The 144,179-nt window shown below is 30.9% G+C and overlaps 15 protein-coding genes across 17 annotated transcripts in view; 9 read left to right on the top strand and 6 right to left on the bottom strand.

Moving 5' to 3' along the window:
- LOC131853381 (cytochrome P450 CYP12A2-like) overlaps positions 1 to 20,501 on the top strand; it is a 24,408-nt gene extending 3,907 nt beyond the window's left edge. Inside the window, exons 7-10 of one of the 2 annotated variants that reach the window (XM_059204248.1) lie at positions 18,880 to 19,036; positions 19,311 to 19,523; positions 19,647 to 19,818; positions 20,119 to 20,501. In XM_059204248.1, the coding sequence (XP_059060231.1) occupies positions 18,880 to 19,036; positions 19,311 to 19,523; positions 19,647 to 19,818; positions 20,119 to 20,273 (697 nt within the window). In that variant the 3' untranslated portion in view covers positions 20,274 to 20,501. The remainder of the gene's footprint in view (positions 1 to 18,879; positions 19,037 to 19,310; positions 19,524 to 19,646; positions 19,819 to 20,118) is intronic. The other variant, XM_059204249.1, reaches the window with a different exon arrangement.
- A 28,183-nt stretch (positions 20,502 to 48,684) lies between these two features.
- LOC131853330 (probable DNA-directed RNA polymerases I and III subunit RPAC2) lies at positions 48,685 to 50,304 on the top strand. The gene is made up of 3 exons (XM_059204192.1): positions 48,685 to 48,835; positions 49,394 to 49,494; positions 50,118 to 50,304. The coding sequence occupies exons 1-3, from the start codon at positions 48,821 to 48,823 to the stop codon at positions 50,302 to 50,304; spliced, it is 303 nt and encodes a 100-aa protein (XP_059060175.1). The 5' UTR covers positions 48,685 to 48,820.
- Positions 50,305 to 51,039: 735 nt separating this feature from the next.
- On the bottom strand, positions 51,040 to 52,458 carry LOC131853199 (small ribosomal subunit protein uS5). Its single transcript, XM_059204033.1, has 3 exons — positions 52,364 to 52,458; positions 51,534 to 52,053; positions 51,040 to 51,342 (listed from the first exon to the last, which is right to left on the bottom strand). The coding sequence occupies exons 2-3, from the start codon at positions 52,050 to 52,052 to the stop codon at positions 51,076 to 51,078; spliced, it is 786 nt and encodes a 261-aa protein (XP_059060016.1). The 5' UTR covers position 52,053; positions 52,364 to 52,458; the 3' UTR covers positions 51,040 to 51,075.
- A 720-nt stretch (positions 52,459 to 53,178) lies between these two features.
- LOC131853349 (N(4)-(Beta-N-acetylglucosaminyl)-L-asparaginase-like) lies at positions 53,179 to 56,821 on the bottom strand. Its single transcript, XM_059204216.1, has 6 exons — positions 56,772 to 56,821; positions 55,929 to 56,099; positions 55,486 to 55,714; positions 55,070 to 55,266; positions 53,669 to 53,776; positions 53,179 to 53,427 (listed from the first exon to the last, which is right to left on the bottom strand). Exons 1-6 carry the CDS (start codon positions 56,819 to 56,821, stop codon positions 53,202 to 53,204), a joined length of 981 nt encoding a protein of 326 aa, XP_059060199.1. The 3' UTR covers positions 53,179 to 53,201.
- Positions 56,822 to 57,218: 397 nt separating this feature from the next.
- Positions 57,219 to 64,852, bottom strand: LOC131853269 (N(4)-(Beta-N-acetylglucosaminyl)-L-asparaginase-like). 2 transcript variants are annotated; one of them, XM_059204115.1, is made up of 6 exons: positions 64,605 to 64,852; positions 59,641 to 59,794; positions 59,055 to 59,283; positions 58,528 to 58,724; positions 57,847 to 57,954; positions 57,219 to 57,467 (listed from the first exon to the last, which is right to left on the bottom strand). In XM_059204115.1, exons 1-6 carry the CDS (start codon positions 64,666 to 64,668, stop codon positions 57,242 to 57,244), a joined length of 978 nt encoding a protein of 325 aa, XP_059060098.1. In that variant the 5' UTR covers positions 64,669 to 64,852; the 3' UTR covers positions 57,219 to 57,241. The 2 variants fall into 2 exon arrangements, with proteins under 2 accessions (XP_059060098.1, XP_059060097.1); XM_059204114.1 differs by lacking the exon at positions 64,605 to 64,852 and adding an exon at positions 59,986 to 60,387.
- On the top strand, positions 60,713 to 64,588 carry LOC131853268 (adenosine deaminase-like protein). Its single transcript, XM_059204113.1, has 7 exons — positions 60,713 to 60,918; positions 61,711 to 61,859; positions 62,296 to 62,484; positions 62,937 to 63,156; positions 63,402 to 63,558; positions 63,704 to 63,804; positions 64,119 to 64,588. Exons 1-7 carry the CDS (start codon positions 60,880 to 60,882, stop codon positions 64,311 to 64,313), a joined length of 1,050 nt encoding a protein of 349 aa, XP_059060096.1. The 5' UTR covers positions 60,713 to 60,879; the 3' UTR covers positions 64,314 to 64,588.
- Positions 64,853 to 64,928: 76 nt separating the features above from the next.
- LOC131853270 (mitochondrial import inner membrane translocase subunit Tim8) lies at positions 64,929 to 66,591 on the top strand. The gene is made up of 2 exons (XM_059204116.1): positions 64,929 to 65,123; positions 65,577 to 66,591. The coding sequence occupies exons 1-2, from the start codon at positions 65,019 to 65,021 to the stop codon at positions 65,748 to 65,750; spliced, it is 279 nt and encodes a 92-aa protein (XP_059060099.1). The 5' UTR covers positions 64,929 to 65,018; the 3' UTR covers positions 65,751 to 66,591.
- Positions 66,592 to 66,625: 34 nt separating this feature from the next.
- On the bottom strand, positions 66,626 to 68,702 carry LOC131853322 (RNA transcription, translation and transport factor protein). The gene is made up of 4 exons (XM_059204182.1): positions 68,490 to 68,702; positions 67,949 to 68,173; positions 67,408 to 67,494; positions 66,626 to 67,180 (listed from the first exon to the last, which is right to left on the bottom strand). The coding sequence occupies exons 1-4, from the start codon at positions 68,548 to 68,550 to the stop codon at positions 66,882 to 66,884; spliced, it is 672 nt and encodes a 223-aa protein (XP_059060165.1). The 5' UTR covers positions 68,551 to 68,702; the 3' UTR covers positions 66,626 to 66,881.
- Positions 68,703 to 69,084: 382 nt separating this feature from the next.
- LOC131853312 (dehydrodolichyl diphosphate synthase complex subunit DHDDS-like) lies at positions 69,085 to 72,046 on the top strand. The gene is made up of 5 exons (XM_059204172.1): positions 69,085 to 69,356; positions 69,470 to 69,603; positions 70,078 to 70,226; positions 70,932 to 71,107; positions 71,789 to 72,046. The coding sequence occupies exons 1-5, from the start codon at positions 69,120 to 69,122 to the stop codon at positions 71,990 to 71,992; spliced, it is 900 nt and encodes a 299-aa protein (XP_059060155.1). The 5' UTR covers positions 69,085 to 69,119; the 3' UTR covers positions 71,993 to 72,046.
- Positions 72,047 to 73,073: 1,027 nt separating this feature from the next.
- LOC131853281 (dehydrodolichyl diphosphate synthase complex subunit Dhdds-like) lies at positions 73,074 to 77,343 on the top strand. The gene is made up of 5 exons (XM_059204132.1): positions 73,074 to 73,896; positions 74,033 to 74,166; positions 75,283 to 75,431; positions 75,958 to 76,133; positions 77,128 to 77,343. Exons 1-5 carry the CDS (start codon positions 73,711 to 73,713, stop codon positions 77,332 to 77,334), a joined length of 852 nt encoding a protein of 283 aa, XP_059060115.1. The 5' UTR covers positions 73,074 to 73,710; the 3' UTR covers positions 77,335 to 77,343.
- Positions 77,344 to 77,570: 227 nt separating this feature from the next.
- On the bottom strand, positions 77,571 to 82,866 carry LOC131853280 (protein FAM50 homolog). Its single transcript, XM_059204131.1, has 6 exons — positions 82,230 to 82,866; positions 81,821 to 81,928; positions 80,381 to 80,585; positions 78,410 to 78,564; positions 77,884 to 77,996; positions 77,571 to 77,770 (listed from the first exon to the last, which is right to left on the bottom strand). Exons 1-6 carry the CDS (start codon positions 82,572 to 82,574, stop codon positions 77,671 to 77,673), a joined length of 1,026 nt encoding a protein of 341 aa, XP_059060114.1. The 5' UTR covers positions 82,575 to 82,866; the 3' UTR covers positions 77,571 to 77,670.
- A 131-nt stretch (positions 82,867 to 82,997) lies between these two features.
- On the top strand, positions 82,998 to 96,579 carry LOC131853239 (gem-associated protein 5-like). Its single transcript, XM_059204080.1, has 18 exons — positions 82,998 to 83,415; positions 84,129 to 84,288; positions 84,581 to 84,794; positions 85,322 to 85,943; positions 86,245 to 86,430; positions 87,120 to 87,362; positions 88,061 to 88,247; positions 88,981 to 89,143; positions 89,708 to 89,867; positions 90,500 to 90,639; positions 91,170 to 91,294; positions 92,399 to 92,573; positions 93,061 to 93,387; positions 94,036 to 94,183; positions 94,956 to 95,035; positions 95,258 to 95,390; positions 95,710 to 95,796; positions 96,283 to 96,579. Exons 1-18 carry the CDS (start codon positions 83,219 to 83,221, stop codon positions 96,563 to 96,565), a joined length of 3,630 nt encoding a protein of 1,209 aa, XP_059060063.1. The 5' UTR covers positions 82,998 to 83,218; the 3' UTR covers positions 96,566 to 96,579.
- A 973-nt stretch (positions 96,580 to 97,552) lies between these two features.
- On the bottom strand, positions 97,553 to 121,650 carry LOC131853238 (kinesin-related protein 4-like). The gene is made up of 27 exons (XM_059204079.1): positions 121,450 to 121,650; positions 121,081 to 121,315; positions 119,478 to 119,634; positions 119,044 to 119,118; positions 118,282 to 118,487; positions 117,604 to 117,729; positions 116,839 to 117,004; positions 116,082 to 116,284; positions 115,456 to 115,595; positions 115,218 to 115,277; positions 114,653 to 114,765; positions 113,573 to 113,740; positions 112,570 to 112,723; positions 106,789 to 112,372; positions 106,253 to 106,427; positions 103,990 to 104,122; positions 103,616 to 103,727; positions 103,208 to 103,238; positions 103,044 to 103,125; positions 102,384 to 102,619; positions 102,038 to 102,146; positions 101,250 to 101,424; positions 100,665 to 100,830; positions 99,975 to 100,110; positions 99,492 to 99,577; positions 98,819 to 98,932; positions 97,553 to 98,366 (listed from the first exon to the last, which is right to left on the bottom strand). The coding sequence occupies exons 1-27, from the start codon at positions 121,598 to 121,600 to the stop codon at positions 98,232 to 98,234; spliced, it is 9,228 nt and encodes a 3,075-aa protein (XP_059060062.1). The 5' UTR covers positions 121,601 to 121,650; the 3' UTR covers positions 97,553 to 98,231.
- Positions 121,651 to 122,906: 1,256 nt separating this feature from the next.
- Positions 122,907 to 126,551, top strand: LOC131853299 (protein MAK16 homolog A). The gene is made up of 8 exons (XM_059204154.1): positions 122,907 to 123,012; positions 123,092 to 123,138; positions 123,223 to 123,366; positions 123,996 to 124,178; positions 124,376 to 124,505; positions 125,265 to 125,474; positions 126,139 to 126,210; positions 126,438 to 126,551. Exons 1-8 carry the CDS (start codon positions 122,998 to 123,000, stop codon positions 126,537 to 126,539), a joined length of 903 nt encoding a protein of 300 aa, XP_059060137.1. The 5' UTR covers positions 122,907 to 122,997; the 3' UTR covers positions 126,540 to 126,551.
- A 15,083-nt stretch (positions 126,552 to 141,634) lies between these two features.
- On the top strand, positions 141,635 to 142,929 carry LOC131853326 (uncharacterized). Its single transcript, XM_059204186.1, has 2 exons — positions 141,635 to 141,837; positions 142,648 to 142,929. Exons 1-2 carry the CDS (start codon positions 141,741 to 141,743, stop codon positions 142,824 to 142,826), a joined length of 276 nt encoding a protein of 91 aa, XP_059060169.1. The 5' UTR covers positions 141,635 to 141,740; the 3' UTR covers positions 142,827 to 142,929.
- The last annotated feature ends 1,250 nt before the right edge of the window (positions 142,930 to 144,179 follow it).

The following is a 144,179-nucleotide window of genomic DNA, read 5'->3' as shown; positions in this document are numbered from 1 at the left end:
AAGAAGGAGCGTAATGCGTATCTGTTAGGGAATGGAACACAAATGGTGACATGATCTTTTCCATATTATGCGGATTCTTTTATAGCTCGCTCCCTTTATTTTATGTAATATTATAGAATGATTTTATGTACCGGAAATAATTTAAGTTGGTCAATGTGAAAATTATTTCTCTACATTGAAAATTTTTTTGGCACGTCATAAATAGTTGTCCATCACGTAGTTCGGCTAGCTACTTCAGTTGAGAAATTTATGACAAGTAAATAAAAAATCTTGTAAATGTAAGACAAAAAAAATAGTGTAACATATCACATACTATTGACAGCAAAAGTACCTTTTACTTTCTACCGCTTTCCATTCCACTGAATTTTACCATATATCGTTTACTGTAACTGTAATAGTATCAATTTATGAAAGTCTAATGGTTTTTTTAAGCGTCTAATAAAAGAACATTTAAGTACGTGGTACAGATATATTGATAAATGTTCAAGTGATTTTTTTTTCTCTTTTGTATATATGGCAAATACAAGTATATTCTATATATCCATTTATCTATAAAATAGGAACGTTTTTACTGCTTTAATAAGAAAAAATTGTAGGTACAGTATTAATTTTAGTAACTATTGATTTGATTGATTTTAGGTCGTCGCATCGCCGAGTTGGAGATAGAGACGTTGATTGCAAGAATGTTACAAACCTTCAAAATCGAATGGATCGGCGAACCGCTTAATGTAAAGACAACATCCTTAAATTACGCTACTGAACCATTCAATTTTATTTTTAAAGATCTTTAAATATTTTGTAACCAAAATAATATCTGAAATAGTTTTTTTAATAATAACGCTGTTAACCATGCTTTGTATTGAAAAAAAAGTAAGGTATTATAGGGAATTTAAAAATTATATATGTACCGCAACGCACAATAAACAATTTAGATTTGGGCTAAAATATACTTTTATCCAGAGCCATAAAACATATTAATGAAAAAAACAATTTATATAAAAATCTATAATAGTTCCATTTTTAATTAAACATTTTTTAACATATTTACGTTTATATTTACGTTACTCATTTATTTTACTTTCTAATACTTTGCTTTTTTTGTTATAAATCTAAGTAAGTAAGTAATCAGATCAGAATAATTATACTAAAGCATTCCATATCATATATGTTACAATTATTTAGAGGAGTATTGCCGAATTGTGTTTTTAATTTTCACCCTGGTCCTTCTTTATTGTCTATTACAGAAAATTCAATTTTATTTAGATCTTAGTTAAAAAGGTTGTTTTGATCATTTTAACTTCTTACATGACAAAGTGACATGTACATTTTTTTCTCTATTTAAATTAATTATATATTTAATTAATAATAACTATATTTTGTACCAATTTTTTTTTATTTATATAGACTGCGGCAGTTCTATAATATACAATAATCACATATCATTATTATTTTAGTGACATAATATTCTGTAAGTAAATATTATGAATCAATAAATTATATATTTATATACTAATGATTGATTCAATAACATTTACTTCTATGTTAAGCCTATATGATCTCAATTATGCAACTAAAAGATTTATATGATGAATCCACATTTAAATCACCATTTTAAGTCATTTGGACGTCGCTTCATTGTACGAGCTACATATAAAATTCAAAAAATTCTAAGCCTGAGCGCGAACAAAGTCGCAAGCACAGTTTGTAATAAATACGTATGTAAAGTGTATTGCTAGCAATGTACATACAAACAAACTGATGAACGATTGTTCCATTTGGGCACAAACCCTAAACATACAGGTATTCAACTTCTGTTCTTATTCATGTCATGTGTTGGCACGTCATGAATATAGAGTGTCAGATCAGATTTAACGTACGTGGGCTGGATTTATTTTTGAGATGATTGGGGCAGTTGAGATGGTTTATGAGAATACTAAATAACAAGAATTTTCCACGAAAAATTATGAAGAATACTAAATTCAAATCAAACTCAAAAAATATTTATTCATGTAGGACATTTTAGCCACTAATGAACATTTTTTTTATTATAATTATTTCCCTACCGATTACACTTATATTTCAAATGAGGGCTTTTTTATTATTTTTAAATAGTGTGTTTTAATTTTTACTACCACGTTTTATAATTATAGAATTTAAATCATTTATTTTAATAGTTACTTTATGGGCTCCTTGATCATGAATAAACGCATTACTCATCCACTGTTATATGCACCCACTTATAACAGTGGATATTTAAGATAATTAATGGAAGTATCGTATAATATAATGAATACACGAAACTTCATTTTCTTTTTTTGAAATATCATAGTTTTTCATTTGAAATTGACATTTGAAGGGAAAACAAGACAGTCATCGAGCGACAGAAGTTGTTCAGTTTTAAATTGGAGCTAGAAATAAAACAATTCTGAAGTAAGCTTTATAATGTTGAGTTCGTGATGGGAATTTTTCCACTGAAGCTATCTGAATTGTAAATCACGTTGCATCTGATGAAGTTACCTACGGACTCAACAAAGAAGCTTTGTGACATCTGACTTTACATAGAAATCAAAGTTGCCACTCATAAGAACTGTTATTTAATGTATATGATACATAGTGTTGGGATATTTTCATTGCTATCTATTGTCTAATATAATAACTACATCTTTTTAAATAAGATTAACATGTGTACGTTTGTCCTCTATACATTCCAAAACCATTCATCCTATTATGATGAAACTTTAGTGAATTATTCTGGTTACATTGGTGAAGATTCCCCAAGTAAAATAAAGTTCTCTGTATATTTTTGCTTAAGTTTTCCTACAGAATTTAATTGATTTTGTATATCAATTTAAAAGAGGTATTTATGCACCCGTGGACAGCACCGGGACGGGTTCCTAAATCTGTAAAAAAAGAGAGCGTACGTTTATTTCTGTTTTATAATACTTAATACTTTTATCTGCTCCATCTGGGATCTCCATATTATATTTTAACTTTGCTCACTGCTGAAAACTCTTGCTCGGATGAAAACTGAACCTTCAGTATCTACCGAACTGTCAATTTAATATTGGCTTTATCACTTTTTACTAAAACATGTCAAAACATTCCATTTTACTGACAAGCTGTCGGTTCAATAAGAAAGTATTTTCTTTTTTCACTTTTTTTGTCCAGATTTATATTACATCAAAGGAACTCAGTAGATTAATATTTTATCATAAGCCCTAAATGTAATATAGTATATATATAAAGCAATACGTTACTCAGAATATATCCGTAAATCATAGTTACCTAACTATCCACGACTCCCACAGTCTCAAAGCAATCTTGATTTCGTAAAATGAATCGACGATAGAATTTGAAATTTTTCCATTACAAGAATTGAGAATGGAATACATTCTCAATCCATCGGGACGGCCGGTCATTTCTCTCTGCCAATCACTCTTTCAACAAAATGTATAGGTTTCAATGAATTGGGCCACACCATTTTTCTTTTCAACCTAAAGTTCAAATAAGATGCCTGCAAACTATCGAATTCACATTAATTCATCACAGTAATTATTTTTATTTAAGTATTTAATTATTTATTTTTCAATTCAACTTCACCAATTAAAAAAAAATTTATAGGTATAACATTTTTTTTTAATTGGTGAAGTTGGACTCCTCACATACTATACTGTACATATTACCATGTTTTACATGGTAGTATTAAAATTCTACATATAATTTATACCACACATTTTATGAAATTAAACTTTGCTGGTAAACTTTGATACCCCTAACTTTGTCATCTCTTCCATTCTAAGTTACTTGGAAGCTTTCAGCATATTGATTATTGATAGAAAATTTAAGTAATTGCATTTTTCTGGAACAAAATAGATTACCTTCATTAAATGTTTGTACCCTACTTCTACATAAAAACTAGTTGTTCAAGCAGTAAATAATAAAATAAATACACTTATAAGTAATAAATCCAATTATATATATGTATAAATTATGCCTACAGGAAAGTAGAAGCTTAAATGTACTGCTTATCGAGGGTGGTTTATAAAAGCTTTCATTGAAAAAGTATGCGATAAAACAAACCGTGGAATCCAATATCCGACGGAATGTCGCTGCCTGCTCGAATCGAATCCCAGATCACTCATTGTAGACCTACCTATCTAATAACTGTGTGAATATAGTATCTTATTGTTTCATCTGAGGTCGGTTGTATCGTAGGCATTTTTATATATATCTTTTATTAAAAACTTTAGTGTAAAAAATCCGCAAAATTACATTCTAAAACGACGTCTTTCCTATTGCATTTAAAAAAATTAAGTTAAGTTATGCATTCATCAAAATTTTATGGTTTGATTTTGCTTTGTGTTTATCAATGAACAGTTGTGACTTCATGAAAACAATTACTTACAGTTCAGGTAAACATATCGCGAAAGTAAAGCAGACACAAAAGTACATATATTTGAGAACTGCCACTAACATAATACTCATAGGTCTTAGCCTGATTTTATATAGCTATAGAGAAATTGGCTAAAATATTTTTAAAATTTAAACCAGTATATCCAGAGACTCGCATTTTCAACCTAACAAACCAATTATTCAAGTTATTATATTAGTATTGTTTTATATTCAAAATGGGCCATACTTTTATCTTGCGCTTATACACTAGAACATCGAACGAAAATAAAAAAAATGTCTATAGATGTAGTAGGTAATGTGATGTGAGCAAGCAATCCTGTTATCTCTAGAATAAACGGACGCCGATAGACCCCGACTTTTCCACAAAGTGCTTCCGCAAAAACAATTGCCTATCTGTTGGCATGCTCTCAATTTTGATCCTTATTCAATTTAGTCCGACTATTGCGGATATCACATACCTCTCTATCTAGCGCAAATGACATAGTTCTCAAATGAATATTCATATACTCGGTTTAGTTATTATTATTTATTATCATACGTCATACTAATGAACGAGTACTACTTATATGTAGGTATAACTGGTCTGCTATAATCAGTATGACTTATTAATCTTATTGTGTAATTAATATTTTCACCCTAATAAATTAGTTCTAGTTGGTAGTTAGTATTAATAAATTTCGACATAAAATTATATATTTTTTTTTAATATAACACAGGGGACAAACGAGCATGCGGCTCACCTGATGGTAAGTGATTACCGCCGCCCATGAGCACCCGCAACATCAGGGGAATAGCAAGTACGTTGCCGGCCTTTAAAATAGGAATGAGCGCTTTTCTTGAATGTTTCAATATCGTATCGGTTCGGAAATACCATTGCTGGAAGGTGATTCCACAATGTGGTTGTGCGTGACAAAAAGTTTCTAAAAAACCGCACTGTGGAGGACCGTCATTCATCCAGATGATCAAGATGATATTTTAGTTTCTGGCGGGTGGTACGGTGGTGAAACTCAGCAGCTGGTATTAATCCGAACAATTCCTCAGAACACTCCCCTTGATATATGCGGTAGAAAATGCACAGAGATGCAATATCTCGCCGCAAAGCCAATGGGTCGAGTTTGTCGCATAGACGTTGATTACCAATGATTTTGGCTGCTCGGTTCTGAATGCAGTCAAATGGAAGTAGCTGGTATTGTGATGCTCCCGTCCAGAGATGAGGACAGTATTCCATATGCAGCCGGATCTGCGCCCCGCTGTGAAATACCATCTCACTCTACTGAGAACACCAAGCTTTTTTGAGGCTATTCTAGCCTTGTCCTCCAAATGATCGCAAAACTGAACGTCACTGGATATATCAACGCCAAGGACCTCGAGATTTGGCTTCACATCAAGGTGAGTGTCTTGAAACTGAGGAGATACGATAAATGGATTCTTTTTAGCGGTACTTTTTACTTAAAAATGTAAAGTTACAATCATTATTTAAAACAGCAACATACAAAATTTCTTGCACGTTCTTTTGATTGTGAGACAGTTTTTCGAATGAACGGTAGATTAAAAGAAACTATGACTATTTAAAAGTGCTTAAATTAAGTTTATTTGTGTAAAAATCTTCTATTTTTATCACAACAGACATAGACGTCACAGGGTGATGTGTTCTACGTGGTGCTGTTCAGATATTTAACCGTTTCATTAGGCGATCTCTATTCTCGTTTGGTATTCTGGTTATATAAAAATATATTTTTACGTGCTATTTCATTTTATAACAGCGAAAACAAATGCGATTACTATAAATAGATACAATTTTTTTGTTTCGCATAAAATATTTTCTTAAAAATCGATAGTAATACGTAATATATGTATTACTACAGATTCTTAAGACAATATGCTTAACAATTACTAAGGTCCTGTAGGAATAGAGTACTTAGTCTGGCTATTACAAACTCTTAATGGCTAAAGTCATGTGAAGTTAATACTTTGTGCTATCTTTAGACGTTGGCCCTAATACACCAACCAAGCTCAAATTTTACTTATTTATACTTCCAGTTTTAAACCGCTTTGTTTAGATAAGCCCTGATGAATGAGTAGGATATCTTATAAGTTGGACGTGTCTATTTTATTAAAAACAGCCAATTTTGAAGTAATTTTTTTATATATCATACTTTGTTCTAATCTGAACGTTTGTTAGGCGTTTGAAATTTATCCACTTATTATCTAATTTAAGAATGAACTTTAGCTTATATGTCCGAGAATTACAAAATTATTAATAAAAAATATATTTACTTCGTTAGGCAATTTGAAAATTGTTAAAAGTAGTTTTTAGCATCCTAGTACTTAACGATAAACCTGTGGTGGTCAACCAACACATCGTCGATTAAATAGAAAAATGTAATTTTTCCAAATTAGAAGCTAGAATTGCCTCCTTTTATATAAGTCAATTAAATTAAATACGCCGTCTTAATCATTATCTATATACTTTTAAAATTATATATAATACTTCTGTGTAAATTTAAAACTTTAAAGGAAAAAATAACTTAAATAAACTTAAAAAAAACTTTAAATGCTTGTCTTATAAAAAATGTACATTTTAAATACTGCCATTTTTCTATTTAACCGACGCTATTCTATCACGTGTCACTAATGATCGCTTCACCATCCCATTGATAGTCTAATATGCATATAGGTAATGCCTTATTAGGATAATGTTGAAAACTTAAAAGTAATCTTTACAATATCAAAGTTAACTAAATTGTGCATCGTCATAATACCGTTAACATTCTAACGGTATTATGAAAATGCACGCCAAGAAATGGTATTATAACGCTTCATAATTTAGTTAACTTTGAGTAGGTTGATATTGTAAAGATTACTTTTAAGTTTCAATAATATAAATGAATTTATATTATATAACTGACTCTTCGTTGATGGAAATACTTATTGTCGCAAAATTTTCTACGAAATAAATCAGGACCTCGAGATGTAGGATAAAGCAAAGAGTCTATTTTCTCAGCCGTTAATGGAAAACGTAGTAAATCTGACTTTGCGCTATACGTCAACGATGGATCCCATATTCGTATTGAATTTAAATTTATACTCATATCTAAATATATTAAATATCACATTTGATATGTTCAACAGAATATACACAATTGCATTTTAGTAAATCTATTATATACTTTTGGACTTTGTCAATGTTTGCATTTATATACAATGGAAAAAATGTATATATAATACATAACTTAATATTTTCAAAGATAGTTTTCTTAGACAATAAAAAAAATATTAACATATAATAAGAATAGTAATGTTCCAATAAAAAAGTGTATGTGATGAGCCTGACCCTGTCCACTCCATCTCCGACACACAGAAGCCTTTTGTACAACAGAAGCGAGTAAAGCACCCTCTAACTAATTACAATATTAAGAACTATAGAAAAATAAGCAGACAAATTAAAAGATTAAGAAAATCTTTCAAACTTAATCAAACTGCCTTATCAAAATTAGTAAAAGAAAAAGAATTTAATTTTGAAAAACAATTAGAATATTATGAAAATCAGTTCTGGACCCATAAATTACAGTTTGATACAAATACTACAAGGTTATTATTGCATATAAAAGAACTGGAAACATCATTGGATGCTATTAGTGACAAGTACTCACATGCTCAGTTTCAAATATCAAAACATAATGTTGTGATGAAGGAATTGCTTGAATTTAACTCAAAAAGTGAAAGTGGAACATCAGAACAACTGTCACAGCAACATGCAGACTGCAACACTATGTCGGGCAATTACACATCACCTTCATCAACATCCATTGTCACTCCGGAACAAACGAATATACTACCCAATGTTGTTAGTAGTCACCACACATGTAAGAATAACACTGTAATATATTCAGATAGTATAGGAATAAATCTAGGATCGCTCATGAATAACTGTTTGAGTGAACATATCCAAAACAATTGTATGCCGAATGCCCCATTTAATTATATAGTTGATAGAATGTTAAAAAATCAAAATAGTTATACTGAATACACAACTATTGTGTTATTCATTGGAAATAGTTTAGGTATCACTCAAAATGATTTGATGAACTTATTTGAATCTGTCTCAAATATGAGAATTAAAAAATTTGTAATATGTACATTTCCATACTCAAAATCATTATCAAATAATAGAAATAATTATATCTTTAAACTTAACACTCATATATATAACATGAGCTGTTATAATGACAACATTCATTGTTTTGATACAAATAAATTTGTAAAAAAATTTACATTGACTAAAAATACTTTGTATTTGTCACATTTTGATAAAAGACATATAGCTACTTTGTTAGCTTATAATATACACAATCCTGTTATAAGTAGTATAACGGGTACTTATTCTGACTGCACAGTTTTTAGTAGTTTTACTAATGTTTCTGTGCAAGAATCTTTAAACTTAAGTTACAGACAAAGAGAAAGCCATCACAACTAAATTTAGTGCATCAAAATATTCAAGGCTTTCTTGGCAAAGAATTAGAGATAGAATTATTTATAAGTAAATTTAATATTGACATTGTATGCCTCACAGAACATTGGTTGAAACAGTCCAACATGGTATTTCAGTTACCAAATTATGAAATATTGAGTACATTTACTCGGCAAATTTCAATTAGAGGTGGTTCAATTATTTTATTAAAAAATAACATTAAAGGGAAAGAACGTAAAGATATTGTAGCACTTTCAAATGAATGCACTATAGAATTATCATGTGCAGAACTAGAGAAACACATAATTATATGTGTGTATAGGCCTCCTAACTCAGACTATGAAAAATTTGAGTCTACCATGGAAGATGTACTGAAGTTAGCATTCAAAAGTAACAAATTTATTTTGGTATGTGGGGATTTCAATATAGATCTTCTTGTTGATAGTCCTATAAGTAATAAAATTAGAAACCTTTTTAAAAGTTTTGATCTGGATCATATTTTCTTTGAACCTACTAGGATTACATCCACTACGGCAACATGTATTGATAATATATATTGTAATTTTAGTATTTTAAATAAATCGATTATAAATAGATTGCCGTCAGACCATTGTGGACAAATAGCAACATTCGCATGTAATGAAAAAAACGAGATTATGTATAAGTTCTACAGTTTACCGTTTTTGATATTTGATAATATTGATCCAAATATATCATATAATCGTTTTTTCAATATAATAAAAAATCATTTTGATAAAAATTTTACAGTAAAGAAACTTAAAGTCAATAATTCTAAGTACGCTGAATGGTCAACATTAGGTATCAATATAAGTAGGGAAAATATGTATCAATTATATGATATTAGATCATATTTGCGTGATCCTATATTCTATGAATATGTCAAAAATTATTCAAAGTTATTCAAAAAAGTATGTAAGGCCGCCAAGGCACTTTATTTAAAGAATAAAATTAAGTTTTCTAAAAATAAAATAAAAACTACCTGGAATATAATAAATACAGAAACAGGTAACATTAAGTCGCGCCAGTCAGAATATGAGTTAAAAGCAGAAAATGGCGTTATTATTGATAATAATGAACTAGTTGCTCAAACTTTTGATAATTTCTTTTCAACAATACCTCTCAAAGCTACGGAAAATTTAAACTCGTCACCTAGTTTAGCTGAAACATTATTAAAAAATACCATAAATCCTTGCGTTCATGACTTTACTTTTCATCATATCAGTTGCTCCTGTGTGATAAAAACGTTCAACGCTCTCAATCTAAAAGGAACTGAGGATATCTGGGGTATGTCAGTTAGAGTCATGAAAACTGTAATAAGTGAAGTTGCTTCACATTTAACTGAAATATTTAATATGAGCATTGATCAAGGTATTTTTCCAGATCTAATGAAAGTGAGTAAAATAATACCGCTATTTAAATCTGGTGACAAAGACAATATATCAAATTTTAGACCTATCTCAATTTTACCAGTATTTAGTAAGATTTTTGAAAAGATACTACTTACACAAATGTTAGCTCATTTTAATACACATGATTTATTTCATAAACAGCAATTTGGATTTATGAGTGGACGGTCTACTACTGATGCAGGCATTAACTTAATACAAAGTATTTTCGGTACCTGGGAAGATTCACAGGATGCCATTGGTGTCTTCTGTGATCTCTCTAAAGCGTTTGATTGCGTTGACCATAGGATATTATTACGCAAACTAGAGCATTATGGAATTAGAGAAAAATCCTCAGAACTCATTGGATCATATTTGCGCGATAGAATTCAAGTGGTAGACATTAAAGGAAGCAAGTCCAAGGGGTCATTTATAAAAATGGGTGTACCCCAGGGTTCTATACTTGGCCCATTTCTTTTTCTTGTTTATATAAATGACTTACCATACCAGTTTCAAAACATACTTGACATAGTATTGTTTGCTGATGACACATCACTTATTTTCAAAGTGAAAAGAAATACAAAGGATTTTAATAATATAAATATTGCTCTTGAGGATGTTCTAAACTGGTTTACATCAAATAATCTAGCGCTTAATTCAATGAAAACAAAATGTGTTAAATTCTCTTTACCAAATGTAAAACAAGTAACGACAACTGTTAGTATGAATCATCATGTTTTGGACTTTGTTGATGAGACTTCGTTTCTTGGTATTGTAATAGATAATAAATTGCAGTGGGGTCCACATATATTCACACTAGCCAAAAAACTAAGCTCGGCTGCTTTTGCTATCAGAAAAATTAGACAGTTGACTGATACTGCAACAGCGAAACTAGTGTATTTTAGTTACTTCCATAGTATAATGTCGTATGGTATTATATTGTGGGGAAGAGCGGCTGATGTAGAATCAATTTTTATATTACAAAAAAGAGCAATTCGTTCAATATATAATTTACCGTGTCGCGAATCTCTTAGAGAACGCTTTAAAGAAACAGGTATTCTTACTGTTCCCTCTCAATATATATATGAAAATATTATGTATGTACGCAAAAACTTAAATTTATTTCCAAAAAATAGTCACTTACACGCTTTTAATACAAGGAATAAAAATAAATTAAATATGCCTAGTTATCGTCTCAAAAAAGTAAGTACATCTTTCATGGGACATTGTATACGTTTTTATAATAAATTGCCAGATAGTGTTTTAAATTTAAGTGAAGCCAAATTTAAGATACATGTAAAAAAAACACTTTGCTCTAAAGCTTATTATAAAATAAACGACTACTTAAATGACTACAATGTGTGGACTTAATTACAATTTTAACTTTTGTTATGAGGCATATAATTTTTCCCATTGACATGGATAATGTAATAACAATAAAGAAACTTATTATAAATTTTGTAATGACATATTGTAAATTAAATAATGTAAATTTAATATTGTAATGGGTGAAAACTGTGATCGGTACAGCCTATGCTGTAAATAATATAATTGACGTAGTGGAGTAACCTGAAACAGTCATGCTCGCTATAAAGTTCAAACTTGTGGCGGCGTGGTGGGCCGGGTCGATGTGCTCCCTCAAATATGGTTGAGTACAATGATGGCTGGCTCATACGTCATACTCGTGAACGGGTGCTGCTTGTGGGGACTGGTCTGTTCAGGTTGTGAACACTGATTAAATTTTTTGTTCTTTGCGATAGCATATGCTGGTGGTCACTCTATTCTCCCAAATTTGAATTTTAATAACTGTATTTATCATAAACATGTTCCACTATTATTTGAAAAAAATTACGAGCTGAGTTTCTTGTCAGTTCTTCTCATCTCGATATCATTCCGAACTGACGGTAGATTTGACATATCATAAGAGTCTGTAATAGACCTACATGAATAAAGATATTTTGAATTTGAATTTGAATTTGAAAAAATATTTTTACATTTTGATAGCCAATTTATGTCTTATAAGTACTTTATATAAAATACCTAATCTTGTGATATATATCGACAGAGCGTTTTTTGTTTACAGTTACTTTACTAGTTATTGTCTACTGTAGCATTAAGCTAATAATTAAAATAATCGCACTGAAGAATAACGGCGATGTGTCTTTGTTTGCTAGAAGACGATATAGCGTCCCTAACAGGTACATCTCGTACTCGCCTTTTGTATATAGTACTACCTTTATTTATTAAGAAAATATATCTACTTTGTAAAGTAATTAAGTAACTATCTTTGTAATTATATACTAAAACAAAAATTAAGTACTTGGAATACCATATTATTTTGAAAGATACTGAATTTTTTAAAACGGATGAATAATACGGATAAAATATAGTATTCATGCCTAACAATGTTGCTCTGAATATAGATGAATCTAAAATTGACTCTTGAACAGGATTTACAATTAAACCTCACTTGCCAAATATTTGCACCATGCGAGGAATCGAACTCGCGGCTATTGCTAAATCATCGAGGTAGTCAATTTATGTTAATGAATCATCATCAAGGAGAATATTTATTGTTAAAATACACTATTTATCAACACTAAGTAAGTTATCACTACGATTTCGTCATTACTATAGACGTTATCAACAATGCTTCACAATTAACTAAAATATTCATCGGTATTTTATTTATGTAGTCACAACATTCCTCCTTCTTCTTAATAAAAAAACGTTTTGAATAATATACTATTTACTTCTTAAATTGGTTGAATTATCCGCATTTCGCACTAACTTCACATCAGTACTTTGTCGGTATGAACGATTCGTATAACAAATACATAAGACGCACGTATAATTACGCATATCGCATTTTATCAATTGAAATGTTGTATTTGAATTACAACTGTAATAGAAACGATTTCATACAGTGTACATAATTGGCCGGCAAGTGATATAAAACTGTCAGATATTAGTGTATTGTGAGCATGATAATATAGGCCTTAATGTATTATAACAAGAAGCGATTTGGTGTGCAAACAATGTTGTTAAACATGGCTCTGAAGGTCATGTTAATTACGGATTAGCTTTTAGAACCTTACACATGAAATTCTGTTCGAATTGTTGTCTTTAGATACGTTTATGGCTATAGGAGACCTTGAGCGAAATAACATTAGTTCATTATTTTATAGAAATAGATTTCACAAAACATCGTGGATCAGTGTTGCCAAATAATTTCAAACTTCCTACAAAATTTGTGTTAGGCAACGTTACAAAAATCGCATCTGACTTACTATATAAAAATGTTCTGAATTAAACGTTTGTTTGTACTATCCTTTTGTTCTTTTGTAAATAAAACAAATATTTTGTACTCATGTAAAGGATCTTGTATTTTCCCTCCATTCAATTAGCTCAGAATGACAAATTTAGTTAGTGTTCTGTGTTCTTTTTTTAAAAATTATATAATATAGCAAAATGAGGTTGCATACATTTATAAGTAACACCTAACGTCTTAGACATTTTCCCCCACCAAGAACATTTAGTGCCAAAATGTTCTTCAGAATTGTTTTTGCACTACAACCAAGTAAGAAAGAATATCATTATATATAAGTGTACTAGATCAACGAACAAATTGGAAAATTCATAAAATAGTATACATAGGCACAAAAGAACTCTATAAACCTCTAACATATGATTAACATATTTAATTTCCCAGTTGTTCTAAAATATACACAACAAACTATAATCACAATAATAAAATGTTATCTTATTTCAATCAATAAAATTCTTAATACTCTAATAATCTCTATCTGATTGACAGTTTGACATAGGTAATACAATATCAGGTACTGACAATACTCGTAAAATCAATTCATTTGCGTTAAATCTTAAAATCCTATAAATACATTCTAAAGTACAGTCTACAATAATTCATATGAATATTGAGTTAGGTTTTGATGTGTTGTTATAATTTATTATAGCACTATGCTAAGTATTCATTTTTTTTATTTGACCTTTGTTTTGTTGACCTTGTACTTTTCTAAGTTGTTCTTTCCCCCATCCCTTATCCTTTTTTTACTATGATCTAATTAATATATATATTTTTTTTTTTTATGTTGTTCTTTATTTGTTCTATTATTTAATATCTGTCATTATATGTTCTGTATATAGTTTATTTTTTGTACTAGAAACATTAATTTTCTTTATAAATATACATCTCTTTTATTTTACCACGTAGTTTACTAAATCTATAAATACTTTTTGTGTTGTCTTTGTTTAATCGTTCATGCATTCCTATAGCAATTTCTGTATTGTCATTATTTATATTCTTTGATTCAATTCTACCTGAGAGGACCCACCCTAGATGAGTACTTTGTGCTATCAAACTTCCAGCTGGGCTTCTTTTTACATCTGGCTTTAAAATATAACTAGAAACTTCTGCACCCAATAAAAGATCTATTTTATTAGGAGATTTGAATTGAGGGTCTGCTAAAGTTAAATCTTTCACTTCTATCCAATCTAACATGTCAACCTTTCTTTCAGGTAGATACGACGTAATATTATTCAAAACATAAGCACTTATTTCCATTTTAAAGTTATGGTTAACGCTTGACTGTACAGTAGTTTTCACCATATGAGTAGCCCTTAACGTATTACAGTTATCTAAACCTGAAATCATTCCTGAAATAGGAATTTTATGTAGTTTCAATGAATGAACTGCTTCCTCTGTGATGAAGCAAGCTTGTGAGCCTTGATCTAGTAAAGCACGGTATGGCATGAATTCACCTGAATTGGACTCTACATTTAGACTTGCTGTTGCTAATAAAACTTGACCGGTGTTAATTGCTTGTTTTGTAGAAATACAGGATACTATCGGAGTAGTATCAATAGAAGGATTGACATTTTCCGTATTTGACTTATGATTTTGATCTCTATCTCTCTCTGTTTCTGTGGCTGGATGAAGTAGAGAATGATGTCTCTTCATACAAATTCGGCAATTCATAATCTTTTTACAATCATAAACAGTATGATTACTACCTAAGCAATTAAAGCACATTTTGTTTTTGGCAACAAAATCTCGTCTAATATTTACATTTTGTTTTGCGAACATTTTACAAAAACAAAGTTTGTGATAATCAGAACAATATTCACAACGCATGGTTGATCTATTGGTGGCAACTAAAACCTTTGTACTTAAATATGAATTTTGTAAATCATTATTGTATTGTACTGATTCCCTTTTTGGTTCAATAAATTCAAGTGCACGAAAACGACTTTCTAAAAAATGTTTAAACTGTGCTAAAGTCGGTAACTCGTCACAATTGTTACCGGAACTAGAAATTGTTAACTCCCATTGCTTTCGTGTTTCGTTATCTAATTTAAATGTAATTATATGTATGATCATTATATCCCATGTACTCACATCAATATCTAAATTATTTAAAGCACTAAGACAGTCAGTGGTGGTATCCAGCAAATCCTTTATTGCTGAAGCAGATTCTATATTGACATGCCGTTGTGTAAATAAACGATTTAAAATACAGTTAGCTAAATATTTTTTATTATTGTATCGTTTCTCTAGCTGAGACCAACACTGAAGGTAATTAGAGTTAGTGATAGGTGTATGTCTAATCAACAACTCTGCCTCACCCGTGAGATGACTTTTTATATAGTGCAACTTTTGCACGTTGTCTAGTTGACTATTTTTGTGTATTAAGGATACAAATAAATCGCGAAATGTTGTCCATTCGGAATATTTACCTGTAAATAATGGAATCGAAATCTTAGGAAGTTTCACGGATGGAGCTGATTTGGCCTCATTATTATTTATATTTGACCCATATAGAGATATATCTACATTTTTCAATACAATTTTCATATAAGTTTTTCCCGCAATATAACTTTCCTCTGTTTGATTATACATATCATTTTTTACATAACATGAATTCTCTAATTGTTCCGGTATAGAAATTTCATACAGTCTACTATTATTTTCTCTAAATAAAATCCAATTACGTTCTAAATTTTCAATTCTGATCTCAACATATTCTACTGAAAGGTTGTCCTTTGGACATTTCTTAAAATTAATTAATGCTTTATCTATACATTTTTGAAGATCTTTTTGTACATTAATAAGAGATTCCATTTTCAAATTAAATAATAAATTAAAAATTAAAACAAGAAATGGAACGATTTCCTGGAATTAGATTTTGTACAAATCGTAGGTATATACAGCGTTCTATTTTTGAAATTATGTGAACTATTTTATAAGTATCAAATTGATAAAATAATGAAATATTACATAACTAAATATATTTTTCTATTTATAAATAAAATGTATTGAATGTACTAATAGACAGTTCTGCAAATTATGCCTTATTATATGAAAATAAAATTTAAGTCTCTGTTGCTCACTAATAGTCATTAAAGTCGAACTTCGCTTGAACTTCTTCAATGATTTGATAATTCTTCATTTGAACGTTCCTACTAAATTAGAATTGAATGTACTCACAGCAATTTTTCACTTACACAACACTTAAGATATGTAGTCACGGCTATGATGTTTCTATCAACTTCCCATCAAATAGAAGATTGTGCTCAACAGCACCAGCTCAAATTTGCAACGGCGGCACCATCCGTTTCTTCTTATTAAAAGTATAAAATGGCTCCCACACTCAAGGCAACATAACTTTACCGCTATAATGGACTTCTTTATACATGTGGAGGATTGTACTTTTTATCAACTACAGTGTTTATAAAGCTATCCGGCTCCGAAGACCAAAATGTTTGTACTATCCTTTTGTTCTTTTGTAAATAAAACAAATATTTTGTACTCATGTAAAGGATCTTGTATTTTCCCTCCATTCAATTAGCTCAGAATGACAAATTTAGTTAGTGTTCTGTGTTCTTTTTTTAAAAGTTACATTATATAGCAAAATGAGGTTGCATACATTTATAAGTAACACCTAACGTCTTAGACAACGTTAATCTCTAAAAGGAATTTCTTCCAGTAAAATTCAAGAAAAAATCTAATAAAAAACGCTTCCAAAAACGAAGTATTACTAGATTTATATATATACATATATATGTATAAGTGGAAAATTAGAAATTCGGTAGAATAATACTGGTGGTGGTAACGGAATAGTAAGAGAAAAGAAAATTCTATACCACACTTTAAAAAAAAACAATATAATAGCAATTAGTGGTTAACTTAGTCAATGTCACATTTACTACGATATTTGTAACAAAAGTATTATGTGATATAAACAATGTGTCTATTATTTATTGGCCTAAATAATTATAAAAAAAATATCGTTCGTGAATACGAAATAACGTAAATCTTAGTATAATAATATAATGGTTTTGTTTAATCGGTCATCTGGGTTCAGCTCCTAAGAGCCTAAGGCCGATAGGATATGATATCTGACAGTCTGACTCAGTATTAACGCCGACATAGTCTGTATTGCATGTTTACGTTTAGAAAGTATTATATAATTTAAAATGTTTAGTGCAATTCGAAATTTAAAATATTGAATACTGAAACAAACTGCACAAAATGGAGAAATTCCTACGTACTAGCATGACAAAAACAGGTGCGTTATGAGACTTTTTGTATATGTCGGTATTTACGTACATATCTATTTATAAAAGTCATGTCTACAATTAAATGAGCTGTAGCTGCAAATACTAATTAAAAATGTTTTCAAGTAAGTATTTCAGTTCAAAATGAAATATATTAGTAAAGTAATACTACATACGTAAAGATATACTTCTAAATGATGGCCTGATGATAAAAATGTATTATCAGGCAGAGATATAAAGCAGCAACAACGACAAAGGAATTCAGTGTTTACTTCTCCATAACTAACAATATGCAAACAACAAAATTACGCCCAGTGCTGCAATTGGTATCCGTCAATAAAAAAATTTCCAGGTAATCTATCTATGTATACTTATAATAAATCTGTAGAGAGATCAATTCTGTACATGAGATTTATTTCCAAAATAACTATCAGGGGGTGATTAGTGATCGATACTGATGTCAAAAATGCAATCAGTAAAATTTTTGTCTGTCTGTCTGTATGTTCGTTATAGAAACAAAAACTACTCGACGGATTTTAACGAAACTTGGTACAATTATTCTTCATACTCCTGGGCAGGTTATAGTATACTTACTGGTACGAATTGAAAAATTCTTTTTGTGTTGGATAGTCCATTTGTCAAGGAAGGCTTTAAACTACGTATAACACTACGCTACAACCAATAGGAGCGGCGTTGCAATGAAAAATATTGCAAAAGATGGGGAAACGAAATGCAGACGAAGTTGCACGGGTCAGCTAGTATAAACTATATTAACATAAATATAATTAGTTAAAAATTCAGCTTCTTTAACAGTATGACGCCATAATAATGACAAAGCAGAATTAATGCATCTACTGTCTTTTGTTTTGGTGGTTGCTTAGTTTAGTTGCAAATTTGATGCCCGAAAAATACAACGTACTTGTATAATTGTGAGTTCATACCTTTGAAAATTTTACACAGTGACCATACTGTGTAATGTACATGTAATATAATTAGTTCTATGTATTTTAGTTTAACAAAATACTTTGTCGATGAGACACTAAAAAAGCTTAAAACGAAGAGTACTAACACTGATGAAGAAAGAGGAGTTCTTGAAAAACTACTTGAAATAGATGAAACTGTTGCACATATTATGGCATCTGACATGTTATTTGCTGGTGTAGATACGGTGAGTTATTGAACAATGCTGAAAAATGCATTTCTATATATGCACAATGCAGATTATTAAATTACTTTCAGTTCAAAATAGCCATCTTAATAGTAACTAACTGTTTTGTAACTAATAAATAATAGTCATTTAATTTTTTTAACTGAAGCGTCAATATATTTTGAAGTAACATCGTTTCTCTGATCTGCAGGACCCTTTTCGTCTGCGTAAGCGGTTAAATGTTATTCCTTTTCATGGCAAATAATATAGTGTTTTCGTATATTTTTTGTTGCAGACCTCTAATACACTATTGTTGACGCTTTATTTACTTGCCGCAAATCCCGAAAAACAGGAGAAATTGAGAGAACAGATTTTGTCGAACGAGGTGAAAAGACCATATTTAAAAGCTTGCATCAAGGAGTCTATGAGGGTAATGCCCATCGTATCTGGAAATTTACGAAGGACGACTAAGGAACATAATGTAATGGGATTTAACATACCTAAAGAAGTTAGTTTCGTTTTGTATTTCAAAATATTTTAATTTATAATTATTGCCTCATAACTTGCATTTTACTTAAATGCAATTATGTTTGTGCAAGTAACTAATCGATGTATTTCTGTATATTTTCAGATGTTTGTCGTATTCTTTCATGAAATTATGTCAAGGATGGAGGAGAATTACCCCAGACCTAACGAATATATCCCAGAAAGGTGGCTTGTAGGAAAAGATGATCCCTTATATTATGGAAACACACATCCATTCGTTACTAGTCCATTCGGTTTTGGGGCCCGCAGCTGTATAGGTAAATAATTAAATACTTTTTAATTTAAACATAATACATTTCTTATACTAATCTATATATTCAACCAATGCAGTTTTCGACCGCACCTTCTTTTTTTCTCCTGTACCTAAATTCTATTAAATTCTTCCACAAATGTCATTGTCTCATCACCCGTCATAGTGAGGACAGGACACCTAAATAACTATACCTGTAACTTAAAAAAACTATTGATGTATAGTAACATAGTAACAGTAAGTAATATTGTACCCACAATAATTTCTATTAAAATTGTTGATACAATATCATTTTTAATGATTTCAGGTCGTCGCATCGCCGAGTTAGAGATAGAGACTATGATTGCAAGATTGTTACAAAACTTTAAAATCGAATGGATCGGCGAACCGCTGACTTTAAAGAGAACAACATCCATAACCTACGCTGCAGAACCATTCAATTTTGTTTTTAAAGATCTTTAATTATTTTATCAGTCAAATAGTAAAAGAAAGTTTGTAAGTCACTTATTCAGTAGAAATATTAAAAAGTAAGCTACTATTAATACATAACGTATAAGTTAATTAAAGATGTGCCCCAGTACACATATAATAATTTAAAAACAAGAGGATTTTAATACATTTCGTATTTCAGAAAAATTTGGTAATTTCCGTATTTTTATTTTACTTTGGCCTTCTTTTCTATTTTATAATGTAAATCGATATAATTACAAATAATCAAAATCAGAATGAACAGTTTTATTATCACGAACAAATAAAACATAGACGTGTGGTAACAATGACAAACAAAATATGTGGAATATTTTTTGTAGTAGTAAGTTCATCATCATTTGAAATAGCAACCGTATCTATTGCCAAAAATTCAGAATCACTGCTAAACTGGCGAACTTATGTAAAATATATTACAGAGGTGGTTTAAAAATATCGTATAGCAGTTAGCAATTATAATACTATACCTACACTTTGGGTAGAAGGTTTTAGTACGTAATTGGTAATTAAGACATACATGCATTTAAAATTATTGGATAAAAAATCTGTAGAAACAAACTCAAGTTTTTATTCCCGTACATTTTGTATGCAACAATTTTTATTAATATTATAGAATTTCTAATTATGTCCTTTATACACTCCACACTTATTGAAACCTTGAGTCTTCCGAGCGAATAGTATTGCACTTTCTGGGAATCTAATCTGAGAATTGCCTTTAGGTGAGATTTATGCTGCCCAGTTTCGGCGCCCTATTTTGTAGATAGCCTTTTACGTTAATTAAATCATAAAGTATGGGTTCCCTAGGTTTACACTAAATAGATTAAGTAAAATGTCGTCGAGGGTCTAAGTTACATACAACATACAGTAACAACATTTATATTCACAAAGTACTTGGACTTTATAAGTATTTACAAAATAGTAGGTAATTGATAAGAGTCATGAACTCTTACAACACAATTTGAAAAGACATTGAGCTCAAATTGAATTTTCTCACTGTCTCTCTCTCTCATATTCCCTTTCTAAAAGATGTGTATTTTGTATTTTCTGAATCAACCTCAGCATGTCCAAGCTCTCTTTCATTATTATACAAAAACACAATATTGTGAATTTAAAGCTGAAAATATAAATTAACAGTGTCCACAATGTATCATTGGGTATTTTATTAAGCCCGAAAATTGGGACGTTTCCTCCCGGATGTGGTGCTCGAAATTTAATTAAAAACTTTTATTTAATATTGAGTTGTGTAAACAGAACGAAAATACGCAATGAAAAAAAATGGCGATTCTTTTAGCAAAGTATACATAGTGTTAATATCGGTAAAAGCTTGAAGCGTAGCCCAGCTAGGAACAAAAAAAATTAGGCAGTAGTTCAAGTTAGTTAATGAGTAAAAAATATGATTAATCATAGTATTATTTTGTACAATTGTCACTACTCATACCTAGTTATACTATATTGACAAACAAACAAACATATCGTTACGACTGTTAACCCAGATGGAATTATTAAAACACGACATTGTATTGAACGTTACCCTTAACATGCCTATATTTTGCCCAGTATATTTGAATCAAAAGCAGAGGTCACCATACCGCCGTCTCTCATACCTTAGATTCAGATTAACAATTTCTGTGTTATTCATCTACTTTCGGTTGTTTCATATTGTATCTTAAGTATATTAACACAATATTATTATAATTATTATAATCTGCACTTCATATAATTATTGACGAAACATTTATCATCTGTGGGACTATTTATACTGTTCATTTTTCAGAAGATTTTGCCGTAATAGTAATAACAATAATCTCAGGACAACTGATACGGTAACTAACTGATAGCGGCATCTAGTCCCAAGTTAAGCTAGCTGAAGCTAGCTGTGCTGCTAAGGAAGCTAGGGTGCTAGATAACTTATACAAATACATAGATATACCAGACATACAATCATACTAGTTATTAGAAATGTTAGTGTCATACGAGGAATCGAACCCGCGACCATCGGAAGTAAAGTGGTGTTCTAAACCACTAGAACACCGAGGCCGTAAGTTAGACTACTGACTTTCCACCGTATTAGTTTATAGGGTCGCAGCACGCCTCCTATTGGAGTTCTCGTTCTAATAATCGTAATGGCAGCTAGCGTGCGTCTACCACTTAGCATGAAGATGGACCTTGACTTCCAGACTGTTTGCAGCTACTAAATATTATTTAATCTGTCTGACGAGTATTAACGTAATAGCTTAAAAAACGCTATGCATTGTCTATCAGTACGTCAGAAGCAGTCAACATACAGACTGTGATAACTAATCTAGTAATTGTGTAAAATTCCTTAATTTTATGTATTTTTTTAATAGATGATTTGTCCACCCGCCTGCGATACCAGTTTCTGCTGGCGGGTGATATGACAAGATGAGCATGTCAGGTCAGTTAGCCCTTCGTAACAAATTACAAGGACCTAACACCTAATTCGTATAAATAAATTACAAGGAACTTATCACGATGGATTCCAGGGGAACCCATCGTGATTGTCAACCTGACATCGTACATTGCAAGCAATGGGTTCTTCAATCCACGTTACTAACAATCCTATTCCTTCCTTTTAATCATACTTGCATTTTATTCAATATAAATATTTTTGCAATGTCAACCATTCATTACAATTTTCCCAGGTAACCGTTGGACAAGATAATCTACATAGATACCTCTGTCTGAGGTATTTCACTCAATAGCTCGCTTTGTAAAATGCAACCGAAACACGATTGATGGGTGAGAGAACGTAGGGAAATTACAGAGTAGCAACGCACTAGTGTTACTATGGACGTAACATAATGCCTATGGTACTGTTCGTGTATGTATATAGATGGCGATTACCGCTGAAATCAGGCAGACTATAAGCTTGTTTGTATTTCAACATAAAAAACATATGATTTTGCAAACAAAATATATTTCTCAATAATATAATCCACAATACTTATCCATGTATAGGTAATAATAGTGTTCACATATTTTTGTAAATGATTGTATGATTGAATCAGAGTGGTTGTATTTTAATATCTGTCCACATAAGCAGTGAAAATTATCATGATTCACAGTAAAACTCAGTATTTAAATTAAATAAAAAAAACAAGCAAATATCACATAAATATGTACCTTGCACCTGATAGCAGCATGTTTTAGCAATTTATAGGCGACATACGATTGTCAGATGTAATCCTTCAACGTCAGAAGTTGAATGCTGTATTGTTCATCGGCTTACAGCGACTGTAATATAAGTTGCTTCGACGTACCTTCTCTATTGAAATCTTTAAATATTCATGTTCCAACTACATGGGTGATTGTGTATATATTAACAGTATATAAAGGCTATTTATTCTGGAATAACGTAGATTTCAACTATCTCGATAAATGACCTCACTTCATGGTTATCACATCATCCTCCACCGGTGTCCCGCGAAAAAATGTGTTTTAATTCATATTTTTCATGTTATTGTTTCTTTGTTACAATATGAACTAATAGAAATTTTATTTATATTACCCGTTTAATAATTAAAGAGATGATGACCCTATAATTGCTTACCCTTAATTAACAGACGTCAGTTAGTAAGTTAAATATACAGTAGATCATAGTTAAAATACCTATAAATATTCACTATGCCATAACTTCAAAACGTTATAGCTAACTAAGTAGCCAACTGAATAATAAATAACTAAGTTATAGAACATAATTATGCACAGTACAGTTTTGGCCAATGATTTATGAAACGATCCAGTAGAGTCGGTATGTTTAGATCGTTAGATAGGGTTGTCATTCATTTTACAAGCACATCTATACAATAACCGTAAAAAGATTATTTAACAGCTGATAAATATATTTAGTTACCTTTTCATTTGATTATTTTTTAAGGAATATGAAACGTTCTCACGTTTACACTCACGTTTCACAAAGTAATATTATTTTTTAAGAATATTTACTTTTTTCGTCTTCGTTAACACATTTTTTTCTTTAAATTCATTGATGCTGTTTATTCACATAAATGACAACAAGTTTTTAGTTCTATCGCAATTTTTTTTTCTTATCTTATCTGCCAGCCCTACACATACATCTAAGATGTCCAAAACTTTATAGTTATAGCACCTAACCTAATATTGTAGAGTTGTTTCGGATCTTACCCTTGTCAAAACCACAGCGCCATTGAAAGTTGCTCCTTTCTGAGTACAAGATCACAATCGCATAAACTAGGATGTCGATATTAATATGTTGACGTGTTAACATCTGAATTACCGCAATATACTTGTTGAAAATGGCTATATCCTTAAAGAGTAATTTGAAGTTACAGGTTATGAGGTATCTTAATCCTAACATTTCGTTCCTTAAGGACCTTCTACAAAGTATCGGAAAGCAATAAAAAATATGAAATCAATTAAGTCATTCTCACGTTATGGCGTGGCAAAAAGAAATAGGGATTCATTTTTATATACGAGTATATATACACATATATAGCTTTTTATTGAAACAATAAATAGTTATGATAATAGTTGTGACCGTCAGCATGGTTTATACACTAACAAGTGAACTTCCACTCTGCCTCGTATGGAATCCTGATAAATTCCTGGTGATTTCACCGCTATGGGATAATATACCAACTTGAAAATAATATAAATTTTGAAACCCAAAAAAGTTTATATGTCGTTAAGTATTTAACAGCATTAATATTTTCATGTATCTTATTATGTATGTAAGAGGAAGTCACGCGAAAAACAATTTTAAAGATCATCAAAATAATATAAAATCTCAATCATTCTTAATTGCAAATTAAATTGCCGGACGTTGTACCGGCTTCGTTAGCTCGTTCACTTGAATTTCACTCGTTAATGTAAATTACAACAATAATAAATTTTAACGTTTATTAACAACAATTAGTGGGAACCCCGACATTATTCTGTTTTATTAGCTTCGCCTAATTTTGTTTCAGTTCAAGGCTGAGATTTTATAAAAAGAATAGCCCTTTAGGTATAGACTCGAACTTAGTTGAAATTATTTTAAAATAAAATATAACCAACGGTTGTCCTCGTTGTGAAATCCATCTTCACGTCGTTTTTCATTAGATCTTTTCAGCTTTTTAGTTGTAAAAGGGTACCAAACAGACACACAGATAAACATTTTTGCAGATTGACACTTTTATATTTATTATATTAGTATGGAAAATCGAAACCTAGTAGAAATAGCTTATTATCCCCATTTTCAAAACTCAAGGTCGTAAAATATAATTTAAGGAACACCAAATCAAATTTTCAACATGAAAACAAAGCTTTAATTTTTGTTTTCTTGTTGGTATTTTGGAAAGGATTTTTCGAAATGAAGGCTAGGATAAGAAAAGCTAGATTTCCGAGCCATGGCTATGGATATTCGCAAAACAAAACGCTATTTATTTTCACGCCAAATTGTGGTAGTCAAGAAGAACCATACTGCTAGTTTGTTATAAAATTAATCTACGTACATACGTTACTACTTCAAGATAGTTAATGCATTGCATGTATGCATTATGAGCAAGTCTTCCTTCTGGGGTAGTAAATGAAATCTTTTAATAAGGATTTTTTGGTAATATCTGATTACAAAATTTATTATTTATTGCAGCTATAAACATGTGTTGGTTGGCGGGCTTACTGCCATATATGACCATATAAATTGCAGTATGTATCATAAGGTATACTTCTATTATTATAGTAAAATAATTTATTAATTACAAGTAATATTTCTTATTTTATATGACAAATACTAATAATAATATTTCTCCTTTTTAAACATTTTTTGATGATAAATGCCCTCAATATAATTCCTTCTTCACTTTTGATATTAAAAATTGAGACGACAGTTACAATGAATGTTCCCCCGAATTATGTCAGATTCGAGTCTTAGAATGAGGAATGATAATACCGTAATGGCGTGATGTCACTTTTATTTACGGTTTCAAGTACCTTTCAATTATATAAGTTTAATTTAATTTATTTTCGAATTTTACGTCTATATTTTATTATTAATTTACTTATTAATATAAGCATTAGAACAGAACCATTAATCATAAAATTTGGTATTAAATTACTAAATGCAGAGGTCGAGAATGTCAAGTTGTTGACCATTAATCCATCCATCTATTAATTATTAAAGACCACCTTATTATTAGCAACGCTACTTACTAGTATCACAATGCCACAATCGATTTGTTTTTGACATTTTGCCTTCATAAGTGACCGTTATTTCAAGTACCTACTTGTATCACTGACAGTCTCGCCATGCCATAACGGGTGTATAGCTACTCTCGTATTTTTAAAGTAGGCACTGTAACTTCCAATAAAAGATTCAACTTAAGCAATAAAATTAAAAACCGTCCGAAAATCATAATATAGTAAAATGTTTTGACTCTATCTGAAGATTTCCGCCGAATCCGACATTATGCAAATGCGCTTAATAAATTAAAGAAAAGTTCTGAAGCAATTTAAACTTTGATTTCCTTCTCAGGTGCTGGTGCTGCCATAAAGCGAAATGTTGACCTTAAAATAAATATCTTTTGTTCTCTAGACATAAAGTCAATAATAACATCTCGTATGCTTGAGTAATAAAATGTACAAACAGGAACATAGATTTTAATATATTTTCTCAATATTAATAATCCTACAGCAATATTACCAACAAATTAAACAAAAAACTCAAGCTACGCGTCTAAAAAGCCATTTTGATTTTTCATAAAATAAATCTCAAATTATTTGTGCTTGTAATTTATATGAGCTCCTACTTATATCTGAAGTATGCAGGAGACTTACGAAATAAACAAAAAGGAATCGAGTACCAAGAAACATTATCCTTACATACATCAATCTTCAGAAGTAGACTTATTGAATATGCAGCATAGTTAATTATTGTATTATATGAAAAATTCTATTGAAATTTTAATAAACTCATATCATTCCATCTGACCATGATTCCTTAATAAGATTGAATGTAAATGAATTTACTCCTATGTTACTCTATACTCATTTTACATAGGATTGGATAATTGAATTCAAATTATATAGTACAAAGAGTAGGGCGACCACGCGACAGCTCAAAGACTTCCTCAGACAGAAAAGGGCCTAATTCAAATTTAAATTCACGTCAATTTATCAAAGTGATTTCAAATAAATTAAAGGGAACGCGTGCTGATTATTTTCAGATAACTTTCTTTGAATCTATACATCAAAAAGGAAATCTCTTTAACAGTAAAAGTTTACAAATAAGTACGTAACGAGTTATACTATGGATTTACTTAAAAATGAAAAATTAATATCAATAGATATTGTTGGCGACCGGCCGCCGCAACCTCTTTTGATACTTTATTATTTTTTAAATCTATATTTTTAGAACAGTTCTTTTTATATGTCATGTTTTTTGATACATTTCAATTATTCTCTTATTGTCTTTCGTATAGTTCGCAACTATATTCTAATATATATTATTATCATATAAACTACATACGTGTTTTCATCATTTAGACACCCATACAGTCCACCGATCCATTACAGATATTTTTACAATTGACAATTATTCAGAAATTACATGTGTATCAAATGCAGTTCATCGTTGTGCAAATGTTTAAATAACATACATTCAAACATCTACACAAAATGTTATATATATTTTTTTTATTACTAGGACATATGTACATGTAATTAAAAGATTATTAATATTTCATATGTAAACTTCTGTTTTGTTTATGTGATAAAAAGCACAATTGCAGTATCGTTCTCTTTGTAATATCTTGAACTCAGGTATACCTATTTAATTATAATTTTAAACCCTGTTAATTATATAAGAATATGCACGAATTGGAGAATATTTATAAAGTCAAAAGGTAAATTTTTAACTTACGTTCGACGACTAAGATTATAAAAATTTATATGATACTACACTAAATAGAGTTGGCGAAATCACCAATTAGTATTGGTGACAGTCATATAAGATACAGAATAAGAAATGAGTCTTAGAAAAATACTTGAAATTGCAGGCCCTACACAGAATTTTCGTAAGCTCATCACGCGGTAGCCTCCTGTTGGGATGCTATTTATTTTTAAAATGAAAATGTCGCTATAAAGGTCATATTATTAGCGAATATCATTTGAAAACAAATGGGTTTCTATTTTTGTACGTTTGATACAATGCCTATAGTTTATTTTTGAACCGCATATTTGATAAATGATGAAAAATACTATAATAATATATGATTAACGATATTTATATGATGCATATATTAATCCAAGAAATTTTTATTCAATTAGAATAAAATAAAAATCAGTTTTCTCTCTTTCTATAGTTTTTTTTTTAATTTACTTAGCTATGAGACTGTTTTGGTAATGTTGATACTTTCTGTGTTAAATTAATTCTTTATATATAATACTAGCTTCCCGTCCCGACTTCGCATGGGTACATGTATTATACAGATAAACCTTCTTCTCGAATTACTCTATATATTGCTAAAATCTGCATTAAAATTCGTTGCGTAGTTTAAAAGATCTAAAGTAAGATATAAGTAATCTCAGCGGAAACGATTTATTTATTATTATTATTATTATAGATTATTATTTTACAGTATGTAAAGAAGAAATCAATACAATAAGTAGATGTCAACAAGAAAACCACATTTTAAACTATATACTACAATCATGATAGTATTCAACTATACAGCGCCAGCGTCTAGCTCTATTTTTAGTTCTGGTTTGATATCTCTAGAACTACTAAAAAAAGCTTTTAACGTAGTTTTACATCTGTGGATATATAATATAAAGTTTTTAATATAAAAGTTAGGTGGAGAGCTTGTACCGTAGCCGCTACATGTCTAGTCCCGGAGTATCGGATAGTCACGATCCAATCAAAGTTTATTCGACCTTCGGGTTGACGTTATCAGAAACTCCCTAATAGCGCCACTTATAGGGCTTGAAAACTAACGCGCGACTAAGCTCTCTCATTAGTGTGAATTTACAAAATAACCCTTAAATATCTTCTCGAGGCAAAATATACTAATAATATTATAATGACATTAATCCAATTCCATTTTTTCTTTTAGTATTTGGAGAGTAATTTTTAAAATTATTGTAACTATTGAATCTTTTAAGAAGTACATTCGTTTAGATGAAGATAAACATACTTACGTAAAATACATGATGCCATGTTCCAGTCAATCTGTCCAGTTTTCATGTTGTTAAAATAATAGCTATGCAACATCTAAATAAAATTGGATTAAAATATAGTGTAGTAATTTATTAAATAAAAATACGGAATTTCCCAATCCCTTAAATAAACTCCAGCAATAAATGAGTAAGCCAGTTAAAAAATCGGCTTAACCCTACCTTATTACTTTAATGGAAATGTAGCTAATCGAATAATAAGGATTAGGATGCCGTAGCGTAAATAGGCACAAAATAATTCAACCCACGTGAAACCGGGATGTAAAGAGAAAGAGAAATTTGAAATTCAATTAATTGGCCATGAGGCCAGTATATAAATTGATGACAAGCGGCAATCCTTGATAATACCGTGTAGTTATTTAAAACGCGTATTAAATGTGGACTGACGATCTGGTCAAGATCGTTGGGAGGACGGAAGGCGTTGGATGCGAGTCGCACAGGACCGATCGTCGTTGAGATTTTTGAGACACGTCTTTGTTCAGCACTGGAAGTCTTCCGGGCAATGATAATGTTGATTTAAAATGCTTTAGTGCCTCTGTCAATGTATAAAATTACATGTAAATTAGTTAGAAAGCAAAAACTGTCTGTCTATATGTGTATGTTAAAATTTCGTGTTAATATGAATGGAACAATTATAATTACATTTTCGCAGTATATGTAGTTAAATAATGTGAAAGAATGTATGGATGCATAATGGAAGTATTAAATAGATTCTGTATAAAAGGCTTCGGAACAACCGAATTATACTTACTTTCAAGACAATCACATTTCTACAGATGGAATAAAAACCGAGTTTGAATGTAAAAGGCACTGGAAGTAGAACAAATTGCATCGCTCTACGTTGGTTGGCTTCGACGTCAAAGAATTCCATTCTGGTTGAAGTCAATATTAGATTTTTCTTGACATATTTTCCAAATAAGTATAAACTATTAATAAAACGCTATTACACATACAAGTTTGTAAGTCGATGCATTGAAAATACGTTGAAAACATTTTTGAAGAAATTGAATGCACTGAAAACTAAATTACTAAAATTAATTTAGAAATTTTGTTTAGTACTTAATTTTGTATATTTTTCTGGATTTACAAGTGTAATTTTTTTCCTTCTAAATAAACACTTTTATATAGTTATGTTTTTCTCTATTATAAATTACATTATTTCTATATTTTACTTAATAATAATATGTTTATGCTCAATTCAGAATCGTACAATGATAATGTTACGAAATGATGAAAAAATATTTTTTTTTACAATCTAAGCTGAAATATATTTACTTTATTTTTATTATATATTTACATTTACTTGGTACTGAAAATCCTTAAAAAAGGATTTCTATTTACTAATTATTTTTCTAAATGTATATAATTATCTACTCAATAAAACAAAACATACAAAAACTGCGGACTCTGTATAAAATCAAACCAAATATCCAGACGTTGACCTATATGCCTAGTAAATTCCAGGCTTTTGGTTACAAAATATTCTAGGTCAGTTTACCGAGTCGTAAAACCTAATGAGTGACGTACCTATAAACTTGGTGCCTACGCAAGAAGGTAGCCAGCTTTATTAGAACGAGCGACAGTATAGTTTCACTTACCCATTGCCAAATAGCTAGGATTCCGGAAGCCGGGAACAATCGCTTAGGTAGTTTACTGAACCAGCAGCGTTAAATACGAGAACTATATAATACTGCTAGTTCAGTAGTAGTACTGTTTTTATACAGTAACATTGAATTCAGATGCCATTTATGAGACTTTGATTAATTACCTAATTATCGAAGTTATCTAAATATAACTAATGGTGGATTATAGGCATATATAATATGACTCTATGTATAAAAATAATTACCATACCATAACAACCCTCTAACCGCCAACTGAAGGTCTTGGGGCTGTGTTAACCGTAACTTAAATAATAATGATGAACTAGATACTATATAATAATAATTATATTAATAATGTGTAAAATTAAAGGCGGGAACAAATAGCTACTTATAACTTAACAAGTACAAATACTGTGAATTTAAAAAAAAAACGGAAACTAATCCTTTAAGTGTCAAAATCTTACGCAGTCTTCTAATTCAAATAAGTAAACCACTGAAAGTTTCTATTGCTTTATAAACACGACCAAAAGACTGTCAGAAAAAAATATTGAATTGGGTCCGCATATTTTTATTTCATGGATTTAGAATGTCATTGTTGCGAACTAAAATAAAGCTATATTACTGCGAAATAAAACTTCGTGCAAAACAGTAAACAGTCACGATTTATAGGTATATATATTTCAGTTATGATACAGGCAGTTTCAATTCACGAACGATTAAACAAATTTCTAGTTAATAGAAAAAGTAATAACGAGTTTGAATACAATGGATGAACTATAGATTTGTTTATTAACTTCTACGTTTATGAACTACATTTCTGTTGTTTGGAGATATTCGTCTTCAAATTAGTTTAGTAAGTGTCATAGTTAGACGAGAAGGATCAACAGTCTTGAATAGTATCCAAACTGGAAACATTTGTTGTAACAATTAGTTAGGTTACAAGTGTTTAAACAATTTCATATTTTGCTATTAATGGTAGGTACAGGTAAAACAATCTTCAAAGTCTTCTTTGAACTGAGATATGTTTATAAGACTTCGAAGGAGTTCGTACGTTAATGAGATGATTATTTCAATTAATTAACTCGTGTAATTCATAATATTACAGTGTAATTAATATTATTACCTAATTTTCAATTTGCACAGCTGTGAAAACAAACTTGGAAAAGAAACTAACACTCAAAATCATTTATTCACATAGGATCTTTCAGCCTCTTATGCACGTCATATTGTTATCACTATCACAACTGTCCAGCTAATTCAGTTCAGAAGAACTCGCAAGAAACTTTACTGGCAGATTTTGTTATATTATTATTATTATTCAAATATAATTTAGACTCACCCACTGGTATTCATTTTTTAACATATTTTTGCCGTGAAAATGGAAGCGTGTTTCTTGTATTTCAAACTAAAAATTAAGTTTAAGCAACATGTGATAGTAATGTATATAATATATCATAACACATAGGAGTAGAGAGTAGAAGGTAGGAAATTACCAACCGACACTATTCGTCCCATTACCAGCAATTTCCTACGAGAATACCTGTATACTATGTATGTATGTATCAGTTCCAAGCAGTAGCCTTTGGAAAACATCGTAGTTAATTTCTGGTTAATTCATCATGCAGTTGCAGGTATTGCTTGAAAAATAAAACATACATTTATATTACTGAGTTGATAATACTCATATTCGCTATACTCGAATTCCTGATACCTCAAACAAATTTTACTTGATATTGCGGTGCGGTTTCACAACAATGTGTTCCACAAGTAATATGTAGGATTTCAGTGAGGATACGACGGTTTATGACGTCACGTCTCACTTTGACTGTTAGGTAGGTACGACTTTCTTTAATAACACGTTACGTATCGCATTGGTACCGTTTATAGATGTTCTCATAAGTTTCTTCGGCTTGTATAAAACGTGCCACGTCTCATGGTTGGCTAGTAAGAAATGCTATATGGCATTAAGTTCGCCAATTGTACAACATTTAGAGGTGCATTCTTTTATAAAAATAAAAGGAAATCGGTCAATGTGTTGCTAAGGAAAAATGTGGCTGGTACGCAAACCAAAAACTGTTTGAAGATTCTTATAAATGAAAAACATGAAAACTCCACCTCTTTTCTTACAAACCATTCCTAGCTACCTATTTAAATATTTCATGTGAAAATAGTCCAATTAGTTAGAATAAAATAAACGAGATTATAGGAAGTTCATCTGATCATCTGGTAAATTAATAAAGTAATGCATACTATATTAAATCAAATCAAATCAAAAATAATTTATTCATGTAAGACATTTTATTTGCCTATGAACGCCAAGTTTTTCTATTGTCATTTTTTTCTCTTGCGTCTATTATTTATATATGTAGACCACGCTAACTAATGATGACAAAAAAAACTGACTTCGCCTTCATCTTCCACCGTTACCCTTATATTTACATATTATTATAGCTGCATTAGTTGTATAGATACATTTAAAAGTATATTGTTATTTATTCTACTACTGTATTATGAGCGCAGACAAAACAAAATATTCCCATTAAAGCCCATCCCAAAAGTTTAAGTGCGGCTGTTATGAAATTCTAGGGGTTAGATATTTTAATATTTTCCATACTGTGAGACACGAGTATGTGGTTTTATTAAGGTCAAAAGTTAGTTAGGGATTCTCGTAGTCGAGTCTCGTGTTAAAATTTAATTTATAAAACTTATGGATTCTACGCCATCCCTACGAAATACTAGCTTATACGCGAGACGTGTATGTTTCTACGAGAATTGATTGAGAATAACTTTTCTTAATTTTTAAAACAAAAATTAATAAGTAAGTAGGTATTTCATGACATTTATTTTATTATTTGTTAAGACGTTTATCTCCATTTTAATAACTAATTCTAATAGATTCTACAATATTTTCAAAACTAACACTGTCAGTCCACTTTGAAGGCATTACGAGCATTATAAATCAGTACAAAAAATATTTATGACAGTACCTATAGGTATATGAGAAACCAAAAAATGAAGAAAATTCTTATAGACAAAAGAGGTGTTTTATATTTATTCTGATTATTATATACATACAAAAAGCATTGGGATTTATAATATTAGGTTCGTAGGTAGTAACAGTTTATTGAAATAACTTAAATGAATAATATTTTCACCAAGTAAGTAAACTTCTGAAAAACAAAAAATAAGATTGATTATTTGTAAGTTAATTCTACTGCAAGACCGGCACTAGGGACTTCGTCTCACGGCTTAATAGATGAAGAAAGATAGATGGTTGTCGAGATAGCTCTTATTTTTTTAATATTCTTTATTTTAGCGTAGCAAACAAATCACCTAATATAAATAGTCCTCGAGCCGGAAGCTTTCTCCCCTGGTCGAAAACTTCTAAGATGGTTAAAAAAGTTGTGTCATGAATGTGAAAGTCAGCCGCCGTTCCGAGGATGGGTCGAGAAGTAGCACGCATGCAAACATGTAAAGAAATCAATAATTGCCTCCTGTTTCAAATTTCTATCAGTATATTGAAGATATAGTCATCTGGCTATAGCGTTGTAAATTAAGCTGATAGAGCGATAATATAAAAAAGTATTCAGTGATTTTATCTTAGTACAATATCTCCATCGTAGAAGTTTTAGACCGGGAGGCAATAAGTCACCATCACCTGTTCCTGTCCTGCTGTCCATGAAGCATCTAATATTATATTTATTCACAATTGTATGAATGACAGAACAACCCAACTCCGAAATCAATGAGGGTAATCTAATACATATGTAAGTATCGGGTTTCTGTTAAATTTACAAGTACTGCTTTTAAAGCATCTGATCTGATGTTATAACATGAGTTTACCATTTTTAAGTAACTACTTAATATGTATTACAAGCGTAACGCCAAGATTTCATATCTTCAGCGAAGTTAAAAGTTGTTTTATGTTCCTGAAACATAAACTTGTAAAAAGACTCGTATGAACATAAATATAGACGATATAAGACGTATCGTTGAGTATAACAACAATAAAAAGCTTTTATGTAGGGACCAGGGTTGCTAGGTATTCGGTATTTTACCGAAACGTGTATCTATTTGAGCAATGTGTTCGTTGTTTGATCTAATAAAAAAAACCTAAGTATGGTTCGGTGGTGTTTTCTGATTATTTAATCTTCTATAAAAAAATAGTTGTTTTCTAGTTTCCAATGTCATTTGTAATATATGAGTATAATAAGTATATATGTATATGTAGGTAAGTCAGTTATTATTGTAAAATGTAGGTAACGTACGGAGGCAACTTTGTATTGTAAAACAATAAATAAAACTTTTTTAACGGCATTTTTTTAAAAAAACCTGGCAACCCTGGTGTCAGTACCGAAATTACTTCAGAATGTTTACGTACACAGTAATTGTGATTTTGCCTTGTCTAATCTTAAGTCGTAAAATTTTGCCTTTTTGGGATAAGTACCCGCGTATTTTGTATCGAGATTGAAACAGTTCATCCTACTTTAGCATGGGTATAGAATTGGAAAATAGGACTTTAAAATATACATCAGTACTTACCATGAAAAAAATGTTTCTTTCTCTATTTTCTTATTTTAAAATAAACAAAGTGTTATTTATGGGTGTGGGTGTAACCGTAAGTGTTCTTTATGCAAATTTAACACAAACCGAGGAATCCTTTTAGAGAAACCTCACAAGATACCAAACGTGAATAAACAGGACTTTAAAATTCTACACAAATTAATTAAAATAAATAAAGGTCGTCGTTTAAGGTTCACGCTTAATTGAGTCAGGTGTTACTTTGCACAAGTCCATTACACCACCCAACGAATCAGTGTTTATTTGTTTTATTCTGCCATCAACTGTCTGTTGCAACACGTGTTTCGCCTATAAACGACGCCAGTTAAAAGTTATTAACTTCGGTAGTTGTTTGGAGGGTGTTGTTTTTTTAACCAACTTCAAAAAAGTTAATTTTCTCTACTTGACTGTGTTTTTGTAGGTATGAAATCACTAATGACTAGACTGAATTCGATATTTCTAAAGTCATATAAATTATATCATTTTCAAACTCAACTTTACTTGTCAAAATAAAATCTTAAGCAGTTCATAATATCTGATGCATTTAGTTATCTTTACAACTAAAGTAGCGAAGAAGAAGGTAAGATATTTATCAAGCAATATATGATTCTGTAATATACCGATAATTGTGCTTATTATATTGAATAAACTTTATACGTTATAACATAAACGATATTTGGAAAATAAATCTCAGGTCACAGAACCCAGAGCCAAAACCCTTTCGGTCTACTTGGTTTCCAGTCGGTCGTCCATTTGTCTGCACCTACAGTCTGTGATTGTATTCTAGTCAAGATCAGTAAACATATTACAAAATGAAATTGTTATCGAATCAGTTCACAGTCGCTATAAATTTCATTGTTCATTCTATTTAATTTATTTCAGTTCAGTGAAGCGTGCACTGAAGCCTTCAGCCTCATGCCCTCACTCGGCAACAGACAGAGTTCTGTCATAAAAAAGCTAAACATATAATTAAATATAATACTTATCTTTCAATGCAAAAGCATTTACCATCATCCGTAAGGTTGTTTGTCAACATCGTAGTATAAAAAAACCAGGAAAATTGAGCATAATACGTCAAATAGAATTAACACATTTTGTATAAAAAATAATTCACAGAAATTAGATTACGAATTTCGTATTTATTTGAAATGGCTTTGTTTTCAACGATTTAATTAATTATACTGATAAATATAATGATTAGTATTTATTATTTTCACAACAATTACAATTTACTAAAAATAGCCACATATTATAATATACTAATAATAGAATATCTGATAGCTGATCGATAGCTCATTCTGAACAAATTACTTACAGGAATAAGGTTATTTATTCTGTTACATACCTACTGTAGGTATCTTCTTTTGCAAATCAAATATTTTATATTAAATATCAGTGCTGGTTGTTAAACAGTGATTAATTTAAAAATTTACTTTTATTTTCGACACGACTAACCTGATATGAACAAAAATTTGCCATTAATCACTATAAAGTTGTCATCAAAATGATACCAAAAACGGGCACATTACATGCTTACCCTTATCAAGTGTAGACAGCTGCTAAACTCTCCTTTTGGTATTTGATGTTGAAGTTTAATTAAATTTATATAAAATTAATTAAACAAAAAAATACATTTACTCACATCTGTATGACGAATAATATGTGTTTCCATTTATATATTGAGACCTATTGACTCAAATAAAATCAGCTACGTAATACAACGGAAAAGATGTTACATTTGAGAATTTTATATAAAACTCAACAGTCGTCTTTGCCAATTCAACTTATTTATTATCTCTCCGAGTATACAATAAAATAGAAGCAATATTTCATATAAACTTATTATAATATGAACTTTTCAAAAGATGTTTATTTTATGATTCTTTGGCTACAATCTTGTACCTATAAGCTAAAACTACAAGTAAGAAAAGTACAACTAGTATGTAGGTAGTAGATGTTGTACAATTTTACAATTGTATAAATTACTATAAATATATACGTATCTTGATATAGCACAAAATATTATAACTGAAGATATTCAATATGCGACAATATAAAGATAAGAAGTATTGCCAGACCAAGCCATATCAACTCGGCACGAGTTTAAACAAGTAGTTATTATAGCATTCTACCATATTTTAGAAAACATCATATCATAGTAAATATTTTTATTGGAATGTAATTTATTTTACATTCCTTTATTTTATTAAAATAACTAAGTAAAATAACTAACACGTTAACTACTGCCATCAGTCACCACCTGACAGTAGTTTTATATGCATTCAATATTTATAGCTAGTACCTAGTACTATGCTACTGAAACACCGAAATGACCCAAATATCACCGAAAAACCCCTGTTTGACATACTTGACAAAAATAAAAGGAAAAATTATATTTAAATTTCGATAAAATTACTTATAGGTGTTAATATTATAAGTGCTTGTATGTGCTAATAAGTCTTCATAGTTGAATTTCGATGTACAGTTCAAATCCTGTAATATATGATAAACAAAAACATCATCTTCGCAAATGCACCCATGACGTCAAGCCTAGTAGGTACGTTTACAACATATCTGCCATCAATATTTATATTATTGTCTAGGTACTACTTGAAATATATATTTGTATTGTCACTTTGCTAACATTTCAAACTGCGTAGAGACTTTTGACTTAATCAATGTAACGAGATTAGTCGTTGGAAGCTACTCGGCTTATTATAATAATGTTACACATAAAATCAATTTATTAACTTAAATTTGAACACTTGATCTGCTTTCGATCAACATACAATCCAATAACTCCTGAAATCCTTGTAAAATACCAGTGTAAAATATTATAGGATATAAATTTTCCGAGTGTATGTAAAATACAGGCATGTGGAAGTTAATCTCCGGAACCACTAAATGTTTGCGGGTGAGAGTGGAAATGACCCTGTCTAAAAAAGGATAAAAAGAGTATTGTGAAAAGGTTTGATTATAGAAACTGTTTATTCATGTGAAGTTGCTAATACTAAAGACAATTATCCTTTTTATACTGCTAAGTAATGTAGTAATTACTTATAAAAGATGTACACGAGTATGTGTATAATGTTTGTTGTACAATGTACATCCCGAAGTTCAAAATGGATCTGAGATCAAAGTGAAGATATTATAACCAAGTTAGGTTTCATAACTGTAAACATCCTTCACACACCACACGAATATCAAATTCAAACTAGAATAAACTATCTCTCTATTTTAGACGAATTTACGTGTGTACAAGATCAAATCTTTTGACGGGCCATGCGTAAACAAAGTGAACGATGTACATACGTCTTTTATTTTGTAAAAGAAATTTCCATAATGCGAGAAAATTTATTGTGGTGAAGCTCGACGTGTCTTTTATAAAGGATAATATATAATACATTCACGTCAAAGTATTGTACCGTATCGCCCGGAGGTCTTATTGTTATTTTGTATACTACGGTTACAAAGCAATTAAGTATTTTCTCTCACTGCTCTAGGAGATTATTTTAATAAGAGCGAGCCCTTTGTTTTACGTAATCGTTTCAACTGTCTGTAGGGACAATTGTGCGCCGGTGACACAATGATGCCGTAAAAGTTTACTCGTTCGTTTAATTGTTTACTTTACTAATGCGCCTAAACAATGTATTATTTTACTTAGTAGTTTTAGTGTCCTGTATCTGAAAACTGATTGAAAATATAAAAATTTTAAGATTTATATATCACTTTTGAATTCCATAATTTTATGATTATGGAATAAATTGCTAGATCTTTATTAATCGGAGATCGAAAGACATATAGGACATAGACATTTTCACCGCGCTATTAGAGTGTGCCCTGTCTGCTTTATTTTCTCTGTTTATGTATTGCGCAAACTATTTAATCCTAATCCGAAATTAACAACAAAAAATCTAAACTAATTTACATACAATATTTTTCTCTATATTAAAATTAGTAGGTATAGGCGCAAAATATAACAACGTATAGACAATATATGTTTCTCCGTTTTAATATACTGAATATCGACGTATATTATATAATATATATATAAAATTTGCGTCCACCCGCGTCGTGATTCGGTACCAAATAAGTCTAACGACCTTCAAATACGGTGTTTAGTGTAACTTTAATTAATCCAGCTGGACCCTAATAACTTCCAACTGGCTGCGTTTCATTTTCACTCGTTCCATAGAGAATTGCCCCTTGTTTACTGTTCTGATGCTACGCAATGTCAGTTAATTTGTTTTCATTTTGTTTTGATTGAATTTCCCCTGATTATACCTGGCGCTTGAATTTAGAAACGCTGCAATTCAATTTAAAGCATATGTTTAATAATATTTTAATTATAATTAATAAATACAATAGGCATAATAATATAACAGTCTCGCCTGAGCCACAAAGTAACCAAGACGTGTGCTTTGATTTCCGTAAAATTTATCGAGCCACTACCATTCAACTAAAACCTCTATGTAATAGCAAATATAGTTTAATATTGAGTCATAGTTTGTCCTGCTACTTACAACCAGTTATCTAAAGTGCATTTGAACATTTGCTGCAAACCACTCCATTACTTCACAGTATAAGCAAAATCAAAAGATAAATCATGCAACGCACTCCAAAATCTGGACAGACCATCTTGTTCTCCTCACAACCCGATCTCAGTACTACATGTGAAATTAACGAAGTTGTCAAGAATGTTAATCTCAGGAAACGCCGTCACCACGATTTGGACCAATTTACGGATCTAAAAGACTCTTTAATGCAATCTTTCAAGGATATGCTAAATACAGAGATTTCGGAGATGAAACAACAAAATACACAAATTCTTCAATCAAATGCTGAAATTATAAAACTACTTCAAACTAATACCACAAATTTATTAGTTGCAAATGAAAAAATTGCTGCTCTCGAGTCTGCACAGGAAGCGGCCAATGAGAAAATAAACAATCTTGAAATGCAATTACATGAAGTACAAAAGCTACAAAAGAAGAAAATGGTAGAGGTAAGAAATATTACGAAACAAAATTCTGAGAATCTTAAAGAGATCTATTCCAATTTGGTCACTACCCTGGATATAAGGTCCACCATAGAGATGCCAGTCATGTACAGAAAAGGAAAGAACTTAAATGCACCAATAGTACTAGAATTCCAGGATATATTGCAGAAGGAAATACTTCTAAAAGCGGTAAAAAAGTATAACAAATGCGAAAAAAGTAACCAACTAAACACCGAACAATTAGGTTTACCCGGAGTAAAATCTAGAGTATATATTTCAGAAGCAATTACAAACCTGACTAAAAAGTTGCATGAAGCCGCACGCGATCTCGTAAAAAATGGACACTTTAAATACAGTTGGATATCTCGTGGAAACGTACTAGTTCGAAAGGATGACGGCCAGCCAGCGATATTAATTAGATCCCTTGACCAAGTTCTAACACTTCATTCATCGTGACTATTTTGCGAAAATTCATCAAAGTTCATTTTTCTAATGGTCTTGGGTAGATATAACATTTTTATATTATTTTTGTTCTATATTTGGTATAATGTTCTCATGCTCCTCAATATCAATTTTATATATATTGTATTGTTTATCTATCTATACACAAAATTGTATATCATTTTATGGGATTCATATAATTTTGATATATTTAATTCTATTCTTATATATTCAAAGAGCAAAGTTGTATTACCATACTGTGATATGCTATTATGTTCTATCGCCGTCTGGATGATGTTTATCAAATATGGAGTATATATATTCTATTATCACACACTCAGTACCTTCTCTAAAAGTCATCAACCGAATACCAAAGCTTTAGTAAATAACCGTATAAATTATTTTGAAAATGGCTAATGACATTAATACAGTCACGTCAAGCGTTGATCACGAAATCAACGCTGGCAAATCGTATTTGGTTGATGATCCAAGTGTCTTTCATGAACTAAAATCTAAATCTAAACACTCTCTGAAAATTGTTTCCCAAAATATACGAAGTGTAAATAAAAACTTCAACGATCTGAACATATTCTTGTCAAGATGTAATCTGGATTTTGACTTAATAATATTGTCAGAGTGTTGGTTACAGTCTTGCATAAGTATTCCTGTATTAATCGATTATGACAGCTACCATACTTCTAGACACTTAAATCAGAATAGTAGAGTAGTGGTCTATGCCCGCAATAATATTCATAATTTAACCTCATATGAACCATCTTTGTCTGATGCGGATGGTCTAGTTGTAAACATTGGGAACCAGTATGCTTTCATCTGTATCTATAGATCACCTTCATTTGGATCATGTACCAATTTTTTCAACTCCTTAGACTCATTACTAACAAAGCTACAAAATATACCAAATGTCTATATAATTGGAGACTTGAATATAGACATAAGTAATAGTAACTGCGATCCCAGATCAGATGAGTACTTGGACCTGCTTGCCTCCCATGGACTGATCCCCAGTCACATAATACCTACTAGAGAGACAAAATGTCTCGATCACAGTTTTGTAAAATCTAAAAACAAGGTTTTAACTGTAGTATGTAACTCCTCAATTACCGACCACAACTGTGTTTTTCTTGACATACCCACATCTCATACTCACAATATTCGTATACTAAAATCGAAAAACAGGATAAATTACGTAATGGCTGGTAAGTTGCTATGCACCGCAAATTGGAATGATATTTATATGTCTAGGGATCCAAATGAAGCTACTGAATTGTTTACTGGTGTTGTGCGGGGCATAATCAAAGAATCTACTCATACTTATACTGTCTCTCATAGGAAATGGACTGTTCAACCTTGGGTAACTCCTGGATTGTTAAGATGCATGAGATATCGGGATACATTACATAGACGTCATAGAAAGTCACCCGATGATATAAATCTAGCAATAACATATAAACGCTATAGAAACCACTGTAACAATATTCTGCATAAACTAAAAAATGAGCACGACAAATCTAAATTACAAAATAGTAAAAACAATATAAAAAGTACATGGAACGTGATAAAGCGCATATGTAATATTAACAATAATAATAATTCTATGATTTCCACCGAACTTTTAAGACTGAAGCAAACACCAGAAGATTCGATTGAATACATAAATGATTATTTTGCCAATGTGGGTAATAAACTTGCGGTTGATATTTTGCAAAATCTTAATTTATCTGAGACTGACCTTACTCAACAATATACAGCTGAATACTCTAATCTGAACTCATTCGTACTATTAGAAACCGATATAAATGAAGTAAATAAAATTATACTATCACTAAAAAATACACCAGCTTGTGGCTGGGACGGTATCTCATCTATATTTATAAAAAAATACATTGATATTCTAATTACTCCAATTACCTTCCTTTGTAATCTCTGTATTTCATCAGGAGTTTTCCCAAATTCACTAAAAAAATCTGTGGTGATACCTGTATTCAAATCAGGAGACAAAGACAGTGTCAGCAATTATCGGCCAATATCGCTCCTTCCCGTTTTGGCTAAGATCCTAGAAAGACTGATTAATCGCCGTCTCGTAAGCTTTCTGGACACAAACAACATTTTGTCAAACAATCAGTTCGGGTTTAGAGAAAAATTGTCTACAAATGACGCGATCGAGAGCCTTGTATCCCATATAGCCGACAACTTAGACAATAAACGAAAATGTGTTGGCGTTTTCTTAGATTTGGCTAAGGCGTTTGACACTGTCTCCGTCCCAATATTACTGTGTAAATTAGAGTCCATAGGCATACGGGGATTACCGTTGGAATTACTTAAAAGTTACCTCTGCGATAGATCCCAAATCGTAAGGATTGAGAACAGATATAGTAGCAATCGAACCGTCACTTTTGGAGTGCCTCAGGGTTCGGTCCTTGCACCGATCCTCTTTCTAATTTATATAAATAGTCTCTCTAATTTTAACCTATCAAATACAAAAATTGTGTCATTTGCGGATGATACCGTTCTAATATTTACAGGTCCTTCATGGGAGGAGGTTCGTCTAACTGTTGAGAAAGGAATAAGGGTTATAATAAATTGGCTTGACAAAAATATTCTAACATTAAATCTAAGTAAGACTAAATATTTAACTTTTTCAATATACAAAAATAATCAACCTAAGCCTGATTTTACAATAAGAGCCCATACCTGTTCCCAATATGAAAATGGAAATTGTGGCTGTGTTGTTCTCTCTCCTACAGATAATATTAAATATCTGGGTATTATAATCGACAAAACTTTAAACTGGAAACAACACATTGACTCATTAAAGTGTCGAATTCGTAAACTCATACCAATATTCAAGAAAATTAGTTTATTAAGAGACGATAAAACTAGTAAAATAGTCTATTTATCTTTATGTCAGTCTATTATTACTTATGGAATTTCAGCTTGGGGAGGAGCAAAGAAAACCATTCTGATCAAATTGGAACGCGCCCAACGATCTATCCTTAAAGTTCTAAAATTTAAGCCATTTAGATACCCCACAACAGAGTTATACCGTGAGCTTACGGTGCTAACAGTACGCCAGCTATATATAAAAAGAATTGTTATAAAACAACACTCTCACCCAATTAACTTGGATAACTCTAAAAGATTAACACACAAAGTATACAAAGTACCCACATGTAAAACTACTTTTGCACAAAGCTTTTTTAATTTTCTTGGACCATTACTTTATAATCGCATTAATAAAAAAGTATTGTTAAACAATAGAAATAAATATGACTGTAGAAGGACACTTCAAGATTTTTTACTGAAACTTGACTATACCGGCACTGAGGAAGTTATTGCAGTTACATAATAGAACAACATTACAATACAATAACTATCATACATACATATATATACATACATTTACAATATGATGTAATATATTATAATATAATGTAACTTAGTATAGTTTAATCTATACTAATATAATATTTTATCTATATATAATTACTTTATACTAATATAAATATATAGGATAAATACTTATCTTGATATATGGAGCATGAATTAGAAATTTTATCTTTAGGTTTTCTTTTCTTTAACATAAATTCATTAAAAAAAATACTTAAATTATCTGTATCGTTAACATATACTGTAATAAGTTATTATTACATTCAAAAGAATGTTGCCGGCTGACGATCCCATTGTATTATAAAAACCGTTTGATATGCCATTTAAAAATGAGCCCTATTCATATAGTGCGAGATTCTTACCTTGCCGTAACACAGTTATCTAACTAGCACGGGAGGTAATGATTTTTAACTGTATACCCTCAAAAATATTTGTTTTGTTTTATATAGTTTATAAATAGTAAAATTAACAAAAGTGAATAAAATTAGATTAGATTAGATATCACCACATGATGATTTAATTATAATGAATTGTTATACATGTATATGAAATGTTAATTAAAGCAAGATATTCTTAGTAGATATTAAAATATAACCTGTAGTGTTAAAAAAAAAAAAATAATAATAATATACCTATTTTAAAGATTTATCCTGGCAGTTTCTTTCTATCAATTACTATCAATGAGGATGTTGATATCGTAAGATAAAATTAATATGTTATTTTTAAGTTTAAGGCACAGAAATAGATTTATGACATAAAACTAAACTTACTACGTTACTACATAATATGGTCAACAGTCGAACTGTATACATTAGTACATTCATAATATTTTTCATACTACAGTACTGTAGATAGGAATAGGAACGTAATGTTTTCATTTAAAAGCCTATCTACTCTGTGCTTCCTTACGAACTCTTTTTGGAATGGAAAAGCAAAAAGCAACTGAAACGCGCGCATTTAAAGGCTTATGCACGACAAGCGGAAAAACGTTTTCTCTCTGACTTTGCATAATTTCTTTCTCACGAACGTAGAACTATGAAAAAATAACTATATGTGATGTATAAAGGAGTATATCTAATATATGTGTGGACACCTACTAACCATATATTACTAAAATAAATATTACTAAATTAATAGTAGTTTCTTAAACTATTTTATTCAATATCACTAATTATTTTGAGGTTCGACTAATTACAATGCTATTATCATTATAAGTCCACGTATTGTTCTGTATAGATACTGCTTTCTAATTAATATTAGAAATAAAGACACCATTATATAATATAATAATGTATATGTAGATAAGTATTATAATTACCTAATTTAGTGTATAATTTTCTTAGAAACGTTACATTTTAAATAGATTATAGCAAAGAATACTCGTTGTCGCTATTTTATATTATGTTATAGTAAATTCTAATATTAATGATTTTTTTGCATGGGCGACCTCGGTGGTCTAGCGATTTAGCACACGCTTTACGACCGTCGGTCGCGGGATCGGGTCGCGATTTCTCGCACGGCACAGACATTTGTATTCATGAGCATGATTGTTTGTATCGGTCTGGTTGTTTTCTATGTATAATATGTATGTATTTACAAAAAAATATATCTATGTTTATGTATCAGTTATCTAGTACCTATACACAAGCTTTAGCTAGCTTAACTTGGATCTAGATGGCGCGTGAATTGTTCTGAGATTATTATTATTTTGCAACCCTGGAGTATTACTCCGATATATATATATATATATACGGATCGGAAAGTGAAGAAAGGGCTTTTGATGCCCTATCCTATGCTGGTGGGGATTGGGAATACTAATTACTGACCCCACTGGGATAAGTCCTACTCCATCCTGTAATTTATCATTAATTTCTATTTTAATTTATCCTGATTTACTGAATTAACTTTTTGAAATAAACTGTATTTATCTTAATAATGTGTATTTATTAAATGAAAAATATAGATTCATAACTACTATTGGTATCTAACAAATGCATGTGGATAAAATAAAAACTACGTACCAATACGTAGTTTTTATTTTAGGTAGGTACTTTGTAACACCCTCTGTGTATACTTAACTAATGACGCATTGAATTGCAATGCTGAAAGCTTATCCCAAGCTGACGGTATCTATCACGAACAAAGGGACAAAAAAGACGGCACAAATCTTCTTTATGCCAATCGTGTTCCCGGCTTTGAATGAAAATGCAATGAAGCCAGCGAGCTAAGCGCTGAATCAATAACAACGCGGTTGAAAATATTGCCAGCTTCTATTTATTTATCTATTCCATTTATAACCATCGGGATAAAAACTAAATATTGGCAGGCATAGACTTATATTAGATAAGTAGTATACCTATAGGTACACATAAAGCATCAGTAGGTGTATGTTGCAAATGATGTAGGTAGACTATTATATTCTTGGACCCTCTTATTTCCAATGGATTATTAATAGGACATGGTTTCTATTCCACAAGTCGTACGAATTCGTAAATATATCTACATATAAAATACATAGAAATTGGATCCCGCGCAATTAGACGTGTTGTTAATGAACGAGACTTATGACAATGGCAAAGCAGAGCAGAAAAAGAAATATAATTTGTGATTTAAGCGAAAGGGGTAAGATATAAACAAAATAAAGTAAAACTATGTATATAAAGCAGAAACCAAAAAAAAAATCTGAATAATTGATAGACCGTAGAATGAGATGCAATAATAAGTTACATGTACATAGGTAAATGTTTACTCCACCACAGTTAGCTGGCACTACACGGGATCGAACCTCACCTCAGGTAAGATATAGATCTCTATTTGAATGGAAAAACGGGCAGATCAATGAAACGGGGGTTAAATTTAACCATCTTTAAACAATATAAGATTGGTAATGATTAATATTATCTGTTTGAAATGGTTTTATCGTTTTGTTTATCGTTTAATGGTTTTATAGTACATGAGACATATTATTAAAAAATACATATGTAAGTATTACTATACTGCAGATAGACATCTATCTGCAGTATAGTAATACCTACCTACATCTAGATTATTACCGTCTTATTTTATTTATGATCATTATACATCCGTAAATTTGTAAATTTAAATGCATAGTTAGGTGCTAAAATATATAGTAGGTACCTACCAACTGCGAAATCCTTATATCCCCGGTAAATTAAAGCCAGTAACTTGACATAAATTGTCACAAGACACTTACCGCTCACATTAAGGTCTGCATAGCCCACAAGTTTAATATTATGCGAAGAAAGATCGCTCCAGGGGCATCCTGTAAGCACAATGACAAGATAAATTCCTAGGGTCGCATAGACAAATGTTATAAAGGGTATCATTTTGGAGTAAGCACTTCATTAAACGTAAGGATGGGTTGAGGTTAGCACATTTTCTACTAGAAATGTAGGTACAATATTATTATATTTATAACGAGAACTATATTGTTATATCTCTAAGATACCTTAGCTAGTTTACACGACATTTGTTACTACTTTACGTAAGCAAGCTGCGATACGTCAGTGTATAAAAATATTTTTATGATGCAATGAAAATATTTTACGTCTATGATGACGATAGATGGCCATCACATGCTTTGCTGGTGGATAACCAATGCATAGGATGACGATGAAGTCAGTCAGATCAGTTGTATTATCAATCATCATAACATTCCTTCTGCGAATGTTATGATGATTCATGATGATGATGATTGATAATACAACTGATGTGTGTTAGTGGAGTCGTAGACAGAACTATTACAAGTGTAGGTACCTACACTTGTAATAGTTCTGTGTAGACTAATCTGACGGTATAATCCATACTCATTACCGTCATTGAATAAAACACAGCTATAGTTTTTGTTAGTCTACAATCTACGTATTGTATTCTCGCTTTATTTATTTTAGCTTGCCGATAGTGTATTCTAGTTTATATTTTGTTTCCTACAAGGGAGCTCAAATATTCCTGTAGTTCAAAATGTAATCAAAGACGAAATAAATAGCGACCAAACTCAAAATCTTATAATTCTTCTCTTAGTAGGATCATTTTATGATACCAAATCCACTTTGAAATCTATATCACGACTGAAATAATGTCAATGTGACATTGACAATTTATTAAAGTGAATGCCATACCTAAGTCTACTCTGTGTCCAATCGTGGTACAATCTCTGTGTGTACTGTACTGTTTATCGTAAATAAATAGGGTTCGATTTCTAGTACGGCTTCTTTGATACTTAGATATTTGATTTATTAGTTTAAATTTGTTTTGACTATCACAATATTTAAATCAGCATAATGAAAATTTCTGAGGTATGGGGCCTTATTTATATTTAGACTGTATGAAATTTTGAGGTTATCACATAACAACTTAATGTTTTGGTAGCTATGATTTGATTTCAGGTCATTACTGTATTTTTTCTGTTTATTCTTAATTGCAGCTGGGATTGTGATATAAATAATATGTCAATACAAATGTCTACCATAAAAGAAAACTTGTGTTTTTATGAAAACATTAAAAATATTATTAAATGTCCTTTCTATTTCTAATTCTTCAATAATGTATGTAGGGATATTATTAATTTATTAATAATTAGACAATTTACACAACACCTTTAGTCTCATATTAAGCGCATTATAGGTACTTAACAACTGATATAAATACTTAGATACATTTTTTTGTAAATATGTACATAATATACATGAGCCACTCACCCAGACTGATGCAAACAATAATATTAACGTTGAAGTGTTTGTACCATGTGATAAATGAAACCCACAATCATCTGTAGCAAAGTGGTGTGCTAAATTGCTACACCACAATGGCAGAAACATTGATTTTAATATAAAATTATGAACATTCTTTTACAGCTACCCGGTGATGAAGACTCCGGACTGACAAATCGTACATATGTCTTCCAAAATGAGAGCCACACACTAGGAAATTCTTTGAAATGTATCATCTCCAGATAGTAAATATCTCATGTATTTATTATATAACATTTTATTGCAATATTAATATTTCAGTAATCTCTTCAATGTTCATTTTGGCATCATGTAGAAAGGTATAAATGTGAGGGTGCAACACAGACATTCAAGTAGTGCAATTTACCAATTTCATTCCTATTTTTATTAAATTAAAAATATCATATAAGCTCCAAATAACATGTAGTGCATAAAACATATTTATATGTATGAAATTTTTAATACTCATCCATAGCCTTAACTATTACAATCCCTAAAGACTTCATGTAGGGCCTTTCTCTTCAATCAAGAATGTATACAATATTGTTATACAGGCTCTCTTTAGACTAATGCATAATTGTCGGATATACCAACAATTATGCATTAACATACATGACCACTTTAAAACAGTGTAGTATTGTCTGTTTTGCATGCAAAGGCCTTGGAGTTTCAGACGGTAAATGTTTACATTGACCATCAGATTGTACTTGTTTGTAGTAAAAAAATATATTTATGCAATTCATAACTTGTAGATAAACTACAAATTAAAAATTACCCACTTTTGTGAGTTATGATAACTATATATTATTAATTATAAGTAAAAATCACTCAAAACTACTATTTGTTTCAGTGAAGATGTTCAGTTTTGTGGGTATACAGTCCCACATCCTGCTGAATCAAAAATGCATTTTAGGATCCAAGCTAAAGAAACACCTGCATTAGAAATATTAAAACGAGGCCTGGCTGATCTTGAAAAAGTATGCGATCATACACTAGAATTGTTTGAACAGGAAGTAAAAGAATATCAAAATAGTTAATATTTGTTGTTTTCTTTGTCCTTTTTGAATCAGTCCCTTTGATAAAGTAGTACTCCAAGTTGTATTTTTATTGTACATAATGACGGAAATCTGTCATTGCGGCGAAGTGCAGCAATACAAGAAGTTAGTAACCTTAATATGGTACATTGGTCAGATAATTATACAAAAATAAACACTTCTAGATACTATTGCCAGGAAAAAATTATCTCTAGCCAATGTGAAGGATGAGGATAATTAAATAGTAACAGACTATCAAATTCACCTAGTGGAAATTTCAAGTTTGTAATTTTGTCACATATAGGTCAGGATAAAAGAAATTTTTAAATAGTTTAAATAAGATGCAGCATGCAAATATGAATTTAAAGCTCAAAGTATTTATCTAAAATACTTTTATGCCCAACAAAAGTAATGGTTCATGATAAAGAACAAGCATGTATATTTGATTAAATACATGCAAGTATATAGATAGAATGGAGATTACAATATTTTTATAATTTAGAACAAAATATTTATGGTTTTTCTGTTTACTATAACCATCATAGTTATCAGAGCAGACCAGTCCCTTCAAGCGAATTACCTAAAGCATTATGGCATACTATAACATATATTAATACAGTATGATTTAGCATATACTAAATATGTATAATTTTGTCATAAGAAGATATTTAGACATCTTGTATGTATATCACTTTACCTTCAAAAAAGTATAGTTAAAAAATTAAATAAAAAACAATAAAGATGTTAATTTTTTAATTTCACATTGAAATGTCTTTAAACTTTGAATTCCGAGTATGGAGACTTGGTCAATGGGATATCACGCCATAAGTCAGGAGTGAGGTATGCATAGGTCTTGGCAATGGCAGCATAAGTAGCTTTAGCGAAATTGCCAAGAGTTCCAGTGGATCCACGAGCTGAAGTGTAGCAGTCCTGTACTCCTGCCATTTGAAGTAACTTCTTTGGGACTGGAGCAGATACAATACCAGTACCACGGGGGGCTGGGATCAGCCTTACAGTGACAGAACCACACTTGCCAGTAACCTGAAAGAAGAAATGTTTTATTAATGACTATTCTAATACAATTGTTAATAATGTGTCAATAATAAAACATCAGACGCATTAAAAACTTCACAGGGAAACCTCAGAGGATACCACGAATGAAATGATTATCAGTTTTCATCATAAAGTGTAAATGAAAATAACTAAAATAAATTATATAGAGAGAAATTTACCTTGCAAGGAACAGTATGAGGTTTTCCAATCTTATTTCCCCAGTATCCTCGACGAACGGGGAGGACAGACAGCTTGGCAAGGATGATTGCACCTCTAATTGCAGTAGCCACTTCTTTACTGCACTTTACACCCAAACCAATATGGCCATTGTTATCTCCAATAGCCACAAAGGCCTTGAAACGTGTACGCTGACCGGCACGAGTTTGTTTCTGTACAGGCATAATCTTCAAGACTTCGTCATTGAGCGATGGTCCAAGGAAAAAGTCTATGATCTCAAACTCTTTGATGGGTAAGGAGAATAGGTAGATGCTCTCAAGTTTGTCAATTTTCCCTTCACGGACAAGGCGACCCAGCTTAGTTACGGGCACCCATTCTTTCTGATCTTCCTTGCCGCGTCCGCGGCCGCGACCACGACCGCGTCCACGACCACGTGGTCCACCACGGCCTCTATCGCCACCACGTGAACCAAAACCACCGCGGAAACCGCCACGTCCACCGGCTGGAGCTGCGTCCGCCATTCTGAAATCGATTTTTATCACAATTAGATGGACATCATAGTGCTGATGCAAATAAATTTTTAAATAAGTAGAATCAGACGCGTTTTGGCCATCACCGTGTAAACACTATGGTAGATACCACGAATGAAATGAAAATTTAGGTCTCATCATGTAAATCCACGTGTTGAGCACTGCAAAGTTCTAGGTTAGGATAATGAGATTAAAATATGCAATATAAAAACCTAATGTAAATGAGACTATTCACATAGAAATATTTTTATATGAATATTAAAAAGCATTTCGTTGGTAAAAATTATAATTCAATAACTTACGTTGAAACGTGTGCGAAGCGTGAAAGACAAATACAAAATGGCCGAATTAATTTGTCCGTCCGTCAAATTAGGGACGATCGATATTCATCGAAGGGAATAAATATCGATATCAAGAAGACGAATATCGATGATGTGACATCGATATGAATTATTTGATATCATCGATATTTATGAGATTATTACAGAATTGTTTTTTATATGAATATATATTTTCTGATTTCAATAATTTTCCTTATGATGTCTTGGCGTACATCAATGCTTTATTAACAACAATGCCACCTTCTATATTGTCCCTAAATCGATTTTACTAAGTGGTCGATGATTTTATTATATTCTCCTCCTCCATGTATCTTTATGGTTAAAATCATAAAAATACACGGATAGAATAAATGATATGTAATTTAATAAACTAAAAATATTCCATTTTCAAAGATGATGGTTTTATATTGTTATTTTATTTAATAAAAACTGATAATGTAATGATCCCAAATAATTGAAATTGGAACGTAGTGATCACTGGATTTTTTAAGACATATCATGGCATATTATATACTACTATTACCTACCATATTTTATTATCGATTTCAAAGTTTTCTTTTAATTAATGCATAAATTTGCCATGAAATATGAAAATGTAATACAATAGTAACAAATCAAACGTTATACAAGTAGCGCTGTTCATGTATTATTAGTTACCACTTACCATTAGGTAGCACGTCAACTTACTTGCAATTTAATTAAACAAAAATGTGCTTTTTCTATTCAGGGTAACCAAAAATGTAAAATAAAATGTTAGGTAATTTTTCAATCGTTTATTACTTATAATGCCAAGGTTCCATCACGAACAATTAATAGAAACAGGCTCGCACGTCTCACGAGTACTGTCTTGGACAACAAATGGAAATGTTTCTAGTCCATGGCATGCTACACCGTACTCTCCATCCTTGGTTAATGCAATAACGGCACCTGAGAAACTTGGGTAATACGATGCAATCCTATCAATCGCAGTTCGGGCCGCTGCGTTCGGTGAAGCACCTCGTCGCATCTCCTCCACTGCTAGAAAACTGAAATTATACGATTTTAATATATTAAATAGTAACTATTATACGCGACTTCATCTGCACAGAAATTGTAGTTATGTTGAAATTGAATTCAAATCGGAGTTCCAGCGATTATTTAAAGCCTATATTCAGTAGGTATAAAATTTGTTCAGTCTAATTTATATGCATATTTACATTTTGCAGTTCGATTATACACATAGTATATTAAAGATAAAGGTCCCATAAAGTTATTACAAATTATCACCTGGGATTGAATCTCAGCATGACATCTCCATCACCAGTGGCTGCAGCTCCGCCGACGGTATTATCAGCATACGCACCAGAACCAGCTATTGGAGAATCACCAATCCTCCTAAAATATTCCAAATATATATTTTTATTAATGTAACATAAGGTATCAAATACGCATAAAGCCCGTACTATTATATGCAATTTTATTTACAAGTATTTCTTGTACAAGTACTTTAAATATGAAGTAAAATTCTTAGTAACTAAGAAATAATTAATTTAAGTTTTTAAATTAAGCAGCTTAGATATTTCAAATAGTTTAGAAACATATTTTTCATTATATGAATAAACATATGGAGAAAGTCTTTAAGGTTTGTGCCACTTTAAGTCTTAGATATCATGCATATCTTCATTTTCATCCATATCTTTTTGAGACTTAATATTCAAAATTCGATTCAAAATTCTTTATTTAGAAGAACTATACTATTTTAAATCTAATTTATTTAGAACCTAACACCATTTTAAAATTACATTATACAGTTATTGAAGACTCCTTTTAAGCATAAAGATGCCTGTGCCAGGAGGCTCCGCTCTTCCATACCTTATATCACCACTTTTGTAAAATGTTTCTTGTTTATTATACTATAAATAATTAGTTATACAATTCAATTTTAAAGTACATACATTATAGGAAACATTGTATTCAATCTATCTTAAAAATTCTCTCTAATAAATAGGAATATATATACATATGTGTGTGTGTGTGTGTGTGTGTGTGTGTGTGTGTGTGTGTGTGTGTGTGTGTGTGTGTGTGTGTGTGTGTGTGTGTGTGTGTGTGTGGGTGTGTGCGTGTGTTTGTGTGTGAATGTAATCTTGCACAACAGTTTTAGCATTGATAACAATGATGCAGCAGTAATTCAGTTTTATTATAATTTAATGTTTTTATCCAATCTATTAGTATATTTTTACATTCACGATAATTTTTAGGGTACTCTTATGATATGTCAAATCTACCGTCAGTTCGGAATGATATCGAGATGAGAAGAACTGACAAGAAACTCAGCTCGTATTTTTTTTCTTCAAATAATAGTGGAACATATTTATAATAAATATAGTTTTTAAAATTCAAATTTGGGAGAATAGAGTGACCACCAGCATATGCTATCGCAAAGAACAAAAAATTTAATCAGTGTTCACAACCTGAACAGACCAGTCCCCACAAGTAGCACCCGTTCACGAGTATGACGTATGAGCCATCATTGTACTCAACCATATTTGAGGGAGCAACAAACAACCATACTCATGAATACAAATATTTGTGCCATGCGAGGAATCGAACCCGCGACCATCGGACGTAAAGCGGTGTGCTACACCACCACTAGACCACCGAGGCCGTCGATACAAGAATCTTAATTACCCCGGAATCTTAAATTTCACGCCATTAGTAGAAGTACCCGCTGCTACATCTCCATTTTTGTCAACAGCCACCATAGCAATAGTATCGTGGTTGAATTTATCTATTCCCACATTTCTCTTCTGAGGAGTTCTCTGTTTACCTAGTGTATCTAATTTCTTATACGGTCCACAATATTCCTCTGGATTTGGTTCCACATTCTAAAAAAATCAATATTTAAATAAATAGTAATAATTAGATAACTTATACAACCAAATTATAACAACATAGAGCTTCCTAAACTTATTAGATATATATTATTATAATTTGAAGGAATCATCAGTCAAACAACTCTCACAGTGCCAAGCACTTATGCTCTGGTTGAACTATTATCGCGCCAGCTTTTCGTTAGTTATTATATAAATGCCTCTATTAATTACCGTCCAGAAATTTGGTTGACAGTGGTATTCATCGTTCCATTCTACCCATAATTCATTAGAGTTAGGGGTAATAAGGGATTCTTCTTTGAACCCCATTTTCAAAGCAAACTGAGTAGCCTGATCACCAACGAGAATTGAATGCTTGGTATAATCTAGAATGTGCCGGGCAACTGACATCGCACCTTTGACTCTTCGTAGAGCACCAACTGCACCAACATTCATAGTTCTCCTAAAAATATGATAATATAGTCATTAATGGGCACTAGTCGTCATATTTAACTAATATAGAAACTAACCGCCACTTTAGTTTATAACTGATATCAAAACATATTTCTTTTACGCAAAAGGAGAGCCGATTATGTTAAGGACGTACTTTCATATTTCTACTTGTCGATATTTGTACTAGATATTATGTTGTATTTGTCAGTATCATATTATCATACCCATCCATGATGAGCGCATCAAGTGTGGTCTCACCATCTTCATCAGACTTTCCACCAAAGCCAACTGTTCCGGAACACTGCAGTACTTCACACACGGTAGCACCCTCCTCAATCGCATCCAATGCTGAACCGCCTCCGCTTAGTATGTCCCATGCTGAATTGATAATCGGACTGTGTTGTTAACTTAATATATGCACATACAGTATTGAAGGGGAAAGGGTTAATTAGTAATTAAGACCCCTCTAACAAGACTATTACTGTGTCAAGTTTCTCTACTCGATCTATCCTGGAAACCAACGTAGATACGCTCGGGAATTTTCGATTATGTATGAAACATAAGCATAGGACAGTTGCAGTTAGAATTAGAGTAAGGTTTATAACTGACACTGTCAAATAATATATTTTTAATCTTAAAATTATTTGTTGTAAATAATTGATGGCTCGCTAGCGTCGACTATTAGTAGCATAATTATGTATATCATTACAACATATCGCAGTATATCAAGGCCAAAGAAATAGTCGATAGTCATTTCCTGAAATCTTATTTAGTGCCGTAACTGTTTCATTCAAGCTAAACACATTACTCACCAATAATTTTTTAATTGAAAAGAATAATTGGGGGTATTAAGAAAAAAAAAGTTACCTACCTTTAGTTGTAGAATTTTGGAAATTCCATGTAGTAATAACGAAAGGTATATTCGAATCACATCTAAATTCGTAGAAATAAATCGATAGCAAAATAATTACGACGTTCATTATTCTCCACATGTTGTACTTGTTTATTATCTGTTAGATCCAAACTTATCTTATATACTTACCTATGGTAGATATCTTATATTTCACAGCTTATCTGATTTCATCTGGAACATTTTTACTGTCAAACTGTCATACATTGTAGATAATCAGATTGAATAGTAATCCAATAGATGTAACAATGATATAATTTCCTTTAAGTATATCGCCGCGCAATGTATTCGACTTCCCTGAGATTACGTTATATAATCGTCCATATCCTAGTTTACATACTACGTTCTTAAATGTTACTAAATAACATTTTATTATATGTTATTTAATAACATTTGTTATTTAGGAACATAATATGTAACAACTTATACAGGAATACTGATGTATAAGTTAAACAGCACAATTGTTGAATGGATGAATCCATTGAACAGTTGTGCTATTAAGTAATTATGTCATTACCTTTTCAATTTCTCACACTAATATAATAATAAATTCTCAGTTTTAGGGCTAATGAAGATAAAATATAAAAAGATATTATATTGGCCATTTATTTATTTTTAATAATCATGTCAGGAACAGTTAATGGTAATAACTTCGCTCATCTCACGATTATTGTCTTGGACTACATATGGAAACGACTTTATTCCATGGCAGGCAGCACCATATTCGCCATCATTGGTTAGAGCAATAACTGCTCCTGAGAAATCCGAGTAATGTGACGCTATTCTTTCAATAGCTGTCCGCGCAGCTCTGTTAGGGGACGCCCCTCTTCGCATTTCCTCCACGGCTAGAAAACTGAAATGGAAATAAAATAAATTATTTAAGTTAATATTTTTGAGATTGAATCAAGAAAATTATGACATGGCAATTCCAAATTAGTGATCACAGTATGAAGCAACTTCAAAATCATAACAATTAGTTTAAGTTCATTAGAAGAAATAAAATAAGGTAATATAATTAAGATATAGCCTGTAATTTTACTCACAAATGGAGCAATTACTATGGTTAGCCATATTTTTATGTGACTAGAATGACTGTCACAATGATTATCGCTGACAATCGCCGTTATCATGTGACGCCCATAGTCCTCTCGCCTTTCCAAATATGTCATAACTTCATACTTCGTTTATAATTTATCCCATTTATATTTGTATTAAAATCCAAAAATCATCACCTAGGAAGGAATCTCAGCATGACATCACCATCACCAGTTGCTGCAGCCCCACCGACCGTATTATCAGCATACGCACCACATCCAGGTATTGGAGAGTCACCAATCCTCCTGAAATATTGATAACCAGTGTGTTTTGTTCTTACAATGAAGATTGTTTGCTGCCTACAAACTATTTTTTTCGTGTAGCCATGCCACAGAGGAGGCAAGTGGTCCCACTTGTCCCCATAGACAAAGTACATTTGAATTTGAGATATCAATAAATCTTTGAATAAGAACTTGTAAATCTATGTGAATTAAAGTTTACAGTAATAATAATTATTACTGTAAACTTTCATTATAGTTTTTGGGTATATCATACAGTGCTATTGTGTGTACTGTATGATATACACTGTATGATATATACTGTATGATATAGTGGTGGGAGAAGGTTCAAAAACAAGGAACTATCTGAATTAGTTTTAGAATACACAATGACAATTTTAAGTGTATCTTTACTTTACCATCAATAAGTTAAGTACACAATGGTAGAAAAAATACAAAAGAAATATCCATCTTATTCATATTTATACTAAGATTATTATTAGAATGCTGACACATTATGTATTATTTTAATATGTTAAGATTGGCTTTTGGCCTATATGCAAAATATAAAATAAATAATCTACAACTACGCTCACTTACCCTGGAATCTTAAATTTTGCACCATTAGTAGAGGTACCCGCTGCTACATCTCCATTTTTGTCTATGGCCACCATACCAATAGTGTCATGGTTGAATCTGTCAACTATCATAGTTTTCTTCTGAGGTTTCCTATGTTTAACGAGTGTATCTAAATTCCTATAAGGACCACAATATTCATTTGGATTTGGTTGCACATTCTAAAAAAATAGAGGCTAAATGAATGGCCAAAATAAAGATGACAACATAAATATTATAAACAAGGACACATGACTGGGAGAAAGAAACATAGATCATCTTTAAACTAATCATAGGTAAGAATCAATGTGAAGTTTCTAATTAAAAGACTCTTATAACATCATAATCATAGTCCTATACCAATCAAATTAGAATTACAATAACTGTTTCATACAAGTTTTATACAGAATGTATACATAATACAGCCCTAAAATAATTATTATGTTAAAATACATTATTATGTAATGACCATTATTGTAATATGTAATAAGAACATAAAAAATATTAGTTACCATCCAAAAATTTGGTTGACAATGGTCTTCATTGTGCCATCTCATCCATAACTTCTTAGAATCAGGAGTAACTAGTGATTCTTCTTTAAAGCCCATTTGCAAAGCAAACTGAGTTGCCAGTTCTCCCACAAGGAATGAATGCTTGGTGTTTTCTAAGACATGGCGAGCAACTGATATTGCACTTTTGACTCTTCGTAAAGCACCAACTGCACCAACATTCATAGTTCTCCTATAAAATAATGACAGATATACATTATGCAAAAATTATTTAAAATGACTTAGTAAGTATCACAAAATAACAACTCACACAATGGAAAATGGTTATAAATAAATAGCATGGACATGAGTACCACACAACACTATGACATTCATGTTATATCAGTTGTGATGACCAGTCTACATAATTTGATTTTGTGCTATTACATGTGTAATTTATAGCACTAAAGTAGATGTAAGAATATTTAATATAGTTTAAGGTCCAGTCTTCTATAAAATTTATAGTACAATCACTGGTGTTATATACACCTTAAAAAATATATTTATACAAAACATGATAATACTTTATGATATTAACATCAAATCATACCCATCCATGATGAGTGCATCAAGTGTGGTCTCACCATCTTCATCAGGACTGCCACCAAAGCCAACTGTTCCATCACACTGTTGTACCTCACATACTGTAGCACCTTTCTCAATGGCATCTAATGATGAACCTCCTTTACTCAGTACATCCCATGCTTTGAAAAAAGAAGAAAAAGCTATTAATAATTATAGAAGATGATGGTGAATGTAGAAGAAAAATAGATTAGTAGCTTTAGTTTTATATTCTACATTATAAATAACATTTCCGTTCACTATGAAAACAATTAAATTTTAAGTAAACATGAATGTTGAATAGTGTTGTGCTTATAGGACAGTATAAACATACCTTTGATTGTAGAATTTGTAAAATGCCATGTAGTGATAACAATGGGAATATTCGGGTCACATCTCGTTTCGTAGAAATAAAATGTTAGCAGAATAATTACAACTTTCATAATCTTGACTTGTTATCTCGACTTGAGTTACAAAAAAGTATGTGATTTATTTAATGTAATATTTAATAAAATGTATGTAACTGTATCTTTATATTTATCGAGCCGACAAAAATATAGTAATCATAACTGAATGTTTGAACTTAGGCAATGATCGTGTCACATAAATTATTAGTTCACGTACAAATTAAACTATGTGCACTATATTAATTCATATGAATTATAATAATGTATTAAAACTAAACAAACAACCGACACAGTATTCGATTTGGGAAAATGTCAATATGAAAATTTGAATTCAACAAATCACAAGACAATATAATCAAAAAGATTATTAATGCCAAGTTGACAGCAAGAAATATAAAGTAATCATACATTATCCCACTGCCATTATTACATTATCCCGGAATTTAATAGGAGTAAATCTATACCGAAACTAAAAAAACAAGAATACAAACCACTAAAAAATGTTGTGCATTAAATAAGTGCCCCTTAGTAAGTCTTTAGTGATTTTATTCAAAGGATTTTTATTTTTAGCAAAAATTGGGAGATGGTGACATACATTTGACAACACTGATTGCAGCAAGTGCGAGTAATTGGATGTGTTCCTAATCTGTGATGAGACTGTTTTTCCAGTTTCTCTGTGTTCGTTTTTTATAATAAATAAATTTGTTAATTACGCCAACCATTGTTTTGTTTGGTTTAAATTTTGAGTATTGACAAAATTGGCTTTGATTCGTAAAATAAAATCAAACAAATAAAAGCTTTTAATTTAACTTATCATAATTATGGATTTGTATACGTTCTGCCGCGAACTTCCAAAAGTTGTAAGTTTTGCTATATTTAAAAAATTTTGTACATATAAAATAATTGTTATTTATTTATACATTATTATTTAATAATATATGCATTCAAGAAGTGATGGACATAGCTTTTTGTTTTTATATATCTCTATGTCTCTATATATATTATAAACATGAAAATTTGTTTTAATGAATAGATGGTTGTTTGTTCCTTTATCAATCAAATCATCGCAGTAACACGTAGACTGTAATTTAAAAAGATTTCGTATGAATCTGTCTAAAAATAATTCTACTTCGTCCCATTTGCGTTCTTCAATACGAGAGCTATCTACGCTACATAAACCGCGTTATCCTTAAATAATGTTTGACGGTTTATTTTTAAATAGTCCTTAAAAAAGTTCGCAACACTGTACATATATTTTATTAGGGAGCCGTTAGTAAGTAGATATATTTAATTTGGATTCTGTATAAAAATGTGTACTCTTATCATATTTTCATTTTAATATATATGAATTCATATCAGTGTGAGTAGTTTTATCTATTTTGGTATTTAAAGTAACTTTGTCATTTAAGTAATTTGGACAAATATAAACGCGGGTGAGATTCATTTCGCAAATTATCGCATGATCGTAAATATATAAAAAGTATGTACCTATATTGTTAATAAAGTACAGACTCAAACAACTATTATGATTATTGATTATAATTATATAATATGAAATTGATAAAGATCATAATGACCAATCATTTTGAATTTATTCGTTCATTTCTGCATTACTTCAGTACGTTCATTGCTAAATACGAAATTATTTTTAGGAGTTACATGCACATTTGAATGGTTCCCTCAGCAAATCTACAATGATGGAACTTCAGAGATATCTGGCTGATTCTGGCATCAGAGATGAGACTAATGCTTTTACTGATGAATTTGTACTGGGCGCTGGCGACACAAGGACATTATCAGAGTACCTATTTTTTGTCAATTTCAGACCTCTAAAAATTATTCAGAAAATTATTTATTATTTGTTTACCACAAAGAAACGTAACTTCAGTACTGAAAACATTAGTACGACCAAATACCAGCGCGGGTGTGAACCTTTGTGTAAATTAAATGTCGCTGGCCGAGGACCATCCTTGCTATAGCTTGAAAGTAGGAGACAGAGGTGATGAAGACCGAATGACTTCATGTCCTATCGTTTTCAATATACATTCGTTTATGTATTATTATAATATCATATCGTTTAATATTATAGTACGACCGAAAAATGTCATCAAAATTTTGTGATATAAAAATGTATCTTATTTAGATTAAGTATGTACCATTTTAACCTTATTGACATTTTATTTTGTACCTTATTGACATCGAATTATGAGCATTGAAGTGTCGTTTTTTCTTTCTAGTTGTTTTCAAGTCTTTAGTATTGCGCATGCATTAACTTGCACTCCAGAGGCAATAGAAATTGCTACATGTCTGACACTACAAGAGTTTCAAGCTGATGGGTGTTGCTATATTGAACTGCGAAGCACACCTCGAAACACTCCCCATATGACTAAAGAACAATGTGTTGCAGCTATTCTCCAGGGTATACAGTAAGTTTAGTAACATTTGCCGGACTAAAATGTCGTTATATAACCAGTAGGTAGTCTAAATTCATAACACCACAATGTAAATAGTTATTACAAGATCGAATTTTCCTTTCGACGAAACGCGCTTGCATGTTAATATGTAGGAATTGTTTTCTCGCTATTACTACAATAATAAATTGAAGTATTTGAGTACATTGAAATTATTAAAATTTAACCATTTATTTGTGTCTAAATATTGTAAGTTACAAATTTTCTTTGCTTACTTAAATATTAATGAAATCGCTAATTTATACCTAGTTTTGCTTTATTGACTTTATTGCAATCGTCGATACTTGCTGTCTTCTCCTATAAAGTATTGGAGGTTGCTACAATATACATTTGTTTAAAATTGCTTAGATTAATATACCACGTACTATGTATTTACGTGTATTAGATTAAAATACTGTTCATTATAGAAAGTCTTCTTTGCAACATCCCATGGAGTCAAGGCTTATAATATCAATAAACCGAAGCTCAAATAAGGATGAAGTTGAGGAGATAGCAGATTTAGCAATAGAATTTCATCGAAAACAACCTGAATTGGTAGTTGGAATAGAACTAAGTGGCAATCCTACTGTTGGAGAATTTAAAATGTTTGTACCAGCTTTAACTAGAGCTAAATTAGCTGGACTAAAGGTATACAGAATATGCGTATTACATGATTATTTGATGGCATTATTTTAATTATATTTGTACGTAGATTATTATTACTGTAAGTTGAAGCCATTATTTTCAACCCAATTTATAATTTTGTGTTTATATTTGAATTAGGTTTATTGTTATTATTATTTTAACTAAATAGACAGCCCATTGCGTAGATAACTTTTTATTTTAAATACCTACGTATTTTTTTTCTAATTAATATTTATTTTTACTGACAGATAACACTTCACTGCGGCGAAGTTTGTAATCCAAAAGAAATACTAGAAATGATTGAATTTAGACCAGACAGAATAGGCCACGCAATTTGCATTCACCCCAAATATGGTGGTACTAAAGAAATATGGACAGCTTTGTGTAAATCATCAATACCCATAGGTTAGAAAACTTTAATAAGATTTATCACCTACCTATCTTATATCGTATCTTGTATCGTAGTCTAGTTCAATGACAATGAAATTTTCACGCAAATGCACGCCCTATACAGAAATTACGTCACACGTTAATTTATATTTTCTTACAGAAGTATGCCTCACCAGTAATGTAAATACTAAAAGTGTACCGAGCTATGATTCTCACCACTTTAAATTATTATACGATGCAGGTTTACCAATCGCTATTAGTGTAAGTATCGTTTCATTTGTAAATTTATTTGGCAATACAAGAAAATCTCGTTTTATTTTAAGAAGAACATCGTCAAAATGAAGAGTGTATATTATTAAGAATCCTACTAACTTTAAGAGCTAGGTGTTTAAGATATTTAGTATAAAAAAACTTACTCTTCGAAAATCGGTAAATTCTTAAAAAATAGCATCTATGAGATAATTAAATCGTGGATTTCTTTATACACTACTAATAATTATAATTATAATACTAGCAATAATTTATACATAGATATATACTTGTACTAATTAAACAGTTTTATTTTTTTATTGCAGACCGATGATAAAGGAGTATTTGCAACATCTCTTTCACAAGAATATAGAATATGTGCTGATACATTTAATCTCAGTAAAGCACAGATAGCTCAGCTAGCACGTAATGCTTGCCAATTTGTGTTTGATACAAGAATACGTAATAAAATTCAAGAACATGTTACTGAATTTATGAATAAAAATAACACAGCTATTTGACTGTAAAATTCAACTTATTAATTATATTACTTGTAAAAGATACTGTAGTAGATATTTCAACAAAGTGAAGTTTATTTTCAAGACAGTGTCAGATACATGACATTTATATGACTTTATTTCACCGAACCACATCTATAGCATGTAATCACAGATGCAGGAGAAAGTTGTATTAAAGTGTTATTTATACTTCATTGGAATGATACTTGAGAATTCTAGTAATTATACGTTTCCTTTTGTTCCAAGCTGTTTGACTTTATTTTAAAGGTATAAAAATATATTGGTTAAACTTACGAAAGAGCACGCCGTGTGGTGTGGCCATTTGAAGATTGCTAGTGACAAGATAACTGATATTCATATAAGATAAATGATATTCCCCTTGTAACACCCGTCCCTCACCATTAGTTTGACCGCGTATGCTTAGTTATCATGTCATAGTTAAAATTAAAAAAAAAACACGTCAAAATAAAGAGATAAAGATCGCAAAGCAAAATTTCGGCTAATTTGAAATATCAACATTTTACCCTAAATTAAGGGAGAATGGCCCTAAAAAGCTGTCACAATAGCTGTGACAGTGACATTTCAAGTTAACTAATCTACCATAGAGTACTTTCAGGTTTTCTTAGATTTAGTTTAGCAAGCAATTGTAAGTAAAGGTTACAAAATCGTAACCTAAAAATTCTCTGAGTCTTTCGACCTTTATATAAAATGAGTGATATATCAGATTTCTCTGGATCTAGTCCTAAAGGAGCAGATTCAGAACTACAAGACTTTCTGCTAGCAGAGAAGCAAAAAGCGCAATTTCATGCCCAAGTACACTTTGCACAATAATTTATTTTATTTCTAAGAAAAACTTTTTAAGAAAAAGGGTTATTTGAGAAAATTATGTTTTATCAAATGACCTGTATTACGGAAAAAAAATGTTTACAATTCTGCAAACATTGTGATTGTTTATATCCCATATCTCTCTCCAGAGTATCTACATTAAACCTTGTGAGAACTACTGTTTCCAGCCCACCTAATCAGCTTGATGACTCCTATAGACAGAAATTTCTTAGTGCATGAACAAAAATATTTATTTAGGGTACTAACTATTCATAAACCTTAGAACTACATATGTTGGAAAGCACTGCAAAAGACCTTGAAATGGTTCATCCCTCGTTTTAAGGTCTTACTTAGTGCCTTACTTACTTGGTACGTCAGTTTTCATGTAATGTATAAAATTCCTTAGTCATGTGTATAATATAAAAATTACTTCTTTTACAGATCCATGAGTTCAATGATTTCTGTTGGGATAAATGTGTAGACAAGCCTGGAGCTAAGCTGGATTCACGCACAGAATCATGCATCACCAACTGTGTAGAAAGATTTATTGATGTTTCACTTCTCATTACAAACCGGTTCGCTCAAATGCTCGAAAAAGGAGGTGGAATGCATTAAGAATCTTGTTATAAACATTAGAAGAATATAAATAGTGGTTCAATTCTATTGATCAACAATGTTAATACTATATATGTTGTTCATACCATACTTAGCATTTAATAAGTAGGGGCAGACATTATGTTACAATAAATTATTGTAATATTTTTTGATATACTTGTATTGTTTCAAGTTTAGTGCAATACAGCTATGTGAACATTTTGTGAGAAAGTAATTTGTGGGTATAATAATACCTTTAATAAATCTCAAGTAACATCAACCTTGTTTACTTTTAATTAATTAAGAATACAATTTCAATTAAAAAAAAATGTTAGTATTGCATTTCTGATGATGCTATTTAAAATTAAAAGTTCTTGTATAGTGCAATAGTATTACAATAACCATGTTTTTTTTTAAATGGCTATAATATATTGTTATACAACTTGTATGCAATTTTGGTAATAAAGCTAAATAATGTTTTATTACCAAAATTGCATACAAGTTGCATTAAATCCTCATCCATGAATCACAGCATGTGTTTATAACAATCATGTATTTCAAAATTAGAAGAGTAGTTTTTAAACTTAAAAATAATATAGGAATTAAATAGAAAATAAACAAAATTATCGACTTTTGTATTAGTTTTAATTTATTTAAAATATTTTTGATAAAACTACTGCAATAGCAATAATTGATCTGATAAACCTGACATGAGACAACTGAATTGCACATTGATCTTTGACATATTATTAGAAAAAAAAAATATTATTCCTTAAAATATATAATTAAAAGAATTAGTGAATGTCTATATATCATTTATATTGTTTACATTATTAAGAATTTGGCAGTATGCCTGTGACAGTTTGAATCAATGAGAGTTGATTTTATTTTTATATTTTTATATATGTACTGAAAATTATCAGAAAAAGTAAATAAACTGGTATAAAATATTTTATAGAGTACTCCTGTGTATTCACAGTTGTAATTTACTAGTATATTTTGATAGCCACAGTAAAATGTATGCAGTAGTCAAGTTTGAATGTGAAAAAACATGTTGGGCATTAAATAATTTTAATCTATATATATAATAATTAATACTCAAACAGTCAATCCAACATAATAATGCCGAATCTCACAAATTATATGACAGAATTATCTACCAACTCTACCCAATTTCGTGTCTGTACGAGGGTCGGCTGTGACAGATTGAACAGCAACAAGGGCCTCATTTATTTTTGTTTGTAAATCTCTAAGGTCCTGTACAAAAAGTAATTTAAATACATCAGCTGGTTTTTGTATGATGTTGGCCTCTGTCTTTGGTACATCAGGGTGGGGAGAGTTCTTAAGTATCTTTGCAATAGCTGCCAATCGGAACTTTGGATCTGGATGTGGTCCAACTCCAGCAAGTGCAGATACCCTTTCTATACCAGCCTTGAAAGCTGGGCTTGAGACTGAAATACAATTATATATTTATTAATTTCTATTGTCATTCTCTTTGTAACACCATTATTAACATGAACATGAAGTCTTTCATTCAAAATAAAGAAGAATAAGAAAGATAGGACAGGTATAGTCAGGTTGATATTGCCATCTGTCTTTCACACAAAATGTCTTCATTCACATTCATATACAATAATGTTAACACTACTGCCAATATTACAGTATGTATTATACTCACAATCAAGGTTGTCTAAAGGATTTGTTGAAACAACATTGGGAGTGGCTTGTTTTGGTTGTTCTGCCTCAGCATTCCTATACTTGTCGACTGAAAGCAAAAAAATAAATATACTTTGTTACACATTATTAAAATAAAAAAAATTATAACAGTATTATTACCAACACCAATGTGGCTGTGTATTTTCTTTTAAATTGGAATGGCTGGATCTCCGCTTGATTTTGAGTGGTACCTGTATAGACAGCACTCCAGAGATTACATTATCATGTTACACATGTGATTCCATTCATGGCCTTCTAACCAGTAATTAAACTACGGGCAAGCATGGCATACATCATAATAATATTATAAACAAACGTTTTGTAAGTATAAATATTTGTTACACTTTCATACAAAAACTACTCAATGGATTATGATGTCACAGTTATATAGCTTATGCATCAGAATAACAATAGGCTATATTTTTAATTGAAAATTAATGCAGGTGAAATCACAAGCACAGATAGTAAACTAAATATTTAATAAATTGATAAAATTTATTCACCATTATCTGCATACTCTAATCTCACTGCATAAGACAAAAGCCAGTTCAATTGTTCATTTGGATGACCACTAATAAAAGGACTAAGCAGGTCCCTTTGATAGGTGTAATAGGCTTCTGTCCAATTATCTGCACTGATATTTCGTAAATTATCTCGTTCTTCAATTTTGTAATGTCTAATTTTTTGATCCTCTAGCCACATAACCGCACTTCTATAGTCCCTTTCATCTGAAAGAATTTTAATATTTATTATTTGTATTTTTTTAGAAGTAATATATCTTAGCTACTGTTATCGAATAATTCTTTAGTAGTTCATCGCAGACAGCAGAAAACAAAGAACTTGCGTGTATATTTTTGAACGTCGTTTATATTAGAAATCGTAAATTCGGTGTAGCAGAAAGCCAATCCTATTTCGGTTTGGTGCAAAATTATATATACATACAAATGTATACATAATCTGCTCTCAGTTTCGAGTTTGTAAATTAAAATTTAGTGATATTTAATTATTGTATACGATTAACTTATGTGGAAATTTGTTGTACACCTTCACAATTGAAACCTTCCGGATTAGGATGTCCAAGTGCAATTAACTTTATTTTAAACATAACTAATTGCAGTTAAGTTTTACTGTGAAAGATTACTTTAGTAATTGATTAATTAATTCAACGTAAATATTAGAAACAAAATCATAAGCGCGAATTAACGCAAATTGATCACAGATGAAAAAGACCAAACAATCCACAAACTAAAATAGATATGAGAAATACAGCACAGATCAGTCTTCAATAAAAACTCTGAATAATGCTCTGAATTTTACTCTGAATTATGCTCTGAACAATATAGAACAGAACACAAATTGACAGACAGATAAAGTAAGAATGGATGATCGATAAATATCGATTTTATTGCAAAATTATCGATATTTCTAAATCGACATCAAAGTCGTAACGTAACATGTTACGTTTTCGATGACATCCACATATAAGGTCGTTCAAAAAAATCCAAAATAATAAAAAGAACCTCATATTTACGCCGCATTTTGGTCTTCTTTTTACGGTGCTACGCTATTTTTTGTCCACAAACTATGGCCAAAGAGTATCTTAATTATAGAGGGAGGCGCGCACTGTCTGCCGAGGATAAAAAATCTGATCTATGGTTCAATTGTTGACACTTCATGAAATGTCTGAAATTTGTATTTTTATTTTTATTGAAAAATTCAGCTATGTCTTGGATTAAAGAGAACTGCGTTTCATTCTTCCAACTTTTTTGTATTAAGGTGGTCAAAACCGGACGTGTTCCTCAGCACGTAGCGTTTATAATGGATGGTAATCGCCGGTATGCAAAAAAGCATTCTGTAAAAAGCAGTGCAGGCCACAGCAGAGGTTTTGATAAACTCTCTGAAACATTAAAGGTTCGCTAACATTTTGGTGTTTAATAACTGTAGCAGTTACATACATAGCTGTCAGTGTACTCGTATTGTAAACTTTTACTGTTACTCTAGATATTAATTAAAGGTATTTACAGTGGTGCTTAGATCTTGGTATACCAGAGGTTACAGTATATGCATTCAGTATAGAAAATTTTAAGAGAACTGAAGAGGAAGTCGATGCGCTCATGGACCTAGCTCGTGATAAATTTCAAAGACTGTTAGATGACATGTATGTATATAAAAAAATAAAAGTTAACATGTGAAATGACTTGTTATTTAGAAGAATAAATGAAAACATTCTCACTACTTTCAAACTGTGGATTGTGTGTTTTAAAATACGTGTGATATGCATTTTATAGTATTCAATATTACTCATTATAATTTTTAACATCAATATCCTTGTAAATTAATGTAGTTTCCTAGCATATGTTTTTTTATTGTGACACAATATATATTTACTGAGGGGTAGTACACACATATAGTGTCTATTTTTAAATATAATAACTACAATATGTTATTCATGACAAAGTTTTGAGAATATTTCCATTTATTTTTCTAAATAAACCGTACATTCCACAATTGACTAATACTATTAAAACTATGATATGCTTAATAAAGAAACTTACATAGTAAAGATAGCATTGATATTGCAATTTTATTTATGTTCATAATTATATAAATTAATAATAGCATATATTTTTAGAGATCAAATAAATGAATGGGGTGTACGCATACATATAGCAGGAAGGCTGTCCCTTCTGCCAGCTGATTTGAGAGCCCTTGTTTCCCGTGGCATGCTAGCCACTCAATATAATAACAAATTAAGACTTAACATAGCTTATGCTTATACAGGCAAGTTGTCTTACTTATTACTATAAATATTATGAAAATAATGCACTGACATGACTGTTATCCGAGTTGATATAGTTAGAAGTATTGTCAATTTTTAACATCAATTAATGAAAAACATGAAACTGAAATGGCTACATTTCACTGGGTATATTTGAATCCATCTCGAGGTGAGCTTACTATATCAAAAGAAATATGTTTGCTGTAAATTTTTCCTTCACTTAAGAGTCTGCCTGAAATGTTTTATATTTTCTTGTACTTACCAAATTTGAACTTACAACCTTTTGTAAAGTAATATGTAGTCATGATAATAAATTATTACACAATGGCCATTAATTTTAAATTATAAAATTATTGTAATATATCTATTGTCAATCAAAGGAAACAGCTGAATATATATAAATGAATTATGGCATAGTGACATAATAAATAAAATGTTTTAATACATAGAACATTTTATTCTGGTCATATAATAATAAATATTTAATAAAACTATTACCTTATGTTAATGTATAAAGCCATAGCAAAAAAAATGGAAATAGTAATTCTTGACTATAAATTGTTCTGTTATATTACTATATTTCTCGTAGTTCCATAAGTTTAATTAAACATACTAATATCCAGTATCTATTTTATATTTCATGACAATTGTTACCCACAAGATAACACAAAAATGGTCTCTTTTCTAATGTTAGTTATGTGATATAGGTCGAGATGAAATCAGTCGTGCTGCATCACATATAGTGGATGGTGTCAAAAATAATGAACTTAGTCTGAATGACATTGATGAGGAACTGGTCTCTTTATCAGTAGAACTTGGAGAACCTGAACTGTTGGTGAGGACATCTGGTGAAGTCAGACTGTCTGACTTCATGCTTTGGCAGGTAGTGATTTTGATATTTCATTTTCTTTCATATTTATCTTTACTTTTTTTAGGCAAGACGCATGAATAATCTTATATTATAAAAATATAATATAGCCTTTTTTAGAGAAATCATGTTGTTGTTTTTTATTTTCATTTTACTACACATATATTCATTGCACAGAAATAATGTCATATTTGTTAATACAAATTTTCAAAATGACGATCTTCCAACATAGTATTGTAATTTTCGAAAGCATCAGGCCATAACTTATTACTGCTTACATGTAAAGCTCCAATAACACCCACATTTTTTTATATAGATGGTAATGCTATGGTGCACCCGCCTAACAGTATACATTAATGGGGCACTAGTGGAAGATGTTAACATGTGTACGACACCAACGTAAACCATTAGCAGATGGGTGTACCATTCCATTATCATCCATAAGACATGCTCACATATAGAATATAAGTATGAGAATGAAATTAAGTTATTGTAAAATGTTGTAATTCACCAGGAATATATATTCACCAGAATAAAATTCTAAATGAACCTTGTGAGGGTCATAATAGGGTGCATATATTGGTAACAAAGGGTCCTGAAGTTTTATTGAAGTTACTATTATTAAATATTATGAATACACTATTTTCTTCTAAAAAAGTTAGGTTCACATTTAATATAACTACTTTATTATTCCAGGTAACAAACACAGTACTGTACTTCTCAGATGTGTTGTGGCCGGAATTTACGATTTGGAACTTATTAGCAGCTATAATACATTTCCAAAGACACGCCCCATCGCTTAAAGAAGATGAAGAACCCAGTAAGAGTAAACAGACGTTTTTAGATAAATTAGAAATCAAAAGAATTCAAGAATTAGAAAAATATGTTAGTAGTTGTTAACTGCTTCCAATCTAGCTGCCTGTTGTTGATTGTTATAGTTTATTTTGATATACATAGTATAAATAAATATAACTAATATATAAAAACAATGATATTTTTCTTACATACCCAATAGTTGTATCTTAACTAAAATAGAAAACATATAATTAGTTAAGTTCTCGGCTCGAGGTAAGCAAAGGAGGCCCAAGGACGAAAATCGCGCAGTAGTATAAAATTTCGCGAACTTTTAGATTATATAGAGAACTAGTGAACAATGATAAAATGTTTTTAAAATTACACATAAAAATACATTGAATCAATTTTCAAAAAACATACACACTGTCATTATTTGACACACACAGGCGTATATACTGATTTGTCATTGTTAATTCAAAGATCTTTTGTACTTTTTATTATGATCGAATTGACCACTACTTTGATTAACTATGTAAAAGTTGATCGAGCTTGAATTTCTATACAATCTTTTGTTTCTAAGGTATCCGGTATCCGGTTTTTTTAAATAATGCTTTATTCATGACCATGGACGGTAAATAACAAAGGGGGCCATGTAAAACATTTTTTACTAAGACATCGATCGAGCCCATTCATTCTATCAATAGGCTCAACCAAAGTTTGAGTATCGTGAATTGCTTCAAAGAATATTTTAAATATATTCATATGGAGATAACCAGGCGTAGCGTTCCGAGCCTTGAATCCGTTAATCAAGGTTGATGATTATTATAATAATCACGGCGAGGTACTTCTTTAATGATGATTAAAATCAATTAAATTAATTTATTGTTTAACATATAATTGTTTACTTCCGACACTGATACGAGTTGTAGAATATTGAATATCAAAACTTTACGAGATATAAAATTACGCAATTTATACAAGTTTATGTATGTATGTTCTGGAACAATTTAAAAAAATGTATAATTACTAAACGTTTTGACCGCCGAGAGTGTAAAATTATTAAAGTAGATACTAATATCGCCATTAAAAAATAACGATTGATATGGATTATTGATATGGTCTCTGTATATAATGTAATGCTATGTCATTAAAACTTATGAGCAAACAATAAAATTGATAACGCAGAGGTACTTATACAAATAGTTTACGTTATAAGCTCAGACCTGATTACTGATAAGCACAAGCATAAAATTTATAAGAATCAGTCAGAACGAAGTCAGCCGAACAGGAAAATTTTATATAGGTATGTAATAAATAATCGACGACTTCAGTGGTTTAGCCATTTAATACATCGGTTTTTATCGCCGATTTGATTCCCGCACGCAACAAAGATTTTATTCCTTCGAGTAGGTACCTATGTTTGTATTAACACCCACCGGTGTTCATTATAAATATACACATTTTGTATAGGTATATGTACCTACATATTTACAAAAAATGTATACCTTAGCATTTCAATCAGTTGTTGTTCTTTAGCACCTCCCTATGGTAAATAAATTAATAAGAGCGCAGTCGGAAATGCTGGTAAAAGAGGACTCCTCCAAAGCTATAAATGGACAGTTATTACTGCGGAACCCTATTTATCACGTTCAAAATGTCCTTAGCCTGCTTTTTTTTCTCTGAGTCAGGCTATATTTATTTACGGAGTCATGTCATGTTTAAAGATCACATTTCAATTAACCGCGTCGAACAAATCAGTTGTATCGAATCACTATTTACAAAGTGTCGTTTAGTGAAATACGTCTTTATTCGATATATTTAAAATGATATGGTTTAATGATAACGTTTCATTGTTACACTATTTTTCTATAAAGGTATTGAAGACCGGTCGTGTGCCTGAGCACATCGCCTTTATAATGGACGGGAACCGTCGTTATGCGAAAAAAAAAGGTGTAAAGAGCGACGTAGGTCATAGTAAGGGTTTCGATAAACTTACGGAAATTTTAAAGGTATTTAATATATTACAAATACAAGTTGAATTTGTTTAATTTTGTATATCATTAGTTACATATTATCTCAACATAGCATATTGGTATTATAAATAATAATCTTAATAAATAAATAATAAAAATAAAAATTTTACAGTGGTGTTCAGTACTTGGTGTCAGAGAAGTTACCGTTTATGCTTTTAGTATTGAAAATTTTAAACGGACTCAAGAAGAAGTAAATACTATCATGAATATAGCATACGAAAAGTTGAAATGTTTTTTAGAGGAGATGTATGTACCACTTTAATTAATACTTTAATTTACAAAATGTATCTACATATAACACACGAACACATAGATATCTATATTGGTAATTATTTGTATCTACCCGTACTGTAATCTCATAAACTTAATCTCCTAATATTATAAATGCAAAATTAAATCTGTCTATCTCGCTTTTACGCCAAAACGAATACTGAACTGATTTAAATGAAATTCGGTACACAGATTGTCCAACTCTGAGAAAATACTGGCTACATTTTAAAGTTACTTCTAGTATTATCATTTTTAAAGTTAGAAGATTGAAACGTATGTTTTAGGTTGTTAATTGAATATAAATAAATATGACATTAAACTTTTAAAACTCCTATTTTATTTTACCCCTAAGTGGGGTAACAAACCCTTAAGAGGGTAAAATAAAATTAGAACAATGAAACTGTTAAGAGATCGCTTTGAGCGCTAAGGTCGCCTTTTGTTCACATATTTTTTTTTCTTTCTTTCTTTTTTGTAATTATTTGTTCTTCTTTTTATGCACAATAAAGTTTTTATTATTAGATTATTGAATATTTTTTGTTTATTTAGTCAAGGTACTATAAATCGCGGACGAAGTCGCGGGCACAGCTAGTCTGATATATACTCGATCTTTAAATATGACGACTAAAGTTCAATGTACCATGGATATTATATATTGCCACAGGTAAGATGAGACAGGTACATGGTATTGTGGAACCAGCAGTTTAAAAGGCGTCTCGCGATTTACAAGTACAAATGCAAATTTGAATTAATTAGAGGAGAATTTGTGTAAAGGAGTGTATAGGGAAGGCCGTGATGATTGAATAATAATATAATTGATTGATCCGTATGATAAAAAATACAAGCAATATTTTACACACATTAAAAAACAGAGTTCAGCATAATGCTGGAATTATAGTTTTCAGTGCTTATTGTAAGAGAGATAATACTAATGGGTATACTAGCTGACCCGCGCTACTTCGTCCATATGCTGTATGTTATTCTAATATAAGCTATATTACTGTAAAGTTTCATCAAAATCCGTTCAGTAGTTTTTGCGTTAAAGAGTAACACATAAATTTTCGCGTTTATAATAATTTGCGAATTAATTTTCAGTAACGAAGTAAATAACTTAGGACTACGCCTTGTTATAACTGGGAGACTTTCTCTTCTACCGAAAGACTTCAACGCCATTGCTTCATCCTGTATGATTGCAACTAGACGCAATAAAAAGTTACGACTCAATATTGCTGTTGCTTATACAGGCAAGTAATGTAATTTAGTAAATTGCAATAATAATAATAACCTTTATATGACAATATAATACATATATTTTATTATTATAGCTTTATAACATATATTTTTACATACAATTACTATGTTTTTTATATTTTTCTTACTTACTTACGTCAACCCTCTCTAATATAATATAATATCTCAGGACAATTCACACAGTGACGTCTAGTCCCAAGGTAAACAGAGCTTGTGTCATTGATACTAAACTACTGATAGAAATACTTAAATATATTTTGTTACATATACAAACTTATAAAATAGCCATACCAACACAAACACTCGTACTCAAGAACACAAGTGTTTGCATCTTGCGAGGAATCGAACCCGCGACCACGGGAAGTAAAACGGATGTGCTAAACCGTTAGACCACCGAGGCCATCGAGGCCCATGGGAGCAAGAGGAAAATAATAGGTTGATATGATATTTTTAAGTTAATTACCTATTTTGTATAGATAAGTAGGTAATCTATGGATTATAAATTATAATTGTCTATAGGTCGAGATGAAATCAGTCGTGCTGCATCACATATAGTAGACCGTGTCAAAAATAAACAACTTACTCCGGATGACATTGATGAGGATCTCATAACCTCATCATTAGAACTTGGAGAACCTGATCTTTTGGTGAGGACGTCTGGTGAAGTCAGGCTGTCTGACTTCATGCTTTGGCAGGTAGTGCTTTGATATCACACAACTACTGTATTATTCATCATCGTCATCATCAATATACAGGATATCCCAGAACTCAACGTCAAGCCGAAACGGGGTGACAGGATTCATTGTATCCATCGAGAGAAAAATCAGAAAAAAGAAATTATGTATGCATTTAAACTTTGGAACCGTAACCCTAAATAACATTTCTAGAATCACAGTAAAAAATAATGACACAATTGCTCCAAGTTTTCTAGAATTAGAGACTTTTATTCCAAGAAACCAAAACAAAACTAGGTCAAATTTTTCATTAGTTTTACCACAGATAATATAATATTACATACTTACTTTTGGTGAATTTAGTAAAAGAGGCGTCATTGTCTTGCCGGTTAAAAAAAACTTCGGGATAAATTTACAATAAGACTATATTGATTAAAAAATATTATCAAAAATGGACAGATAATTCGCGAAGATGTGATGTTACATTCACCCAAAATTTAACCAAATTTGGAATCTGTTTGAAGTCTAATTAAAATTGAAATACCGCTCATTCAATATAGTTATAAATATTCATATCATATTGTTTATATACATACAATGAAACCTATTAAAAAAAAACAATCATTGTAATCCAAAGCGGCGGCAGTGTAGCCGAGACACTGGCAGTGTTGCCTCTTAGAATAGCCAACATACCTTCTAGTCAAAGTAGTCATCAGCTCTCGGGACTCAAGTCTCATGTTAAAATACTAGTTAAAACGAATTTAGCTTCATTATACCATGTGCTCTGTAGCATATTGCGGGTGACAGTTTCATTAATGTTTCGTTTCACTCTTAAAAGTTGCCGCGATTTACAAATTATGACTTAGTATTTTAGCTGTACCACATTCATAATATATTAAATCCTTAGTAACTGTTTTAACTTAAATGTAGCAATTGTTAAATTTAAAATTCGTAACTGGCACCTGCACCCTGCTCCAGAGCAAACAGTAAACCCTATTTCAAAATTTTCTTTCAGGTATCAAATACTGTACTGTACTTCTGTGATGTTTTATGGCCTGAATTAACAATTTGGAACTTGTTAGCAGCTATAATACACTACCAGAGACATGCTCCAGCTTCCAAAGCAGTGATGCCATTCAGTAAGACTAGACAGATGTTTTTAGATCAATTAAATAACAGAAGACTTCAACAACGACTTAACGAGGTTTCGTTAACTCAATAAAACAACATTATAGAACTTTATAGACTTTGCAGTTTAGGCATTAAGATACATAATGGCTTAACTGCAAGGTGAATTGGACGTACTGTATTGAGATTTGAAGAATAAAGTACAGATTTTTACTTTCCAATTGAAAGTGAGATATTCGTATCCAGGAGGCATAAGAAATATAGCTTTTTATTTCTTAAGATGAACGTAAATGAATGTATACATCTGTGGTAATAAAAAAATATATGTATAAGAACTTATTTAATTACTTTTATTGCCCGATTTACTGCTTGTTTTTAACATCAATTACTTTGATATGAAATGTCAACAACTATTGTAATATACAATAGTTCATTTTCCTTTGATTGTATATTTTGAATATGTTTTGGTAGGATCATATGGCTCCCATCTGGAAGCTGGAAAAATGTGTTTATTTCTCTCGTACCAAGATCTGAAAGAATAAATAAAAAAATATTCGGTCAAACGTCTTATTCACAGCTTCTTGTTTGTAACCAATATTAAAAATAATCTGTTAGTTAGATAGACATAGAGTAAAATAATTACCTTAACAATACTTTGCCTGCATGTGAGTCTTGCTTCTCTTGTGTGGCATCATTAACTAATCTTACATCATCTGATGCATCAAACTGAAACAACGGACCGCTTTTTCCTCGTGCCTAGGAAAAATAGTAACAGCAGAGTCAGTATATCTACATTAATATTGTTATGTATTATTATACTTATATTACGGAAAAAAATAAAATTATATTTTTTTCTGTCTTGAACGTCGTTTTAGTGACATTGACTTTTACTCGTCTCTATTAATAAATGCCAAAGAACTCTAAGGAGACGTACATGCCCTTTCTTTTACTTAAAAAATCTCCTTCAAAAAATTAAATAATTTCTTCAGTGTCTTTTTAATAAAAACTTGTACAAGGATAATAAAATATAAAGAACAATATGGAAATATATATATACGCACGAGCGTATACCTGCCCGCCAGCGAGCTAAACAGAAATTGATTTCAATTGGCAAAAATTATTTTCAATATTAATATAATAAATATGTTAAAATTATATTAAAAACATACCTTCATGACTATGAAGTCATAAAATGTATAATGGTGGGGCAGTATAAGGTCTTCTTTCACATACATGAGTTGGTCAGCAGACACTGTCTTGAGCTCACTAAACTCGGGCCGCAACGTGTCCAAGCAACGCTGTAGAAATTGGTAAATTGAGTTCCCTAAAATATAATGCAGGATATTAAAAAATAATATAATAAATAGGGTAGTATGTTAGGACACTGTGAACTAGAGTTCATAGCTTTTTCTTTTTATAGAAACTAGCGGTCGCCTGGCTTCGCACGGATTTTTATGGTATAGTAGTAAGGAAAAGGGGATTGTTAGTAATGTGGACTGATGACTTCATTGCCAGTAATATACCATGTCAGGTTGACCGCCACGCGGTTGGCCCTGGTAACAATCGTGATCATCTTATCATCCTCCTCTGGTGCACCGCCAGCGCAAACCATTAAGCGCAGGTAAGCATAGGCGCGCAAGCGAATGCACCAATCCGTTAAAATAATTTAAAACAGTAGGTATAGCAGTAAAATATAAATTTCAACACACACACATCCATATACACTGTTTGATATTTATGTATTCTATCATAAACTATCATAACTACATCATCATTACTAACATAACATAGAATAGCTTCATCATCGCTTTGCTGTATTGTCAATAATTTGCGAAGCGTGCGCAGTGCAACAATTTTGTATATTTTCACACATACATTTGGATGGATGGAGGTTATCATTTGAGGAACCCTAGTTTTTGAAATTATTCTATAGCCTATGTTCATCAGAGATAGTGTAGGATTATTATAATAAAAGTTTTGTTCAAACGGTGGAGAAAATTTGGATTCTATTTAATGTAAAACAAACAATAAAATCTTTACTCTTTATATTATTAGTATAGATATAGTATATTAGTTACAAGTATTTTACATAAATTTCGTCAAGTAAATGTATATTCTTGTATACTTAATAAAAGCAACATAAACATTTTATTAATTTCATAAAAAATATCTATTTGTGAACAGGCGCTCAAATTCAATATTACATCACCTAAATAAGCCATAACATCACAATAAAAAAAAATTAAAATTCATTGCCCGATCACCTTCACAGCAAAATTTGGGAGTTCATGTTCAGTATATAATAACTATTATCTCAAAAGAATAACAAGGATTTAGAACAAAGGCTGATATTATGTATTATGCAAATTAAAATTAGACATGTCTAACATTTACAGGGTTGAATGTCGTCACAGTTTCATACTCAGGTTGTTAACCTACTGGTGTTTCTAACTACAATATACTAGTGGTGTCATATGCAATTGTACAATTTATAATATACCCAAAGTGGTGGTCACCACCAGAGAGTATTCTGTCTCACCCACTGTCTCTGCTAAGAGTAATTTGCCTGTACTATGTGTTCTAGCTATAAATAAAGGTTAGGTTAGGTTAGGTATTAGTATAACTGGAACACAGAGGCATAACAGGCCTTCTATATAACATTACCTTACTATTAACCTTGTCTATGATATGTCAAGGCCTATAGTTAAAGTTTAGTTTTTGAAATTGTCCATGATTCAAATGTCTTATAATGAATATGAACTAATCAAAATATTGTAGTTATTTTTTATAATATTTATTAACTATAAACATTATAAAAAACTACAATATTTTTGACATTAAATATTTTTGTCATATAATAATAATTAATCTAATAAATCTAATATCATTATTCAAGTTCACGTGACACTAATGAGATTAATTTAAAATATTAAATGAGTTTCAAAATTTATTGATAATAATTTAGTAATCGCTTGCAATGTTCATGCATTTCAAGGATTGTCTAAGTAATGATTTTCATTATGGGGAATCGTTTCTACACAGGAGAGCAGTTGAGAGGGGAATAGTCAGTCATAGAGCTATAGTGCTATTAGCTGGAGTAAGCTATTCTTCAATTCACACAAACATTATTATTACATTACCTTTCTTTAAAGTCACATTTCGTCGATGTCCAGAGCCATCCCAATAGCTAAAGGTGACAGTAATTGGTTCATCTTTAAGGCTAGCTTGTGTCATCACCCATTCTAAACGAAGTTCCTCCCTAAGTTTTAAGTCTGCTTCCTCACGTTCTCTATCAGGCAGGAATGATGTATCCACATCTGGATTCTTCTTTATTTTTTTCAGTAGCTAATAATGCAATTATAATAATAAATTATAGCAGTGGGTGCTTTGTGGTGTGTAAATATCTATGGTGTATACAATTCATCTCTAGGTCATTGGGAGAAGGGGATGGGAGGGGGATGGTTCTTAGTATATTACTACAAACTAGGGCTATTGCCCTAGTTTGTAGTAATGTATCATGTAAAATCGAATATCACTTGAAATTACCCTGGAAATGACGACCTCTGTGGTCTAGCGGTCTAGCACACCGCTTTACGACTGATGGTCGCGGGTTCGATTCCTCGCACGGCACAAACATTTGTATTCATGAGTATGATTGTTTGTATCGGTCTGGGTGTTTTCTATGTACAATATGTATGTATTTACCAAAAAAAATATCTATGTATTTGTATCAGTTGTCTAGTACCCATAACACAAGCTTTAGCTAGCTTAACTTGGGTCTAGATGGCGCTGTGTGAATTGTTGCTGAGATTATTATTATTAAATCTCCTGTTGATTTCACAACAAAAAAAACTATAAAATAAAATGCAACCAAGTCACAATATGTTTAGTGGTTTTTTATTGTGTAGTTTTTAATATCAAAGGGTCTGTGACCGAAACTGCTCATTTAACATAAGAAATTCAGTTTCAGAATTTTAATTATACAAACACTGAAGGTTAAAATTATGTGTGAATCTAAACAAAGTTAGCAAACAATAACTTATGTGTATTTTAATACTAATTGTAATTAGGTATTTATAGTGAGATTGATTCACTCACTGTAAGTAAGTAACCAGATTACTGTAAGTAAAACAGTATGTAAATTTATAGCTGTGAGATCCAAGTTTACATCTTACAGGTATAAGTACAGTAGATTAAAATTACTGACACTAATAACACTATTACTATACCCATATAAGGTATGTATACTTAAATAAAAAGAAAATTACCTCTATCATATACTTTCTTGTTGTAACCAGTTTTACAGTTTGGCACATGTAGGCATATAATATTCAACCATCTTAAAAAAGGTTGTCTGATTTGACAACCTTATCTCATAATTTTTATGTAAAAATAACTTTTTACTATAAAAATAAACCAATTTTAATTATTCTTTTTACTGGAAAGCTGTTATATTCTCATATGGTATGGTCCTATATAAATTTCATCAAGATTATGGAAGTTTTTTTATTAATCCTTTAGAATGTTATTGAAATTTGTTTCTTGTTGATTGTTCATAGCATTAAGTTGGTTCTACTTACAGGTTCTTCTTTATCTCTCCAGTTCATTTCAGGCTCTTCAACTTTAATTTCCTCCTCTGATACATCTTCCTCTTCCTCCTCATTCATGTCAAAAGAAAGTGCTTGAATCTGTAAACATTACATACTTGAGGTCATCATAAAAAAATATTTAGTTTACATGAATAAAATAAATGTTATGAAAATTATAAAGTGAGCCAAAATTAATTATTCATATAGCTCTTTTTATATACTCCAGTTCGGATAGCTAATTTTACTGGGCAAAACACATTTTTTTTAATTAGTCTTATCATTTCTTTTAGTTAGTATGTATTGATATTTGTTGCCATGTTATGGGATAGTCTAGCATAAGGTCCAATGAATAATTGAACTACATGAATATTACATAAAATTGTAATAAATAAGATAAAACCTGTCGTTTCTGTTTATTTTTCTGTGCCTGTTTTGCTTCAATTTCCTTTTGTCTCTCTTTTTCTTTTTCAGCCTTCTTCTGTGCCAGTTTCTTCTCTCTCTCACGTACTATGTGTTCTTGTTTCGCCTTCATCTCGTCAAGGGTTACCAAACCTATAGTAGAGCTTTTCAATTGTTGTTCTACTGCATCATAATGTGTAGCAAACTTGTTTTCGATATTATCTATTTTTAGATCTTCTTCTATTTTCTTTTTACGTAGTTCTATTTCTTGCTGAGCTTTTTCTCGCTTCTTCATGAGGTGCATAGCGCGACCTGCCTCAGAGGCAGCACCCTTATAATGTGCCATTATAATGTATATAATTTAATAAGGCGGGCAGTAATATTTACTGTAGAACAAGTGTTTTTTAAAAAAATACTTTAGTAAAGTATTATTCGTTTACAAAATTCAGTTCATAACATCAAATCCACTGGACATCAATCTAGCCTATAAAACAATTACCACAATTCAGAGTTGATAATAAAATCAATTTACTTTGTTCATTGAACAACAATGTACGTTTCCAAAAAATATTAAATTATAATAATAAACAATAAAATAACGCAACTTGAACAAATACATGACAGATCAGAAAGATACGGGCATTACGAGCACAGAATAAAAGTGTCAATTCAGACAGAGAGATGTAGAAAAGCAATTGTCTATGGTATTCCATTACAATGTGTACTCTGTATTTGTAATGTAATTATTGTAAGTTATGAGAGTCCATAATTTAGCGCGCGAACAAAAGTTATATAAAACAATATAATTATAATAATATTTGAGTACAAGTGAGGGGAAACCAAACCAAAAACTAAAATAGAGTAGATGACGGTGGATTTACTTGTTCAAATTTAATAACGTACTCTGTGTTATAGTCATTGTTGTTTTGTTTCACCGGTGTATTTTATTTTAAACGTGTTTTGAACTCCGTCATTTTAAAACTTACAATCATGGAAGAGGCAATATTGTTTCCTTCTCCAAATTGGTTCCGAGTATCAGGTTTTATTGTGAGTACAGACAATTGGTTGGTGTACGGAGGTCCGAGCAAAAGCATTTGTGTTTTGGAGCCATTGCCTTCGAATACCGGTTTATCTGGAGGAAATTCGAGCTATAAAGCACACGTCCTTAACAGAGCACACTCCGAGAAGTAAGACTATTTAATATTTATTATATACAGGATAATATAATAGTTATTACTACATAACCTAATTTCTTATGAATAAAATTATCTGGTATGAGGGTAGAGTAAGTTGCAAAAGTTCTTAGATATTTTTTCTACTTATATCAAATACGAATAATAATGATTACATATCTATCCACACAAAGTTAGTATTATACATCTATAGTATTCAGCAATCAATCACAATAACTTGCAAGCTTAATGACTAAGTAAATAAATATTGATACCCTGTTAAAGATCAAACTTAACGTTAGCCACGAGTTTTACTGCCAGAAATAAGAAACTTATAATAGTTGAAATAATAAACTTATTATACTGTGTTCGCTGTAGCATGGTGCGTATGACAGTTACTAATTTTGCTTTTAACAATTGCTATATTTAAGTTAATAATGTGATTAATGATTGAATATATTATGAATGTGGTACAGCTGACATACTAAATCATAATTTGTAAGTCGCAGCAACTTTTAAGAGTGAAATGAAACATTAATGAAACTGTCACCTGCACCATGATACATTGCACATGGTATAATCTAAAAACTTTATTTAATTTACATATCAGATATATTGAATGACTGTACAAAAAAATAGCTACTTTTTGTAAAAGAATATGTAACTCAAACAGTACATGTACAACATTAAAAATAAATTAGAATAATTGTTTTACTTTTTCTTTTCAGAATTATTAGTGTAGATATATCACCTGAATGGCCAGCAAAGCGATCAATGCTGATGGGAAGTGCTGATGGTTCAGTTAAGCAATGGACAATGGAGTTAATACAAAATACATGGCGCTTTAAGTCTACACAGAGCCATGAAGTGCATGTACATGAAAAAGAGGTTATACTTGCATTATTTATGATAACATATAATGTTAAATTAATATCATGTCAAGTTCTCCCTATATGAACTCTGCTGGTGTTGCTTATAATCAAAATTAGTGTAACTACCAAATAAAGTTAATTAAAACAATAGTTTCAGTTAACATTATAGTAAAAATTTGTTTCGATTTGGAATTAAAAGTCTAAAAAAATTTACTTAAAAAATAACAACCATACTTTTCTTAATCTTTGTTTTAATTTTTTAATTTGATATACATAGTGTAATTAAAAGTTTACTTTACTACCCATAGGAAGTTTGCGGTGTAGGTTACTGCAACAAGACAATTGCTGTATCCGTTGGTTGCTACGGTAATATTGTGAAATGGGATCTAACTTCTAATGTTGTAAGGATGTGTAATTTACTAAAAAATATGAAACCAAATTGCATGCAGTGCTCCCCTCACATACCTTTACAAGTTGCTGTCGGAACCAAACAAGGAGTTATATTTGTTGTTGATTTAAATGGTAAGGATATAGCAGTATTTTTTTTACTAACAAAGCTATTAACAGAACAAATTGAAACCTCCTCAATACTGAGCTATACCTGTAATCTTTCAAAGTATTGCCTTTAAGCAGTTTACTGTGTGATAAAGATTTTAACCCAAAACCCAAAGATTTTTACTTTGTAATTTTACAACTAAATATGACTTTTATGCATTCCACAAGTCCAGTTGAGCTGAAGTGGTCAACTTGGCAGCAGAAATACATACACAGACTCTTTCTTTGATTATTAATGTTGTTTATTTATAGTTTCACCATTAAGTGTTTCATTAAATTTTCTTCGTAATGTAACTCAAGAAAATTTTATGAAACAGAAACACTAATATTATAGAATTATTAACCAGATATGTCAGAATTACAAATTAATAATATTATAACATTATAATATCTCTCTGATGGTTAAAGAACTATAAATGTAAATATCAAAAAGTAACATTATTGTTTTTCATGTTATATAATTTTTCTATTTTCAATTAATAAATGTTTTGTAGAACCATTTAAGTTGCTGTATAAAGTGCGTGGACAAGATGATGAAATTACCAGTCTTAGCTGGTGTCCACAGTTTGAAGTGGCTTTGAAAAAGTCATTGAAAGAGATGGACAAAAAAGTCGGCAAAGCAACAGAAAGAATGCTTAGAATAAGGCAAATTGATAATGAAAGTGATAACATTGGTGAAACAGAAAAATCACAACCAAACCACCAAACAGAAAGGTTAGAAGTATCAGGTGTAGTTAAAAACCTACCTGAGGATAGCTTTGATGAATCCGCAGTGGTGCAAGAAGATGATATGTTTGATATTTATAAAGATCATGAGGTTAATGAGTTTGGTCATAAAAAGTTTATATCTGAAGATGTCATTGTAAAAGTTAAGAAAGAGGAAGAACCACTAGACTATTTAGCTGAATGCGAGAAGCTCAGGGATGTTATTTTAAAAAGAAAGAATCAGCCTGAAGAGAGTATAGAATCGTTAGTGCAAGCTTTAGATAAAACACATGTTGATAATGAGAAAAGTGATGATGGAGCCTCTAGTAGCAACAAAGAAGTTACTGTTGCAACTGATGTTGAATCTACTCATATTCATAGGCATCTTTTAGCTACTATTGGAAAATATGGGTAAGTAAATGCTAGAAATAATTTCATGCTTCTGTATAAAAGTAATATTTATGCTATGCCTTGTATTCTGTATGAATAAGTATTAAATAAAAATATTACCTTCACCTAATGTGAGTATGATGATGATGATGATATTCTTGTATTTCTTTAATATTGATTGGTGCAATTTTCTTTTTAATCATATAAAAATTGCATCAATATTATTAAAACGTATTTTATTCAATTCAATTTATTATTGTACATTTTAAATATATTATTTTATGTATACAAGGTAGTAATTCGAACTTGATGTCACTTTCAGTGGTGTAAGAATTTGGTCTAAATCAGGTAAACAAGTGGCAACTTGCTTTGTGGCTTCATCAACTGGGAAAAATGCAAAAAATAAATCTCCTAGCTGGTCAACAATATTGTGGTACAAACCTGATATATTGCTCATAGCAGATGCAAAGAGTCAATTGTTGCAATGTAATCCTTTGAAAACAGACTGGTAAGTAAAATTGCGTTGTTAAATATTTGTGAATATCATAAAGAGAAAAGATAATATTTTAGTATGCAGTGCAGATATTGCTAAGTTTTTTCCAAGCTTCAATTAGCTACCTTATCTTCATTAATATTCCTTAGTCAAAGTAGAAGTGAATATATTAATTCAAAATAATACAGTTAATAATATCAACCCAGGACAAATCACACAGAATCTTGTCCCAAACAAGGCAGTACATACTTAATATACATAGAATACACAGAACAATTAAAACAATCATACTCATACATACACACATACATACATACTCATACGTACATACATACAGACATACAAACATACATACATACATACATACATACATACATACATACATACATACATACATACATTTGTATCGTACTAGAATCGAAACTTCCATACCATTGGAAACCTATGAAATCATCGGAAGTAAGATAGTTGTGCTAAACGGCGAGCCTCTGTTTTCTTTTTCTATAATACACCATTTTACTTCATATATTTTTTTTCCATGGTAATGAAATGAGACACCCGATAAGAGGATGATGAGCATGAGGCCAGGTCAGTCAGCCCATTGTGACAAATTCACCAGCAATTTATCACGATGGTTTTCAGGGGAACTGCGTGGAGGTCAACCTTACATAGTACATATATATATATATATAATTATATTGCAGCAAAAACAAGTTAGAATGGCGCATTGTACACACACTGTACAAACGTGGCTTGTACTGCATAGCGTCGTCTGCACCTCGATTACAAACGAGTGAATTATCTAAAGAGGATTACCCTGTATGGACCGTATCACAGGACCGTAACTTAATCTCCTACTCACTGGCTACACGGCAAACAATTGCAGTTCGCGCTAGTTGTGGAGGTTACATTTATGGCATACAACAATGCCCATACGACGCTGGGAAGTAAGGAATTATTTGTGTTATAGTAGTTAGTGAAACTATTTCAAGTTGTTTATTCATGTACCTTCTTAGAGTTTTCTATATTATGCATATACTCTATATATTATATACTGTTTTAAATTTAACGCGATCATTATTTATATACGTACAATACAAAAAATCATGGGATCTTACCACGTTTTATTTATTTCAATAGTGGCAACCAACGAATGCGTATGAAGGTAGACGAATATGTCTGCCCATAAACGATTTTTTAAACTGAAGAGCAGTGGATCATCTAACCGCTGCTCTTCAGTTACCCATGGTCATGGCGGTTAAAACAATGCCGAAATATCAGGCACTCAATAAAACTAAATAAAACGTAAGATTCAATGATTTTTCGTAATTGTAAACATTTTTATTATAAATGCGAATGTGTGTCCATTTGTCTGTTACCATATCACTATTGATATTGGCTATTATCTAGAATATCTTTTATCTAGAAAAAAGCAGATGATATTGCGGGTATCACCTAATATCTTCTAAAAATCTATATTTGATTGTTTGCTTGTATTTTTTAAACAGACTGCTTGGCCGTTGAAATCGTTAGATCTTAAAGTCTTTCTGAATACAGTGTTTTCCATGTAATATGGATAAACATATAAGCATCCTCATTATAAGATTTTGCTGTAATTTTTCACTAATTTTAATTTTTTCATTAGAATCGCTATAAGTGTTGGTGATGGTGCAGTCCGCGTGTGGGAAACTAAAGTATCAGAGGAGAATGATTCACGTTTGGAGTTCGGCCATGTGACATCATACTGGCAGAATGTGCAGGGCAAAGTGCTAACAGCAGCATGGCATCCTGTCAGAGAAAATTTACTTGCATTCTCTACTGCAGAATCGAGGGTAATTTGAATAATTTATAAATTATGTATGATTTAGCGGATTTATGATTTGTTTGGATAGGTCTTGGTATTTGACAAGGGATTTTTTAATAAAATGGGTTTGTTAATGGCACGGCGTGTATTTCAGAAGAGCACTTTACAGTAATAAAAACAAGAAAGGATTTGACTAATAAAGTGTTACCAGCAATAAAAAAATGTTGCCCACAATGATTACCAAATTTACATTAATTTATTTACAATATTGTAAATACTTTATGTGTTTAACAATAGTAAATACTTTCTCTAGGTCTCATTTTGTTTCTACTGTTTATTCAATTTTAATTGAATTTATTAAGCTATATTTTTAATATTTAGGAACAATATTAACAAAAAATAATAGATTGATGCTGATTGATAGACCGTAACCACTTATAGATCACTAAAATGTTTGTAAGTAGAACTTATAATCTGGCCAACAATATAATCTTCATTACAGAAGTCGAGAAATAGTGCTATATTCATTTTAATTGGATATGCTTAAATATGATATACACAGTAATGGCATACCCATTACTGTGTATATCATATTTAAGCATAATGCGTAGCGTAAATGCTTCTCTTATGTGATCTCAACTTGTTAGAGATAAGTCGAGATCACATAAGATTTAGATTGTAATAGGTTTTTTGTTTAGGAAATCAACTTTGAATTTTCTGACATAAAGTAAATTTTGTAATATGTCCTTTTTTTTCATTAGGTTGGTTTGATTGATACGAGCGGTAAAAATGAGAAGCCTGCTCGTGTGCTTCTGCCTGCTTTGAATGGTGGTGTATATTCTCTATGCTGGGGGGAGGAGAACAATTTATATGCGTGTGGAGGAGGAAGTCTGGTAGTATACAACACAAGCAAACCAGATGAAGGTGAGCCCTTACCCTCTAACTATTGCGACAAGTAACAGTGACTTTACCTTAAAATTATTTATGGACTTTATCTTTAGGTCTAAAAATTACGTGTAACGTTGTTTGTCCACGATGGACTTCTAAACTACTGAACCGATTGCAAATTACTGATTGAATTGCACATTGTGAGCAATTTGTTCCAACTTGAAAGATAGGGTTGGAGGATTCAATTTATAGTCGCAATATTATTTTATTGCAGATTATTTGTCAATTATTAGCCACAGCAACGCGTGGCCGGGTCTGCTAGTTTATCATAAAGTTATTCGGGTTAAAATCCGTTTCAGTATTAATAACTGACGGATGTAATATTATGTTATCTGTACTGATGGTAACTATTGAATGTCACATGTCAGTTTGTTAAATAAAACTCAAAATTCAAACTCATACTTAAAACTCACAATCTTTTATTCACATGGGATATTTAGACCTCTTATGCAACAGGCTTTTAGTGGGTAAGAGTCCGCCAGATGGTCTTTTGAAGATTTTTACACACGATAAAAAACAGTGTATTGGTGATGTCCACAGCGCCGGCACCGATAACCGTGAGCGTGGAAGGTCAGCAATATGAGTTGAGTACCGGGCGTTGGTACCCGCGGGCGATGCTCTGTGGAAGCGTGGGCGGCGCTGTGGCCGCGCTCTCACCACAACGACCACATACTCTACTCGCAGCCACATTTATCTTCAGGTCTGTATACTGACATTGCATGGCTTTACAGTACGCACATTAATGAGCGAATAGGCTTTCAAGCAAGAAGGAATATACCTATAAATGTAGACAAAGACAACGAATAAAAATCTGTTTTTGAGTACAGGCACTCCTCGACTTACGTCGTTTCTATTTCCGTCGAGCAATATTTTGACACTATTCCTCAAGCATACGTAAATTGTTTCTATTTTCGGCATAGGATGATCCTAATGTTGAGAGAAGTTTTAAAGTTAATAACAAAATTTGCGCAGCTTATCAGTGTTAACAAGACCTGTATAGCAAAAAGAAAGAAGCGAAGCAATATGGAATTGATAGTTTCTTTAAGCCAAAAGTTTAATTTATTATTACTCATTACATGTTAGTTTTATCATTACTTATTATTAAAATTAATAACCCACACATACCAAAAATAACTAGCAATTTCATAAGTGCATATATAATTTTACGTTTTTAATTTTGAGTCCATGTGGGTCCTAACTCTTGAGTTTTACATATGAAAAAAAATGTCGCGACTTACGTCGTTTCGATTTACGTCGCGTATTTCGAGAACCTAACATGCCGTAAGTACGAGAACTGCCTGTACTTTATATATTGTAATTTCTTAATTACAGTAAAATGATCCACACCATTGAGTGGCATCCGTTAGAAACGTCGAACTCGACTGAAGAATCTCCATTCAAGAATCTCATTGCCGTGTGTTCGCTAGATAAAAACAATTCCATTGTTATATTGGAATACTGTGACAAGGAAGGTAAGCGATAATTTTTTTTTTCTAAAAATATTTTTATTTTAATATCACATTGAGATGATTTCCTTGACCTTGAAGTATAGAATTGGAACATTGCTTGAATTCATTGCTGCTCAATTAAACGTTTTATAGAAGTGTAGAATAGAATAGGGTTGCATAGGACATGACAAAATGGGTTGAGAAAGGAAATCCGTTATCTAAGATTACATAAAATTTTAATCAAATATATAGGTGATAGAGTCAAAGTCACAATTATTTGTTTTATATATAAATATATATATACAACTCTATTGCCCTATTGTGCATGTAATTTTTTTATCACTGTCATTACCATATCCAGGTACCTATGAGGTTTATGAGGTTTTATGAGTGTTTGTTTGTTTGTTTGTAACTCAAATCTTTAAATTAACTAAAGATACACGATATATATATAAGATACCTTATCCCAAATGCTTCCAGTCAACCTTGTTATTGATTTATTTTTATTTCACATTATTCCTCGCTATATAACTACATTACATGTTTTATTTTAGATGGCAGTAAAGAATTACAAACGTGGAAAACACTAACTGGTCATAAGAATACAGTCTATCACGTGATGTGGAACCCACACTTAGATGGTCAGTTGCTCTCTGCCTCTCAAGATGGCACAGTTAGAGTGAGTTATTTTGTTATAGAAATTATTATCGTCATTATCATGAACTTATAAAACGCTCCGCTTATGAAAATATTTATTTTGACCCGACACTTTAGGCGTCGATTTCAACGGAACCGCTCTTTGACTCAAGTACATACAGTACGCTTGATTATAATACTTACTCTTTTTTAAAATACTTACGCTTTCTTTAACGTTGTATTCATTTATTTATCATTATGTATCGTAGTTCTTCATGTTCATTCTCACTAATAACATCATTCATTCTTCATCTACCGACTTTTTGTGTACCGATTTATTGTCCCTGCTTTCACTCTGCGTAATTTAATTTGTGGCTGCTAAAAGAACTGTGTCGGTGAGGATTCCAGGAGTGATCCAACGGCCCTACACTACAAACTTTCTCTGGCATTGGTATGTCAAAGGATTATTTTAATGTTAATTATTTCACTAATAATAATATAGGTTCGATACGACATCGCAGGGCTGATGTATGTTTTCACGCTTTAACGACTGAACCAATTAGCATGAAATTTTTGCACGGAGACGCACAGATACAGACTACTAATTATTGTGGTCAATCAAAGTCACGCAGTTCACAAATATCTCATCTTATGCATAAGCATAGATATAAATCTATCTTATTTTTAAACTTTGCGTTTAGTACATATTATTACTATGGTTAAACTGGTTTTAACACGAATAATTTTATTGTAAATGTATGGTACCTTTCTAGACGTTTCGACTAGGTTTCACTAGCGACCACTCGTGTCCACGGCTATATTAATAACTTTTAAACTATAACCTTACGGCCGTTTAACTATATTAGTAATTTATCTATTTTGATAGATTAATAATAATAATGATATATAGGTATACATATCATCATCATACTGTGTATTAATTAACACTTACAATAGAAATGAGTACAATGCATATTTTTTTTGTTTTCTAGAGCGTTCGGCCTGCTAGGTAAACCCTATGTTATAATTGTTAATATTATTTAAAGAAAATTTTCAAATTTAACATAGTAAAAACCAAAAATTATTTATTTAGGACATTTTAGCTGCTTATGAATGTCAAGGTTTTTGTAACAAAGTCTTATTTCAGGTTTGGAACGTGGCTGAAGATGTTTGTACAAATATATTCGGCGGGCACACGCACACCGCACTAACGGCCTCGTGGTGCGCCTACCCGCATCTCCCCACCAAGGTGGTGTCCGGTGGTACGGAAGGGTGCCTCCGGATATGGGACATCAACGACTATCCCGCAGAGTCTTATACAGGTAAACAATTAATTTTATTTTAATTATATTTGTTTTTCTTCTGTTGTGTTTAATTTCTCAATATATATGTATATTAATAGATTTTTACTTCAGCCGCGATTTGATATGGCAAAAGTTTTGATTGTTTAATTTGTTTTTTGGAGGTGATGCGAAGTAACGCCTATATAAATATATAAGTATTGTATTCTTTTTTATATTATATATAGTTAATAATGATTATTACTTAAATATATGAATATATATATATATATATATATATATATATATGTTTCATGTAATATTAGAGCATACATTTAAACGTTAATATGTGCTCAGAATTTTGCCAATTAACAGAAAAATATAAGAGGATAATTAAAGGATTTTATAGGAATATGAAGGAGGGGTCGATGGTACTATTTCTAGTGTTATGGGATTTTTAATGTCAACTGCAGTAGAATCCATATTTATCTATAGTTACTTACTTAATACTGACTTGGCTTTATTTCAGAAATTAGACATGAAGTAAAGCGCGAGAGGAAAAGATATCAGAAGAAGGAACCAAAAGAGTTAGATGATGAGGAATCGAAAGAAAGGGTCGCCGCTACACTTGAAACCAAAATAAAGGGACCAAAGAAATTTTTATTGCCAATAGAAGCCAGACAGATGTCCAAATGCAACGTACAAGCCGGAAGGATGTTACTCAATAAATATCTCAACAATAACTCCAAATCGAATGATGTCGTTCAAAGCAATGGCTGCGATGAGGCGGTGGATACAGATTTTATAAAAATATTTGGCAATATTAATGAGGTTAATGAAGTATTAGATAAAGAATGTAAGTATTACTAGACGTAATAGTTTTACTTATTTTGTTTTTTTTATCTCTGAGACAATTTTGACATTACCAATGTATTAGCTTTTTGTAATTTTTAAATAGTGTTGTGGCACAATTGAAAATTTATATTAATTATCGATTTATATAGGTATAACTCAAATAATATATAATAATACAATTGTTGGTGATCCTAAATAAAATAAAAACAAAAATAGCATTAACACAAAATTAATTTGAACTTTTCCAAGTATTAATAAATGATAATAATCCCACAACAATGGACAATTCACACAGCGCCATCTAGACCCAAGTTAAGCTAGCTAAAGCTTGTGTTATGGGTTATCTAGTAAGATAACTGATAGAAATATATAGTTTTTTTTTTCTTTGTAAATGCATAAAACACCCAGACCAATAATACTAAAATCATACTCATGTATACAAATGTTTGTGCCGTGCGAAGGAATCGAACCCGCGACCATCGGACGTAAAGCGGTTGGCTAGACCGCTAGACCACCGAGGTCGTCAAATATTGTTAGGGTTGTTGTATCAAAATATATATAGATCGCAAGTTCGAGTGCTTCTATTTCTTTATTTTTTTTTTTGTGAAAGATTTGTTTATTATAGTAGAATATGATATTTTAATTACAGTGGATAGACATTTAAACACTCATAACTTAGAGGGGTGGATAATGTTGAATTTATTCCGCGGCCACATCGACACCGTTATACAATTCGCCAGCAAACGTGACCTGCTCTGCCCTTTCTTACTAAGCGTTGCACCGTGTGTCTCCTTAAAGTAAGATATTTTTACATAACGGCCGAATAATTAATGTGTGAAACATTTCAATACTGTCTTTCACAGTTAAGTAATTAAGAATACAAAAAAAATTAAAGATGTAAAAAAATACTTTGTAACATTTTTGTTTCAATGGCTATATTTGTGTGCCTATTTTGCCTCCAGATATAGCTTGCTTTGTAAACTATATTGCAGTTTGAGGGTAGCGAAAGGAAGCGTAATAAATACTCTTCTAGGAAAGGAAGTCTAAATAAAATATAATTAATAGGTAGACTTAAAAGGATGTAGTGTGCGTGGATATCTTAGTCTCACCTTTTTCAAGCAAGCTGCTTTGCTTTGAAGCTGTGTTAAGGTTGTCAAGTGTTGATTAGGCAGTGAAAGAACAGTTCTAGATGTTAGTGTTCTGGAATGGCATTACAAGAGTGGTATCGCGGGTGTCACATGATAACGTGATAGCCATAGCCATGTTCATGTATATAGGGATGGTTATCACTTACCATCAGGCCAGCTGATGGTTAGTTTGTATGACATAAAATCTATTCTATATTTTATTATTATTAAATCTTATCTATGTGTCAAGATTTTGAAAATATTTCCTAAATTCTATATCCTATAGGTGTATATGTAGTTGGTGATATATATATATCGTTAATAGTAATACCATACTTAACCGAAAATGTAGAATAAAGTAACTTATTATTTTACAGTTCAATAAAAACTACATTGTTTCCTAACACAACACTGTTTAATAAATGTCTTATTGTTTTCATAGATATTGGAAAGATACAACACAACTGTATTTATCACAAATTGATAGAGTTATAGCTAAAGGCGAAGGTGATAAACTATTCGGTGAGTGAATAAAAAATATACTTTATTTCCATTAAAACCTACTATTTAAAAATCTATTGGTATATTGTTATTGAATCAACGATTACAGCTTTTAACTATAATTTGCTATATTAAATATGGTATAGATACAAATTTTAACAAGCAAGAGCAAACCCTATAAGAATAAAAAGATCCACTGCCGGCAGGTCTTGCATTTAATATATATTTTCCACGATTTTTCAGATAATAAGATTTATGGGGGGCCGGTGTACCGCAAAGCGGCCACATTACTGAGTATTCACGACATAAAAGGTGCTGTTGATGTGCTAGCGGAGGCACAGCTATTTAATGAAGCATATATTCTATGTAGAACAAGGTAATGTTCTATTTCTATAATCTAGAAAAAATATGTAATGTTTGTGTTTGTATATAATGACACATGGACTGTAGTTTTTTTTTAAAATAAATCAATTATGTCTTGGGCTAGCCCCCAGTAATCTCCGAATATATGTGTTTATTATATTCTTCTCAATATAATAGTCAGTCATACGGCTAGAGAGAAATAAAGTATTTAGTCAATTAACATGTTACGTCTTTAGGAATTCCCGAAATCTTGCAATTTTAGGTAATATTTAGAACATCATAAAAATAGGCTCTGTTATATGACTAATATGTTATGAACTATGTCATTTTAGATACATGGACAGTATAGCTGATCAGATATTGGTGCAGTGGGCTCAGTTTTGTGAAAGCAACGGAGTTTATAATATGGCTGCCATATGGTAAGTTTTATATTCACAGATGTATTATATTTGGAGTGAGTTCTGTTAAGTTATGAATGTAAAAAAACTTTTTTATTTTATTTCTTATATAACTGGCGTGACAAATAATCTAACGGCATACCTGATGGTATACGCCGTCGTCTATTTACATGAATACTACGGATCTCATGTCATTATGTGAGGCATCAGGAAATATAAGGGGGACAACAAGCATGTTGTACCACACATATCTTGTTAATTACCATTTTGAAGGAGGTAGATCTCTGAACCCTGTAAAGTAAGATATTTCAAAATAAGTCATGACTTACGCTGTTTTTTCTATCGGTGCATTACATTGATTTCCATGTATAGAGTTGGTAATGTGACGTTAAATAATAATAGACCTTATACCTTTTAGTTTTTAAGTACATTTAATTACTACAGTGTAAAATCTATATTTGTAAATTGCTTACTGCTTTAAGAGTATAATAAAAACATTTCTTGCAGCTATTTAGCTCATGGAAATCTACTTCAAGCTGCAACTGCTCTTGGAAGATTAAACAAAGAAGAATGGCTCAGTTTAGCAACAGAAATTGCTAAAGTGGCTGGTCAAACTAAATTCGCCGAGCATGTATCTGAGAAACGAGAACAGATAAAAAATAAAACTGGCACAGTGGATACGGACGAGACGTTAGAACAGTTACCTACGAGATTTGAACTTTTAATGAAAGAAAATTTACAAAGTGGTAATGAAGTCAGCAAGGACGAGAAAACTGCCAATGGTGTTTAACTTTTAATTTTATGGTTCAGAGATACCTCAAGTTTGATGTATATGTCATTTTAAGTTGTGATATTTTTTACATTGCATGTTGTGGTTGTAAACCATGTCATTTTTAGTAGTCTCTAGTTTTGCCATGTATCTTAGATTACTGTTACTGAAGTGGCGAAGTATTGTCTAATAATGATCTCAGAAATCATGAGCATGTTCTTATTTGCTATTAACGTTAATCAAAACTTAATAAAAAACATTTAATATTTTCATCCTATACTAGCATATAAAATAATATACTACTATATACTTGTGGTACTTATGTATAACTTTTGAACTAGTTGTTTCAGAGAGATAAAGTCGCACGCAATCTGTTATATTATCATAGCAATCTTCTATAATGGACACACCATAAATGAAACATTAGAAGTTTCTAACGCCAGTCCAGTGTATTGTGGATTAAGCTGTGCGTTAATTTGCTAGACTCATAAATTAGAAAAATAGAATCGTTTTATATGTATACATTCCTAAAATACTTTGAAATAAAACTTATTCTTGTTATAATAGTAATATTTGTATATCACCGCTTCTAGCTTAATTACTGTTCATGTTAAAACATACTTTTATTCAGTGGATTGTTTTTTACTGTAAGAAGTTGTTAACTTATCCTATTACATATATTTTTTTAATCATTCTCGTTTTATTGTATCCTGAAACGATATTATAGTTACGTAACGAGTTTTAGAACGAGTAGGTAATAATCTGTATTAATATAGATTGATTCTTAACCCATGATCTATTTGTGGTATACTTATTTCATTTATGCTGTAAAAGAGAACCTTTGTTTTTATTAGTGTTGTACTTACTAAGGGTATTGAATTAACCGCCACTGTTAGCGCAGGTGAGTGAAAATCACAATCACTCCCTAGTTAGAACCTGGATATATGTGTCCATGTGTTTAACACAATATATTCTTTACAAATCACATATGAGAATTAAAAACAGATATAAATATCAATCGTTTATTTAGTAGATACTATTTTTAATTAAAAGATCACATCAAATAGTATTTATAAAAGAGATAATATTTGGAGAATATTAACAATATTTTGTTGTATATTGGTTATTTAGAAGAAATTTCCGACAATGAATAGCCATATAAAATAGCGATTTACACAACTTACATCATGTGCAAGTGGAATGCTAAATTATATTTACAATAATAAATATTAGATATTTGTATTTAACTAACTATAATATCATTAGAAAATTAGGCACCATATTATAAGTACAAAAAAAAATAATATCTAATAATACTAATATTGTACGATATTTTGAGACAACAATCACATTCAATGGCAATATGTATCATTATTACGTCTAACAATTTCCTTCGTAAATGCTATAGGAATGTTTGTAGCATTCAGTCTTATTAGCATTAGGAGTTATGGCTTTGAGTTAGCTATTAATAATAATGTTTATATTTTTGTATTATTCAAGTGTTATTTTCATTGTTCATTAATTATCATTAAAATTATAATATAATTTTATAATTTACATGCTCTTCAATGTTTATAACCAAATTATTAAGTCCAGCTTCACAATAATTTTAGTAACAATCAACTAAAATTGTTAATAATTTCAATTTTAATAATATTTTATTCCAATATGTGTCGTCAGTATTTAGTCAACCCACATGCTCTGTGGGGTCTTCATTTTCTCGGTTCGAATCCTTACCTCTTTTCTTGCAAATGTTTACTAACTTTGCGTTAATTTTCTTCAATTTCTGATTCTCTTTCATAACGTCGGTTAGCTGTTGATTCTGTAAATAATGTAACAATTATTAAGAGACTGGTTTACACTTGATAATATAAATAATATACACCTATTTAAAGTAACCTACAAGGAATTGTGTCATTTGCTCTTTGAACTTTGATAGATATTACAGTATAGATTATATGACAAAACTTTCTTTTATATTCGTATCTAAAAACGTGCAGAGTAATCAGATCGAAAAATTCTTAAATAATTGTAGATCTTTCAGAATATTATAACTTAAAATCTTTATGTTTTCGAATAATTTAAACTACTTGCAGTAACATTTTAGTTGCATAGACTTGCAGTCGACAGTACGAGTCCTATGATCAATATGTTATGCTCCATTAAATAATCCTTGTTTTCTCTGCGAGGAATGGCTTATTAAGTTTTAATATTCATTAGATATAATTTAAAGAACGTCTTTGAGTGCGGCTCCAAGAAAATAATATAGTTAACCTGCACTATAGCGCTGCCGGTGGCGATGTACATGGGCGAAGGAGTGGCACCAACACCAAGCGAGCTCAGCTGCCGCTCCAACGAGGCCTTCTGCTGTGTCAGTCTGTCCACCGCCTGTGTTATTTAAAAACAAAACGATAATGGAGACATTCAATGGATATACAGCAGTATAGTATTTATTCTTCATTTCATAATAGTTGCATGCAATACATACTTTTACTTAGCAAGTGGAACAGTCATTTTATATGTGACGGACTTTTTACTCAACGGTCAATGTGCTAATAAACGACTTTATTACATAGCGTCGCTGTTTATTGCTTTACAAAAACTATTTTTAGAACGCAAAAAACATAAGTTCGGAAGTAAATCGCTAGTGAGACATGCTAGTTTTAAGCAACAAATAATTAGATAAAAGAGGTATCTATAAACATAAGACAAAGTAGCTGCTTTTCTCCACTGACTTCTAAACCACGCAATGGATTTTGATACAGAGTTAACTATAATATGTAGAACTTCTATATGTACTACATATATGACTGGCATTACATTCTACTGCCCAAGGACGTACCCCTTGGGAAGCCGAGGTGCGTCGCTAGATAGATTATAAATAGAATATAATTGCTGTCTACAATGTCTACATGCATATTGGAATTCTTGTTCGAGGAATACAAACCATTTTCAGACGTTTTAATTCTCGGGATTGTGTATCGTCGCTCTGCCGTGTACTGTTATCTCGCTCTACTTGATAACTTAGAAAATCTGCAACATGCACAAATAAATTAAAATAATAGGGTGGACCTTTTATTTTGTAGATATTTATACAATTTAGAATAGAAAAACAAGTCGACATATTATTATAACATGTGTAACATGTCATACGATAAAGAAATGTCTACGGTATAGAGGATGATAAGATGAGAATGAGGTCAGGTCAGTTAGCTTATCCTGATGGAATCACTTGATTTCCAAGGATGTATGATTCTTAGGTGTTTCTTTTTTTGAAAAATTCCCATTGTTGTTTTGCTTCCATAGTACAAGCTTTGCTTAATTTGGGATTGGATGTCATACTGTGAATTATCCAGGGTTATATATCGTACTTTTAATTCGAATTCATGTGTGGAAATCTGCTGGATGCAACTAGTTACAAAATAATTACCGTCACTCGTTTCCGTGGTGGCGTCATTAACGTCGGCTATAGAAGAATGGCGGTTCTGGTCATGTAAACTCTGCCGTTTCTTGCGAGTAGACTGCAACAAACTGCTGTGATCTTCTTCAAACTCTTGCAATTTCGCCTGAAATAACATAATGTAAAGTTACTTGTAATGAAATTACTGGGTCCAGAGTCTTGTGTGATGACCGTAGCCGTAGTGCCATCTAAATCTACAACGGCCCATTGTTAACATTTTAAATAATAAATTCACAGGCACTATATTCTTGCTTATATCACTGCTATCGTTACACTACCCTACATTATACAATATTATTTTTGAGATCCAATAAAGATTATTATTATTATAATTAGGATAGTAATTCCAAATGTACTAAAAAAAATTCTGAAAGTGAACAATACAAGCAATGTTTCATCAAAGTATATGAAAATATTTTTACTTATTGTTAAAGTTTTACTTATTTTTAATTTTGTTATTGTTGTTACAATTTTTTTTATAGTAATCACTCTTTTAGTAACCAGTTTAGAAACCATTACTTTACTGAGCGCTTTACTTATAAATACTATCTATAAAGTAGGTTTGTTATTAGTTAAACTTTCCATATAAACTATTACAATATCTCTAAAATAATCTTTAATTATATATATTGTGTATGTATAGTTAAATTGAAAATGTACCTCTAACATTGTCTTTGTTTCTTTTAATTTTCGTAGCTGTTCGTCCTTTTCCTTTAGGTATATGCCGCAAGTCTCACACTCCTCGTCTAATTCCTTGCACCTCAATCGAAGTTCCTCTAACTCGCGTTTGTATTCACTCAATTCTTGTTTTGTAGCTTCTAGCTCTCTGTTGATAAAAAAATAACATTATAGAAAAATTTATCATTCCAATGTTAGGCATAATCTAATTATAGAAATAAATAAAATTGATGTGTCTGTTTGTAATTTAGAGGGCTCTCTGTACTCGCTCCCATTTTCGTCCGTCCGTTTAATCTGTAAAGGCCATCTAGAATATGTCCGTCAACAGCTAATTCGAAAATTCAATATTGATTATTCAATTAATTTTAGCCACATATAGAAGTCAGTACAGATGACAATTTTAGTCGAAAAGAACTGGTAGGTAACTCAATTTAAAGTTAAATTGTTGAATCTTACAAAAACAGATTAGTTTTGCATCTTATACTCGCATACTAATGATCTCGTTGTTCACACGGTAAGGGTCATTATAATGTTTTATACAAAAGAAATATGAAATCGCAATCAAACCTATTGTCCTTGCCAGAATGTTTATCTATATACTTCTGCATCTTGGCGATCGTCATTTTTAATTCTTGTTTCTTAAAGCGCAGTTCCTCAATAGACTTTGTTAATCGTTTGTTCTTTTCAACCTCAGCGTCATACGACATGCGGTCCACGACCACCGAATGGAGATTGCTCCAATCTAAAAGAAAATATATTGTTTTATCATCTTTTTTTTGTACTTTATATTATATTATCAACTTATCACCCATTATCAACCCCAATCTTTGAATTTCTCGGCTTGATCTATATTATAATATCCATGTATTATACATTTAAACTTTCCACTTTAATCACTCTATTTGTTGCTAAAAACTGCGTTAAAATCCGTTCAGTAATTTATAAAGATATGCAAATAGACAGCGGTGGCGACTCTGTTTTATACTATGTAAAGTTATAGTGTATAGAATATTTTTTTTTTTACAAATATGTACATGCACGAGTACAGATGTCACAATATGGTACTAAAACCATAAGGAACTCCAGGGAAACTAATAACGTAATATAGACAGAATAACTGTAAGCACGTAAATAAAATTATTCTTATCTTTTTATTAGTATTTACATGCAGGATTATCAATGAATGAGACAAAAATCGAGGAGTAAATATTGTAAAAAAAAAAGTATTTACTGACAAATCTTTTATGTTTTGCTTACATAGTACAGATATTATTTTAATATTTTTTAATGTTTCCCTAAAATACTATTTAATAAATAAATTTCAATTTACAGATTCAGAATACAACTTAAGTTACCTTCATCTGTGTTCACTGCAACATTGACGCATGTACTCTTGGCACTGTCTTGGAGTGTTTGATTGGGATTTACACATTTTAATTTTTCCCTCAACTCACTAACTACAGTCTGGAAAAAACGTTTTTAAAGATTAAAATTACACAGTATTAAAAATGATTACGATATGAACATTTTTGTATCGTATTTCAGTTTTTATAGTGATACTCGAAATGTACTTTATTTCTAGTATCACTATAAAATCAAAAGCATTTAATGTATTGTAAATTTTTACAATAAAATGTCTGATACATTTCATAAAATATTATTTGTAAATATATATGATATGTATACAAGTAGCAGAATTACCTCTAACGCAGCCTTCTCTTTCTTTAGCCTTGTACACTGGCTCTCCCTCTCGCGCAGATACTCCGCACAAGTGTCGCACTCTTCGTCCAATTCTTTGTAGCTTTGCTTCAACTCTTCTAACTCACGTTGGCAGGATGCCAATTGATCTCTAACTTTACTTAATTCACTGTTAGATACATTTTTACTTGACGTATCCTGCGCTTTTAAGTCGGAAGCGTCACTGGACTTGGTGGTATCTAAAAGTAAAGTTAATATATATATAATATAAATAAATAACCCGGGACGACCTCGGTGGTCTAGCAGTTTAACACACCGCCTTACTTCCGGTGCTCGCGGGTTCAATTCTTCGCATGATACAAATATTTTGTATTTATGAGTATAATTGTTTGAATTTATCTGAGTGTTTTCTATATATATTGTGAATTAAAAAAATATATCAGTTTCTTAGTTTTCATAATACAAGCTCTGCTTGGCTTGGCACTAGATGGCGCTGTTTGAATTGTACTGGAATATTAATATTATTAGTTGTCTAGTACCCAATAGTGACACAACGCTCGCACATCTGGTCCCAAGCTAAACAGTTCTTAGCTTGGGACTAGATGGCGTTGTGTGAATTATCCAGGGATATCATTATACCAGAAACAAAGATGGGATACCAACCAGTGGCTGCGCCGGTACGATGCAGGTCGTACGAGCTCTGACGCCGCTGCCGTCGTTTTGCCGCGTTCTGATCTTCTGAACTCTGTACACATAATATTTTATAATTTAGATTTAAAAAAAGTACAAATGTTAAGCTACTGCTACATATATAGAAAGTAACATACCTGATCATGAGCTGATAGTAAGCTGTCACGTCTGAAATCAAATAAGTTAAAATAATTATATTACAATGCTTCTAAAAACATCTATATATTTAATTCAAAATGCTTAATATTAAAAAAAATTTAATCATCATCACATACATGAACAGATGCACAGTAAATTTGTAGTATAATACTATTTACTATAGATATAGTAAAATATGAATTATCAACAAACATGACCGATTTGGTCAGTTTATAATAATAAATAGATGGTACTGGTTGCTTTGTCCTTTATTATTATATTTATTGCAATTTCTCATTACACTGTTCTGTCATGGAGCCATTGTTTTTCAGAAGACATGTATATATTTTAAATTTAGCTCATGAAATTGTATTAATGTTACTTTTAAAATTATGACGTTATCTTACCCTCTACTAAGTCTTAAAGGCGTACTTCTATTGGAGCTATCATCATCCACATCCATAAACAGATCGTCAGGCTTTGCGCGCGACCCAAATACAGTGTCCGCCTTGTTCTGATCTGGAAGTAGAAATTATTAAGGTGTCAATTAGCCGATTGCGAATTGCAAATAAATTTAATTTCAGCAAGAGTTTATATTATGTATAATTGAATAATATTTTTTTCTACCAAAGAAGTGGTGACGACAGCATAACACATCAACTACAAAATAGCTACTGGGATGAATTAAATTAAAAAACAAAAATGGATTTAGCTATAGTTAACGCGAGTTGCAGGTTACTACGTCAATACAGTAAAAAATTGTTGTTTTTATTATAGTTACCTTCGAGGTACTCTTTGTTTTGGGAGATCGGTCGTTTAGAATCATACATGCTTTGCCTCCGGCGACGCGTACCCTCGACGGGCGTATGGCGATCGATGGCCTCCAATTCTGCCTCCAACTCTGTAATGCGAGCCTGAACAAATAAAACGATATTAATCATCATAGTATGTTCAAGACTGTGCAACTGCATTTTAGATGTATTTTGAACCTTCATAACAATATATCTATAACTTTTTTGATAAATACAATATTTTTTTACATTCATTCATGCTCAACTCAATTTAAATTGAGAATTGACGGGAAAAAATTCAGGGCACTTGATGCAACACGATGAACTTATGAATAATATTATCGAAGGAAAAATAGAAGTAAAGAGGGGAAGGGGAAGGCCCTTATATCAAGCAGATTAAGAAAAAAAATCGTTTCGTATCTATCAACTAAAGAGATTGATGGCAGATAGTGGAAAATGGCAAGAGCTCCATCGTCGAGAGCGCGGCTCTTAAATTACGAATGAAACAAAAATTTTATAAAGAGTCAAACTATTCTAAGTTTCTTTAAGGGGTCTTCCTATGTGATGGGTTGAAAAAATCGATTTTTTTTTTTTTAGTTTTCATAAATTGCTCATTAACATGTCTATATACGGTAGTATAAGCTTTTAGAAAATTCGAAGTCGTTTTAAAGATACAGCAGGTAAAAGAAAGAGCGGTTCGGAGCGGTGAGTTGGCAGTTAGAGACCGGGCCTATTGTGTACCGTCGGCTTTATACCTGGCCTCCCTTTTATTAATATATTTGTTTATACAAGTTTAGACACGTTTCTACAGACTTAAACAGAAAAGGAGCAGGTAAACTTACTGATAAAGTTATCCAAGAAATTACAAAATTCTACGGATTAGCAATTCGACGCCATCCAGATTCGCTTGAAGATATGAGAAAGGCAGTTTGGGCAACGTACTATCACAAATGTTCTTCTGATGAAAACCCTCAGCATCAATTTTGTCCAGAAGGCGAAGACAGTTTGTATGGCGTAATAGATGAAGCTAATAATGAACTGGACCAATTTCATCACGATAAACCACCTCTAATTCCGCAAGTCCAAGAAGCTATCAAACCGGTTTTCGAAGATTTATCGAAAGACGAATTATTAATTCGTTGTTTAGGAGCAGAGACACAAAACAATAACGAATCTTTGAATTCTTTGATTTGGACTTTCGCTCCTAAACATCTTCATTCTGGTCCCAAAGTTGTTGAAATTGCTAGCTACTTAGCAGTTATTATCTTTAATGAAGGTTTTCAAGGTATTTTAAAAGTTATGTCGATTATGGGATGCCCTGTTGGTCGTGAAGCCCAAGCGTATGTTGAGAAACGGGATGAAAAGCGAATCTTACGCTCTGAGCGGCGCGTAAGTGATGTCGTTAAACAAGCCAGGATTGACTCAAGAGCTGAACAATCTGCTTTAAAAGAGTTTCACGAGGAAGAGGAAGGAATACTCTATGGACCAGGCATCGCCGATTGAGAGTAAGTTGATATTTTAATAGTTTTTAACGGACTTGAAACTTTAAACGCGTTTTTCTCAAAACTGTGTTTTTCAAACTTTCCTCCATTGTATCTCAGAAACGGCTGGACCGAATTACTTGAAATTTACGGGGCACACTCAATATATGTAAACGCATGGAATCGAAAATTTTCAAAACTTCGATTTTTTTATAGCAGTTTTTTTAAAAAAAAACGCCTAATTTGCAACTTTTATTTCAAATGTCTATCAAAAATCCAATTTTTTTTATATTCATTTGATTATAGGTCATTCCGTGCTTTTAAGCCTACAAATTAAAACGCCGTTTTTTTTTTTTTTTAAGATAAGCCGATCAGCCGGAATCGTGGAGGAAGTGGGAGCTCTTTTTTTCGAGGCGGGGGTGTTCAGAGCGCTGTAACTCTAGTTTGACTGAATATTTTTAGCTGAAATTTTATATTTATACTGTCCAAATATGTGTTAATAAATGATAAAAAACTTGAAGCTCTAAATATTTACTGGTCGTAGAAAAAATATCCTAAAATATCCCTAAAAAACAGGCCGTCACATAGGAAGACCCCCTTAAATGTCCAGTTCTCTGTAATGTCTTCAAATGTACTCTGTTTTCCGCATTTCGTTTAGTTTTCCACATTGTGGGCCATTGTGCATGTAAAAATTGTTTATATATGTATTTGATTATGTATATAATGCTTTTATATAATATAATTTAATTTTTCTTAACAAATGTTACTATACCTGCAATGCGTCTTTAGTGTTTTTCATAATTTCAATTTCATCCCTGGAAGCTTTTATATTACTTTGCATATTTTCACATGATTGCTGTAAAGTTGCATTTTTGTTTGTGAGATCTTCCAGTTGTTTGCCGATTTCATTTAATGCTATATCATCATTTTCCTTTTGTTTTTGAAGTCTGAAACATGTATACATTTAAGAGTAGAGTTATATTTATTGTATCAATACTAATAATAAGTAACTTCAATATTGTATCTGTTTATATTTCTTTTTCTATACTATCCTTCCAATTGGCTCAATATTTTTACCCACGAAAAAAGTAAACAAAGTCATGAGACAATATTTACTTATTGTTCTATTTGGTTATAGTTCATTCATAAATTATTCTTAAGTTTTTTGCCCCTTTCTTATTGTTTAATATATAAAACTATAAAAATTATCGTAATTTTATTCTGTAAGTGTGAACATGTCAAATATTCTGCACATAGCAGAAATATGTAGTATATATTTAAAATCAGAGACTACACAAAAATTATTACCTTATAATCATCTTGCTTTGTATTTGTGCCGTTTTCTCATGGGTTTTGATATTAATTTCCAGTCGCGAACAATCTTTGCACTTCTCATCAAACAGCTCTTTCAATTGGATATTTTGTTGCAGTAAAGATTTCGCTTCCATTTTCAATGTTTCAATTATGTTTACGTTCTCTTTAACAGACTCTTGTAGTATTAGAATATCAGAAGTGACTTTTTCCAATTCTATTTTATTTTGTTGTATGATCTCGCTAGACTTAGCCAATTCTAATGCACAATTATCCTTCTCTTCTTTTATAATTTGGTTTACAGTATTCATATCATTTATTTCTTGTCTCAGGATGGACACTGTGTTTGTTAGTTCTAAAATTTGATTATCTTTTTCAGTTAAATTGTTCAGGTTCTTCAGTTTGAGTTCACTTTCAACATTTTCTATAGAACACTGCTGATTTACAATACTCTCTTTTAGTAATTTTATTTCGTCTGTCAATTTACCTATCAAATTCAAGTTAATTTCATTTTCTTCACTTTTGCTTTTATATATGTTGTTCAAATCTTCATATAAGTTGTTCTGAGTAATCAGATTATTTTCCTTTTCAGTCAAATCCTCCATTATATTTTTGTTGATTGAATGTAATTTCGTATTTTGTGCAATTAGTGCCTCATTTTCATTCATTTTGGAAATTAATGTTAATCTGACTTCTTCAAGTTCTTGCAGTGCACTCTCTGTACCATAATCTGTATTTTGTCCTTTACATTGTTCAATTAAATAGTCAAAAATGTTTGTAATATTTAAAGTGGAACATAAATTAAGATCACTGCTACATATTATATTATGTTTGACTAACTTTTTCCATCCATTGCGAATGACATCATTTAGTTCTTGTTCTTTCTTTATTATATCCAGTGTAACAGCATTACTTATTTCATGAACTTTTTCCTTTTGTAATTTAAGTAAATTGTATTCATTTTCTTTGTCCAATAGTTGACTTTTCATTTGCAACAAATTGTCATTAATGTTGTTAAGCTCTTTGGTGATAGATTTAACATGTTCTTGTGATTTTGTGTATTCATTCATTATTCTAGTTAAATCATTTTCATTTTTGGCAACAATATTATCAATTACAATTTCAAAAATGTTTAAACTAGACAAATTGAATTCTTTATCAAGTACCTTCAAAATATTTTCCCTAAATAATGTTACTACTTTGTTGTTCTTATTGGTTTCTGTAATTTTTGGTATTTCTTCTTGCAATAAATGTATGTTCTTATGTATCAATGATATGGTGTCTGTTACAGCGTTCAGCTTTATATTGTTTGTTTCGAAATCTTTACTTATTTTAGAACACTCAGTTTTTAAATCTTCTACATGAACTTCCAGTTCCTTTTTAGATTTTTCATAAATTTTTATGTTATTAACTAAGTTTTCTACATCATTGCTATGTTTTGTAATAAGGTAATTATAAAGCATTTTCATTAAATCAAATATTTTTATATCACATCTAATATCTTCCTTCATTGCTCCAGTAACCTCTAAGTAATAATGTATACATTCATTTTTATCGTGATTGTATATATCATTTGAACATTCTTCTGGTATCTTTGGCATGTTTAATTTATGTAATTGATCCACAGTTCCAAAATCTTTTGAAGTGAAGAAGTTAGAATCACTAATACTAACATCCAAGTCCATATTTTGTTCCATAGATAAATTATTCCGGTCCAAGTGTTTTTTAATGGTAGTAACATCCTCTGTTAGTTCTTTACAATCTTCTCTACTAGCATGTAGTTCATTTTGTAAAGTACAAATTTTATTATATCTAGATGAGGAGTCAGACTCACTAAGACTCCTGTTCAGCTTTGAATGTACTTGTGTTACATTATTCACATTCAAAGATTGGATAAAATTTTCTTTTTCGGCACATTGAGGACAATTTTCATAATTTACTTTATTATTCTTATCGACCAAGTATTGTAATTCAGAACATTTATCAGTTAATTCCACATTTGTATTTTTTACTATTTGTAATTCTTTATTGAGGTCATCAGCCTCAGTAATATTTTCCATTATCTGGGTTGATAAGCTATCATTTTCTTTTTGAAGTTGCTTGAGCATAAAATTTTTCATATTTAATGTTTCGGAAAGTTTAGCTATCTCGTTCATCTTAAGATTATACTCCTTCTCTAAATTATTAAATTTTCGTACTAATGCCTCCGTTGAAGGAACTTCTAATGAAAGATTATTTAACTTTTCTTCAACAATGATTTTATGTTTATTCATATTAGACAAGTCTTGTAACAGTATTTCAATTTTTTCTTCCAATTTGGTTTGTTTTATTTCATATTCCATATTTTCTATTTTGTACTGTTCACAACCCTCACATGTTTTGTTCATATTATCAATGACAGAAGTTTCACAATTAATAAATTTAATTGGACTACTCTGTGAATCCATTTTTGACACATCTCTGTTCAAAGTTACTTCCTCGTAAATATTTCCATTGCTCGACGATATTTTAGTTTTTAGCACATTGATATCGTCAGGCTGTGTGATTTCACTTGTTTGACAAGCTACTTCGTTAGTAAACACAGTTAAATCTAAACATGTTTGATCATGGTCACCCAACAAAGTATTATCAGTTGATGTAGCAAGTGTAATATTAGTATCTAACATTAAAAGATCGCTATCCAGAGTAGTTTCATTCGTTTTGAAATTCAAAAGTAAAGAATTATTGTTTGACATATCTGGCAAAGAATATCTCTTGAAACTGGCATTGTGTTTATCTGTAGCCGATGAATTTCGTTTTAAAATTGACATAAGTTCAATTAACTGTTTTTTTACTGCGGGTATGTCTCTTTGACATAACATATGGAACCTACTATGATGATGTTGAAGAACTTTTACTTGTGATTTAAGTGATTTATTTTCTGCATAGGTAGTTGCAGTCAGTGTCGAAAGATTTGTTCTGTGATTAATAAGTTTCTTTTGCAATTCACAAGCTGGTTGCACAAGTGATTGTATTTCTTCACGGATTGCTTCATGTTCGCTTACTAAATTGTAATTTACAGCTTTTACCTCTTTTATTAAAGAAACAAGTTTCATATTTTCTTCACGAGCATCTGTCAAATCAGACAATAAACGTGAGCACTGGCAATCATTGCATTGTGTTTCTTTATTAGATGTTTCAATCTCTGACACTGAACTATTAGGAGTTATTTCATTTTCTATTGGTTGTATATGTTCTATTATTTTATTACAACAAATTGTCAGAAGACTAGGAGGTGATTTAGATTCTATATTATCCATTAAATTAAATATAGATTTCCTAATACAATTTTCTCTAGCATCAGTTTCAGCATCAAAAGTAAAATCACCATCAGTGAATTGATCATTTTCTATTTGTAAATCTTCAATGTCTTTTTTTGTCGATGAATCGAGAGTGATATAACGCGTTTTCCAATATTTTAATTTAGATTCCATGTTTTCAATGACATCAACTTTCATGTTTACATCTTCCTGAAGTGTGGTTAAGAATATTGTAGCCTTTTCTAAATCAGTTTTTAAAGATATATTTTCTGAGTGCACTTTATTTACTTCAGTGAGCAATTCTTGGTTTTTTATTTCAAAATGAGATAATTCCTTTATAAAATTAAGATTCTCTTCTTTTAGATTTCTAATTTTTATATTAGCTTCATTAACAAGTTGTTCAAAATTGTCATACTTTTCATTACTTTGAGAACTAATATGTACAGCATGATGAATTATTTTATCAAATATAAAAATGATTTGTTCATACTGGTCAATATTGTCATATTGTATTTTAATGTTTAATTTCTCTGTCATATTTAAAGCTTTTTGTAAAATGTTATTAAGTATTCGGTTTTTCCCTTCAACAGACTCATCTATTACATGTAAGTTCTTTTTTATTTCTAAAGATCTTTCTTCAATTGAATTTAATGATTCTTTTAATTGAGTTTCTAAGTTTACTATTATTGAATCTTTTTCCAGGAGTGTTTTGTCAAAATATTCTTGTTTTTCTTGTAGTGTATTTGTTATTAATATGATTTCTTTCTTATAATTATCATTTTTCTGTTCACATTCTTGGAGTAATGTATTCGTAGTAGATTGAGAAGCATTAATACTATCTTTAAGTGAAGATATCAAACTATTATTAGAGGCAATACAATTCTGAAGATTTTCATTATCTTTTGAAATACTATTGATTTTTCTCTCCAACTCTACAATTTTTTCATTTCTTGTAGTTAATTCTATGAGAGTTTTTTCAAGTTCTTCTGTTTTATGCCGTAGTCGATCTTCTAACGTCATACTGTCATTGCCTAAAATAAGAATTTGAGATTGAAGTACTGCAAGATCTTTAATATGTTTTTCATTTAAATCATCTAGTTCTTTTCGTAATTGTTCTTTGTTTATTGATTCAGTTTCTTTTTGAGATATTAGTACTGTAACCAAAGTATCCAAAATATCTAAATTTTGTGCCAGTGTACTAAAAATCTCAACGAAGTTATCAATTACTTCTGGTATCTCCACCATGTTACACGTCAATTTTTGTGAAATATTCTGTATTTTTTTCAATGCTGTTTTAGCTTTTATTAAACTATCATGTGTTTGTTCTTCATTTTTTTGGAATGATAGAATCAGATCATTTTTGTCATTTAGATCACTTTCTAAAAAAGATATTCTATTACATAAGTTCTCTATTTGTTTATTTAAATTCTCATTATTTATCCTCAATGATGAAAGCTCAGCTGTATTTTCTACGCTAAATTCTTCTAATTTAGTATTTTCATCTTTGAGATTATGTAACTCATCAGTAAGTTTATGTTTCATTTTTATTAAGTCATCCTTTTCAGATGTAAGACTTTGAATATTTACAATGTTTTTATTAATCTGTTCGTTCAAACTTATTATCTCCATTCGCAATTCCTCTTGGTTGGTATTAGATTGAGAATTTACAGGAAGCGTAGATTTTAGTGTCGCTATTTCATCATTTCGAGAGGCGAGAACGATTTTAAAAGACTGAATAATATTTTTCATGTTTTCGTTATTTGCAATAATCTTTTCCTCATTTTCAACCATTTTATCTAAAATACTATCATTAATATTAATGTTTTCCACAATGTCCTTTTTACTTAGTTTGATTTGTAATTCCTGAACTAACGAATTATACGAATCTATGTCATTGGTTGCTGCTTCTAAATGTTCTTTTTGACTTTGTATAGTAGAATTTAATGTATGTATTGTAGATTTAAGAATAGAGTTTTCATTTTCAGCATTTGTAAGTTTCTCTTTAAAATTACTGATCATTTCTTCAAGGTTTTCGCAAGTAGAATCAAGTGAAACAACTTTTTGTTTTTGTGCGATTAAATTGGCTTCTAACTCTGATATTGCTTGGGTTTTTGCAGTCAATTGGGATTGTATGTCCGTAACTAGATTTTCTATTTGTGACGACGATTCATTATCATTTGTGTTTAGTATACTGCTTTCACTGTCACTATTCACAAGAGATATATCTTTAGACATATCCATAAAAAGCGAAACTTCTTTATCAATGGTTCTTGATAGTTTACCTGTTTTAAAAAGAAAAAGCCTTAAATAGACAATAATTTCAAACTTCATTCACCACCTTCAACGGTAGATAAGTAGATAGAATAGGCACCTACTTATGTAATCTACATCATGTTACAATGTTTTTCTACATATCACAATTTATCTACTCTTCTCGCTTAGATATATTGATAATATATTTAAAATAAACAATACTCACCAATGTCTTCTCTTCGTTTAAAATTTTTTTGTTCATCCAGTAGTGACAATAGTTCATCTTCTCTTTTCTTTGTTTTATTTTTCAGGGTTTCATAAATAACTTCCAAATCTGTTAATTTGGTCATATATGCTTTATTCTGGTCTTCTATATCACACTGGAATATTTTGGCTGCATTTTATAACAATACTTTTTCGTACATTCAGGATGAAAAAAATGAACATCTTGTTACAAGTTTTGAATTCAAATTTATAGAAATATATAGTGTTATCCAATGTGAAGCTGGTTAATATTTAGGTATTACGCCATGACTTTATGTATGTTATTTTGATCATGACAGATATAGAAATTCACTAAACATAGATAATTTATGAAGATTTATTATATCTGATAGAATTAATAGGAAAAAAATATTAATACCTTTTGCCCTAAAAAATTGCACTGAACTTTACGATAATATACAAAAATATAAGCGGTTACCCATTGTTTTGAGCGAATTTACAGTTAGATTTACATATAATAATTATGTTACACATTTATCCTTGCGATGTGATATTACGGTTCAGATCACCAACCTGTATTATCATACTTATCAAATGATATTTATATACAGAATTATCTATTAAATTATTGCAAAAACCTATTATGATAAATATATGATATGTAATGGAAAGTAACTGAATTCAAAATACAGTATTAATTAGTTAGGAGCCAATTGTTAATTGACATCACAATGGTAAGCTATACGCACCAACAGTGCATAAAAAATATTACTGTTTAATGCTATGCTGTATGTATATACACTTCTTATAGGTTAATTGGTAAATAAGCATAGTATTAAGTACGTTTTTTGTACCACATATCAAAGGTCAACAAATTTTCATTCTTATATTTCACCAATACAGTACTCCATAAGTATTTCATTACTTAGTCAATAAACTAACACTTATTAAAATAAACAGACAATATTTCAATACAAAAATATTTGAGACAATAATTGAAGTACCTTGGCGGCTGCAATTTTTTTAATTTCTTCATCAGACTTGGTGACCTTTATTCTCAAATGGTCAATTTCCAGATCCTTGTCTTTGCTCTGCTTATTCAGTGAAATGATTTCATCTTCAAGTTTAGATATAACTGTTGTATTTTGTTCAAGTTTTTCTATGAGTTCTATCTGAAATTTGGAGTTCCATTACTGTACTGAGTCTATTTCATTATCAAATATACTCTTATAACGCTTAAAACGTAACAGCATATTAAAATCTTGTGTAGAAACGCGTGTAGGTCTTATGGGGTAAGTTCTTGACGTCACTACTATCGTCAAGGTGCACTGTCTCAATAATGGAATGTAATAACATACTAATTAAATAATAATGTAATTTTATTTGGAGTATAAACAATTTCACAACGTAGTAATTATTTAAGTAAGTTAATAATTTGTTTATTTATAATGTTACTCTTATTATTACATACATTAATTAAGTAATTAATGGCTTCTAACTAATGTCTAATAGGGTTTACATAAATTTAAAGTATGACAAATCAAATATATCTATAACAGGAATAAATGGAAAACAAGCTTATGGCACATTTAGTGGTAAGTGGTCACCATCCACTATATATGAGAATATGACCATGGCCATCATGTTAATATGTGTTGACCACTTCACCACACATGCGATAGCAGTCTGAAGTAGTAAGATATAATATCTCTTATTGTATAATTTTACTGCCTATCTCGCCTTTCAAGCGATACATACAAAACAAGCTGTTTGACTCAAATAGTTGAGCCTTTTTAAACAGTCATTAAATACTGTTTGTGGACACACTTGTGTTTAATGGATATTATTCTTTTTGTTTGTTTTTAAAACCTATGTTCTTTTTGAGACGCTGTAACGGACTCAAGGAACTCAGCCTGAGAAGACTTTCGGATGAAGCAGAAACAATTGTCGCGAAAGACATGAACTTAGAAATTGTGCTTCAACAATTTAACTAATAAATATGATTAAATACTGTTTAATATGTTTAAAAATTAAGATGACAATAATTCCTATAAAGGATTGTTTAAATATTTTTATATACTTACCACACTAGGAGTGTACATCTTTTCTCTTTCGGTCAGTTCAACAATATCTTTTAGGTCCTTTTCGGCTATCTTTACTTTCTTTCTCAATATACATGGTGGAGTTTTTGTTTCACCTGAAACAATTATTTGAATCATAATATAGAAGCAAGTTCCAAATAATAATTGACGATTTACACAGCGCCACCTAGTCCCGAATTAATCAGAACTTGTGTTATTGGTGCTAGATAACTGATTTTTGTAAATACATACACAATTTACGCTGATAACATCATAATCCCATCCAGACTTCTACAAATAATTACACTCATGTATGCAAATGTACATCGTGCGAGGAATCTAACCAATCAACCATCAGAAGTCAGGGCGTGTGCTAAGCCGTTAGATACCTGAGGTAGTATTAAGAGTGGAATGATATAAAAACAGGTGAAAGGTATATCTGGGAATATTTAATTTAAAATAAGATAGAAATAACAGTAAAAAAAAATAGACACTGAATAGAAGCAGTAATGGTGGTGTCATACAATCAAATCATGGTTGCAAATGTTAATATTCCAATAATAATTACCGTAACATTTGTGGTACGGGGAACAGGGTTGTACATCGATTGAGTTGTCATCGTCACTATCTGCAATAAATTATTACATTGTATAGCTTTTATATGTAGGTACTTTAGTTATTAGAAGTTTGTTATCATAATTTATTTAACATGTTTTATTTAAAATGTATTTTCAATAGTTTTTCTTTCTTTAGACGGTTCTCTACATCTATGCTACTTGTAAAGTGTTGCCAATATAAAATATTACCAATTTCAATGATATCTTCAAAGTTGACTTTCTTCTCCTGAGGTGGGGGCGTGATAAGCGTGGTCTCCTCTGGTACGGTGCATAACTTGCTGGCATTCTGAATAGGTACAAAATCTATAGCGCCCGGCAGCGACATTGGACTGTAAATAGTAATTAGTAAATTTAGCAAACAGTTACAGCTTTAAGTATGAGCAAAATTATGAGGCAATGGACTAACAAATTTTTTTTTAATTTCCTACCCATATTTTTTATTTAAACATTCTTAAAGAAAATTTAAGTGTTCTGTATCAGTGTGAGTGTTCTCTCTTTTTCATTAATGGTATTAGAAACTACATATTGTATTCGTAGGGGACTAAAAATAGGACAGATTTATATTTCTTTTTATCAACATCAACAGTTATCGCAGAATGGCTATGTTTAAGTGTTATGCTTTTGGCTTTAAATATGAAACTGACCCAATACATTCTTAATGGCACAATACTATTATAATTAAATACAAGACTTTGTATCTATTCAATAATGTAGGACAATGATATATATTAGAAATAAAACCTATACATTGTATGTACATTGTGGTGCCACAGTTATAAGATTTAATAAAGCTCATGTTTTAAACTTATACTTACTTGTACTTCAAACCAGGAGTACAAAATTTCGGTATAGTGACAGGGTCCTCATTAACGTCATGTAGTGTTGATATAGTGACTCTACGGAGTTGGTTATTTTTTCGTCGCGCCCCCATCATATCCATGCTGCTCCTCTGTCCGAATCCATTTAATATCAATCGCTGCAGATTTGCTATTTGTTTTTGTAAGTTCTGGTTGTCTTGCTATAACAAAATATAAGAAAGAATAGTAATGTATTGCAGTATTCACACATTTTAAATGTTTTGAACAGAATATTCTAATTCTATTATTTAACTAGCTGTATTATGTGTATTTAAGTAATGAGACATTGTCCCTGTGCAGAAGAATAAAGTCTGAATAAAGTCCATATTAAATAATAAAAATATAAGCATGACTAAATAGCATTAATAAATCTTTAAACATAATTTCTCTTTCAATTTAAAAGGGTCCCCAAGTATTCTCATCAGCTAATATGTAATAACAAATATAAGGGCTGTTAAAAAATAAAATATGAATTATAAAATAAATTGAGTAATACTTACTAAATGAAAGAGTATTCATTGTAGCACAGATTACCACAATGAAAGTGTTCAATGAGACCTGTCTTTTTGAAAGGTGAAGAGGAAGATATTATGATAATGATCACTGAATAAACAAGGAATGGATAACAACTGCTGCATTTTCACATACAACAACTATTCACATTTATTACTAATGAAAATCCCATATACCTAAGTGCAGTAATTTTACAACTCACCTCAACATTTTTTTTGCTTTCAAGCATAACCTCCAAGTTCTTTTTGCTCTCCAACTGAGATTGTAACCTAGACAGCTGTTTAGTGAGACTCTGTATCATCGTAGCGTTCGTCGCCACCGCATTCACTTCAGGCTTGTTCTTTATTGCTTTTGCTCGATTTGCAAATCTGTAAAATGTATAATTTCTGTATTAATAACATATATATGGTATTGTTACACAGGGACACTAAGTCATAGGCAATGATACGAGAATTATGTTTTTAATTATTATTTCTATAAATTCTTAGTGAAACATATCCAAATTATGCCCAATCCTTGATTGCTAATAATTCACCACCTGGAATGTTGCCTAGGACCCACTTTAGCTTTAGTCCGCCACTGGGTGCAAAATATTTACTGTGAATTGTGTTTTTTTTTATATATTGTATACCTTTTATAATATAGTATAAAATAATATTTTCAATCAATGCACACTTGAATGGTTTAATGAAACATACTTTTAAATTATTTCGCAATTATAAAATTAAAATATTCACTATTGTGATTGAAATTTAAATCCTTATTAAATAACAATTTAAACAAAATCATTATAATAACACATTGTTTTTGTAGGAGTGTGTAGGTAAAATATTTAATATATATAACTTCAATTAACTTTTGCTAATGTTTTAGATTAGATAGATTTATGAAGTGAAACTAATCTACATAGATTAATGAAGTAGAATTTACATTACTATAGAAACATAATAATATTTAAAATACAAACTGTAGAGTTGAGATGGTCTCGTCAATGGCAGCCGGAGTTATGGCACATATGATACTAGTCTTGGCATTGCCTCCTAAAGAATTTTGAAGTATTCGAGTCAACTTGCTGTCACGGTAATTGGCGTGTCTGTAAATGGCATTACTTTTATTAGAAAACAAACAGAAAACACATGCATAAAGCTTAGTTTCTATATGTACAGCATTCATAAATAAATAATAGCTGAAAAAAAAATACAGAAAGGGCAAGTAAAAATACAACCAATATATGTACGAATTGTAGCACATGGTTTGTATTGGCATGGGATTTTTTTATAGTATATATTAATAAAAATAAATGCATTTTTTATTTTATAGTTGTCCATTGTATAAACTACTATGTGGTGTGTAAATAGTGTAGGGTTTTTTTGTATCTGCTTTATACAATTTTGATATTCCATTAAGTGTAACAAGCATTGGGGAGAGCATGGCTGGCTACTTTAGTCCCAGTTCTACACACACAAATGTGAACCTAAAAGTAGGTGTACATTATCATGTTTAACTTCGATAGCACATGCTGACAACATCTTTTAATGGGTGCATTTTTGCTACGCCCTAACGAGCCGTGGGGTGGGAACTTGTGAGTCCCCTTTAAATAAACACAAAAGTGTAAGAGTTTCATTATTTCAACAATATAACTTACTTATTAGGATCTTCAGACAACTGTTTGATGACTAATGCTAATGTAGATAATGACTTGTTAATGTGTGTGCCTTCTTTGAACCTGATGCCAGTGGCACCAGTCTGCCCAGCACGCTCTGAGCCCGCTAGGTCCACTAGATTTAATTTTGAGACATTGACGCAACCTGCTTCGTCTTCACCTTCTATGTGGTCACGAGATTCTATTATCTGATAAAAAAAATACAGGGTAACGAGTAATAACATTTAGAAATGACAAATTATAATTTTTAAACGGACATAAAATCTTCAGGAATATTTGTTATAATGCTTAGCCTATGAATTTTCGTAACTTTACAATATGATTGACATAATTTATAAGGTATGTTAATTATATTGAAAAGTAATAAAAGAATATTGAAAAGTTATATTGAAAAGTAGTAAATGAAAACAATACACCCAGTATTGTATACACTGGTGCCAGCCGTTTACTAATGACTTATGCCCAGTTGGATTGACAATACATATGCATGAGCTGTGACAATGGATCAATAATGCATCTATGGTGTTGTTTATGTCTTTTTTACATTTTCATTATGGGTTCAGTGGAAAAAGGATGTGTCTGTTACCACAGTTCTTAATAGTTAACAGGGTATATTGCTAGGAAGGGACTGAATAGAACCCAATTTTAACAAACCCTTCCTCAAAATATTTTTAATATACAGAGTGCAGATGATTACCCCATTCTGTCAATTACAAAAATACAAAATATTAATAAATTACTTACAATTTGGAAAATAGAATGTGATCTGCTGCTCTCTTCATTCATGTTGGTTGCACCAGTTTGTCTATTACATTCACCCTGAAATTATAAATAAAAGTATATAATAACAATTTGTAACACAAATGTGTTTAAACAAATTGACAGACATTAGCTTAAATCCAAAGACAAATGTCTAGGAACTGGCAAATTATAGTACTATAGTATTTTTCTATTAAAAGCATGTAAGAAATGTTATGATTTATTATTATAATTAAGTTGTATACCTAAGATTTTAATTCTTCAAATTATATTTAAAAAAAAATTAAGTATATGTCCACATTATTACATTCAGTATAATTTAAAAAGTACATTAAAGAGTAATAAATTATAGTATATCTAAATGTTTATAGTGATTTTAGTACACATATTATATAACCACATTATGTTAAAAATATTACCTCTTTCAAGTACTTGAGTACCTCTTCAGGTGAGGTACTAACTTTCTCTGTGACATCAACTTTGATGCCATCAAATGATTCATGAACTTTTATATTTTTCTTTTCAATATTCAGAAGATCTTTTAATGTTTCATTATAAATTTCTATGTATGACACTCTGGAATATCAAATTTATACAATACCATTAATATAACATAACAGAAATAAATAGTAATTTAGTATATGTTAAATAAAAGACTGTGTCTGCTTGAACATTTACTTATGAACTAACACAATGTCATGGTAATATTATTCTACATCCTATGTTTATATTAGGAACTGAAGGGAACCATTCAGTTCAGTATACATAGCATAATAATATCTTATACTAATATTTAGCCACCATATAAATATTGTGTGGGTGGTTAGACTTACTATTTGTGTAATTTCATAAGGACCTCTCTCTTGGGTACAAATTTAGTGGTAATTACTTGAGACCATTTGCTAAGTACATGAGACTTTAATAAATTTTCTCATCAACTTTCTCATCAACCTGATAAGTTTCAGCAACGTGATGAGATTTTTCACAGGCGACTATTGGATGCAACAAAAACTTTGTCAATATTTATTATTATAAACACTAATTTCACTGGCAGAGGGAATATTACTATTATTTTTTTTGGAAACACCTTGTTACATAGCTAATAACTTAGGACTCTGCTCTCCTTTAAATGTCCATAGTCTTTACAGTAGGTACATATGCATAGTTGCGTACTGCATGTCGTAGCCGTGGCCGGCCATGGCATGGCTAACAAAACAGTGTCAATGTCAAAAGTGTTTTCCGAATACTTTCACATATTCTCATTAAAATTTCGAAACTTAATATCTCAAAAACTACTACTTTCCGCAATTTGAAATTTTAGGAGTAGACTAACAAAAATATGATCAATCAAATATAAAATTTTCAAATCTCAAATCGATTGTATAGATTGTACAGTTGAGCCTTACGTTTTATTAAGATTTCTAAATATAAATTTCTATACAGAAAAGTCTAAATTCTTTATAATAAATCACAAAGTTATGATCTATTACGCAATCCAATTATGCATCAGTTAAGATGAGATAGGCAAAATTATTGCATTACTACACCCACGCAAACAACATTTTTAGAGTTCTACCTACTCATCTCATATTTACATAATGACATAATGTTTTTCTAGTTGACTAAACAGTACAAGAGTGTTTTGAATGCATTATTTTTATATTTAAAATTGTAGATGTCAATTTAGCATTACAGAGAAATGTTTACTTAACTTTCATGTTCATTATTACATATATAATTAAATAGAGACAACACTTTCTGTTTATACCCAATGGTTGGCTGGTAGATGTAGTACAGCATTAAGAATAAATAAATAATATATGGGGTATGGAGGCATTACAATTTCCTCATTACTTATTGTGTACTACGTGTGTCACTTCATAATGATATATATCCGCTGTTCATGTATAAGGCAACAGTTACTATTTACCATTTAATCGGATGTCATCTTTCTTACTTACTTAAATTTAGTTAAATTGAAAAACCTATGTATATGTAGTTCTATAAAAATTGGCTAGTTACCTTACTAAAAAATCTCGATTAGGGATATTTTTTATTATTTCAAATAAATTATATACAGCAAGCGGAATTATTCCGGGTGATGTTTCTGTGCCCGTCATAGTATATGTCTTCCCGGAGGATGTTTGTCCATATGCAAAAATAGTGCCATTAAAGCCCGCCGTCGCTGCCTCCACAATTGGTTTTGCAATGTCATTGTAAACATCAGTGGTTTTACTTTCCTTGTCATAAACTTGATCTGCAAGAATTTAATACATTTTTCACTTTGCGTAGTAAACGACCTTTAGTTTATGACGTAGTTAAACGGGCAGTTCATTAGAATCACAATACTTTCTATTACTTTACTAATAAGCAAGTTAAAGTTTTACTCACCAAAAGTGAATGATGGTCCACAATCTCTTCCTGTCTGATCGAGCTGGTATAATGTATCGTTTTTTACGCGCCATTGATAAGATTGTTTCTCCTCAACTTCGCGAGAAATTAGAGGTCTCACTTTGACAACTACTTTTATATTGTCACTCATGTTTTCTCACATTTGTATTAATTCACTGAGACGTGTATTCTGAGATTCTTCACAGGTAACATTTTATTAAATTGCAGCGTCAGTAATATTATTTGTATAGAGTGAAACTATAACGTAAACATGTAGTCGGCATGAAACAAAAATAACCGACGATTTTAAAATAGAAGAAAAGTGGAGACCACAGATTAAATGATGGTGGTGTGTTCTTTTTTTAAAATGTTGCAAGTGTTGCAATTACAAAATAGAACTTATGGAAATTCAGAAGAAATTCGATATGTATTGCATTTTACTTTTAGTAATTGTAAGCTTTTTTAGCAAGTTATTGTTACACAATAATAATGTCATATACTGTAAAAGTAACCGGTATGTATAATTTTTATATACTTGTAACACAAAATCATTATACGATTTTTTTGTTTATTTTTAATTCATAAATCTAGAATAAAAAAATATAGGTATATTTGGGTACGGAGAGAAACACGGGCGGTGAATCCATTATTAATTCCTTAAACCTATAAGTGTCCCGGTAAGAAGTTCGTCTCACTTTCATAAGATACAACATTTCCATTAACATCAGTCTAAAATATATTTAATAATACATTACTTAATGAACTTTGAAGTTGTCAAATATCTTATATTTGACTAACTACCAACCCCGGCTTCACACGGATGTATAAGTATTATACATATAAAACTTCCTCTTGAATCACTCTATCAATTTAAAAAAACCGCCTAAAATTCCATTGCGTAGTTTTATAGATTTAACATACATAGGGACGGACGGCGTACATAGGGACGGACAGACAGCGACCGCGACTTTTTTTTATACCATGTAATAATGATGATTTAGTTTTCATTACTACTTAAATTATTTATTTCTATATATAATATATTTAAATAAATAATTTAAGTTATGTAGATAAACATTAATTCTATATATATAATAAACAAAACAACTGGATTTAGTAAATGATACAGCAATGATGATAATATAATGAATACGTTTGTTATATTCATATTTTATTATTGATTAATTATATCATTTATTATTGATCGTATACACAAAACGTACGTAATATACAAACGTAATGTAATTTTAAAATATTAATTAATATAATTTATTATAAACATAATTAGGTTTAATATTATAATCCAAATAAGAGTAAAGTTTATTTCCATTGTGTTACAATCGTCCTTTCTAGGATTAAATTTTCACTTCTAACTTAATTTGTAAACTCTACCCCTAGTGTAACTTGCTCTGTGATTGTACTGTCAACGTCAGGTGACATTTCAATAAATTTATTAAAAATAATACAGATAATTTTGCCATTGCGATTTTAAACAAAACACGTGTTATTTATGTTTATAAAACTTTGTATAAAAAGTTATTATTAAAAATGCAACACGATGATGTAAGTATTATTAGAACGTATTAATAAATACTGTTGTAAATACTAATAATACATTTTTGTTTTTAATTTTGTGTTCTAGGTTGTATGGGCAATTATCAACAAGAGACACTGTTCACATAAAGTAACGTAAGTGTCCATTTGGAAGTCACAAATAAGGTGCCATTAAATAAAAATGTCTAATTTCACATACACATTACATAAATGTTTCAGCACTAAGACTCAACAATTCTGTCGCAATGAATATAACCTAACCGGATTGTGCAGTAGAGCTTCTTGCCCACTTGCTAACAGCAAATATGCAACTATTAAAGAAGAAAATGGTATCATATATTTGTATATGAAGACAGCTGAAAGGTTAGTAGTTATATGCATTTTATTTATGTAATCGTATTATGAGAATAATAGGATTAATAAATTAGAACAGGAAATCGACTAGAAACAACCACAAACATACTATTGCTGACTGTTGCTATTGAGCCCCCAATAACAACTTTCCATCACTTTTAATTTAAGAACCACAGTATTGTTGGTGGAGATCTTGTTACTTTCTACAATAAACCATCTTAAGAACATGAATCTGTGTAAGTATTTTAGGAGATAATTATGTGATTTTCAAATTATCCAACCTATATTCTGGACAACCAATCATATTACATATGTCTTTGAAATCATGATAAGAATACCACACTTCAGGCCAACATGTGATAAGTGTGAACTGTGAAGTAATAATAATGAATTCTGAATTCTATCACCAGCAAATCTTTAACATTATTAAATTACTTTTAATGAGACCTTACAACCAGGTGCTGTGTACAAATACAATTCAAATTTGAATGTAGTTCCTGGTTGTTCATTATCTGATGATGTAGATAGATTTTATCAACCACAGAGGTTGTCTTTGTAATTTTTATTAAGTAGATAAAGTTGTGGGTAACAGCTAGTACAACTTATATGTAAATGTCTATACTTATTATTATTTTTAGAGTAATGTTTCCAGCCAAACAGTGGGAAAAAGTGAAATTATCACGTAATTTTGAGAAGGCAATATATCAAATTAATGAGAATCTCCTGTACTGGCCCGCATTCATAAAAGCAAAATGTAAGCAGAGATTTGTCAAAATAACACAATATCTGATACGGATGAGAAAACTAAAATTGAGAAGAGTGTAAGTATTTAATTTTAATATAACTAGTCTAAGTAAGGCGACAATAAATATGTAGAAATATGAAATGACCAAAGTATAATTACAAATGCCAATGCTTACTACTTATTCATGACTGAGAATGAATATAAATATCACCAGAGAAATCAAATTATTGAAAGGGTTATCCAGTATTTTAAGTCGCTTGTGTATTATTCCAGTAAAGAGTTAGTTCCAATACAACGCAAGATAGAACGGCGCGAGAGAAGAAGAGAAGAGAAAGCATTGGTAGCTGCAAGAATAGATAATGCAATAGAAAAACAACTTCTAGAAAGGTTAAAGAAGGGCACTGTAAGTATTGTATAACATTAAGTTAAGAATGAATATATATTTTTATACCAGCAATTGGACACACGCAATAGTAAAGGTCTCCACCTAAAATTGGTGAGAGATGGAGAAAAGATCTATCTCTTCTCCAGTCTCACATGTTCTTTTACAGCAAAGGCTGTGCACAAGTTCAATATATGCTTGTATATGATTTACTTATCTTCGGTGAACATTATGAGGTGAATCTTCTGTCTGAGGCACTTATATATTTTATACCACCCACCTTGATCAGAAAAATGATATGGTGCCAAACACAGGTGAAATTAAAGGGGAATTTTTTTCTTATAATTCTGATTGTAACAATGAGTCTATCTAAAGTCTCTGAGTATAGCAGGAACTTCAGGTGTTGAGTTGTGTTGTTTGCTAAAAGGACATTCCTTCTCTACAAATGAGTGGAACAAGAGGGTTTTTGAACACTTCTTTTTGTCATATTTTTTATACAAATCATTAAGCCTTATGCTAATTTACAGCTTCAAGTGCTACAAATTTTTTACAAAAATCTGTGTGCATCATAAATAAATAGTTATAAAAATTGGCATTATTTTGTAACACATTCTTTAACCTAGAGTTAATATCTATAAGCATATTAATTATTATTGTATTAATATGATTGTTACTGGTTGGAAGAGTTATAATAACCTCATCATTATGTCTATTTTTCATCTACATTGTTAGTTTCTCTCTCTTGACTATTTAAATCATATATTGGATACTTATTTACAGTACAATGACATATACAACTTTCCTCAAATGGCATTTGATGCTGCACTCAAAGCAGAAGAGATATCAGGTGAAAGTGAGAGTGAGAAAGAAGATGAAGATGAAGTCGAAGTTGAGATGGAGATGGAACCAGAACTGGAAAAGGAATTGGAAAAAGCTGTGGAAGACACCAATGAATTTGTAGAAGCCGACAGTGATATGGATACTGATGAGGTATTTCTTGAAAAATTAATTCCTTCTTCTAAAGTTCTAGTCAGAAATCTAAGTTAAACTAAATTTAGCAATTACTAATATCATGATAACAATATTAGTTTACCTAAAACCAAATTTAATTTACCTAAAACAATAATTGCGACAGATATGTCTTGATTAATTAATTAGACCCAGGCATGTGGATGTAGTGTGATGCGTGAAAAACTTAATTTGATATTTAAGTTTTCACCCATGCATTGTTAACATGACTACATCTTAGTCAGTTAGTTGTGCTTTTCCAAGGAAACAAGCATCTCTTAAATATGACTTCTCAATTTTTAATTGTCTTAATGCAGTTCATTATTGGGCTTACAAATTGTTTGTAACAAAAAGGATTTAAAATTATTTTCAGTTAACTATAATGACTACTGATATTCTTTCTTATTATAAATGCGGACGTTTGTGAGTGTGGAATGAGTGTGTGAAAGTGTAACAAATATCCATTCATCTATTAGCAATGGATGGATGTTTGTTACTCATCCAAACAAAAACTACTGAATGGATTTTAAAGAAACTTTACAATAATATAGTTTATTCATCAGAATAACACATAGACAATAAATATTAAGCGGGTGAAATCGCAGGCACAGTGAGGTACTAATACATTTATTTTTTCTATTTACAGGAGAGTGATTCTGGTAGAAAAGAAAATGTAGATGTTGCAAGTGATTTTGAGTCAGACACATCTGATATTGAGGTTTGTGTTTATTCTACAGAAATTAAATTATATTTATTCTTATATCTACAATGTTATTTTCAGTAAAGCTTTATAAGCGCTTACTGAAAAAAAATGTCTACGTGACTAACTATATAGCTGACGATGTGTGATGACTGTTTATGATTTACTATTCCAATTTCTCAGTAGAATTTAGAATATATAATAATAATAATAAAACAGTATGCTAATATTCTGTATTTTTTCAGGACGTCGCCCAAAAGATTGTGAGCAGAAAGAAGCCACGTGTAGAAATTGAATATGAAACAGAAACTGTGGGAAACCTGTCTAAAAAGAAAATAAAGCGCTAATGTTTATGTGAATGTGCATTTTAATTAGCAAATAAATTCAATTACCTGTTAAAAGGAAAAGAGTTATTAAAATACACAATTGATATTTTTTAGCTAGGCTAGCTGAATATTGTACCTACTACCTTAGTACTAATAAATGATGTTTTATTTATTTATAACACTTTATTCCACCAATATTGAAAGGACATGAAGAAAATTAAAACATTAAAAATAAATCTAAGTAATTTTGTATTTGGTTTTATCGCTAATGCATCTTCTAGAGAATCTGGATTAAGCCAGCCTTATAACAATTTATTTCAAGAGGCTTATAGTTTGATTAATTTTCTTACGTTTAGGTTTTAGAAAAAAGATAGCAATCACATATTTTACTCGATTTAGAGTAGTGTAGGCCAGAAATTGAAAACATAGATTAAAAAATATTTTATATTATTATTTCATTTTTTGTGTTATGTTTATACGGGAGTAAGTGAGCACAGCTCGTAATATTTGCTACTCTTGCTATTATGCTAATACGGTAGTAACAGAGAGTACTGGGAAGCAAAAACTTATGCTACTAACACCCAATGGTGTTAGTAGCAGTCTAGCAATCTAGTATATTGCTAGTACCACAGATAACATAATCTAGTACTATGTCAGGTTGATCTCGATGCGATTCTCCCTGTAAATTGCCATTTGCCAAGATGAGCTAACTGACCTGACTTCATACTCATTTTATTGTCGGTGCAGGCGGCATTATTCCACTATCCATAAAAAAAAACAACATATTTCGTCTTGTACCATACAGGTGAAATTACGATTACATTATTCATCAAAGAAACCTGTCTAGCAATTTACCAAATTAATCGAAATTAGGTATGGTTCCAAAGCATGGGCCAGGGCAAGGTTGAGCTTAATAATTATATATTTAATGGATGAAGTGCACCATACCATTATCGCCCGGTAAAATATTTGTACCTTAGATGATGTACGAAAGGTATATTAAACTTTGCGATTTATGCAAAGTAAATCCCATTATGACTCGTGTAAGTGTTATATGTATAGATATCCAGGTAAGTATGTACGGAAAGAATGGATGCGTGGTGACTGTAGGTACGCGACAAGCGCCGCTGTTATTGCTGTCATAACTTGTGTTATGGCGCCGTTCTGTTTGCCACGTTACAATATTGTTTACTGTTAGATGCGTGCCGTAAAAATATATCCAGCGATTTGTTGCTAGGGCTGCCATAATATTTTACCTTTCCAATCATCATTTTTTGCAGTTATTTTTCAGAGTAATATGGTGGTCGTGTTCATATATGTATTTATATATTTTTATACTAATTCTGTAGTCGAGCAACGTAAGTATAGATAGGTAGGTAAACTAGAAAACTAATTTTTATATTAATGATAATTGATTGTTGTATATTTTTTTAATTAACTGGAATGAATGGTAAATAGCAGCACTCAAAGACATCATGTTATCATGCGATGCTCGTGTAATTTATTTGCTTTGCCGTTCAGAAGGATTGCACTCATAATAATAATAATCATTTCTTCAGCATCACAGTACAAAGTAAAAATATAATAAATTTAAAAAACAATATTTCGTTATGAGCTGAAAGGCCCTCCATTCAGCTGGTGCCGCTGTGTGTCACTGCAGCGCTGATTTTCAGTGAAGCCACTGGGAAAAAAGAATTAGCATTTTTGATATATATTATACTAGCTGTACCCGCGACTTCGTCCGCGTAAAATAGTGACCTTGAGCAAATAATAAAAAATATATATTAATAATCTAACACAATAAAAAAGTTTCATCGTTCTAGCTTCAAAAATGAAATTTCCATACATAATTCCATACAATTCAATCAACAGCCAAAAACTAAGTTTCAAACTACTATCTTTAAAATGAAGATACTTCCATACATACCATACATACATTACATCTCCCCTTTCAACCCCTTATAACCCTTTTTCTTGTTTTTTTAATGCTACTTATATTAGTGTCATCATGTACCAATGATAAGATGTCGCTATACTGTAACCATTTATGGCTGAGGCCTGTGGCGGTAGGTACTGATATTTTCTCAACAGCCTAAAAAATGGGTTTCAAGTTTCTAGCTTTAAAAAATGACAATACATGCATACAACATTTTAACTCCCCTTTTGACCCTTACAACCCATTTTCGTTAATTATATTTAATCAATACGCAAAAAAATAAGATTGAAGCTTAAACTTTTAAAAAATTCCTTTTCAGTCTCTTATAACCCTTTTTAGCATTAAAAAGTAACCTAATGTAACCGATCTCAAGATCTAGACTTTAAATTTCATTTAAATCAGTTCAGAAGTTTTCACTCCAATAAATTGAAACAAAGATAACAATGTTACGATTAAGTTTGTCCTGATTGTGACATTTTAAAAAATTATATCACTCGCTTTTAAGACAGACAGACAGAGTCACTTTCACTTTCATAATATTAGTAAGGTATTTATTAAATAAACTGACCCAAAAAAGCGTAAGAAAAAAGCTTCATCGTTCTAGCTTCAAATATGACGAATTTCCATAAAAACTTTTATCTGCTATTTTATTTTACCCCTTGAATGGTGACAATGTGATATTTACAAATTTAAATGTCATATTTATTTATATTTAATAAACAGTTTAAACATTTCTTTAAATTCTTTTGAAAATTGGTGGTCCAGTTGGCCAATAACATAATAAAATTTTGTTAAATCAAAATAATGGATGTGATATTCTAAATTGCAAACTATCCCTCTACTTGCGCGAACCATATCTCTGACCCTACTGGCCAGAATGGAGAAACGCGTATTCCAAAGAACCTGAATAGCTCGGATGGAACGGTAGATGTTGTTTTTTCCAAGGAAATGTTGTTCATATGTATTGACAACATTTTTAATATTATATGTTGTTATTCTTCAAAAATATTAATAATATGTTCTTACGCTCTTGTCCAAGAGCAGGGTCATCAGTTATAGGCTATACCAGGATTATATTTATGTATTTATAAAATAAAATTGCAGAGCAAACGTTTATTCATTTAAATTCATAAGGAGACAACAGATTGACAATAATCATTTGCGCGCGCAACTTACTTATACAAATGACATATATGTTTATTTATGACATATGAGCGTTACTAAGTCGCATATCTAGTACAATACTGGTGTAATTCAGAAATTAAAAATTATTGAAAATAGACTTAATAACACAATTATAAAGTAGACTTTCCAAAATATCTAATTTTTTGTTAAGCCATTATTATAATAAGTGTGTATTCAACCGCATAAAGATAACCTTGCATTACCATTTTCAACCCTTTACAACCCTTTTTTTTGCATTAAAAAGTATATACCTATGTCCTTCCTCGGCGTCTAGACTATATGGGTACCAAATTTCATTTAAATCAGTTCAGTAGTTTTGGCGTGAAAGCGAGACAGACAGACAGACAGACAGACAGACAGACAGAGTTACTTTCGCATTTATAATATTAGTAAGGATTATTCCTTTTATGTAATTTTCTTGACTCTGTAATTTCACTGTTTTACCTCACTTTTCAATCGAAATATGGCTGTAAAAAATAAAGAGCTTCGTGGGTGATACAAGTACCTACCGTACGTACAGAGGGTACGCGAACGAATTTTTGAAGTATTTTTTATTTTTATTTGTATAGGAGAAGATACGCTGTTCTCATTTTTAAATGAATAATAATGGTGATATTTAATATTTTTTACAATAGAGAAAGATAGTCTTTAATAAATCTCAATCCCGTGCAGTACAATTACGATTTTTTCTTTCGAGAATTTAGATTGATCCATGTTCATTCCACGCAGTTATATAACGCTTCTATAGAAGTTAAATATATATGTTTTCTTAGCGAATGGGTACGACATAAAAGAAGACTATATCCCACCACATAATTACCTAAATAAAAAAATTTAAATACGAGTTACCATCATTGATTCATATTTCTTCGATCGGTACTACTACAGTACTACAATTAATTATACTATAGATATACATACTACATAATATCCAAATAATTATTGGAATGTTTGGCCAACCCTTATATATGTAACCTTGACTTTATTTGCTTGGTGAGTTATGTCTATATCTTTATTAAGAGGTACGGGAAGCTGATAGCATTATTGCTCGAAATAGTGGAATAGGTAGATATCTAAACTTGTATGTAAGTATCTCTGTAAAATCTTTTTATTCTAAGAAATACCGTATCTAGGTACTTAATATTAATTAAAATAATATAAATAAATAATAAAAAAATATACTATCTTCTTGAGTTACTGTGCCAAATATTTTCCAATAAGCATTAATCATTATAAAAATAATCATAAAATTTTTAGCTGCATACTGCTAAATTAATTTCAAAGTACAAAGAACACGACAGAATTCAAACTTTAAGTTATTCATAGTCTTGACAGTAAATTGGAGTACCTACAGTCGTGGTTCGGATAATTGTTCGTATTTCTGTAGATAATCCAATTAGCTTAATGAACGACGAGATATTTTCACTTTTAATCAATCCCGTATTGTTCACTGATTTTATTGTTTGAGTATTATACCAATACTTAGCTAATGAAATGGAAAACGTAAATTGGACATTCACTGAAATCGATGTGCTCAGAATAAATGTCTCGAAACAAAGATAACAATGTTACGACTTGTTAGCGATACTCGATAAGTTTGTCCTGATTGTGATTCTATTTATAAAGTTTAAATTATATCACTCCTAATAATTTACAATTAATATTCAAAAATCGTTTTGAGGCAATATTCATGAATTTATATTTTTTTTCTGCAGAATCATGAAATAGTTAATTATTATCTTAGTATTGATTTGAAAGAAATTATACAGCTTAGTTCGATTTGGATGTCTGGTAACAAAACAAACAGTAGATGCGTATGCATTTAAGTACAGAACAAATTTATATATCTTTTTTAAAAAAGGATGTTGCCACAAAGAAAGCGACATATATTACTTTAATAAAACAAAAAAGGATGCATAGTACAAGTGCTACTTAGTTTGGAACCAGATGGCGTTGTCTGAATTGTCCTGTATTATTGTTATTTTTCTTAAGTAATTAGATGCTTGATCAAAATGCAAATAGTTAAACCACAGATAACATAATATTACATAGTTAAACTATGTATGACAATGTACATGCCAGCTAATTAAAAATTAAATGATAGTGTTTCCTTCGTCTGTCGAAACAAGACAAGACGCATGTTTCACAGAAAAGGGATTCCTTTACTAAGATATATGTTAGTACGTCACGTATGAACCCTCTTCATATCCGAGGGTAAATTAAAATGTAGCGGAGTGGGAAGTGGGCCACAGTCACTCTGGGAAATATGTGCGGTGCATGATAACTTAAATGCCGCGAATGGCGTTGAAAAGAGAAGAATATATAGGGTCAGACGCAGAGGGTATACGAAGTCAAAATCCAGGTAGAATACTTATGATACAGAACCTTGTACTTTTTAAACTAAATTGATCACGTGACCCCGCAGTTTGTATGACGGCCAGGAAAAATATTTTCAATATTACACTGCTTTTTAAAGTTTCCTTTTGAAAATATTCCTTACTGTCCTTCGGCTTTGTATAAACTTTTATACAAATTCTATACAGATATCTACTTGAAGAGTAACAATAATAATAGTAATATTATTCATTTATTTAAACACAATGATACACCTGGTCCGTATTACTTTAGTACAATTATCCTTATAAACTAATACCTAAAAGTTTTTAATTTTTAATTACTTATTGTTTAATATAGGCACCGTTTATAAAATTGTGGCCTTTGTGCTACAATGTGCGAAATAGGTAAGTATACACCAGATGGCAGTTTGTTTCCGAGTCCTTGAACATAGCTGGAATCGATATAATATTTTTTCAGCTGCACATAACAATAAAGTTAAATTTTTAACCTTATTATGATGGCCGTATGACATAATTTTATAAAATCATGAACCTGCTTAAAGTCCCTGCAAGTGGGACTATGGGAAAAATGAAGTTTGTTCGGTACCTCTCTCTGATTCAGTCAGAGTTGGACAGAGTTGCGATTAGTACACTGTGCATTATTTCATAAACATTGAAACAACAATGAAGGTTATTGTAATATTTGTATTGGCTATAATTTTGTTGGTAGATGCCAGGATGTTATCACAAACTGACTACTATAAGTTATTGTTTTCAAATAATATCGGTAAGAACTAATTAAAAAATATTATTACATATTCGTCGACATAGTCGATAAAAAATCAACTTTAAAACTAATTATGATTTAAGAGAAAACATCTGTCGATCTGTACCAAAGCATATATACCTATGTATGTATGTATTAATATTTTGAATATCATTAATAGATGGCATAGTTACGAACGGAGGTATATATGCGTAAGAAGTCGCGGTCACTTTTTAATGAATTTCTTTTTGTTTTTTTTAGTTTATATTCAACAATAGTCTATCGATTTTGTTAATTTCTATGATATCAGGGGTACAATATATATTTATTATGACAGATATAAGAATAAACAATTATATAGGTATGTATTCGGATTTAATCTTTACATCTGTATACAGTATTAAAACTACAACGGAATATGGACAATTAATAAAATTTTCATTTTTTTATTCAATCCCAAAATAATTTTTAGAAATATCATCGGCCTGTTAATATTAGAAAATCACGTAAATGTCGCGGACAAATGTTGGTGTGATATCCGTTAATGTAAGGCTAAAATAAATTGTGATAGAATTTGTCTATGTTGCATGCAGAGATATATATGTAGATATATGTACATATATATTCTCTTGTTTCAGGTTCAGATGACTCGCGTGCTGAGCAGGTATCCAACAGTCTGACTGCCATGGTATCCAACAGTCTATTTATACCAATGCAGTTGAAGATATGTGATAATTATGGTTGTGAGATCCTGTGTACAGTCCTTGGGTATCAACACGGCCAGTGTGTGTCTTCGAGTACATGTCACTGTTTTTAAATAAATGTATATGTTAATTTAAATCTGTATTACTTTTTTAATAGCCAACCGCTTTGCCCACTGCTTTGCCCGTAGCATAATACCTTATAAATATTACTTTCGTAGGATTTACGAGGCAATCTCTTTTTTAACTTTAAATGATAAGCAAATTGCTTGGTTTAACTTTCAATATATTATTATAACAGGATAAGAAGTATGAATTTACAGACATTTACATATGATTAATATAGTTGATCGGGACGAATTATTTTATAGAATATAAGGTATTTAGTACCTTCGACGTTTCGACTAGGTTGCACTAGCTGTGGTCACGAGCTGACTGAGGTACCCCATCTTATCTTCAAAAATGGCAGGGCATGAGTGATATGAGTGATATCACGGGCATCACAGAATAATCTGATGTCCGTGATGATGTTCATGTATATGGGCGGCAGGCACCGCTTTTCATCAGATGGACGATTGCCGTCGATCGGAGTTTTCTAAACCTCTTAATAGGTAAATTATAATTTGAATAAACATATCTATGTAGAATAGCTTTAATTTGGATTAATATTAATCAATTGTACAGAATTATTAAGTTTATTTAATTATAATGGATATTAACTAAGTCGAAATTTAGGTAGAATACTCATGGAACTGAAGCATGTGACACCCCTGGTGCTTCATGCGTCCATAGGCTACAGTAACCGTTTACCATCATATGTGCCGTTTGCTTGTTTGCCACCTACGTGGTATAAAAAAAAAATAGAAAAAAAATGGAAATCTGAAAATAAATTTCGACCTTCTCATATGAAATTTAGCATGTGGCTGTGCAGTTTGTATGAAATATTGATGACCACCTAGATATTTAAAAATAACCCGGTATACAGATACATATAAAGATAATCCGGTGAACTTTAATCACCGATATGAACAATAATAAAAATTCTATATTACATGTAATACAATAATAATTTAAAAGCCAAAGATTTCCCATGGTATAGTAATCAGCTTCTGCTTCTGAATATAATAATTTACATGTATTTATAGTAATAGATGGAAAAAAAACCATTACGAGGCTGGAACAAATTTGTAAGGGGTGTACATAAAGAGGCTGGGTTACATTTTCAAAATCGAGTTTCGCATGGTAGACCGTCAACTAGTTGTTTATATGAAAATATGGCTCAGTCGTAAAATATATAAATCCACGTTGCAATGCTGCCAGGATCACATTGAATGAACTAGATGGACGCGTTGGTTATACATCGTACATAGCGTAGCGTTGATACTAGTTTTCAGCCTAGCCTTTCTATTGAAACTGCTTTATGCCGTATGATGCACACTGTCAAGTATTATCTAGACCTCGAAAATAACCTGTAATTGACTGTTATTTATACATATTTATCAAATGATTTTGATATGGTGTTTTATGAAATCCTGTGGGAGCAGCGTCAAAGACAAAATATTTACAGAGAACTGATGGCAATATGTAAGCACTAGTATTTTAACCAAATTAATATTGTTAAAATGGCGGATTGTTCTTATGACGAATATAATCTGGAGTATGGGCTGAGACAAGGTGGGATATCTTTACAATCACCCACAGTTTTTAATCTGTACATTATTGGACTAATTACTAGCACTTGCTTAGGTGCATGCTTGCTGGCTGTTCGATAAACGGAATTTCTGTTAATAAAATAATAATAATCTGTGTTTCGCTGACGACATGGTATTACTGAGTCTATCGATTAGTACGCTACATAAAATGTTAAATGTTTATAAGCCATATGCTGAAAAATATAGCGTGAAATATAGCACTGTAAATAGCGAATATATATTTTAAGTCTATATGGTAAAAATCATTCAATTTCACGAATTATTTTATTTCACAAATTTTAAATATTTATCACGTATTAATAATAATTTGAATTAAATTGTACAGCTTTGTTAAATTTGTAAGTACTTATTTTGGCACTTTCGTTCTTTCTTGGTATCACAACAACAGTAGTGATGTATCTATGCATGCACAAAACAAATACATATAGAGGTATTTGTACTAATAGAGATAAGCAATAAAGTTAAATTTTTAACCTTATTTTAATGGCCATATGACATGATTTTACAAAACGAAGTACCTACCCAAAGTTCCTGCCCTGCATATATGTCTATGGAAAAAAATAAGTTCGTTCTGTACCTCAGTCGGTGTTGGACAGAGCTGCAATTAGTACACAGTGCGTTATTTCATAAACATTTAACCAACAATGAAGCTTATTATAATATCTGTATTGGCTTTAATTCTATTGGCAGATGCCAGAATGTTGTCACAAACGGACTACTATAAATTATTGTTTTCTAATAATATCGGTAAGAACTAATTAATTAAATATTGTTATATATTAGTTGAAAAAAAATCCAACTTAAAAAAAAATTACGATTGATGATATGTGCGAGCATATATATATATATATATATATCTATGTATTTGTTAATATTTTGAATATCATTAATATATGGCATTTTTACGAACCATGGTAAAAGTCCAAAGTCGCAATCAGCACAAGCATATAAATAAGAAAGTTCTCTTCTCCTCTGTAACAACTCTCAATACAAGTATTAAACAATCCACCTTACAGGAAATTAAATCCATGCCTGCACGAGTCAGAAGGACTCGTTCACATTTTCTCCAGTATCTGACGACGATATACGCAAAGCAGTCCTATCCATTAAATCAAATGCCAAGGGCTATGATGAAGTGAGTAGAGCTATGGTCTTTCTTCTATTAGATATAATTCTTCCTGTTCTTACTCACATTGTTAATTTCTCGCTATCCTACGGCTGTTTTCCCAAATTGTGGCTAAAGGCATTTGTTATACCCCTTGCTAAAATCTCAAATCCTTCTCTTCCTTGTCATTTTAGACCTATATCGATCTTGCCATTTCTCTCAAAAGTCCTCGAGGTTATTACTCATAAGCAAGTTTCCTCTTTTATTGCAAATTCCAACATTCTGAGTCCTTTCCAATCTGGTTTTCGACCTGGACACAGCACCACCACTGCATTACTCAATGTAACGGAAGATTTTCGTGAGGCTATGGAGAACACTCGACTTACCATCTTGGTACTAATTGACTTCTCCAATGCCTTTAATTGTGTTGATCATGACCTGCTACTGATGTTACTCTCCCACCTAAACTTCTCGCCGTCAGTACTGGAATGGTTTTCTTCCTATCTTCGTGGTCGCCAGCAGGCTGTGCGCTCCGGGCATGACTTATCTAACTGGTGTGACTTGGTCGCTGGTGTTCCACAAGGCGGTATTCTCTCTCCACTTCTGTTTTCTCTTTTTGTTAATCTTGTTATCTCACACCTCAAATGCTCTTACCACCTCTACGCAGATGACCTACAACTTTATGCCCAAGCTGAACCTAATGCCATCAATGCAGCAGTTGATCAACTAAATGCAGATCTCGACAGTGTATCCCGTTGGTCCCGTCGTTTTGGCATATCAGTTAACCCAGTCAAATGCCATGCGATAATAATAGGCAGCACAAAACTTCTATCCAAGTTAAATACAATCAATTCGTATGTGCGTTTTGAAAATAATGTTATCCCGTTTTGTCACTCCGTTAAGGACCTAGGTATATTGATTGACCCAACACTTCGATGGCATTTACAGGTAGCGGAGGTATCTCGCAGGTTATACAGGTATTCTCCGTGTTCTTTATCGGTTTAAATTCTTTCTCCCACCTTCCACTAAATTGCTCCTTGTCCAATCACTTATACTTCCGCATTTTGATTATGCTGACGTGTGTCTTACTAATCTCTCCCAAGATCAGTTGAATAAGTTGGACCGATTATAGATTAAGATATGTGATAATTATGGTTGTGAGATCCTGTGTACAGTCCTTGGGTATCAACACGGCCAGTGTGTGTCTTCGAGTACATGTCACTGTTTTTAAATAAATGTATATGTTAATTTAAATCTGTATTACTTTTTTAATAGCCAACCGCTTTGCCCACTGCTTTGCCCGTAGCATAATACCTTATAAATATTACTTTCGTAGGATTTACGAGGCAATCTCTTTTTTAACTTTAAATGATAAGCAAATTGCTTGGTTTAACTTTCAATATATTATTATAACAGGATAAGAAGTATGAATTTACAGACATTTACATATGATTAATATAGTTGATCGGGACGAATTATTTTATAGAATATAAGGTATTTAGTACCTTCGACGTTTCGACTAGGTTGCACTAGCTGTGGTCACGAGCTGACTGAGGTACCCCATCTTATCTTCAAAAATGGCAGGGCATGAGTGATATGAGTGATATCACGGGCATCACAGAATAATCTGATGTCCGTGATGATGTTCATGTATATGGGCGGCAGGCACCGCTTTTCATCAGATGGACGATTGCCGAGAAAAGGTGGTGATAACTGTTTGAAATCAAAACTTGCAATTCTGTATTCACATGTCAAAAATGTAAGCGTATCGGAGTTTTCTAAACCTCTTAATAGGTAAATTATAATTTGAATAAACATATCTATGTAGAATAGCTTTAATTTGGATTAATATTAATCAATTGTACAGAATTATTAAGTTTATTTAATTATAATGGATATTAACTAACTAAAGTATATATTATATTTATATAACATAAATTATATATGTACATAGATTTTGTTTGCCTAATTATTTAGTACAGTATTAATATCACAAATTTTTGCCATTACTGCCCTACAACGCTTTCTAGTTCTACCCAAAGGTTAGCTGGTAGAGAATGCCATATGGCATTCTCTACCAGCTAACCTTTAATACTCTTTATAGTGCAATAAAGAATAAAAAAAAAAAAAAGTTGTGAACATCTAATCTCTGAGTATGTAATTATAAATTAAAAGTAATTATTATTTACAAATTTTTTAAAGAAATTCGTTTATGGATTTTTTTAGTTTCTTATATCTTCGACAATAGTCGATCGATTTTGTTAATTTCTGTGATATCAGGGGTACAATATATGTACAATATATATTTTTATGACAGATATAAGAATAACCAAATATATAGTTCTTTCTGTAAGTGTGTATTCGTATTTATTCATTACATCTGTATACGGTATTAAAACAACAGCGGTATATGGACAATTCATAAAATGTTCATTATTTTATCCAATGTAATCCCAAAATAAATTTAAGAAATATTATCTGACTGACTAACATATAAAGATGCCGCGGACAAATATTGGTATGATATATCAGTTAATGTAACGCCGTTTATTTTATAAATTATTATAGAATTTGTCTATGTTGCAGAGGTATATTATATATATTATTCTCTTGTTTCTGGTACAGATGATTCGCGTGCTGAGCAGGAGCGCAGCGTGACAGCCGTGGTATCCAGCAGTCTATTTATACCAATGCAGTTGAAGATATGTGATAATTATGGTTGTGACCACCTGTGTAGAGCGCTTGGGTATCACCACGGCCAGTGTGTATCTTCGAGTGTCTGTCACTGTTCCATGTAATTTTTTTTAAATAAATGTAGGTATATTTCAATAAAATTTCGTATTACTTTTTACTAACTATTCCCACTGCTTTGATCGTGCCATAATACCGCATAATTTCGTAGAATTTATGAGGAAATATTTTCTTAGTGTTTTTACAGACACAATTACAGCGAATCTTATTTTTCAACTTTAAATGATGAGCAAATTGGTTGGTTGAAATGATATTATATTATTATTAGCTGTGCCCGCGGTTTCACCGGCATGAAATTTATACCCTGTATGTTATTCATCTGTATCCGATGCATAGGCTATATTACTGTAAAGTTTCACCAAAATCCGTTCAATAGTTTTTGCGTGAATGAGTAAAAAAATCCCTAATTTCGCATTTATAATATTATATTAGGATTAAGATAAGATAACAAGATAAGAGGATGAATTGACAGATGTTTTATATTATTAATATAGTTGATCGGCTAGTTGACGAATCGACTAACTTGCACTAGTAGTACGACATCTTATCTTCTGAAATGGCAGCACATGAGTGATATTAGTGATATCATGGGCGTCACAGGATAAATTGCTGCCTGTGGTGATGTTCATATATATGGGCGGTGGTCACTGCTTATCATCAAGTGGACTATAGCCAAGCTAAATTTCTTGATAAACATATCTAGACTACTTTAAATACGGATTAATACTAATCAATTGTACAGAGTTATTAAGTTTATTTAGTTATGAAGAGTACTAACTGAGAAGAAATTTAGGTAGAATACTCATGGAACTGAAGTACTTTCATTAGGAAACAAAATAGAATTCGGAAAATAAATTTAGAACTTCCCATACAAAATTGAGGATGTGGCTGTGCAGTTCGTATAATGTCAGAAATATTGATTGACCCTCTAGATATTTAAAAATGACCCGGTGTAGATAGCCCGGTGAACTTTAATTTCCGATAACGACAACAACAAAGATTTTGTATTACATGTAATAATTTATTAATGATTTAAAAGCCATAGACTTCCCATGATATTTAGGCGCAAATAAAGTTTTAATACAATAACTTAGAAAAAAACTTTAGATAAAATGTACACTAGTACAGTAACAATTTTACAAGAATCTTCTTCTGAATGTAACAATCCTGCTTATTGTAATAGATCGAAGATAAAAGAAACATTACAAAATATTTCCAGAGAACATGTGGCTGGCTGAGCGGAGACTTATATGGTACCATAATTAATGATCCAAATTGTATTAAAACTTTTTGTTATATATTTTATGTGTATCAAATAAACATTTTTGTTTTCTTTTTTCAATATATAAATACTGGTATTATTATCTAATTAATATTATTAAATGAGCGGATTGTTTTTATAATGATTAGAAACTGGAGTGTGGGCTGAGACAAGATGAGATATCTTCACACCCACCCAAACTTTTTAATGTGTACATTGATGGCCTGACGAGGCTTAGGAGCATGCAGGCTGGCTGGTTACATAGACGAAATTACCGTTAATAATTTGAGTTACGCTGACGACATGGTGTTACTGAGTTCATTGATTAGTGCGGTTCATAAAATTTTAAATGTTTGTGAGTAATATGCTGAAAAACATAGCTTCAAATATAACAGTATCAAAACATGTTTCATTCTTTCATTCCTTCAAATATGCATGTTTTTCGGTCTATATTCCACCAATTATGTTAAATGGGGTCCATATTAATAGAGTAGCCAAATTTAAATATTTAGGACATATTATTACCGATGACCTAAAAGGTAATGCTGATATTGAACGCGAATTTAGAGCGCTGGTTGTGAGGGGTAATATGTTGTCTCGCAGGTTCGCTCGTTGTTCTATTCGCCTCTCTATAACAGCATTATGAAATGCTGTGTACTAAACATGACAGCAGTTCCAATTGATAATTTATGGACTCAAATTGTTACTGAAGTCTTAAATATTTATATATTAGTTGCAAGTATAAACTTAGATTTATTTGTTACTAACAAATGTTAATCTCAGTATGATATTAATGATAATATTATGTGAATAAAATAAAATACTAATTTATTTAATTATAAATTTAAAATACAATTAATAAAATGCCAGTAGTTTGATATATAATTTAATATAGCTATGTACATAGCAATACATCTACTATTCGAGGCATCTACTAATTTAATGTAATTCGAAGTAGCGATTTCCATACAATATTATCGACCAATCTTTAGAGCTTTCGACTTTTTTTTTACTAAACAACTTCTGTGTCTATTACAGTGAATAAAACTACCCACCAATCTTTACTTAAGATTTAGATTTAGAGCTTTCGACTTCTTTTTACTAAACAACTTCAGAGTTTGTTTAGTGAATAAAACAAAAGAAATAATATTCAGCAGTTCATGAATAAGGAGACAAACTAACAGCCATTGATTTTTTATCTATATATAGATATATCTGAAGTACTTATCAATGTCAATAGGCTATTAATACGATTACAACTTACCATTAAAGAGTTTACGTCTTTATTCTATTTGTGATATGAAGTATTTTTACATAACCGGTCAACGGAGAGGGCAGTCATTTAAAGTGTCTTAGGTAACAATAATGTAGACGTACAGCTTAACAACAGTCCATTAATACCTTCCACCACGATCGGTCTGTCTATAATTTAGTCTATTATATTCTGGTATTTGTAATAGACATACAAGATGAAACTTATCATCCTCGCTTTAGTGACTATGATTGCATTGGGTAGTGCTTTGCCACGAGTAGATCTATATAAATTAGTGATCTCCAACGATATTGGTGAGTTTTATTTTATTTTCTATACGTACCTATAGGTATTATTTGTTAGTGAATCGATTGGAACGAAATGAAAGTTATAAGCTTCCTACTACAAAAAATGTTTGTCATTTAAATTGGTTAAGGCGCTTTTGAGACTGCTTTTTGACGTACTTAAACAATAATATTCCAACATGTGCAGACTTAGGTATCTATGATTTTTGTATACCTAGTAAGATTTCTTAACTAATATAGTTGGAATTGTGTTTTTTTCTTGTGTTATTTCTCGTATGCAAACATAACAGAACCATATAAAGCCTTGATAAAGTATTCACTAAGCTGGATAATGTTGGATTTATTTAATCTGTCAAGGTGTACCAGTAATCAATTAAGAATTGGTTAAGTTAATGCCTTCGTGGTTTAGTGCTGTCTCCCTTGATGATGGTCCAGGTTTTAATCCTTGCATAATGGAATATGATAGGTAATAAACACTTGTATTCATGCTTATAGGATGATTATTGGTCTGACCCGTTTATCTTTTAGATATATTGTATCTCAGTTGTATAGTAGATCTATTCTATCTTTTCTATGGAGAAAAGATAGAATATATCTACTATATGATGGTATGAGGTATGAAAATTTTGTCCAGGATAATTATAAAAAAAACACTGACTTGTGAATATGGCGGCAAAATCAATTGCTTAAACATTTGCTTGCACATTACTTTTGTCTTTCCCCTAAAGTAAAGAATTACTACAAAATTAAGGTAAAATAAAAAAATATATAATTAAATAAGTTTTTCTGTATTCCCTAATTTAAATTTTGTATTTTCAGATGACACGAATGTGAATGATGAATATGATCTCGATAATACTGCGGCAGTATCCCCCAATTTGTACATCCCTATGGAACTTAGGGGTTGCAATAACGTCGGATGTGATAATATCTGCAAGGTACTAGGTTTCAAACATGGCAAATGTGTGTCGGCCAACACTTGTCGCTGTTACAATTAATTTTTGTTATAAAATCGATGTTTATGCGGTTACTTGTAAACTGTACTTATGTTAATCTTTATATGCATTTTGTATTTTAATTAAATTTTTCCAATTATCTAAATAGTTTCTTATTAATACATACTGACATCAACCTACTTACCTAAATGTATCCATGTGTTTGTTTGGCTTTAGTAGATACAGACTAGACACTTTTTGCTAAATATATGAATACTCGCCTCTTGTCTTTTATAGATAAGCTATTCAGACTATTATTTTATAGTTTATCATATCGCACTATTCCTGGAAAAAGGAAGTAAGTGATTTTTACCAACTTTTCAGGAGCTTAAAAAAACTGTCCTATATTTTTTGTATGAGTTCTAGAAATAAGTTTCAAAGAGAAAATCGTAGGTCACAGTTGCCTTCAACTACATGTGTCATTTAATTTAGGAACAGCTTCATGTACTTCCAGATAATCTAAAAAAACACAGTTACTTCTGTATTCCACGAAACACAAAGAACATTTGCAGGGGTAACTACAATTATTGCTTTTTTGTTATGTATTTTGAAATATATGAACAAATTTTACTCTACTTACGCCTTTATACTCTTCTATATTTCATTATAATCTAGAATTGCAAGTATAATTACGTTGTTATTTAACGGAAAATCATTTTTTGTACATCGAGTTACGTATTTCTAGGGAGCAATTTATTTTAGTTTAGTTAGTGTATTTATAAAAATAGCTTTTATAATGCGGAAAGTAACTGAATATTTAATTTGTATCATGTAATACCTACTTCTTACAGTAAATAGTCTATTATGTGCGTGCATGTAAGTCAAAAGTATAAATATAGGGGCAAATTAATTTAGAGAATATGAAAACAAACAGGGTTATTATTAATATATTATTATTTTTAAAGAAACGGTTATTGCCTCCATAATCAACTTAATCAAAAAATGTTCAAAATAGTGATATTTTTATTATTTTTATTAACCTTCATTATCCTCAACTTTGGAATCGGACTCTGTGGTAGCAGATTTAGTACTTAAGTTCTTATAAAACGTCTGATAGTGTGGTGGTATGTTTTTATCTTTATATAGATTCATCAAGTCTTTGTATATATGTTAGGTATCGGTAGCGTAGGTGCATCATACTAATGCCTGATTTCAGAAGGCTCGCTGTGTGCAGCTCTTTTTTTCTCATAACTCTTCCCCTTCTATTTGTCTATTATTTGGTGTCTCATCAGCGAATGCGTATTTTATTTGGAATTTCCCCGGACATTGAGGATCTGCCGAAATCTCTTTAATTTTACTCCAACTCGTGTAGTAAATATATGAGGTCCTAACATATGAAATTTGTAAGGGATTAAC

This window comes from Achroia grisella, unplaced genomic scaffold (assembly GCF_030625045.1).
Source record: "Achroia grisella isolate CSIRO2021 unplaced genomic scaffold, CSIRO_AGI_Agris_v1 utg900, whole genome shotgun sequence".
NCBI classification, from domain to species: Eukaryota; Metazoa; Arthropoda; class Insecta; order Lepidoptera; family Pyralidae; genus Achroia; species Achroia grisella.
Note: the sequence above shows the minus strand (reverse complement) of the source record. Positions and strands in the feature narration are given on the sequence as shown.

Excerpts from the sequence above, each read along its gene's own strand:
- LOC131853330 (XM_059204192.1), top strand. Across the intron at positions 49,495-50,117 it reads AAATGTATCATCTCCAGATA|TGAAGATGTTCAGTTTTGTG; the intron begins GTAAATATCTCA and ends TATTTGTTTCAG.
- LOC131853199 (XM_059204033.1), bottom strand. The coding sequence starts at position 52,052 with ATGGCGGACGCAGCTCCAGCCGGTGGACGTGGCGGTTTCCGCGGTGGT. Across the intron at positions 51,343-51,533 it reads CTCATACTGTTCCTTGCAAG|GTTACTGGCAAGTGTGGTTC; the intron begins GTAAATTTCTCT and ends TTCTTCTTTCAG.
- LOC131853349 (XM_059204216.1), bottom strand. The coding sequence starts at position 56,821 with ATGTATGACAGTTTGACAGTAAAAATGTTCCAGATGAAATCAGATAAG. Across the intron at positions 55,267-55,485 it reads GTCAACCAAATTTCTGGACG|AATGTGGAACCAAATCCAGA; the intron begins GTAATTAATAGA and ends TGATTTTTTTAG. Across the intron at positions 53,777-55,069 it reads GTGAAATTTAAGATTCCGGG|GAGGATTGGTGATTCTCCAA; the intron begins GTAATTAAGATT and ends GGAATATTTTAG.
- LOC131853269 (XM_059204114.1), bottom strand. The coding sequence starts at position 60,094 with ATGAAAGTTGTAATTATTCTGCTAACATTTTATTTCTACGAAACGAGA. Across the intron at positions 58,725-59,054 it reads GTCAACCAAATTTTTGGATG|AATGTGCAACCAAATCCAAA; the intron begins GTAACTAATATT and ends CTATTTTTTTAG. Across the intron at positions 57,468-57,846 it reads ATGCTGAGATTCCTTCCTAG|TTTTCTAGCCGTGGAGGAAA; the intron begins GTGATGATTTTT and ends TTTCCATTTCAG.
- LOC131853268 (XM_059204113.1), top strand. The coding sequence starts at position 60,880 with ATGGATTTGTATACGTTCTGCCGCGAACTTCCAAAAGTT. Across the intron at positions 63,157-63,401 it reads CTAAATTAGCTGGACTAAAG|ATAACACTTCACTGCGGCGA; the intron begins GTATACAGAATA and ends TTTTACTGACAG. Across the intron at positions 63,805-64,118 it reads GTTTACCAATCGCTATTAGT|ACCGATGATAAAGGAGTATT; the intron begins GTAAGTATCGTT and ends TTTTTATTGCAG.
- LOC131853270 (XM_059204116.1), top strand. The coding sequence starts at position 65,019 with ATGAGTGATATATCAGATTTCTCTGGATCTAGTCCTAAAGGAGCAGAT. Across the intron at positions 65,124-65,576 it reads AAGCGCAATTTCATGCCCAA|ATCCATGAGTTCAATGATTT; the intron begins GTACACTTTGCA and ends CTTCTTTTACAG.
- LOC131853322 (XM_059204182.1), bottom strand. The coding sequence starts at position 68,550 with ATGTTTAAAATAAAGTTAATTGCACTTGGACATCCTAATCCGGAAGGT. Across the intron at positions 68,174-68,489 it reads GGAAGGTTTCAATTGTGAAG|ATGAAAGGGACTATAGAAGT; the intron begins GTGTACAACAAA and ends AAATTCTTTCAG. Across the intron at positions 67,181-67,407 it reads TCCTTTAGACAACCTTGATT|TCTCAAGCCCAGCTTTCAAG; the intron begins GTGAGTATAATA and ends ATTGTATTTCAG.
- LOC131853312 (XM_059204172.1), top strand. The coding sequence starts at position 69,120 with ATGAAATGTCTGAAATTTGTATTTTTATTTTTATTGAAAAATTCAGCT. Across the intron at positions 69,357-69,469 it reads AACTCTCTGAAACATTAAAG|TGGTGCTTAGATCTTGGTAT; the intron begins GTTCGCTAACAT and ends AGGTATTTACAG. Across the intron at positions 71,108-71,788 it reads CTGACTTCATGCTTTGGCAG|GTAACAAACACAGTACTGTA; the intron begins GTAGTGATTTTG and ends TTATTATTCCAG.
- LOC131853281 (XM_059204132.1), top strand. The coding sequence starts at position 73,711 with ATGATATGGTTTAATGATAACGTTTCATTGTTACACTATTTTTCTATA. Across the intron at positions 73,897-74,032 it reads AACTTACGGAAATTTTAAAG|TGGTGTTCAGTACTTGGTGT; the intron begins GTATTTAATATA and ends AAAATTTTACAG. Across the intron at positions 75,432-75,957 it reads TATTGCTGTTGCTTATACAG|GTCGAGATGAAATCAGTCGT; the intron begins GCAAGTAATGTA and ends AATTGTCTATAG.
- LOC131853280 (XM_059204131.1), bottom strand. The coding sequence starts at position 82,574 with ATGGCACATTATAAGGGTGCTGCCTCTGAGGCAGGTCGCGCTATGCAC. Across the intron at positions 80,586-81,820 it reads GGAGAGATAAAGAAGAACCT|CTACTGAAAAAAATAAAGAA; the intron begins GTAAGTAGAACC and ends TTGCATTATTAG. Across the intron at positions 78,565-80,380 it reads AAATGTGACTTTAAAGAAAG|GGAACTCAATTTACCAATTT; the intron begins GTAATGTAATAA and ends ATTATATTTTAG.
- LOC131853239 (XM_059204080.1), top strand. The coding sequence starts at position 83,219 with ATGGAAGAGGCAATATTGTTTCCTTCTCCAAATTGGTTCCGAGTATCA. Across the intron at positions 84,289-84,580 it reads TGCATGTACATGAAAAAGAG|GAAGTTTGCGGTGTAGGTTA; the intron begins GTTATACTTGCA and ends TACTACCCATAG. Across the intron at positions 85,944-86,244 it reads GCTACTATTGGAAAATATGG|TGGTGTAAGAATTTGGTCTA; the intron begins GTAAGTAAATGC and ends TGTCACTTTCAG.
- LOC131853238 (XM_059204079.1), bottom strand. The coding sequence starts at position 121,600 with ATGAGTGACAATATAAAAGTAGTTGTCAAAGTGAGACCTCTAATTTCT. Across the intron at positions 113,741-114,652 it reads AGATGTACACTCCTAGTGTG|ATAGAACTCATAGAAAAACT; the intron begins GTAAGTATATAA and ends TCCAAATTTCAG. Across the intron at positions 103,126-103,207 it reads TACTATCAGCTCATGATCAG|AGTTCAGAAGATCAGAACGC; the intron begins GTATGTTACTTT and ends TTATGTGTACAG.
- LOC131853299 (XM_059204154.1), top strand. Across the intron at positions 123,139-123,222 it reads CACTGTTCACATAAAGTAAC|CACTAAGACTCAACAATTCT; the intron begins GTAAGTGTCCAT and ends TAAATGTTTCAG. Across the intron at positions 124,506-125,264 it reads AAAGGTTAAAGAAGGGCACT|TACAATGACATATACAACTT; the intron begins GTAAGTATTGTA and ends ACTTATTTACAG.
- LOC131853326 (XM_059204186.1), top strand. The coding sequence starts at position 141,741 with ATGAAACTTATCATCCTCGCTTTAGTGACTATGATTGCATTGGGTAGT. Across the intron at positions 141,838-142,647 it reads AGTGATCTCCAACGATATTG|ATGACACGAATGTGAATGAT; the intron begins GTGAGTTTTATT and ends TTGTATTTTCAG.